The sequence below is a fragment of the Euleptes europaea genome, chromosome 1, assembly GCF_029931775.1.
Source record: "Euleptes europaea isolate rEulEur1 chromosome 1, rEulEur1.hap1, whole genome shotgun sequence".
Lineage (NCBI taxonomy): Eukaryota > Metazoa > Chordata > Lepidosauria > Squamata > Sphaerodactylidae > Euleptes > Euleptes europaea.
Window position 1 is genome coordinate 157,744,568 of NC_079312.1, and position 144,179 is coordinate 157,888,746.

General features: G+C 47.0%; 2 protein-coding genes across 2 annotated transcripts; one reads left to right on the forward strand and one right to left on the reverse strand.

Annotated features, from left to right (window-relative positions):
• The first annotated feature begins 1,093 nt into the window (after positions 1-1,093).
• MCRS1 (microspherule protein 1) lies at positions 1,094-15,724 on the forward strand. The gene is made up of 14 exons (XM_056856336.1): positions 1,094-1,180; positions 4,045-4,174; positions 5,017-5,155; positions 6,621-6,779; positions 7,283-7,392; positions 8,564-8,672; positions 10,833-10,971; positions 11,063-11,138; positions 11,775-11,803; positions 12,948-13,040; positions 13,298-13,380; positions 14,264-14,351; positions 14,871-14,998; positions 15,589-15,724. The coding sequence occupies exons 2-14, from the start codon at positions 4,065-4,067 to the stop codon at positions 15,673-15,675; spliced, it is 1,350 nt and encodes a 449-aa protein (XP_056712314.1). The 5' UTR covers positions 1,094-1,180; positions 4,045-4,064; the 3' UTR covers positions 15,676-15,724.
• Positions 15,725-17,978: 2,254 nt separating this feature from the next.
• On the reverse strand, positions 17,979-99,876 carry KCNH3 (potassium voltage-gated channel subfamily H member 3). The gene is made up of 15 exons (XM_056855493.1): positions 99,801-99,876; positions 48,892-49,125; positions 45,906-46,046; positions 42,057-42,187; positions 39,486-39,738; positions 38,271-38,428; positions 35,544-35,751; positions 32,765-33,031; positions 30,855-31,054; positions 28,758-29,007; positions 26,118-26,332; positions 20,841-21,127; positions 19,907-20,010; positions 19,703-19,770; positions 17,979-18,578 (listed from the first exon to the last, which is right to left on the reverse strand). The coding sequence occupies exons 1-15, from the start codon at positions 99,874-99,876 to the stop codon at positions 17,979-17,981; spliced, it is 3,192 nt and encodes a 1,063-aa protein (XP_056711471.1).
• Between the last annotated feature and the right edge of the window lie 44,303 nt (positions 99,877-144,179).

Consider the following 144,179-nt stretch of genomic DNA (forward strand, 5'->3'; position numbering starts at 1 on the left):
AGGCAGATCTTAACTGGTTGGCTGGATAGTATGGGAGGAGAGTCCTGCAGGTACCCTGGTGTTAAGCTGTTTGTCATGACCATTATATCAACCTGCTGACAGGTAAATTATCTCTTTTAAGTGTTTTTTTTTTTTTTTTGGTAACCCATGCATTCAAATCAAAAAGGTTATCTCAGTAACTACCAGTGTGTAAATCTCACAAAAATAAAATGAAAGCCAAAGCAGTGAGATGGTTACAGCAGGGGTATCCAACCTTTTTGAGCCTCTCGTCACCTTTGGAATTCTAAGACTGGACGGATGGTGGGTGCAACCACAAAATAGCTCCCACAAGAGGTGGTGGAGCAGCCACAAAATCTCAGGGGCAGGGGTTAGGTCATGAATAACCTTCACATTTCAGGCAAAAGCTCTGTTTAGCAGGATGCCTTTTAGAATGAACATATTGTTTAAAAATATTTTTCTTGCATACACACAGTTTATCTTCAGTCATACAGTGAAGATCCTCGTGCTGTGCTGCTACCAATGCAACTTTTTAGCAGTCTGCAGAGCCAATCAGACATCCAACGGCCAATTAGAAGCCCTGCTGGGCAAAGGCCCCACACACTTTCAAAAAACATTTGGTGGGCACTAGGTTGGGGGTGCCTGGGTTAGCGTGGGGCTTGTCATGGGAGACCCACCGAGGTTGAAATCTGATCGCAGCTATGATGCTGGCTGACCTAACATTAACCAGTCAGGCTAGTTATTGGGGGATAAAACTGAAGAGGGGAAAACTGCGTGCACTGTTCTGAGCCCCTTCGAGTAAAGACCGGATAAAGATAACATAGATTTTAAAAGCCCATAAACAGTAAATGACAGCACTAATTAAAGCAAATTATTATGACAGCAAAAAAATATTAAAAACATAGCTAGGCAGACAAATCCAGTATCGTCAGAGCACGTTGCCGTGATATAATGGTCATAGCAATTCAGCTTTTAAATTAGAAGGCCCAAACGACTGGAGTTTTGCCCTCAACAAAGATGGCTGCCCAACACAACTACCCACAACAAAGGGTACTTGGCGTCACCATGACAAACCGGAAGCGGTTCCTTTTTCCGTGTTGTCTCCGGAAATGATTCCACTTTCTCTCGAGCTTCCGAGGTGGATGTAGAAGAGAAGCGGGAGTCGCTGCAGCGCTCGGGAATGGTGAGTTATTGGCGCCAAAACCTTCTTAGCGGTCTCAAAGAAGGGTCAGCATCAAAGGGGCTGAAAGAACATTTCGACTCAGGAAGCTAAATTGGACAGACGGGGGTGGTAGGCGCATGCGCCACAGTGGAAAGGGCTGTGAGGTAGAAATACGCATGCGCCGGAAAGGGGTCAGAAACTCGCATGCGTGCAGCAACTGTTCTTTTCCCGTTCCCTCCTAGTAACTCAATAGGATAACGTGGTGTTCCAGTGCGCTTGCGCGTGTTGGCTAGGCGTAGTACAATTTTAGTGTTTTAACGAGCTTTTTCTGCTTTGGCAAGGGAGGAACGGAGGCTGATTAGCTTTGCATCACTCAGTGAAGGCATGCCCGAGGGACTTTAATCTTGGATTCTTTCTAGGCTACAGGTGTTTTGTTTCATTTTTATCCTGCGCTTTCTTCAAAAAGGACGGGGAAGATAATCCCCTCCATTTTTTTAGCCTCGCAACAACAACCCTATGAGGTAGATCAGATTGAAAGAGACACACTTGCCTGTGTCACGCAGTAAGCAAATCAGGAGTTTGAACCCTCATCTCCACAGATGTAAATTGTGCAGAAAGTTTTGAAATATATGTAATAACCTGATGTCCTATTACACTGAACATATTTTCCAGCTTTAAATTAAATCCAGTATTCATGACTTTTTACCATATAAAGTTATATTATTTGGCATTTTAAAATTATGAATGCCTTAGGTTTGTTTTAGCAAAACTGGGTCTTGACATCTCCACCAGTTCAGTATTGTAATATACTAACTAGCCAAGAGCATCAATAAGGTGGATTCAAACCTTAGTTCTATCATGAGCTCTCACTAGGTGGCTTTAGACAAGCTCTTCTGTGAGCCTCAGTTCCTTCATCTGTGGTGTTGAATAATACTGACCTACCTTTATAAAGCAAGTTGTAAAGATCTAAAATGATTTAAAGGAAATACTTTTAGCACACTCTCCTTGTAGCCCGCCAATAAAGCAGGAATGGTTATTCAAGACTGGAATTAACTTATAATAGTGTATGATAAGCAAAGATGAGAAGACTGGGAGATTTGAAAGGAAAGGTTATTTTTGCTGCCTTTCCCCCCTTACTATAAACTGGGAAGAAAGACTTCTAGTGATACATTTAATCTTTCACAATGTGTGTGTAAAGTTCGTAAAACAGAGTTTTAAAAGAATGGTGTTACATAACCAATTAACACCACTGCAAATGAGTTGAGTGATCCCAAAGTCAGACAATTCCTGAGGAATAGCCATGCTTGTCTGCTGCTGTAAAATAATCTGTAGTCTTGGGGCATCTGAAAGACTTAACAGGTTTACCCCAGTATAAGCTTATACACGGGCAGCCCAGTCCTGAAGGGGAGGCAGTTCCACAGTGGCCAGGAGCGGCAGAGCCGCACCGCCTCTTCCAAGGCTTCCAGGCCACCATGGGGAAAAGAGACCTTTAAAAGAGACCTTTCCCGCTTCCAGGCGGGAAAAAGAGACCTTAAAAAAATTAATTTAAAAAGGGGGAGGGGTTTCCAGGGCGAAAGGGCTGTGGCAGCCCCACCCCTGGGGACCCCTCCATGCAGGCTTGGGCTTTCCTTTCTGGCAGCAGGGGCCGGCGGCACCTGGACGCCGGCGCGTTTGCCCCCACGCCAGCGAGGTGCCGCCTTATTCTGTGATAAGGTTGCACCTACACTTGTGCGTCGTCACGCCGGCTCCAGAGGAGTTTCCCCCTCCCTTTAGAAATGGGCTCATAATATCTGAAGAAGTGGGCCATGAAAGTATATGCTGGAATAAAATTGTGTTAATCTTTAAGATGGCACAAGACCCCTGTTTAAGATTCAGATAGTGATTAGATGGGGCAGTCCTAAACAGTATCAACTCAGAAGTAAGTCCGGTGTTATTTAATGGGGGTTACTTCTAGGAAAGTCTCTTTAGGATTGCAGCCTTGGTGGTCATTTTGGCAGATATGCTATGCTGGTGTATTTCTGTTACACCTGAGTCTTATAACATTGAACTCTTCAACTGTAGCACAAAGTGTACAAAATAATTATTTACTGGGCCTTTTCAGGATATTCAGATTTTTGCATGCGCATGATAATGCTGATGTCTTACATGTTGTCTTCAAGCCCACATAATAAAAATTTCCTTTGACTTGCTACAATGCTGGTAGTTTTTATTTTCAGCCCCTCCCCCTTTTCTCCAGGAGGCAAAATTGAGGGTACAGCTGATTCCAACTCCATCCAACTCCTGTCTAATTACTACTAAGTATATATGAAATTATCATTTTAATACAACAAAGGCATTTAATACAACAAAGGCATGTACTTTGAGATTTCAAAATATACCAAACAATGACAATTTATATGCCAAGTTGTACATTAAATTGTTTTACTGAAATAGAGGAAGTTTAGGTTTGTTAACAACCATTTAATATATTTCAGTTCCCCCTCTTGAATTCCCATTTTCTATCCATTGTTTCAAAATGGATCAGTTGCTTCCTGCAGCTGATTTGTAGAAGTCACGGTCATGGATGGTGTAATATGTCAGATGACAGCAGTGGCTGCAGTCCTAAACTCACTGATGTGGAAGTAGGTTTTACTGAAATCGAGGAGGCTTACATCCGGGAAAAGGCAGTGAGATTAGAAAAAGGCTTGAAGGGTTCTTAGAGAATGCAATCTCAGGCTTAGATTCTCTGTACCTCTGAATCCACCAGGATACAGCGCATTCCATAGTCATTGTTTGGCTTCTTGTACTTTCCTGTGATGCATTATGGTGTCAGTCCTATAATAGTTCAGCATGGGATCAGAAGGTGTAGCACAGGCCACTGATTCTTTGGTCCTCCTCCCCGGCAGACGTGCTGGATTCCAGACTGATGGCGTCAGGCACAGCGAGCCGCTCTGAAGACGAAGAGTCTCTGGCAGGGCAGAAAAGAAGCTCATCACAGGTGTCGGGTGCCATCCCAAAACGGCGCAGTTCATCCAGGTATTGTTCAGCGTGAGGTTGCCAGGGGTGGAGTCTGTGAAGCAGGCTGTTTTATTACTGATGCATTGATATTGTTTTTGTCCTTTCTTTCAAAAGACATTTTCCGACTGTTCCAAACTTTGGGCCTTTTGGGCATCAGAAGCAATGCTAAAAATTATTTCCTCCTCCCAGTTTGCTTTCATGAAGTCATTTGGCACTAGGGCCAGCAGTTTGAGCCATGGTCTATGAATTTTGGCTAGCTTTGGTAGCCTGCCAGAACTTGCAGTCACTCCAGCCTGGGGTGTGTTCACGGAGGAAGTGGTCTCGTGTGCTGGGATTTGAAAAGCAGCAAAGCAGCAGTGCTCTTTGTGAATGGCTCCAAAGCCCATTGCAAGGGAGGAAATGAGCTCCTGCCCTCCTGTGTTCACCACCAAGGCACTCATTGGGTTAAAAAAGACACTTTCTGCTGGTGTGCGCTACCTTGCACTGGTCATTACTGTGAGGGTAGAAGCTGGACTCTGTGCCACCCCACCCACCACCTATTAAGCAAACCAAGTTTGTGTGATGCTGGCTCGTTTAAAAACCAGATATGCCACACAAAGAGATGTGACCAGGAACCTGGTTAATTTTCTCAAACAGTGCATGCTTTTCTCACTGGAGCTGGGGGCAAACTCCTCTAGGTAAAACAATATTAATTCCGAATCATTTTGTAGGCCCAGCCTCCCAGAGGTTTCTGGATTTCATTGGTACTACAGCAACAATTTGTTGTTGTAGGACCACTGAGGGAAGTGGAAGAGGTAACCTCTTGCAGTAGGGTATGATGTATGGAGCATTAGTTAGCCTGATTTTGTTTGTCATTCTAGGTTCATCAAAAGGAAGAAGTTTGATGATGAACTGGTAGAGAGCAGCCTTGCCAAATCATCCAGCCGGGCCAAGGGCCCTAGTGGGGTGGAACCTGGGCGCTGTTCTGGCAGTGAGCCCTCTTCCAGTGAGAAGAAGAAGGTGAGAGCTGGGTACAATGAAGGGCTGACAGGTGTCCCGTATTAATGAAGAGCTGCCATGACAGATCCATTGCCAGAGATGATAATGCATTTGTGGTTATGCATTTAATCTATTTCTATAATTCTGATTTTTGAAATCTTTTGAATTCCCCCCCACCCCATATTCTTTTAGAACACAGGCAGTAGGGATGGAAAAGTACATGGCTATTGGAAACAATGCATAAGGTCCAGGAGGCAGGGGTGGGGTACAGGCAGAGAGATTGCATTCGATCCATCCCTTCTGCTTCTGAGATAAAGATCTTGTATATGTTTGCGTCAGCTCTTTCTGTAATTTTGAGAGCTAGATGCTGGAGAGCCACTGCGGTATGGTGGTTAGAGTGTCAGACTAGGATCTGGAAGACCCAGGTTCAGATGTCTACTCTGGCATGGAAGCTTGCTGGGTGACCTTGGGCCAATCACACACTCTCGGCCTAACCTACCTTACAGGGATGTTGTTGTGAGGATAAAATGGAGGATGAGAGAATGAAGTAAGACGCTCCAGGTCCCCATTGGGAAGAAAGGCAGTGTATAAATCAAGTAAATTAAAAAATACTGAGTAAAGTTAAACTATGACTATGCATATTACATGGGTTATCATGGCACTTTGCAAATGCAGGTAAAGAACTGCAACTGAGTGACATTGAGTTGCCCAGAGTGGAATCCATGGCAGAGATGGGATGTAATATCGCATTCTGCCATATCAAAATCTCTCTTATCCATATTGCTGCAGCTGGTGATTCTGCCTAACCCAGCATTCTGAGGAAAACAGATCCTAAGAGGAGGGAACAGTTTCTTTGACCAAAATGCTAAATGAGAACACAAGAGCAAGAACTCTGAGCCATGACCCATTTCCGTTTGTGTTGATACTGAAGAGGTTTGAATCCTGACTCCTTGTCCCTTTTTTTTATGGGCAGAGACACAATTTAAAAAATAATTGGTTGGTTTGGTTTAGAGTCTCATCTAGATAAATAGCTCCCAGGATCAATGCAACATTGCATATATATATTTGTGCTCTTCTTGCCCCCTCCCTATTTTACTGTTTGGCATGGTTTACATGTTTATAAATGTATCTAAAACGTGAAGAGTCACTGGAATTTGGAATACACATGTGCATGCTTGGCACCCCCAAGAACTTGGCACCTGAAGCAGTTGCCCTGACCCTGTTATGCTGTTGATTTGGGTTCAGCAAGAATCCTGTCCCCCTTCCCCAATTTTCCAACCCTGTGCTACTACTGGCTTGTGTGATTAGTGGAAGGAGATGTAGGTACTCTAGGTGCCACCTTCTCTTCCTTTTCTGATGTAGGTGCTCCTGCCTACTTTCCTTGAAAGGAAACTTGTTAGCAGGTACTTAGCAATGGTGTCTTATGACTCCCCTAGTGGCTGTTGTTGCATTCTGGTTCTGAATGTCAACATCTCTGCCATCACAGGTGTCCAAATCCATCTCTGCACCTGCCACTCCAAGCCCAGCTCCAAACCCCAGCCTTGCCAAGCGGATGAAGAAGAGCAAGCAGCCCTTGCAAGTGACCAAGGATTTGGGCCGATGGAAAGCCACTGACGACCTGCTGCTGATCAACGCAGTGCTTCAGGTAGCAGAGCAAGGACAGTCTGTGGGGGTACATAACAAAGTGTTTGAGCAAGGATTGATTGGTTGCATCCCATTTCTCTTTCAAGAAGCTCAGAGTGACTTTGACAGGGGTCCCAGGCAGTCTCCCCCTAGACTTCAGCGTTTTGTGTCTTCAGATCATTCCCCCCCCACCTTCCTTTCTTAGATATTTAAAAACAAAAACTGTGATATGCACCCATGGTGCCCTCTTACACTCCTGCAGAAGCTTGCAAAATATACTTTTTAGCTCCTGCTCGGCATTCTGTTTGAACACCTCATCCTTGAGGCCCAATAGTGTCACTGTGTGCCTTTTAACCCAGACCAGAATATGACTGTCAATGCTGCCACACCCCCAGAGATGACAGTCTCTGCATGTGTTGTGAGGTGTTGCTGGATTGACAGTCCCAGTAGTATTTGGCTGGGGAGGAAGTAGACATACTCCCCAGAATGCACCTCTTAGTCATGATGCACTCTCTTTTCCTGCAGACCAATGACCTGACCTCTGTGCACTTGGGAGTGAAGTTCAGCTGCCGTTTTAACCTGCGGGAAATCCAGGAGAGGTGGTATGCTCTGCTGTACGACCCTGTGATCTCCAAGTAAGTCCTGTCTTCTGCAAATGGCTGTGGGACTCAAGGAGTAAGGTGTGAGCTAGTACTGCAATGAGATTTACTTTCAACTATATTGTTAGAATGAAGGGGGTATGTGACCAGAGAGGCTATGGGATATATAGTGGGTTTCCTATATTTGCTTCAACATTCCTGCTCAGTCATAGCTGGGAAACTAAGGCAACTGACTGCCAAGGGTTTCTGTACCCTTGATGCCTTACTATCCTTTCTCTTGCTTTTCAGTTGCTCTGGAAAGAAGCGTAATTCTTCCTGCTCAGCAGTGATGAGAAGTCTTTAACGATTCAGTGTAGAAAGGTCTTAGAAGGTGAAAAAGATTCCCCCTCCCAAGCAACTCCATATTAACCAGGAATCTAAGATCCTCTGTCTCTTCCAATCCCAGAGCCCTCCTTGACAGCAAGGAACAGCAGGTTTCTTGGTAGCCCATCTCCCCTGGTAGAAGAATCAAAAGCAGGACAAGCAGGGGGGAAAGCGTAGAATTGATGGGCTTGGTTTTAAGCACTAATACAATCACAGGAGTCGTAGATAAGTGTTTGACCATGCACAGTACTATTCGGGTTCCTATGACATTCTAAGACCTTTCTTGTACTGCTACCCCATACCATTTTGATGGCACAATGTGATATTCCTTTGCAGTCCATTTTGTTCTCAAAGATTAGGACTTCTTGTTAAAGATTACACTGAAGACCAGAATCTTAGCACTTTCACAGGAGCAAATTGTTTCAGGCAGAGCTGACTTGAGAGGACAGTGCTTGTTGCCTCGTTCATTGGGATCTGTACTAATGGGAAATGCCTTCTTGGTATGCTTGGGTCTCATCCAGGAAAGCAGCCCTACAAGGCTGAGATGTTGGGAATACTTACTGTTGACACAACTGTTAGCCTTAAGTAAAGGTGGGTGAGAGTGAGTTTTGATGATACCTAGGTGACTCTCTCCCTCCCCTCCTCTCCCAGTGGCTTTGTCTTGGCACTAGCAAAGCGAGGGCAGCAGCTACAATGCCATTCTTAATGTAATTTCCTCTTTCTCAATTGATTGTGTTTGGCTCCTGAATGAATGCTACTAGTAGCTGTTTGGCAAGGGGGTATCTTTGCCCTGGTTGTTCCTTGTTGATCAATGTTCATTCCTCTTCTTGCCCTGCTATATTAGGTTGTCCTGCCAGGCCATGCGGCAGCTGCATCCCGAAGCCATTGCTTCTACCCAGAGCAAGGTGCTGTTCAGCAAAGCGGAGGAGCAGCTGCTAAGCAAAGTGGGATCGGTAAGGCTCGGCATCCAGGTTCTTGAACCCCAGTCCTGGTTAGCTTAGAACTGAGCAGCACTGCCGGGTTTCTTTCCTCCTGCTCATATTGGCTGGAGGCCTTGATGTGGTTTTGTTTCCCCCTGTAGCACATGGCTTGGCTTGTTTGATAACTGCCCTGATAAATACCGATTCCCTTGTCATGTATGTGTGCTAAAAAGGCAAATGTGATCTTGGGCATTATCAACAGAAGTATAGTGTCCAGATCACACTTTACTATGCTCTGGTTAGATCTCACCTAGAGTACTGTGTTCAGTTTTGGGCACTGCAATTTAAGAAAGATGTAGACAAGCTGGAACGTGTCCAGAGGAGGGCAATAAAGATGGTGAGGGGTCTGGAGACCAAGTCCTATGAGGAAAGGCTGAAGGAGCTGGGTATGTTTAGCCTGAAGAGAAGACTGAGAGGTGATATAATAACCATCTTCATGTACTTGAAGGGCTGTCATATAGAGGAGGGTGCTGAGTTGTTTTCTGTTGCTCCAGAAGGTCCGACCAGAACCAACAGGTTGAAATTAAATCAAAAGAGTTTTGATGTCCGTCTAGACATTAGGAAGAATTTTCTAACAGCGGCTCCTCAGTGGAACAGGCTTCCTCAGGAAGTGGTAATGTCTGTCAAAGAGCTCCCCAACCTGTCTCCACCAGTTGGAGGCTGCTTTGGTTTGGTCAAAGGTTTTCCAAAAGACAAAACCTTGAACTCCAGGCTTTCGCCCCAAGTCCAAGGAGTAGTTGCCAACTCTTTCAAAAGATTGAGCTCCAGGGGGAAGATAAGGGCAATCCTCTCCCAACTCACTCCAAAATTGAGTGCAACGCTTACCCTGCAAGGTAGAGGCCTGCCAGGGAAAGATTACACTCCCAAAATGTCTTAGGTTTTTGGTAGGTGGTTTTACACTCATACAAGGCACTTAGAATTTAGGCTTGGAATCCCAAAATCACAGACACAAGCCATTTAAAGGCTAACAATGTATTTATAAGATTCAAGCTGGTTTACAGGAAAGAAAAAGTCATGAAGTGTTAAGCAAGAAACTAATAAACTATTTAGCATAACTAGCTAATACATTCAAAAGCCTTTTTGGTTCAAAAGGATTGGCAAAGGTTTCTTGCATCAGGTTTATAGTTACCAACTTCCAAAGATGCTTCCAGCATTCAAGAGTTTCAAAAGGTTGTCCAAAGGTTTCTCCAAGCAGGTCAGCTTGACCAGAGTTTTCCCGTAGGGCCAAAATCAAATGGGTTGTGATGCAGCCAGCACAGCTCTCCTGCTGTACCCCAAAGCATGCATAGTTTTCTCAAGGGTTGGTTTGTCCTTATATTCGTTTTCTCAGTGGCATGAGCTCATAGAGGCCAATTGAGAAAACGCAAGCACTTAGCTGTTAATTAATCGCTTGGTCAGAATTGCTGACTCACTCAGAGATGTGTTCAGGTGAGGAAGCCTGCAGAACTACCTGCACCTGGACATTGTCATGATGGCTGACCATTTAATTACCATGGCAATGCACGGCCTTGCATTCCAAAAAGGGGAGAGGTTAACTAGCACCAGCTGGGGCTTACTCCCTCCACAGAAACAGTTTTCAAAAGGAAACTTATTTTTCTGGTCTAAAATCCCAATAACACAGAATCCATAGGCCTCCCAGGCCTGAACCAAAAGAAATAATACAATCCAAGAAATTGAGAGGCCTCAACTTCTTGACAATGTCTCCTTCCCTGGAGGATTTTAAGAAGAGGCTAGATGGCCATCTGTCAGCAATGCTGGCAGATCATGAGAGGGAGGGCACCTTGGCCATCTTCTGGGCATGCAGTGGGGGTGTGGGGGGGAGGTAGTTGTGAATTTCCTGCATTGTGCAGGGGGTTGGACTAGATAACCCTGGTGGTCCCTTCCAACTCTGTGATTCTATGATCTTTTGTTAACATTTTATATAGTAGGCCACACACAGACATTCTAGAAGTTAATTTTATTGCATAGAAATTTCACTCCTACGGCCTTTCAGGAAAGCCTTGAAGTTGCTTCTTCATTCTAGCCCTACTTTGACCCCGGCTTAATATCACTTTCAAGAACACTCTGGGATGTAATCGGAGTATTTTGTTTGTTTGTTTGTTTTGCTTTACTCTTCAATCACTTTTTTCCCAGACGAGCCAGCCCACTTTGGATACCTTCCAGGACCTGCTTCACAAACACCCGGAAGTTTTCTACCCGTCACGCACGGCCAAAGCCCTGCAAACGCACTGGCAGCTCATGAAGCAGTACTACCTCCTGGATGATCAGACAGGTAAGGCATCTGTCTCTGCTTCCCATTAATGGCTGTGGCTGTGGCTCTGGCTAGAATTTGAACAGCCCTTTGTTGTTTCTGCTCCATTCAGTGCAGCCGCTGCCCAAAGGGGACCAGGTGCTGAACTTCTCTGATGCTGAAGACATGATAGATGACAGCAAACTGAAGTAAGTGAAAGGGATGCGGGGAGGACTGCTTGCATGTCCACAGACCATTGTGTCTATCAGTGTCATCTGCATACTTGTGTGGCCTTGATGGCTGGTGAACCCGGCTAGCAGGTTTGTTCCTTGAGACTCATATCAATTTTTTGAGATCTGACACTCCTGTTCCCATATTCCACATGAGGAAAGTGGGCCAAGGAGTGAGTCAGTGCCCATGATTTACCCTATGGTGGGTCCATGGCAGAGCTGAGATTTGAATTTGTCCCTCCCCAGGCCAAGGTCTGATGCTAGTTATCTACCAGCCTCTGTGCTCAGTTGTCCTTCTCCTTTGTTTTGCATCCCAGCAGTTGTGACCCTGTGGGGGACCCTTATTGGCAGTGGCTCCTAATCGTGAGCGGACCCTCCCACATTTTGCATTGTTGAGTGTTGCAGTAGCTCTCACACCATAAATGTGGCAGCATCCTTAATCCATCCTGTGCTTGCTAGTGGGGCTGGTAATAGATATGTAAGTTTTGCTGTTCAGAATAGAGCAGGCAATGTAAACGCAGAATCATCATTGACACCAGAAGGGTTCTGTGAGCCATTTAAGATCTGCCTAACCTCACGTCTGTCTCTTCCCCCCCCCCCCTCACTTTCCTGTAGGGACGTACGAGATGAAGTGCTGGAGCATGGTGAGTAGTGTTTTGTTTAACATCTCCCTTTGCGAGTGGCCTCACCTCTGCTTAGATCTGCGCAAGAGGCTTTGTATGAGCTGGACTACCTCCTCCCTGTCCAATAGGGCCAGGTATTGGGCTATAGAGCAACACATTTATTTCCCTTAAAATCCCAAGCAGAGTCACAAATAGGAGCTGGAATCCCTGTTGGGCAGCTGTTGAAGGGAAGCAGGGCAGAGCTTTGCACTTTGCTCATAATTCCAAATGCCTAACATTTATTTATTTAAAACATTGGTATCTTGCCTTTCTGCTCACTAATGACCCTGAATGCAGTGAACCGGTAAAGAGGCATTAAAACCAACTTTTAAAACAGCAGAAAACATTTTAAAACAGCAAAAACAAATGAGAAGGAGGGAGGGTCAGTAAGGGAACAGCAGATGAAAAAAAGTCTTTGCCTGCTGACAGAAGACAGTGATACAGGGGGGCAGACAAATCTCCTTGAGGAGGGAGTTCCACAGTTTTGGTGCCTTGACAGAGAAGGCCCTTTCATGCCACCCATCTAGCATCAGTTGGTGGGGGCATTTAAAGCAGGCCCCCCGAAGGTTATTGTAATGGGAGTAGCCAGTCTTTTAAGTTATGCAGGTATAGGGCTTTGAAGGTCAATACCAGCACCTTGAATTGGGCCTGGAAGTAAACTGGAAGCTGGTGCAGATGGAACAACACTAGAGTGATATGATCCCTGTGACCCACCCTAGTCAGTATTCTGTACCAGTTCTAGTTTCCAGACCCTCTTCAAGGGCAGCGCCACATGTAGAGTGCATTGCAGTAATCTAATCTAGATGTCACCAAGGCATGCACCACAGTAGCCAGATCTTTTTTTTTTAATGCAGGAAAGGCTACAGGTGGCTCACCAGCCAAAGCTGGAGGAAGACACTGCTATACTGAGCCTTCAGTGTGGGGGAACAGCACCCTCAATGGGGAGGAAATTCTCCAAAGTAGACACATATGCGTTTCTCCTCCAATTCCCTGCTTTGGTTTGCTAGGGCTCAGCAGAAGCCAGCATTCTTTACAGCAGAACACCCCATTCCCAAGAGCCTGGACCTTTATTTCATGTGTGGCTCCTGCGTGTCATTGTTGATCTCACACACAGTCCTCCTTGCAGAACTGACCGTGGCTGACCGGAGACAGAAACGTGAAATCCGGCAGCTGGAGCAAGAGCTGCACAAGTGGCAGGTGCTGGTGGACAGCATAACAGGTAAGGCACAAGTGGCAGGTGCTGGTGGACAGCATCACTGCCTCCTCTGGTGGAAGCAGCCAAGCAAGAAGGGGCCATGGGAAAAAGTAACTTGCTCTGGGGCTTGAGATACTGCTTGAGGCACTGGAGGCAGGCAGTGATTCCAAACAAATTAGAAAGTTGAGCATGCTTTGCATGGGTACACACCTGCTCTTGGCTTCCCCCCAACTTCCAAAGGCCACCTGTGTCTAGTCTAATCCATCCTTTCCTCATGCCAGGAATGAGTTCCCCTGATTTCGACAACCAGACATTGGCTGTGCTGCGTGGGAGGATGGTGCGTTACCTCATGCGCTCCAGGGAGGTGAGTCCATCCTGTTGTCCAGCTCCTTCATTTTCAGGCCTTGCAAAATTTTCCATTGTGCCCTTGGATCAGGCAGGATGTTGAATAGGTTTTTTTCAATAACAGTGACTCAGTTCTTAGTGTGCAGCACTGAACAAGAACTTTTCTGGCATTTCCTGGGAGTCAGAGCTAATTTTTGCAAGCTGATAGGCATAAATCTCTGCCATTCTCCTCAAAGCCCCCAACTAATTCTAAGCAAATAATAGTATTGCCTGATTTGCAGGCCTGGAGTGCATGTGTGTGCTGTCAAGGGTGTAAGAATTCCACACCTTTCAAAGCATCTCCAGGTGTTCATTATGTATGCTTTTGAGGAGAAGAATCTCTGAAGAAAAAATATTTCCATTATACGCCTTAGGAATCCAAGACATGTCTCTGCCTTAAAGGAACAGGTTTTGATTCAAGCTATGATGGTAACTTTACAGACTATCTCTGCACATGTCAAATCCTGCAGATAATGGTTAATGTTAGACAACACTGTGTGTGTATTCCTGCCGCTATTACATTACCTGTATGTATTGTGATACCTGGTGCAAAATTCAGCATCCTGAGAACTCTCAAGCTTTTGTTGCCTCTAAAGCAGATTTCCCAGCCTAGTCCCACATCCTTGTCCTTCCCTTTACTCCCCTTACTTACCCTTTTTCCATCTTTTGCCACCATTTTGCTGTTTCCCATGGAATATCAAGTTTATTGTCCTCCTTAGTTTGAAAATTAAAACTGCTTTAAAAATGGATGGATGATTGATTTTAAAATGGACAGATTTGCCTGATTAATTTGATTACTGAATAGTAATTTTCTTGGAGCAGAGTTCTGGTTCCTTTGATGAACACTGTGAACATTCTTCCAGATCACTCTTGGTAGAGCCACCAAAGACAATCAGATTGATGTGGATCTAGCATTGGAGGGGCCAGCATGGAAGATCTCTCGCAAGCAAGGTACCGGAGAGTGGGTTGCTGCCCCTGGGTGGCTGGGAGGAAGAGGTTTGCAGGTCAGGGCTGAAAGAGAAAGCAGCCTTGTAGTGGCTGAGTAGGGATGGGAGGCTACTGGGGGTTCCTGATGCCAAGTGCCTTGAGATAGCCAGAGACCTTGGATGGTTTGCTGGGAGGATCCCAGTGGGATTTGAAGGCTGTGCAAATGCCATGCCTTGTTCTAAAACAGCTCCAGTGAGGTCTTTAGTTCTCTTCTTACAATCCTGTGAACTGCAGTCAACTTTGTAGCATTAAGAAACAAAATCTAAAAAGTGGAAATTAGTTGGTATTTTCAGCTGGCACAGTTTTTTAATCTAGACAGCCTAGGGGGAAAATCTGTTTAACTTTTAGAGTATTACTATTTCACTCCCCCCCAGAATACAACTTGGTTTGGGCCTCAACGTAGGAGGTATTTCTCTAAGCAGTTGCAGCTGCTGCTCATTGCTCCTTTTGAAGTCCAGTTTCTCCTTGCCTTGGCATTTTCAGGAGTCATCAAGCTGAAGAACAATGGTGACTTCTTCCTGGCCAATGAAGGCCGACGGCCCATTTATGTTGACGGGCGCCCCGTGCTGTGTGGCAGCAAGTGGAAGCTGAGCAACAACTCGGTGGTGGAGGTGAGTCCTGACGTTTTGGGGAAAGCTGTATTTAGGCAGGTCCCAGAACCAGGAGAGCTCTCTGGTGGGTGTGTCTGATGCTAGAGGTCCACAGTTACTGGTGGCTGCTGCTTTTGGTGTTGCAGCGACTCACCTGACCCCAAAGGAAAAGCAGGCAGGCAAAGGGCTGCTAAGCCCTTCTTACCAAAACTCTAGTGCTAACTGGGATGCACAAAGTGCGACAAGTAAGATAAGGCATCAGGTCATCTCAGTATGATAGTGTTCTATGCTTGTTGGAGTGACACCTTAGGTCTTGAAAGTGGCAGATTAGGATCGAGAGGAGGTGAGAAAGCAGCTATGTGTGTGCGTAAAGTGCCATCAGGTTGCATCCGACTTATGGCAACCCAGTAGGGTTTTCAAGGCAAAACACTTAACAGAGGTGGTTTGCCATTGCCTCTCCCATCCAAATACGAGATCAGGCTAGCCTGGGCCATCCAGGTCAGGGCAGAAAGTGGGTAGGATAGGATAAGATATATTTGGAAAACAAACCCAAAGCTCTCCCTTCCTTCCCCCTCCAACTGACAACCTCTTCTGTGTCCTTTCTTCCCCAGATTGCCAGTCTGCGCTTTGTCTTCCTCATCAACCAGGATCTGATTGCGCTGATCAAGGCCGAGGCTGCCAAAATCGCCCAGCCCTGAGGCACATCTCAGAACCAAAGGCATCAGCCTGGAACTGTGTGTGGGTCCTCGACCCCATTCCTTGTTGCCAGCAGGAGCTCACCATGCCCTGTGCTAGCGATGCAATTTCATGCAGCCTGCCCTACCCCTAAGGCAGGTCTGAAACCTCTCAGGGGCCTTTCTCTTTGGGAAAGGAGTAAAGAAGAAGAAAAAGAAGTCTTTTGGTCAGCCAAAGCACCTTGCTTGAGGTCCGCTGGCTGTGCAGGAAAGGCCTTCTGCTTTTGCTGGCTCATCAAATGAGGCTGTTGTGCTTGAACGCCTTCGGCCATAAGAGCAAAGGGATCGTCCATGGAGGAAGGAAAACGGGGAGCTTTAAGTGTCCAGTCATCTAATAAAATAGTTGTCAATCTCACCTGCTCTGTGATGCATTTAGTGTGTTCCATCACTTTGTAGCTCCTGCCAAAAAAATGTTTGGATAGATGGGAATCTTATGGTTTGATTTGACGCAGAGGGTCGTAGGAGGCTGTGCTAGAGTTCAGTGCTGAGAATGAAGCTTTAGCAGAGAATAGGAGATAAAACTGATGGGGAAACGGATGCATCACCTAAGGTAGAAAACTGGCCTGTCTAAGTATGTTCGGTCATATGAGAGTCTGACCAAAAGAACAAATGTGTGTGTGTGTAAAGTTCCGTCAAGTCGCAGCCAACTTATGGCAACCCTGTAGGGTTTTCAAGGCAAGAAACATTCAGAGGTGGTTTGCCAGTGCCTTCCTCTGCACAGCAACCCTGGTATTCCTTGGTGGTCTGCCATCCAAATACTAACCAGGGCTGATCCTGCTTAGCTCCTGAGATCTGATGAGATCAGGCTAGCCTGGGGCATCTAGTTTGTGTTTTGTGGCAGTGTTTGTGTTTTGATTACCATCTTGGGAACTTCAGAAGATTACCACACCATAACGGCAACATTTAGACCAGATCAAACAATTTAAAACAAACTGTAATATATTGTCAACATACATATACCTGTTGAGTTGGATCCAGTCAGCTTTTTCACAGGTGAAAAAGGGAGGAAAGGGTCCCTTTTGACCGATCATGGGACCTGCATGGACAGAAGCCATGTAGGATGTGAGCTGTGGTAAGGAGGAGAATTTGGCAACATGGAATGAAAAAGCTGGCTGGATCCACCCTGTTTTCCACTCCTAGATCTCTACCATGCAGTACACAATTTAGAAAATGTATTGCCTGAAAATTTAACAGAGCATGTAGGTGACCCCAAAACAATGGGACTGCCACACTTTCTTGGTGTTTACCCCTTAAAAGGGCATTAAACTTTCTCAGGACATCAAGACACCAATTAATATTTCTAATCTTCTGAAGTTCCCAAGGCAGCCACAGGGATACAGTGACTAGAGTAGGCTTTGCCCTGGAAAAACCCCTTGGCAAAGTGCAACTCAGCTATGTAGTTGATTTCCCCTCCCCGCAATCCCCTGCCCCATATTATAATCAGTCAAGAAAATTTGCCGAATTTCTGCAGATTGAGTTGGGATGGCTTTCAGGGAACTGAATATATAATGTGGGTCTGGCCCATGCTGATTTAAGAGGCGCTGTTGGTGCCATTTCTTATAGGAAATGAGTGGAGAATATATCTTTGATCCACAAAGGATTACTACACCAGCAATCACTTTCTCTTGTCATTCTAGAGCCCCTCTTGTGATTCCTGCCTCCCTGCCCACTTTCTGACAAAGCACAGTAAACCTCCAACAATGGTAATCAGTTTGTATCCGAGATCCAAGACCAAAGTGTAATTTTTATTTTATAAAAAGGATGCCAGTCTTTGCCCAGCCCCACAACCACAGGGGACTAACAAAAGTCTCTTTCCACCCTGCCTCCCAGCAGAGGAACTACATGCATAGTGGGACTCCCACGCCACACCAATCCAGTGCCTAGCGATCAAGCTGCCTCAAGGAAGTTACAGTTGGTGTGGATAGACGTATATATAAATATAACTTTGCATATTTCAAGCATCTGAGTTTGCAGTCTTATACCCCAAACAATCAACACAGGACGGGCCCAGTTTCTGGCAGCAGGGACTGTTGCAGCGATTCCCATATGCCTGCTTATGCCCCGAGAAAGTACTTTGTCCATTCCTGTGCAGAGGGCAAGGTTGTGGAGAGAGCTTCTGAACCCGACTTCCTGTCCTTTTCTTCTGACTGCGAAGGCCACTTGCAGCTCCCGCGGGGCTTTCTAGCTGCAAGGTAAGGGACTCTCCCTGATGGTTCCAGACCAGAAAAATCCCAGTGCTTCATCTGCAGGCAAGCAGCAGTACCGGCTCATACGCCTGTCCCTTCCTCCTGTGGCCAGCAGGGGGCAGTGCTTGCTGACCCATCCTCCTGAGCTCCAATCAGCACCATTTCAAGGCTTGAGGAATCACAGGCTTGAGCCCTGGAAGGTTTGGTTTCTGCGAGGCCGGTCTGGGATGCTGGATCCGCTGGGGAGGAAGTCTGGGGAAAGGAGCTTTCTCTTTGGCTCGGGCTTGGCAGCTGTGTGTGGGTCCCCTGGTCCTTGGACTGATGGTCCGTGGCTGCTGTTTCAGCCATCTCAGGGTCCTTTCTTGGCCCCAATGTCCAGAGCGTTCCAGGCCAGGGGGCACTCTGTCCAGCAGGTTGGGCCCACACCCACGGGACCCTGCCACAAGCCCCATTGGGACAGGGTGCTGAGGGTGCGCTATGAGGACAGAAGGTGGGCAAGAGTCCTGTATCTACCCGGAGCGGGCTCAAGAGAGGAGTGTCCACGTGGGGAAAGGAGCCATAGGCCGAAGGGTCAACACGTGGGTGGGTTGGTGTCTGGGCGAGCAGGAAGAGCTGCACAGCCTGGCGCAGAGAGTGGAGACCTTCACGCATTTGCTGCACCTGGCCGGAGAGTTCTGCCACCTGCCACAGTGGTTGGGGGGAAGGATACAAAGAGAACAAAATAAGCAATGTTGCCTGCTGCTGCTCTCCTTTTTGCCTTGTGGCTGCCCCTTCCACTCTCTCCTGGTCCTGTCGGCAAGGCACTAGGAACCTCGGACAGTAGCTGTGCAAATGCACAAAGCCTGGAGGAAGCAGGGGAGAGCGAAGCTCTGGTAAACCAGCAAAGAGAAAAGCCACCTGCCACTTTGTCTTGTACAGCTTGGTCTCCTCTCCCCACTCGCCCAATTCACTCATAAGCACATTATGTACATAAGTGCTGACAGATCCTCGGCGTATAAAATCAAAAAGACATGACTCGCTTCCATTTAGCAGATCAGGATAGTAACCTCACTGCTCTAGTAGCCTCCTTTTTAGCTACAGCCCTCTCTGAGAGAATCCCCAAAGATCATCCAGGTCAAGAGAACTCAAGTATTATATAAACTAATTTTAATCGATAAATTATCATTACTAATAAATCATAAGAATTATTTTAATTCTATCTTCGCCGGCTGTTCGACGTGTTTTATTACTTCAAGATGCCAATAAAGGTATTGTATAAGTGCTGCCAAGGCGCAACTGACTCGTGATGACCCCAAGCAAGGGCCTTTCAAGGCAAGAGAGCATTGCCTTCCTCTGCATCGTAGTCCTGTCCAAGTACCGACCCTGCTTAGCAATTTGATGGCGGTCAGGCTATACCCTTCCCTCCCCATAAACACATTAAACAGTATATTTCCCTACTCATTTTAACTACCATTGTTGCTTCACTGGACAGAATTATTAAGAGCGGTTAAGATTTAACACTATTGGAACTAGTTTATATATCCACTCAAACGAAAGCTGAAGTGTTTCCTGAACCCTTAACCTTTTAGACTGTAGGATGTTGGTTAGATGTTTAAATTCTTCCATAGGGAAGGAAAGCTGAGAAGTGCTTTCCTCAGTCTTCCCGTGGGTATTTTGTTTTTTACATGCTGGATTTCTTCCCCTACCCCATTGCAAGACATTCAGACACGCAACCCTTCATTTGCGATCTGATCTAGTAGAGTCCAAGAAAAGCTTTGCCACCTGATGCCACCATATATACACTGCATCTTGGCTAAAGATCTTACCGCTTGGCGCAGTTTCTCAATTGTGTCAGCCCCTGATAACTCTGGGGGGATGGTGAGCAGGCCGCTGTCTGCAAGAAGAGAGGCTGGATTGCAGTTTACAGACCAAACAAACAAACAAAAAACACAAAAAAACCACTGCTGATTTTTGGAGGGGGTTTCCTCCTCCCACAGACACATAAGAGAAATTCCAGGCAAAATATTTACCTGTACCAGGTGAAGGGCTGCTGTAGTCTGGGCCTGAGGTGCCAATGTGGAAGCTAAAAATAGGTTTGTCAGAACCAGACCCATCTTCAATGCCATCCACAACCCTTGAGAGAGAGAGAGAAGGGAAAAAAAAGAGGAACTAATAGCTGGGAGGTTGGAACTCTTAAGCCTCAGACCCCAAAGCTTGCCACTGGCAAAACAGGCAAAGTTGCCTGCGTAAAATCTTACAATAATGCAGAGGACATTTTGATAGGATTAAGGTGGCTTCCAGGGGCCAGCCTGATATGGTTCAGCAAGTTCAGCTCTCCAGTTTAAACTAGGGAGAGGCTGCAGTGCAGCAGACAAGAATCCCTCCACTCTCACCTCTTCTGGCCAGGAATTTTACAACAGTCAAATATATGAATCGAAATGCTGGTTTTTTTGCCGCCAAGTCACAGCATACTTATGGCAACCCCTGGTGGGGTTTTCCAGGCAGGAGACTAACAGAAGTGGTTTGCCATTTGTATAGAGACCCTGATATTCCTTGGTGGCCTCCCATCCAAGTACTAACCAGGGCCAACCCTGCTTAGCTTCCGAGATCTGACAAGATTAGGCTAGCCTGGGCTAGATCTTGTCAGATCTCAGAAGCTAAGCAGAGTCAGTCCTGGGTAGTACTTGGATGGGAGTCCACCAAGGGATACCAGGGTCACTACGCAGAGAAAGGCAATGGCAAACCCACCTGGGTTAATCTCTTGCTTTGAAAACTCTATTGGGTTGCCATAAGTCAGCTGCAATTTGATGGTGCTTTATACACAAACAGCTGTTAGCAAGCCAAAAACAAACAAACCCTGAGCGAGTGAGGAATCTTAAGCGGGTGGTGGGAAGGGGTGACCAAAGCTACCTTGTAGTATCACCCCTATTTCTACTGTGTCTTTTCTGTCTGACTGCTGCTTACCTGGGGCTGAGGTCTGGGGGGCCACTGCATGGCACGCTGTGTAGCCGCAATGCTGTGGGGCGCGAGGAGGTGTCAGACTGTGGGTGACGCAGGAAGGCTGTGCGTGGAGGGGGATGGCCTTGACACCCAGAGGCAGAGGGGAGCAAAGGGCTGGAGGGTTCGTCCGCAGCCTCTGCAGGGAGGCAAGCAGTCCTGTGGTGGGGAGGGAATACGGCCTCTCTCTCTTTCTCTTCCATCGTGGAGAGCAAGGTGGTGGGTTCTCTGTTGCTCAGTGAGGATGACTCAGCCTGCAGGAACAGAGAGCAAGAAACTTGCACGATGGAGAAAACCAATTTTTATTGTATTTTAACTGAATTTCTATAGTATTTGACTGGCTTTTATTAACCTTTTGCATTCTGTTGTAACTTGTTTAGTTAAAGGGTGGTCTGCAACTAAACTAAACTAAACGCAGGGGAACCAAAAAGCAAACCTGACACCTTTCCATCACCAACGCCATCCCTTCTTTTCAGAAGCCTGTCAAATTGACCTCCCAGAACTTTCCTGCATTTCAGGAGCAGGAAAAAAGGGGGGATGACCTAATTTTAGTGGACTTCTGTTTGAAATATTAACCATTCAACTTCCATTTCTGCCATAGGCTTACCATTCATTACAACCAATATGTAGGTTTTAAGTCTTTTTGTATTGTAACATGTGCAGGGACATCTAGTGTCCAAAAGCTGTGAAAATATCCTCAGTTTCAGTCATAGAAGAAAGTAAAGTTTAAGCATGCACAGCAGCTTAATAAACTCTGATCGTCAACAGTGGTAATCCTCAAAGTCAGGCTACAGTTGTCCTCTCCAAAAATCTCTCATCTCTTTGGCCAATTATGTGGAATCCATCTCCACAGATTCCTTCCAGATAATGGTGAATAACAGAATGGCTCAGGAGGAGGCTTTCTTTACAAAAGGAACAGGGTTGTAATCTACTCCACTGTTTACTCTCTATTTTTTCCTGCTCTTTACTGCATTGTCTTCAGCTTTTGTAATTCCATTTTCTGCATCATTTATGAGATATCGTGTCAGATGCACTTTTGCATTATTTTTCTAACTTTATAATCCTACTGCACTGTCTATTGGATGCAGTATGCTGTTTGTATTATGTGATCTGCCTTGGGTATCAAAAAGAAAGGTAGGATATAAATAAAGGAGTCACAATCTGGTCCAGAATGAATACCAATTTGTCCCAGAGCTATAGAGGCCCTGGCATTCAATGCTGTCATTTAGTTGACCTATTTAGATCATGCTTTTTCCACATGTGTTTGAGGAGGTTTCCAAATAAAGTTACAGAAGCACTGCAATGACACAGTATAAAACATAAAAAGAGCAACATTAAAATAAACTAAAACAAGCAGCAAAAAATCCGTTGAGGCCCCAGATCTTTAAAAGTCTTTGTACTACACAAATGCAATTACCGCTGTCATGCCAGGCCCCACCCCACCATCATTACACAGGTCCAGAAGGCTTCAGGCCCTACTGCAAGACTCATGCCATGTAGCTGGCTCTTCATCCCCTATCCCATATTTCAAGTTACTTGTGGGGCATTGTGAGGGATCCATTCCTGTTCAGGGGAAGAAAGCCACAGCAATTGGCTAGGCTGATGACCACTGCGACAGGAAGGGTGCATCCAAAGAATCTACATACCTCAGGAATTCATAGTTCCGTGTTGGCGAACCTATGGCACGCGTGCCACTTCCGGCACGCGTTGCCCTCTCTGCCGGCACGCGTGGTTCCTCCCAGCTGCTGGCCTTTCCGGCTCCGCCCCGCCCCGGATGGGGGAGGCTGTAGGCAGGCGGCTGCCCAGCTGGGCCGCGGGGGCTTTGAACCGCTCGGTTCAAAGCCCCCCTTTCCTGGACTCCTTGCCGAATTTTTCCACCCCAGCCTCAGTCCTGATCCCCCCCTGCCCAGAGCCGAGGGGGGGCGGAGAACCCCCCCTCCCTGCTGCCTCCCGCGCCACTCCCGGGCCTGGCCGTGGGGGGAGAAATCCCTGCAGGGGGTGCGCGCATCAGGGCCTCCCGCTGCTCCTTCCCCGGCCGTTGAGCCGGGCCTCCTCGCCTCTCGCTGCCCGGAAGAGGGGAGCCCGTCGCCGCTTCCTCTCGCTGACGCTGTCACGCCTCCTTCGGCGTCTGGTGCCCCTCCGCCCCCCCGGAGGGTGTTCCGCCCAGCCGCCCTTCTCACTCCCAGCAGCCGGCTGGCCGGCTGTCCCCCGCGGCCCTCTGGAGGGGCCCACGTGGAGGAGTAGGGTGCGCGCGTGCACACACACACGTGTCAGGGGGGCTGGACTCCCCGCCTGCCAGAAGGCCCCCCACCCCTCTTCAGTTGGGCCGGTTCAGGGGCGTCTGCCCTTTTTGCCTTTGGGGAACCTGCGGGGGAAAGGTAGGTGGTGGGGGTCGGCTCCTGTCTGGGGATGGTGTCGTCGGCGCTTCGCCCCCCTCCCCCCCGGCCAGGCGCCCAACTGTGGAGGTTTGTCGGCGGGCGGAGGAAAGGACGGGTGGGAGGGGCTTTTATCCTGCCGTCCTGACCCCTTTTCTCCCCCCGCGGGTGGTGGCTAGCCCCCGCCGGTGTCTGGGAAGTCCCGAGGTGGCCCGGGGAGGCCTGGGCTCAGGACAGGGGTTATTGGCCATTTGTGAATGGGAGGTTTTGCCTTGGACTTGCCACTGAGATGCACATTTACCCCATCCAGAGTCTCAAAACTGCATGGGGAGGGGGTTTTGTTGTCTATTTGTGAAAGAGAGGTTTTGCCTTGGACTTGCCACTGAGATGCACATTTACCCCATCCAGAGTCTCAAAACTGCATGGGGAGGGGGTTTTGTTGTCTATTTGTGAAAGAGAGGTTTTGCCTTGGACTTGCCACTGAGATGCACATTTACCCCATCCAGAGTCTCAAAACTGCATGGGGGGGTGTCTATTTGTGAAAGAGAGGTTTTGCCTTGGACTTGCCACTGAGATGCACATTTACCCCATCCAGAGTCTCAAAACTGCATGGGGAGGGGGTTTTGTTGTCTATTTGTGAAAGAGAGGTTTTGCCTTGGACTTGCCACTGAGATGCACATTTACCCCATCCAGAGTCTCAAAACTGCATGGGGAGGGGGTTTTGTTGTCTATTTGTGAAAGAGAGGTTTTGCCTTGGACTTGCCACTGAGATGCACATTTACCCCATCCAGAGTCTCAAAACTGCATGGGGAGGGGGTTTTGTTGTCTATTTGTGAAAGAGAGGTTTTGCCTTGGACTTGCCACTGAGATGCACATTTACCCCATCCAGAGTCTCAAAACTGCATGGGGAGGGGGTTTTGTTGTCTATTTGTGAAAGAGAGGTTTTGCCTTGGACTTGCCACTGAGATGCACATTTACCCCATCCAGAGTCTCAAAACTGCATGGGGAGGGGGTTTTGTTGTCTATTTGTGAAAGAGAGGTTTTGCCTTGGACTTGCCACTGAGATGCACATTTACCCCATCCAGAGTCTCAAAACTGCATGGGGAGGGGGTTTTGTTGTCTATTTGTGAAAGAGAGGTTTTGCCTTGGACTTGCCACTGAGATGCACATTTACCCCATCCAGAGTCTCAAAACTGCATGGGGGGGTGTCTATTTGTGAAAGAGAGGTTTTGCCTTGGACTTGCCACTGAGATGCACATTTACCCCATCCAGAGTCTCAAAACTGCATGGGGAGGGGGTTTTGTTGTCTATTTGTGAAAGAGAGGTTTTGCCTTGGACTTGCCACTGAGATGCACATTTACCCCATCCAGAGTCTCAAAACTGCATGGGGGGGTGTCTATTTGTGAAAGAGAGGTTTTGCCTTGGACTTGCCACTGAGATGCACATTTACCCCATCCAGAGTCTCAAAACTGCATGGGGGGGGGGGTTTCTTGTCTATTTGTGAAAGAGAGGTTTTGCCTTGGACTTGCCACTGAGATGCACATTTACCCCATCCAGAGTCTTAAAACTGCATGGGGGGTGTCTATTTGTGAAAGAGAGGTTTTGCCTTGGACTTGCCACTGAGATGCACATTTACCCCATCCAGAGTCTCAAAACTGCATGGGGGGGGGGTGTCTATTTGTGAAAGAGAGGTTTTGCCTTGGACTTGCCACTGAGATGCACATTTACCCCATCCAGAGTCTCAAAACTGCATGGGGGGGTGTCTATTTGTGAAAGAGAGGTTTTGCCTTGGACTTGCCACTGAGATGCACATTTACCCCATCCAGAGTCTTAAAACTGCATGGGGGGGTGTCTATTTGTGAAAGAGAGGTTTTACCTTGGACTTGCCACTGAGATGCACATTTACCCCATCCAGAGTCTCAAAACTGCATGGGGGGGGATGTCTATTTGTGAAAGAGAGGTTTTGCCTTGGACTTGCCACTGAGATGCACATTTACCCCATCCAGAGTCTCAAAACTGCATGGGGGGGTGTCTATTTGTGAAAGAGAGGTTTTGCCTTGGACTTGCCACTGAGATGCACATTTACCCCATCCAGAGTCTCAAAACTGCATGGGGGTGTGTGTCTATTTGTGAAAGAGAGGTTTTGCCTTGGACTTGCCACTCAGATGCATAACTCAACAATAAGCCCCCCTGCAGAGTTTTGAGAATGCAGATGGGGAAAATGGTGTTTGTCAGTCATTGCCATGATTTAATTTTATGGATGACAAAGGATAGTACAGTTAGTTCTGAAAATGAAATCCTTAAAGTGTGGAATTCTCTGCCAAATAATTTTAAATCAATTAAAGCACTTGGGATTGCTTTCCTTACTTTGTTTGAATCATTTTATGCTTGTGAGCATAAGATGTTAACGTATGAGTTTTTTTCCCTAAACTAAAACCTCAGTATTCAGGTTAAATTGCCGTGCTGGCACTTTACGATGAATAAGTGGGTTTTGGGTTGCAGTTTGGGCACTCGGTCTCTAAAAGGTTCGCCATCACTGTCATAGTTGTTAGCTTCTTTAGCTGATCCAGGATTGCACAAAGGCCTAATCCAAAATAATTTTCTAGACATCCAGTGACCACTCAGACAATGAATGCATTTTCTCTGTATTATTTCTAGATTCTGAAGTTTGCCTATCCTTATCTTGGGCTACATCCAAGCAGATGATTTCTATAGTCAATCAGAAGGGCAGGTGGGCCATGACCAGCAAAATATGATACAACACTGTTTAACCACAGAAGTTACTTTCTGACATAGCAACCAACAGTCAACACATTTGCAGTCTTCCTCCCTTCTGGGGTGTAACCGCATGTTATGGCTATGAACTTACTTGAAAGACACTGTTCCCGCCCAGATTGTAGCTGAGCTCGCAGGGAAGTTCACGGCGGAATTTGCTGGCAAATTCTGGGTAGAGTTCCAGGCTGGCAAGGAGGCCAGCCAGGCCCAGGCACTGCAGGTCACAGTAGGTGAGGCCCCGTACATCTGCATTGGCTTGAACCACCTGCTCCTTGGTTGAGATGTGGCAACCAATCAAATCCCCCTTACCTAGATTAAATGGAGAAAAAAAGTAATACATGGCAACGCAAATCCCTTTCCCTACTTTTTGGGGGCTGTGTGTATTTTTATTAACTCCTCAACCTCAGTTTGTGTGCAAACTGTATTCATTTGGTGCAGAATTCAACAGCCTGAAAACCTTTCTTGTGGAAGGAAAGCAAAAGCCAGGACCTGATCCAGCAAAAATTAAGTGCTCTGATGTCTCATCACGAGAGATTCAGGCAGCTGCTGAACTCTGTCATGGAACTCAAGGGGGCCTACATAAATACATATGTGCCATCATGTCCCAACCAACTTATGGTGACCCTAGCAAGGGGCTTTCAATACACGTGGTCTCCCATCCAAGTACCGACCCTGCTTAGCATCTGAGATCTGACAAAATCATGCTATACCATGCTGCCTTCCCTCTCCGATGGCACTTAAGTTAAAGTTGGCCATAAAAGTTGTGAAAATAACCCCGAAATAGCAGGGGCACAACAGATGCCAAGGTAGACTATGCAGGATTTCCAGTGGCCAGGATTGATTATGAAAAATAATTTAATAATAAAGAAAACGTGCACATTTTCAGAATCGTGCTTGCCTTGTAACAGAATTTTGTTTTTGTTTTTTTATTAGTTTTGTACATGCCTGATCAAAGCTTCTAAAGTAATAATCTGTGAATTCTGAATTTGCTGAGCCTCAGCTCAGACCCAGCTATACTTGGGGTATCGTTGAAGTGTATATGATACTATGACAATCAGAAATATTTGGCATGTAAGAGAATTTTTTGAAACACAACTTAAAAATAGTTTTGTCTGACTCTTTGTGTGGGTCAGCAAATCTTAAATAACAGGAAATGTAGATTGTAATAGAATAACAGAACTGAGAAGATTGAGATGTTTAAATTCAAGTGATACGTTGTACTTCGAAATGTATCAAGGTGTTTCACATACAAGTATTTGAATCTTTATTTTCTACTGAGAGGGCTTTCTCTTGGCAGTGTCTGGTTTGTTTCTTAAACTTAAGTTTCTTTTACACTTTATTAAACTTAAGCTTCTTTCTTTTACACAGTGGCTCTTTACTTGTAGGAGTTAGGAATATTAACTCACTTCTTCAGTTTCTCTCTTAAAATGACTTGGGATCATTCATTTCATAAGAGCTAGCTCCCATTAAACTCTTAGGAATCACTTTATAAACTTTAGAGCTATTTTCCTTATATAACTGGTTTTGGATCCTGCCTGATTCAAAAAACCCAAAATGTGTTTCTTTTGACTCCTGAGGAGAAGATCCTCCCCCAGAGAGCTTACAGCTTCCACAGCTGTTTCCAAGCCCTGTCTGTTCACTTCTCTCTCAGTCAACTGTCACTTCTTAACTGTCAGAGTTCTAACTGCCACTCTCAGAATTTTATTTGAACTCCCTGTCAATCTTGGGGGTTCTATGACCGGGACAACTCTTTAGAAAGCAGCTGATGCATCAACTTTGCTGAAGGTAGAGAGGTCTGAAGCTGGTCAGTGTCTGCAAGGGCGATTGCCTGGGAATTGTGTTGAGCTCCACCACACAAAACAAGTGGGATATAAATGAATTAAAACAGAAAAGAGTAACGAGCGGTGGCCCCAGATCCTTCGCAGCATCAAAAGACACATCCAACCCCGTCAGTGGGATCAGGTCACCCATCAAACTCCCACAGCAGAGTGAGAATTCAAACCTGGGTCTCCCAGATTTTGTGCTGACACGCTAACCACTGCATCACAAGCAAGATGAGACTCCGGACTTAAAAACAGTCCCACTAGGGCTGAAGCTTTTTTTATTTTGTTATTTTTTGCTGTCAAGTCACATCTGACTTATAGCGACCCCTGGTGGGACTTCAAGGCAAGAGACATTCAGAGGAGGTTTGCCATTGCCTGCCTCCGCCTCACGACTCTGGTATTCCTTAGAGGTCCCATCCAAATACTTGCCAGGGTTGACCCTGCTTAGTTTCTGAGATCTGATGAGATCAGGCTAGCCTGGGCTATCCAGGGCAGGGCTGGGCTTACGTTTAGGGCTTGGAAATTTCTGAAACTGAGATAAGGCTAGAATGCGTAAGCTGATCCTCACTTTAAAAACAATAACAGATGGTAGGGAACGGTGCCACCTCAGAGGGGTAGCCCAGTTAGCCTGTTGCAGCAAAAATAAACAGGAATCGAGTGGAGCTTTCAACAATCAGCAGCACAAAATGCCTTGGCATTAATCAGTCGATTATCAACTATGGAAAGAATCTTTCTTTTTTACAAGTCTCCTGTTGTTGTTTTTAAAAGGGCCATATTTCCAATTCTAATGGCTCCAATAAAGGAAAGTGGGGCTTTTCTATGCTTATGTAGTTCCCCCACTACTCCTGGGAATTAAGGGAGAGGGATGGGAGGGAGGCATAGAGAGGGCTGGCACAAAGGGGGGGCTGTACCTAGGATGGCGAGCACCGTGCCATCTTTGAGCACCTCCATGGAGCCTGAGCAGACCAGATAGAGGGCCTGGAGCGCATCCCCCTGCCGGATCAGGTATTCCCCAGGTGTGCAGAAGGAGGTTCGGACGCTGAGCGAAAGCGAGCGCCGGCAGCCCCGGCTCGCCCCCTCAAAGAGTGGCAGCTGCAGTAGTTCCTTGTGCAGGTGGAGAGCTATGTCAGCTCGCAGTTCATCCGGGAGGCTCTGCAGCAACTAAAGAATGGGGGTATGGGGGGGGGGGAGAAACAGCTGTTAAAGTAGGAGCATCGCTACCGCCACCCTCTGGAGACCCTAAAGCATAACAAAGGGTGGCTAAATTTAGAGAACAGATTCTAAATGGGCTTGCCATCACAACTTATGGTCACAGTAAACCCAAAGCCACATCTCAGTGGACAACAGTGAAAAAACATAGAGCAGATTCTATACTTCTGAGTCTCTGGCTCCTCTTTCCTGCCAAACTGAATAACTTCTTTTACTCCTGTGACCTGGCATTTTGGGAACAGGTTTGCATGTTCAGGAATGGGATGGATTGAGTCACACAGCTCCAGGTCAAAAAGAACCAGAGAATCTTCCTCTTGAATGTGGAAGAAGCAAGAGAATGCAGAACGGCAGACTTCAAACTTTTCCATAGCCAAGACCCATCTTTAACATCAGGCAGCAGCATGTGGACCCCCCTGACATGGCAAACATATGACATCAGGGTCATATGATAGGAAGAGGAGGAACCACAGGTATGACCCCATTAATAGCGAAGAGGAGCTCTGTGCTTCCTATTGGCAAATGAAGTGATAGGAATGGCTGAGCGAGTGGAAGAGACGGACAGCAACTGAGAGTTTTTGAAACAGCCTATGCTAAAAAGAATCCTGTCTACCACTGTGATCTTGCAAAGAGAGGCAGGAGGCATGGGGCCCTTGCTATCTAGACATGCAAGCTAATAGCCAGTCTTCCTAAAAGGCATTATAAGGGAGGGGGCAGCTCTAGAGGGGCTTGCAAAACAGCGGCGGGGGGGGGGGGCTCTACAAATCACCTAGTAGCATGCCTATTATATTGGTTGCTGTGGAACACAGGCAGGGTGCAAAGTTTTGACTCCAGCATTGTGTAGTGGTTAAGAACGGTGGTTTGGAGCGGTGGAGTCTGATCTGGAGAACCGGGTTTGATTCCCCACTCCTCCACATGAGTGGCGGAGGCTCATCTGGTGAACTGGATTTGTTTCCCCACCCCTATACACGAAGCCAGCTGGGTGACCTTGGGCAAGTCACAGCTCTGTTAGAGCTCTCTCAGCCCCACCTACCTCACAGGGTGTCTGTTGTGGGGAGGGGAAGGGAAGGTGATTGTAAGCCAGTTTGATTCTCCCTTAAGTGGCAGAGAAAGTCGGCATATAAAAACCAACTCTTCTTCTTCTTCTCCACCTCCCCTTCACATGAGAATTCAGGGCACATCTGTATTCCCCCCTCCCTTGGCGTGGGCAGGCAGATTCAACTCGAGTTGAACAGCACAGTGAAGAGTTAACAAAAGGCAGGTGAAGGGTAGATTTCAAAAGGACTGAAATTTTAACATTAAAACCACATGCTACAGGGGAAGAGGATCAAATGCTCAATAAGGTGCATGGAAGCAGCAAACATTTGGATAAAGCATTCCATTTAATTATGTAGTTTCGCCTTACCTACCTTTTCACAGCCAATCAGCACTACTGTGTCTATCCCTTCTCACTGACAATCTCTGACCTTTCCCTCCACAATTGTGGATTTATCCCTCTGAGCTAGGACTACACCTCTCCTCTACATGCAAGACTAATAACAAGTAAACATTTTCAGTGCAATACTAAGGAGAGTTACTCCAGTCTAAGCCCATTCGTTTCAATGGGCTTAGCTGGGAGTAACTCTTCTTAGGCTTGCACTGTTTCTGGAACTTCCTCCCATTCATCCTTGAAGTGCCAGGGATTAGAGATCACCTTCAACGTCCTCACCAGCTACTCTCTTTCAATCCCCTTTGCGAAGAGCCTGGAAAGAAACCTGCTCATCAAGCGCACAGCCTCCGGCCTCTGTGGGATTCAGTCTCACCTCATGGGTATCAATGCCATTGCTGGCGCTCCACGTAGCTTGGAAGTACTCAAGCATGCGCTGCTTCAGTGGCGGAGGGATCCGGTGAATGCGGATGTAGTCACGCAGGTCACGTGTGCGGCTATGGTAGAGGAAGCGGCGGGCATACATGCGTTGGATGATGGCCGTCACGTTGCCGAAGACGACTGCATGCATCAAGGCTGGGGGTGGGGCAGAGAAAGAACACGACCAATGCTAGTCTTGAAAACGAGGCCATTGCAGAGAAGAATGTTGCCCAGGCCCTTGCCTGTATATCCATGCAGGCCACATACAATCTATATGGTTGTCTAAGTGACTCTAAACTGGAATAGCCCAGCTTAGCCCAAGCTCATCTAAGCAGGGTTGGTCATAGCTAGTACTTGGATGGGAGACCACCAAGGAAGACAAGGGTTGCTATGCGGAGGAAGGCAAGTGGAAACCACCTCTGCTTCTCTCTTGGCTTGAACACTCCATGGGTGGATTGCCATCACGAATTGGCTGAGACTCAATAGTGCATTCCTCTTCACAAAGTGATTCACGTAGGCAGAATGAGGCAAACTCCACAAGTCATGGCTGAGCAAAGCAAGTGGTATCGCCATCCACAAACACAAACTTAAGATGAAGTTGTCCATTCAGAATATCAACCCCGTGGAAGTACCCTGGCGTTTTTAAGCAACTCCTGCCCCACACCCTCTTTTCTCAGAGCGTGATCTCCTGGAAAGAGTGGCTTCCTGCTTACTTTCAGCCAATTATCTCTAGCCATATCTGTGGGTATGCCCATGATATTATGATCACCACCTCAAAGAACAGACATTGGCCCTGAGGACAGGGTTCAGCATCCAGATTTTTTTTTTTAGTTTTGTTAAGACCGAAGCGAGCAAAAGTACAGTCCTCAGTTTAGGCCTTAATTGGGCTCCTGGGCCTTCCTGCATCTGTCACAAATCCCTGTGCTTGGGCCATTGCTGGTATTCTTTCAGCCTGTTAATCACCCATAATGCTGGGAATACTAATGGCATATTGTAATGTAGACCTTTCTCCCTTCCCTTCTTTTACCTGTTCTCTCTTTCTATTAGAGCCGGTGCAAGTTTCAGCCATTGACTGGCAACCCCTGGCAGGAGCTTTAGGTGGCAGGGACAGGCAAAAATGCATCGCACTGATTCTGGAACGTCACTTCCAACATGAACTTGGAAGTGACATCATCGCATTGGTGTGACACTCTAGGATCCCCAAAACTTTATGGTTTTACATTAGAGTTTGGGAGGAGGGATCCTTCAGAGGAGACTGGAAGGAGCAGGAATTACCCCAATGTCATCCCATGACATCAAAACATCACTTCTGGCTATGTAAGTGGAAGTGATGCTATCTCATTGTGGGATACTTTAGGATTCACCCCAAACTCTATGTTAAAAACCATAGAGTTTAACATAGGGGGCTAAATAACTGAGCCCCTGGTCTTCCTGGCGCTTTAGGCAAGCCATTCTTCTCTCGGACCCCTCCATCAACAATATGTAGACAGTGACAGTGGGCTACTTTACAGGGTTGTTGTAAAGATTATGCCCAGATAATATACAGAAAGCATTTTGTAGAAAGTTCCATAGAAATGCTTTTATTTCTCTTGTCTAATGGTTAGGTTTACCCAGCTGAATGGGCAATTGCTATTCTCCGCCAGCTATTTTACACCACCATTTAAAGGCTGAGCATTGCACCAAAATGAAAACTGTAATAATAGAAGGTGTACTGCCCTGTTGTCATGCTAACAGCATTGCCCAGGAACAATGAAATGCTAGGACCGGGAAGGGGAAAGGGAGGGGAGAAGAGACGCTGGTGGGGAGGCTCCTTTCCCGCCCAGCTGACAGTCTCCTCGCCCCCCCCCCACTCAGGGTCCCACTCACCCCCCACCAGCATGGTGCAGATGGAGAAGATCTTCTCGGAGTCCGTGTTTGCCGACACATTGCCAAAGCCCACGCTGGTCAGGCTGCTGAGAGCAAAGTAGAGCGAGGTGATGTAGGCGCTTCGCAGCGAGGGCCCCCCCACCAGCTCCCATGTGCTGCCATTCATGGGAGGGGCTGTCCGGTTAGCAGAGTCCTCTTCGCTGCTGCTGTTTCTCTGCACTAGGTAGTAAGGAGTCTCTAAGCGTCGAGCCAGCTCCTGCAGCCAACCTGGGAGGAAGGGAAGAGGGGCAGCAGGTCAGAAACTCGGGGGCCAACATCCATCCCCTTCGTTCTAGCACTCTCATCCCCTCTCATGAATAGACGGTCATTGTCAAGATATTCCCAGTCAGATTGCTGAGACCTCCCAAAGCCACCTGGGTCCTGGTTTTTAATATTAAAAAGATGGACGAACTTAAGAGATGCATTGCAGGATCAGATCAAAGGTCTCTGTAGTTCAGCATTCTATCTGTCTAGTACATGTTTATCCCCTCCTTCCTGCAAAGAACTCAGGGCAGCATACACACCCATCCCTTCCTCTGATTTTCTTCACAACAACCTTTTGAGGTAGGTTACAGAGTGACTGGCAGAGTGGTGATCTGGGACTTCCCAGTCATAGTGTGACACTCTAACCTCCTTCTGTGCCAATCCTGGCCACCCAGATGGCTCAAGAAACCCAGAAGCACAGAGCTCATCCCCAGCATCTTCTGCCATTCCAAAATTTAAACTTCTTCTTTCTAGACCAGTGGTTCCCAAACCTTTTGGGCCACCGCCCCCTTGGTTCCACAAACTCAACCCCAGCGCCCCCTACCCTATTTTATAAAAAGCATTATTCAAAATAGGGGTTTGCATGACTCACTAAAGAAGTTAATGACAATAAAAATTCAAAACAGTAACAAATAATTGCACATCTATTCTAAATCAAATTAAAACTTTTTAGTTGAAATTTATTCAACAAAACTGATGAACTTGATCCAGTGGTACCAGCTGTTCAAAGTGTGTGGGGGGGATTCTGATAGTTTCCACCAAATTTGCCAGCATGGTGCCATAGCTTGATCTATTGTAAATTAGTGAACAACAAAGTTGAAGGGGCCCACCTCTAGCACCCCCCTGCTGCCCTCTTGCCTCTTAATGCCCCCCTAGGTAATCCCCCCCAAGGGGGTGGTACTGCCCACTTTGGGAACCACTGTTCTAGACAAAGATTGCAGGTAGCTGTATCAGTCCAAAGAGAAATGCAAACACAAAAGCTATGGAATACCTTTTATTAATGTCACAAAATAGTAATGCAAACTTTTGAGGCTTCCAGAATGCTTCATCAGGCTGGATATTAAAACGCAGAAAAGGAGGAGAAACACTTGATCAGCTGCTCATTTTTAAATATTGTTTTAATTTGAGGTTGTCATTTTTCCTTCTTCATCCCATAAAGCTAAAGGTGAGCCATGATGCCCACTCTACCCACTGCCAGCTGATCTAGTCTGCAGCACAGCCTTAACTTCATGGTCTGTAACGACTGTTTTCACCCTTCTGCCATTTTTATTTTTAAAATCCAGCCTAATGAAGAAATCTGAAGAACTCAAAGGCTTGCACTATGATGCTTAATCCTAAGAAAACTTATCCCATGACTTTGGGTTGATGATTTCCCTTCTTCTAGGGCATTCTTCAAGTTTCAGTATCCCCAAACACTCAGAATCAGATTTATTAGTACGGCATATGCCAGTAAAACATTTGTACCATCTATACATGAGATAAAAGATTACATAATACCCGGTTACAATTCTTGACTAATATTTAAGAAACTGAAATTCACTAAATATTACAAGAAAAATTAAAAAAATAATCTAGTTGCCATGACCCGACTTTATATGTGACTGCTAATCAGATTTATGAATACGGCGAAGCCATGAAAATATTCATATAAATTACAAAATAGAATTAAAAGATACAGTATCTAAAACTATGGGATATATAATTCTTAAATAGATAAATACATTAGCTAAAAACCTCAGATTAAAATAACATTCTCCATTTTAGGTTTGATTGCCAAGCCCCTGCTTTGTCTGGCGGATCTTGTATATTGCAGCACAGAATTTAGCTACTTGTTTCATTGTCTGGGCTGACCCTTCCCATAGGAGATTCCTCAGCCTCCCTTCCTCAGAGCTGTCCTTTGTTAGACTGAGAGGGAAAATTAGCTTAAGTCTTGCTTCCTCATAGAAAGAGCATCTGAAGAAAACGTGCGCAATAGACTCGACTTCACCATTCTAGATAGCCTCTTAAATCTGGCTTCTAGAATCGCTGAAAGTAGGGCAGAACTTCTGGCTAACGAAAAAGCCCTTCTTTGTTTATTTCCAGGAATGACAGCTATTCTGCAGGCGCCAATGTATATTTATTGCTTGTTGGGGCCAAAACGCCAGAGAGCTCACAAGCTCCAGTACCACCCTGGAGCCCCCAGACTCTGCCTCTTGAATCACACGATCGGAAAGCCTCTTGAGACCTGGCAACCCTACCGAGAGGTAAACGCAACAGTTGCTTGTTAACTTGTCTCCATGCAGTCCCCGGAGCCTGCTAGACAACAGTAATTATAGAAGAACTGATCGCCCCCAAGCAAAAGTGTGTGGGTGGGGATTATTTATTTATTTGAGCAGTGGTGGCATATTCATCTCCGCTTCCGTCTGCTTGTGTGCCCACAACCCCTCTGAGTGGCACAGATACAATCTTTGCGGATGAAGATGGACTCTGAACGCACCTATCCCCGGCAGTTGCGAGGGGCTGCTCTCAACCTCACGCTGTCCAATGAAGTACCAGATGCAGGCGACCCAGTGAGCCAGCAGAGCAAAGACAGTCATGAGCAGGGTGAGCACCACCGCGCTGTATTGCGAGTACCGGTCCAGGTTAGGCAGCAGCCGCAGTAGCCTCAAGAGCCTCACCGTCTTCAGGAGGTGGGCCCCAAAGTACTAGGTTGGGAGAGACAGACAGGAAAGAAGGGTTCCGTCAGGTTGCACTGCCCCCACTGGCACAGAGGGAACTGCAAAAAGGAAGGAGCAATGTGAGAAGGGAAGGAGAATGGCAGTGCAGACAGAAGCGGGATGTTGTTGCACTAAAAGACAGGAACTGCAAAGGCACAGTGCTAGGACTGCCAGGCCTCCCCAGAACGGGAGGCCTCCTGCTGGCAGCCGTAGTCAGTGGGAGAATTTTTTTTTTTAACAATGACAATGGCTATGCCACTGTGTCACTTCCAGGAAAAACCCAGGAGTGACACAGTGTAGCTCTAGGAATCACCAGAAACTCTATAGTTTTTACAATAGTTAAGAACATAAGAAAGGCCCTGCTGGATCAGACCAAGGCCCATCTAGTCCAGCAGTCTGTTCACACAGTGGCCAACCAGGTGCTTCCTAGAGCTACCCTACATCACTTTCAGGGTTTCCCCCAGGAAGTGACACAGCAGCATAGCTGTTGTTGCACCCTCCCATGTCCCTACCCCCAACCCCATTGCCAGTCACAGCCTGGCAACCCTAGAGCCTTAACGTTTTGCCCAGGTAGCAAGACCTCTAGGGGTGAGAAAGGGGAATAATCAGGACTTGTGGCTTAACTAGATGTGATGGGGGTATCCACACACAGATTTATTCACATATCACCAGTGTATAGCCCTGTTCACATCTTACAATGAATGTGCGTACAACTTGCATGCGTGAGCATACATCTATTTGTAAGAAAGAGCCAACACACATTAACTTTACCAATAAAATCGAGGACCAATACCTGGATAAATGCAGGGTTTAAGTCACACAGTCTGCGTTACATGTGTTGAATGTAACATGAGAATTATTCAACACATGTATATCAAGTATGCACTGCATAGATTATAACCGTGTTCACTGTAACTTTTGAACAGAGCTTGTTGTGTGTGTATATATGAAGCCTTTGGGTAAGGATGAGGGTTGGCAACTCTGCCTTTGCCTCCAGGGGAACTGATCTCTGTAGTCTGGAGGTCAGTCGTAATTCTAGAACTCCAGGCCCCATCAGTGGGGAGAGTGATACTACAAATGAGCCAGGCTGAAAGAAAAATGCTTCACAATGGTGTTTCATTCACTCACATGCTGCTTTTGGTTTAAAAGAAAGAAGTCTTCAAATGTGAATGGCAGACACAAGGTTGCCAGCACAAGGCTAGCCAGCAGTGGGAGACTGACCCAGTGGGGGAGGGCCTTGCAGGCAACATAGTGACATTGCCAGGGATGTGATGGCATCACTTCCGGTTGCAATGTCATTGCATCACTGGGAATGCTCTGGCATTCCCTGGCAACGCTAATCGCTGCATTCCACTCCCCCTGCCCATTTTTCTAATGCTGCCCAGCTGAGAAGGGACGGGAACGGGCAGTTGAGGGCAGGAAGTCTTCCGCTGAAGCCAGAGACCTGGCAATACTGGGCAGACATACAGATGAATACAGATAAATCCCCCCCACTCCCGGGGTCACATCTGTTTTAGCTGCATTATCTTTCTGCAATGTCAGGGGTCAGACCTAGAAAACGTACAGCCACTTATGCATTTGGTTCCATTTTTATGTTGACATGAGGCCCAAACAGGCCTTCACAATGACTTACAATCATGACATTAATGTTTCCTATGGAAAAGACACAAATTAATCAGCCTTAATTTAACGAGTCAGGCCCTTGGTCTGTCTAACCCAGAACTGTCGACTCGGCCAGGCAGTGGCTCTTTGAGTACACAAGTGGGTGTGGGGGTCTTCCAACCCTCTTGCAAGAGATACTTTAGCTAAAGATGCCAGAAATGAAACTATAGATCTCCGTGCAAAGCATGCATTTTAACACTGAAGTAAAGAGTGCAATCTACCAGCCCCATAGGGTAACTATGTGCCTGCTTATGGCGGGAGACCTCCAGGGGGTTGCTGCTGTTGCTTACCAATGCACACCTAGTTAGCAGGTGGAAACAGGCCAGCCAAATGGAGGGGGTACAATTACTGTACATGTGTGATGATGCAACCTGGAAGTGACAGCATAAGCGACACTCTAGCACTTGGCCCAAAAGTCTATGGAAAGCATAGAGTTTGGGGGAAGTGCTAGAGCATCACTGTCACTTCAGGGTTGTGCTGAAAGTTGCATCGTTGTGTGGGGATGACAATCTTGCCTCCCCCCTTGGTACGTTCCCACCTCCCCTCCCATCTCCTGCCAGTTGCCAGGCCAGGCACTGGCAACCCAACCACAGCTACCTTAGTCCCAGAGGAGGCATTATCCAGATCTCTGAGATTCAAGGGGAAAGATCCCAGATCAGAAGATACACATGTGAGCCAGCATCTTTTTACACACTGTCCAGGTATTGAGATATTCAGGACCTGATGCAGGAGAAACATTAGACCTACTGAGGATTCAGGTCAGCCTTTCCTACAAAGATTATTCACAAACTTCCTGTGCACTCCAGACCCCAGGGCAGCTTGGAAAGCATCTGCACATGACTTACCACATTGACCTTGAAGGCATACAGGAGGTCAAAGGGCAGAGCAGCCAAGAGGTCCAGGACAAACCAGCGGGTCAGATAGTGCAGAAAAATGGCACGAGGGTCAAACACCACCTGCCCTGACTTGCTGACAAAGGTGGTGCGGAAATTCAGTACAATGTCTGAAAAGAAGAAGAAGAGAGGTTTAACAGGGCAGGGTGGAAGAAGACTGAGCTGAGTTCCTGAAGCCGAAACACTGGGGGAGAAGAGAGAGCTGCAGGTTGAGACACCAAGGATAGTGAGGAAAGGGACTCAGCCTCCATTGCTCCCTCTGATAAATGGGAGCCGTGCAGGAGTGCCCACTAAAGGTTGACCTCCCCACCCTATGTGCACAGCCCCCATTCAGTGCCTCATCACTTGGTGACTAGGGTTGCCTCCAGGTACTAGCTGGAGATCTCCTGCTATTACAACTGATCTCCAGCCAATAGAGATCAGTTCACCTGGAGAAAAATGGCTGCTTTGGCAACTGGACTCTATGGCATTGAAGTCCCTTCCCTCCCCAAACCCCGCCCTCTTCAGGCTCCACCCCAAAAACCTCTCGCCGGTAGCAAAGAGGGACCTGGCAAACCCTATTGGTGACCCACAGCTGAAAGCCTACAGTTGCCAACAAAACAATCTGGAGGTAAACTATCCTGTCCCTTGAACAGAGGGCTAATGGGTGAAAATGAGCATTTACACCTTTTCATGGCATGGAGATGAATAGCATCACCTGAAACATAACATCCCACTAGAACTCTATTCAAGGGATATGATTTTTTTTTCTCTAGGCAGTTGGCAGCCATAGGGGGAGTGGAGTGATTTTGAACCATCTCTAATGCATGCCAGGGCAGAGGCTTGCCTGGAGCAGCAGGGCCTGCAGTTGGAGAAAACCCTGGGCTGGAATCGGTTCTCCTTTGGGCCTGTCACTGCCGTCTCTGGAATGCAGTTTCCCTGTACTTCCCTAGCAGGCTTTAGAATTCACAAGCTAGATTTTCACAAATCTGCAATACTGTTTTCACCAAAAAGAACTAATTTTTTTAAAAGGCTACACCATGGCTTCTTACTTGTCAGGGAAAGTGCAGGAAATCAAGGTCAAGTCCCAGCTCACAAACCTCACAGACAAATGAAACTGTATCGTGTACCATTTCCTGATGAGTGACCGTTCTGAAGCAAGTTGTTGTCTTGCCTTCGTCACCTTACCTAGGATGAAGAGGATCTCCACGGAAAGATCACAGACGCTGGGGGGTGCGCGAGCAGCTTCGGAAAGCCCTTCGTCCTTGGTGCCGCTGAAGCAGGCGCTGTAGGGGACCGTCACAGCCACGTATAGTGTAGCCAGAAGAATCAGCCCATCCCAGCCGGCCTTGAAGGTCCCGTAATGCAACAGGATGAATGGGGATTTGCGCGCTGCAGCCACCTTGTACTCGGGCAGGGCTGGCTTCTCCCCAAAGATGCCCTAAGGGAAGGCAAGGAACCCTTGAGACTCACAAGGTCCGGAAGCCCATCAGCTCCAGGCCTCCCACTGCAATGCAGCACGGTCCTCCCATCGACTGCCCATGGCTCAGACTACGGCATGTCCCAGGCAGACGAGAACAGAGTGGTTCACCACTAGGAGCCTTCAGACTGCAGACGGCTCAAGTGAACGGGCCAAGCCATATGCCAAAATGGAAGTAAAAAATAATGAATGTTTTAAAAGCTCGTCAGCCTGGCATCACTGTCATTTACACTTTACACAGTGTGACTAGGGTATATTATTAATAGCATATAACCACAATGTTTTGACAGACTATGTATTTATTTAGTGAATTTATACTGTCAGTCAAGTATCCTCTGGAAGCTTATATGCTGGCTCGCTCGCTTGTCCCTAGCACAAGAAATTCCTACTAAACCCAAATGGGAAGGAGTCGCTGTAGGAGAGGTTTTCCATCAGAGAGCCTCTACCTAGCAACAATCTCTCCCCCACTCTGATTCCCCCCAACTACCCTCTCCCCCCACCAAACACACATCCCATCCATTCTACTTTTTCAAGAACTCACTGTATGATTTTCAAGAAAGACTGAAAATACGTGAAATATGGAATTTGTGGATGAAGAATGTTGCCCCGAATCCAGAGGAGGACACCTGTAGGCAGATGCAGGTTTCATGTGCCTGGATTGGGAACCACAAGTCACTGATCACTTGAATGGGCACATCATCCAGTTCTCTTGCTTTGCTTTTAATGGGATGCGCAAACCCATCTCTGTTCTGGCACCACGAGTCATGGTTAACGATGTGTGACTACAGCTGGATCAGAGTGCCAGAGTTTTGACATTTTAAAGGGTTTTAATGAGATTTCCCCCCGGTGCCGCTGCTTTCTTGTTTTGTCATTTGTTTAAATGAACGGATATTTTTACTTTTTGTGTTTGCTTAATTTGTACAGAGAGTCAAGTGTGTTTTTTTTAATAGAGATGTGACTAAAATGTAAAAACATAATGAATTAAAAATAAAACCCTAGCAGTGCCAAAATGTAGACGGGTTTGTGCATTTCATTAAAAGCATCACAAGCAGATGATGCTCAGCTTCAAAAGTGCATCCTATTTAGACTTGCAACTCCCGGTCCAGAGTAGAGGCCACTTTTTGTATACAGGTCTCCTTCACTTGATGCAGGGAAAAACTCTCCTTCCAAGTATTTAATATTTGCAAAAAATTTCACAGAGCCTTCCAATTTAAGGATTGCAGCATCCAAAAAGAGCCCTGGCTGGATCACACCAAGGGATCATCTAGATCAGCAGCCTGTTGCTTGCCGTGGCCAGCCAGCAGAAGCTCTCCATCAAGACACAGAGGCCAAAGCCTCTGCTACAGTTGGCATTCAGAAGTAGACTGCTTCTGAACACGGAGGTTTCATTTAGCCATCACAACTAATCTCCTTTTTAAGTAATCTAGCAGCCACCAACACAAAGTTGGCCAGTTAATCAAGCATTGAGAGCAGAATTATGTTATTTTATCTGTCCTGAATCTATTGCCCATTAACTTCCTGTGTATGTACAAATGTGCTGTCAAGTCACTCCCAGCAAGGGGTTTTCAAGGCAAGTGAGAAGTGGAAATGGTTTGCCATTGCCTTCTTCTGCAGAGTCTTCCTTGACGGTCTCCCATCCAAATACTGACTCTGCTTAACTTCCAAGACCTGACAAGATTGGGCTATATCAGGTCACCTGCCATTAACTTCCTAAAGGTAAAAGTAAAGGTCCCCTGTGCAAGCACCAGGTCAATCCTGACCGATGAGGTGACGTCACATCCCAACGTTTACTAGGCAGACTGTGTTTATGGGGTGGTTTGCCAGTGCCTTCCCCAGTCATCTTCCCTTTACCCCCAGCAAGCTGGGTACTCATTTTACCGACCTCAGAAGGATAGAAGGCTGAGTCAACCTTGAGCCGGCTTCCTGAAACCAACTTTCCGTTGGGATCAAACTCAGGTTGTGAGCAGAGCTTGGACTGCAGTACTGCAGCTTACCACTGCGCCACGGGGAGCCTATTAACTTCCTACTGCCCATTAACTAAAGTGTACTTTTTAGCATTTGGGGGGGGGGTGGAGCAAAAGTCCTCTCTATCCACTGTCTCCACACCATGCAGGCAAAGGACATTTCAACCTAACACCAAAATTAGGAAAGAGGAAAAAGCCGGCGCCTCTCGTGTCCAGCCAGAGCAACCAGATGCCCACCAGAAGCATACAGCTCACCGACCCTTGGGAAACTTCACCTCCACCTTTGCACCTCTAGACCTGGCTCACCACATATACCTTGTGGAGTTTGCGCTTCCCTTTGCCTTGTTTCTGCAGATGTCCTGACAGGTGATAGAGCACAGCCCGGCTCCGTCGACGGTTGGCATTAAACCCTTTTGCCCCAGCTCGGCTGTAGCGTCGGCGCCCACCTGACAAGAACAGAAGAGTTTGGTGGCATCAGGTGAGCAAGAGGCGCTAATTGTTAGCCTTATGGAAGCTTCCATTCTCAGACTTGCATCAGGATAGCATCCCCAACCTAAGTTTTCAAACCAAAAATGTTTACGCTCTGAGTCCAAATTGCATTTTTGGAACGTAGTTCTACTTCTGGAGAAGTTGTGTATATCTGAAGGGTCGGATCCAGCCAGGTGTGGTGTAGTGGTCAGACTGACAGATTCGGATCCGGGAGACTCAGGTTAGAATCCCCCTTTTCTACCACGGAAACTTGCTGGGTGACTTTGAGCCAGTCACTCACTCCCAGCCTAACCTTCCTCACAGGGTTGTTGTGAGGATAAAATGGAGGCGAGGAGAACAATGTAAGCCACACTGAGTCCCCACTGGGGACAAATGCAGTGTATAGATAAAATCTATATTAAAGAAGTGTATAGATAAAATAAATAAGCCCAATCCGTCTCCCTTTATTACATCCTCATCCCACATGGATTTTGTCCATACCGATCCCATGATGCCTAGCTTAGCCTTTTTGGTGATCCTTTTTTGGCTGGATCCAACCCAGTGCTAAAATTTTGATGACAAGGCTTTGAGTTCCAGCCCTCCAAAAGGAGCACTTGAGACCCAGATACCCTGTTTCTTTCCTCCTAAATGTCATGTTCCCAGGAAACATATTACTCCGATATGCTGTGCCTTTATTCCAGATAAGGAATTTCTGTGTGTATTCCATTTGCGACATGTTCACATATTTTTTACAATAACCGAATCAACAATGGGGAGGAAAACTCTGACTTGCCACAACTTGGGTGCGTGTGCCTGTTTTTTTGTCACCCTCAACAACCCGTGCATCTGTGTCTCTTGCTCTCTTTCTCCCATGCTCGCCCACACATGCTTCTCTTTGCCCATTAGCCATGACAGTCAGAGGCTATAACATTAATCTTACGCACACACATACACACAAAAGGTTGTCAGCAATTTCAGTTACCCAAGTAGCACTGCTAGCTAGCAGAACTAATTGGCTGAAATTCCTTCTTCTATGCGGCATTACCACTCAGAAGAATCTGACTATGAAGCCGGTGTTCTATACATACATCTCCATATGGGGGGTGGGGGGGAGAGAGAGAGCACACTTTCTTCCACACCAAAAGACACCGGGATACAATGCAGAGAATAAAACTATCTTGGGTACTATTGAAGTTCGTGGCTGTATTCAGATATAAAGCAGGAGAGGATACTCATTATAAGCAGTGCTCTCCCTTGGGATCTTAAAGAACAGTTCCCCATATAATGCAAAGAATGTGTTAGGGTCTCTGAGGCTTCTGCAGAACCACTGGGAACTTCCCTGCTCTCTTGGAACTTTCCTGCTATGCCATTCACGTCTAAGAGGGCAAACATGGATCAGAATGAGGTGCTCATAGTGTTACCAACCTCAAGGTGGTGCTTGACGTTCTCCTGGGATTACAGCTGATCACTAGACTACAGTAGGGTTGCCAGGCCTGGGAGCCTGGAGGCGAGGCAAGGGGCAGAAATGATGCCAGTATGTCAGGCAATGATCGGAGCATCACCTGATGCACTGATGACACTTCCGGGTTTTCAAAATGAAGACTTGAACCCAGATCTCCCGTCTCTGTTCAACAACCTAATTACTCACCAGCGTGAGTAGTTCTCACCAGCGTGGTGTAGTGGTTAAGAGCGGTGGTTTGGAGCGGTGGACTCTGATCTGGAGAACCGAGTTTGATTCCCCACTCCTCCACATGAGCGACGGAGGCTAATCTGGTGAACCGGGTTGGTTTCCCCACTCCTCCACACGAAGCCAACTGGGTGACCTTGGGCTAGTCATGCTCTCTCAGCCCCACCCACCTCACAGGGTGTCTCTTGTGGGGAGGGGAAGGGAAGGTGATTGTAAGCGGTTTGTGTCTCCCTTAAGTGGTAGAGAAAGTTGGCATATAAAAACCAACTCTTCTTCTTATGCAAAATGTGCAGAGCTGTATGACTTGCGTAAGTCCTGCAGAACTTGGCTTCTCTTGGCAGAGGGCTTGGATCTGGAGGTGGCAGAGAACACTCAGCACCGCTGCACCACGATGAGTGCCAAGGCGGGGGATACCAGTGACACTGCATGCAAAGGGCAACATGACGTCTGCGCTGATGCACAGGGCCAGAGTGTTATAGTTTCATTTGACCAACTCCGCTGAAAGGGGGAGAAAGGTACACCACAAATTTCCAAATTGAATTCTCATTCCCAAAAAAGAGAAGAAGATGCATGGAAGAAAAAAAACACCCTATTGAATACAACACCACTTTTCACCATGCTTGATAGCAATACAGGTTACCCTGGAGTTCCAGGAATGGAAATCCTGACCTGCCTTTTGTTTGGGAGTGATCTGGATTTGAGTCACAACAATGAGGGAAGGAGGGCCAGCTATGGTTGCCAACTCTCGGAAAGCAGATCTGGGGCCTGCCCGCCAAGCGGCAGGAACAGTGGGGTCAAGGGGTTGAGCTCAGTCAGGTCAAAGACAGGGCTAGGGTTGCCATCTCCCTCTTTGCTATCGGCGGGAGGTTTTTGGGGTGGAGCCTAAGAATGGCGGGGTTTGGAGAGGGGAAGGACTTCAATGCCATAGAGTCCAACTGGCAAAGCAGCCATTTTCTCCAGGGGAACTGATCTCTATCGGCTGGAGATCAGTGGTAATAGCAGGAGATCTCCAGCTAGTACCTTGATGTTGGCAATCCTAGACAGGGCCCATGTGCCCATGAGGGGACCTGAGAGGTATAAGGGTGGGGTTTAGGAGCAGAGGCAACAGAAAACACTGATTCTGCTAAGCTCTCTCTCTCTCTTTCTAGTTGACGAGCTATCAGGAAGGAAAGGGAGGGGAAAAGGTAGCGGAAAAACAGCTGCAGACTTCAGGGGATGTGCTTTTGAGGCTCAGAAAAACCTGGTCTGAAAATAAAAGTTAAACCTGGCTGCAAATTCGCCTTTAGCAAGCCTCCAAGCAACAGGGTTGCCATTTTGGATTCTGACAGAATTCTTAAGTCTTTAGCAAGTCTTCCCAGCCATGTAGAGGTGTGAGGAAACACCTGCTGAATTTCTGCCTGTGGTGCCGCCATTAAAGGCAGATGAGCCCTGCTTGGGAAGGGAGGGAGAATACATTACCTCTCTACTGTGAGGAGGTTGTACTGTGAACGTTACCAATGTTATTCTCTCTTTTACCTGTCCTCATTCCCATCTCTGTTAGCATCTATTCATGGAGCGACTGCCTCTCATTTTCAGACTTGTGGGCTAAAAATGTCTACATACTTCTGGCAGCCAGCAGGAAACTAAAACACCAAGACTATTGTCGAAGGTTTTCACGGTCAGAGTTCATTGGTTCTTGTAGGTTATCCGGGCTGTGTGACCGTGGTCTTGGTATTTTCTTTCCTGACGTTTCGCCAGCAGCTGTGGCAGGCATCTTCAGAGGAGTAACTTCAGTGTTACTCCTCTGGAGATGCCTGCCACAGCTGCTGGCGAAACGTCAGGAAAGAAAATACCAAGACCACGGTCACACAGCCCAGATAACCTACAAGAACCAACCAAGACTATTATTACCTCACATGAGGGTCAGCAACTGAAGGAAGGCTTTTGCCTACCAAATCAAAGGCCTGTCCCTCTTACTGGGCCACCCCTTGGGGCAATTTCTTCTCTCCCTTCACCCCATCAGTTCTCACCTCTCTCGCTTCCTTCCTTCCAGCTTTCTGCTGCTCTGCTCTTAGTCTCTGTGATGTCCTTGTGGGAGACCAGGAAGAGAGCCACCTCCCCCTTTTCATTCTTGATAGGCACCACGTCCAGCAGACACCAGAAGGGGACACCTGGAAGGGAAGGAAGCATGTGAAGTACAGAGCTCAGTGGACAATACTTCCCTCCTACACAGATAAACACACACACACACACACCTTACTGCCCTTCCTCCTCCTCCAGTGTACCAAACACAATTCTCTTTTGGGAACACTACGGAATGGAATGGAAGTCCAGCACTCCTTTCCAAAGGGATTTGTTGAATAAGTTGATCCTAACCAAAATCAGTGATTTCCACTCTGACCTTGAATGGGAGAGTTCCTTCTGGGATTGGAAGAGACTCCTCATTCATCCCAGCCAGGTAGGGTTGCCAGCCTCCAAATACTAGCTGGAGATCTCCTGCTATTACAACTGATCTCCAGCCGATAGAGATCAGTTCCCCCCTGGAGAAAATGGCCACCTTGGCAATTGGACTCTATGGCATTGAAGTCACTCCCCAAACCCTGCTCTCCTCAGGCTCCACCCCCAAGACCTCCCATTGGTGACGAAGAGGGAGCTGGCAACCCTACAACCATGCCCATCACTGCCATTTTAACCCTTGGCCCCATTTTATTTTGTTTAACCAATTTGGGGGGGGGGAAGGGCCCTCAAGTAGCAACTGAGTTATGGTGAACCCATAGGGTTTTCAAGGCAAGAGACTAACAGAGGTGGTTTGCCATTGCCTGCCTCTGTGTAGTGGCCCTGGACTTCCTTGGTGGTCTCCCATCCAAATACTAACCAATGCCGACCCTGCTTAGCTTCTGAGATCTGATAAGATCAAACTAGCCTGTGCTATCCAGGTCAGGGCTAAACCAATTTAAGTCAGGTCAGGGCTAAACCAATTCCCCCTAGCTGAGCACCCAAGGTGGCTTACAATGGATTAAAAACATAAAATAAAACAAACATCAGTAAAAACCTCAGGTATGAACTATCCTTAAAGGTCATCTGGAAGAAAAAAATTCATCTTCAGGTGATGGTATTGGCAGCAGTCACACATCCTGAGGCAGGGAGTTCCATAGTTTAGGGGAAGCAGATGAGAAGGTGATTCTACTGGTCGCCACCAACCAAACCTTCTACAGTGCAGGCTCCCACAACAGGAGACCCTGGATGGTCTCAGAAACTGGGCATGTTCATCCAGGTGGAAGAAATCCCCCAGGCACTTTTGGCCTGTTTCCAGACAAATGCAGAGCAGTGAATTTCGTTCACTCTTTGTTCTCTCTGGCTCCCTTCAGTCTTGAGACACTGTGACTCGTCTTATCCGCACTGCGCATTCCACTCTGGATCCACTGGATTCCCCACAATGCTTGCTGGTATGACTGGGATCCCTGACAGTCATTATTTCTCCAGCTCCTTGTTGCTTCTAGGCAGCACACGGTGGTACCGTGCAGAGGAAAAGCCGATAACCTCCCACCCTCTGCAGCATTGTTTCCCATTCAAATATTTGGGGAACCATTCAATGGGCCACAGAATGTCATGTGAGCCAATCAGCCCTAGAACCAGCCATTTAACAAAGCAGATCTCAGAGTAGAAACTAATAACAAAGAAAAGAAAGTGTGTCCTGAAGCATATGCAGAGTGTCTACTTCCCCACCAAATACCTCCAGGTTATCCAGACTTGTCTGGTGTTTGGGGACGGGCCTTCCAAGTCCATGGGTGACATGATGATCAGAAAAGCCTGCTACCAATTTCTGGTGGGCCCTCTTTGGACAAAAAGCCCCCAGAGGATCCTCATCCTTATTTTTCCTGTGTCCTCCTCCATCCACCTGGCAAAAGGCACTTCCCAACTCAGAGGCACTCCTCACCCGCTGGGTCACTGGTGTGTATATGAGGATTGCCATCAGGCCTGGAGAAAAAATGTCCTGTCCCTTTAATAGCAGCTTAATGTGTGCAAATGAAACTTTTCATGGCATGGAGGAAAATAACGCCGCCTGGTAAATAAAACTCCATGAAGCCCCATGGAGCCTCTAGGCAGTTGGCAACCCTACTGTGCATTTAAAATAGTATGTGCAAGAAAGGGGGAGGGGGTAAAAGCCTTCTTCCAATAGCTTCCTCCCGTGCTACCATGTGTCCTCTATGAAGAGAGCTGCAGCCAGTCAGTTTTCCCTGAGGAATATACATCATGCACACATTTGCCACCTGCAGTTTGCCACATTTGCACTTGTACATATACAATGAAAAAGCCTCAGTAAACCTTCACTTTAAAGTGGAATGCAAGAAGTGAGGGATGCTCTCTAAAGCAGGCTTTACGGGGTAGGGGGTAGGTAGGGTTGCCAGATCCAGGATGGGAAATACCTGGAGATTTTGGGGGTGGAGCCTGAGAAGAGCAGGGTTTGGGGAGGGGAGGGACTTCAATGGGGTAGAAGGCCATACAGTCCATCTTCCAAAGTGGCCATTTTCATCTGCGTGGCTTCTGTGCAGGCCAATGTGTGCCTGCACAGAAGACCACTAGATGAACAACAGTTACATTTAAGTGCAACTCTGTTTTTCTCCAGGCGAACTGATCTCTGTCACCTGGAGATCAGTTGTAATCCCAATAGATCTCCAGCTACCTCCTGAAGGCTGGCAACCCTAGGGGTAGGCCAGTTGCCTCCTCCTTAGCAATGTAAACCTTGCAGCAGAGAGATACATGCTGGGATGTATTAGGGAGCCCGGAAAATAACGCTTGCTATTCCAACCAGGCCCCTGCCTCTATTGTGTACATAGAGATGTGGGCTGACTGACCGAGCCTCAGACTCCCACCACAGCTCCCAGCCAAGCTTCGGCCCAGCAAGCCCCCCCACTTCTCTTTAGAAATTATGCCTAGACTTCAGTCTTCGATCCCAGTCGCATGAAAGACCCCATCAAACCTCGAAGGCCTCGCACCACGCAGGGGGGAACTCACCGCTTTTCCTATAGAGAATGAGCTCAGCTTTAAATTCCTTGCGCTCATCGAGGGCCTTGTGGATCTGGGTGCGGACGAGTTCACTGGTGTCAAGCCCATAGAGGAAGCTGCAGGCACAGCACCGCTGCATGACCTCAGCCCGGGAAAAGCCAGTCAATTCGCAGAAGCCATCAGAACAGTAAACCACAGGGAAAGCACCGCGCACTTGGGCATTGCCAAGCACAAAGTTACTATCTGCAAGAGAGAAAGAGACACCAAATGGGTGGCTTGGGGGGGGGGGGGTCAGGGAAAACCTGGATTTGATCTACCTAAGCCATGAACGGACCCTTGAAGCTAAAATGACTAAACTGAGGCTGTCGTATTTTGGTCACGTCATGAGACGACAAGAGTCACTGGAAAAGACCGTCATGTTAGGAAAACTAGAGGGCAGCAGGCAAAGAGGAAGACCCAACAAGAGATGGATTGACTCAATAAAGGAAGCCACAGCCTTCAATTTGCAAGATCTGAGCAAGGCTGTCAAAGATAGGACATTTTGGAGGACTTTCATTCATAGGGTCGCCATGAGTCGGAAGCGACTTGACGGCACTTAACACACACAACACACAAGCCATGAGGGTCACTTTCCCCGTTGCAGGTCATTATTCCTTGAGGCTTGTTCATACCACCTGAACTCTTACCACTTGATCATGCACTTGACAACACACTGTGGGGTATATGAAACAAATTGTAGCTGATGAGAAGTATCGGAGGAATCATAGAATCATAGAGTTGGAAGGGACCACCAGGGACCACCAGGGTCATCTAGTCCAACCCCCTACACAATGCAGGAAATTTACAACTACCCCCCCCACACCCCCAGTGACCAGAAGATGGCCAAGATGCCCTCCCTCTCATCATCTGCCTAAGGTCACCGAATTAGCATTGCTGACAGATGGCCATCTAACCGCTTCTTAAAAACCTCCATGGAAGGAGAGCCTACCAAGTCATTTACCAAGTCCTATTGAAACAAATGGGACTTATTTACGACTAAGGTGGTGAGTCTAAGGGTACTTGGCTGGAAGTCCTATTAACTGGGCTTACACCTGGTTAAATCTTTTTAGGGTTAGAGTCTAAGGTCACTTCCATCTTTGGTGCTGAGGAGAAGCAGGCATGCCCAACCCACCATGCTTAGCACAGCACTGCGGTGCTCTTGTACACTTTCCAGCTTTTCTGCGATCTTTCTCCATCATCTTTCTCCATCTTTCCTGGTCCCGCTCACATTGGTGCCACCACATCCCCCTGCCGCAGTTCCCTCACAGCGGCCATTTGCCCTGCACCAATGGGGAGTGTTGTCTTTCTGGTTTATTTGTAAATCAGTAATTGGAGTGCCACTTTAGCATTGTACCAGTACAGCAATTTGTCAATTACCAATTACGAAAGGAAAAAAAAAACATGGCGGGGGGGGAGAGAAAGGCAGCTTCCGGAGACGGGGCAAGGAAACCTGCCCTGTGGAAGCCCTGTTGCCAGCACAATGCAGCTGCAGCAGCAACGAGAAGACCCCCCCAAAAAAACTGTCATTGGGTGGAAGTCACCTAGTAAAAATTGTATTTGTATGTGGCCATAGGCCTTCACAAAACATCATCCACAGAATAGCACATTATGGACAAAAGGAAGCATGTACAGAAAAATAAAATCTGACAGGGTTAACATTGCTATATACCCCCAATAACGACATCATTTATGGGATTCTGCTCTAGGGCTATCTGCCCTTGCCCTTATTTTCCTTGCTGCCAGAGCAAACAATGATGTTCTGTAACAGTGATGGTGAACCTTTTAGAGACCGAGTGCCCAAACTGCAACCCCAAACCCACTTATTTATAGCAAAGTGCCAACACGGCAATTTAACCTGAATACTGAGGTTTCCAGCTGGGAGGAAACCTCAGTATTCAGGTTAAATTGCCGTGTTGGCACTTTGCGATAAATAAGTGGGTTTTGGGTTGCAGTTTGGGGAGTCCTGGGGAGTTCAGGGAAGGGGGAGGGACGGGTTACTCCCAGCTGGGCGGCGGGGAGTCCAGGGAAGGCAGACGTGACCGCGTGCCCACAGAGAGGGCTCGGCGTGCCAAGTCCGGCACGCGTGCCATAGGTTCGCCAACACGGTTCTATAAGATATAAAATCATTGGAGTCAGACAACAGGAATATGATTTTCTCCTTTTCAGTGTGAAAGTTTGTACCCGCTAGTAGCCCATCAAGAAACTTAACCCTGGGCTGCACATATGTGTGTGTGTAAAGTGCCGTCAAGTCGCAGCTGACTTATGGCGACCCCTTTTTTGGGGTTTTCATGGCAAGAGACTAACAGAGGTGGTTTGCCAGTGCCTTCCTCTGCACAGCAACCCTGGTATTCCTTGGTGGTCTCCCATCCAAATCCTAACCAGGGCTGACCCTGCTTAGCTTCTGAGATCTGACGAGATCAGGCTAGCCTGGGCCATCCAGGTCAGGGCGGGCTGCACATATAGTGGATAGTAAAGTAGGTAATGAGGTAGATCACACGGGTACTGCAGATACACAAGCATTGATCCTTAGGGATTTGTTTGTACCATTCGACTAAAACAGCTGTTGGCATTGTTTCAAAGCGTGGAGCACGCTGCTCTTAGGTTGGAAGTCACCTAAGCAGGCACATCTATACACACGACCCCTCCTTTTTAACCATCACAACAAACCTGTAAGGTAGGTTACACTCAGAGACAGAAAAAGGTCCAAGGGGCTTCATGCTTGTCTGGGGATTTGATTTTCCCATTTCTACTCTGATAGCCAGCATGGTGTAGTGGTTAAGGTGTCAGACTAGGATTTGGGAAAACCAAGTTGGAATCCCTATCCTGCCATTGACTTGCTGGATGACCTTGAGCGAGTCACACACTCTCAGCCTCAGCCCCGGTATTATTTGGATGGGAGACCTCCAAGGAATAATGGGGTGTGACCAGGAGACAGGCAATTGCAAACCACCTCTCAATGTCTCCTGAAAACCCTATGGGGTCACCAGAAGTCAGCTGTGACTTGATGGCAAAAAAAAGTTACCACTATGCCATTCTGGTTCTCTATCGGAGCTGCAATGGGGTGCTCTGGAGTCCTAATGGGCCAGCAACAGCAGGAATCCAGGGTAACATGGAGCATGAAGCGGAAGTATGCTTGAAGAATAAATGTTTCACGACTCATAAGCTGGATGCAATGAAAGAACCGCAGCACAGAGCGACTCCCGGGATTCACTCGGGAAGGATGGGATGGAGGCAGTGAGCCCTGGTACTGGTATAAGGTGGGAAATACAAAGGTACAAGGCCTGGCATTACGACATGGTGTGGAAGGAAGGAGAGGTACACAGGGGGAAAGTGCTCCCCATGGGGCAGATTTCCTCTTTAAGAGACCACAGGTACAAAAGAAAGTTGGAGGGCAAAGGATGTTGTACCACGTCCCATTCCCCAGATGCCCAGAGGGATGGGAGGGGGGCAGCATTCCGAGTCCCTTCCCCACCGTCTCCCCAGGAGTTGGCACCATCTGGTACATCTCCAGTTTCAGACTATTTTTACCCTGTTTTGTTCCGTGCAGAGTTTAGTCATCGCCTGCGGCATCTGGACTCAAACCCCCAACTTCTCACCAGCGGAGAGAGCCAGAGCCCGCCCCCAGCCCTGATTTATTTGCATAGATTTGAATAGGAGCAGCAGCAAACGGGGGGGGGGGGTCCTGGTGTCGGGGTAGATATTTTAACCTCCTAATTCCACCCATCTCCAGAGGATAATGAAGAAAGAAATGCTTGAAACTTATTCCAAAGGAGTACAAAGTGTAATGAGGAGTTTAGAGGAAGAAGAGAGAGAGTGTGTGTGAATGTCTGGGGTGGGGTGGAGGATGGAAGATGGACTCACTGGGATGCAGTTAACAAATACCTAGAAAACATGACAAGGTAATTTTAAATTCCAGATTGAATACAGAACCATGCATCTTTATGATCATGCAAAGTCTCCAGCTTATAGAGGGTCAGAGTGGTGGTAAATTCACAGAATATACTCCAGGTTTAACCATACAAGACACTAGAAAATCCATAAATGAATATCCAGCACTTTTATCTCGGTAAATAACAGACACAAGGGTTCCCAGTCATGGTGTGTGTGTGGAGGGGTCACTCTCTTCCCTCCTTCCTCTGCACTGTTGTTCCAATCCATTGACCCCACTGCAAGTAACATAGGCCTTTTGTGCATGGCTGTTTCCTTTGTAGCCACTCCCCACTACTTTGGGGCTTTGTTTTGATTATGCATGCATTTTCCAACCTTCAGAGGTCGCCTCGCTCTCCCTGCGCGTTTCCCCCATGTTTTCTGGATGCTTATAGCCAGCATCCAGAAAACGAAGGGAAAATGCACGGAAACGCGAGGAGAGAGTGAGGCGACCCTTGAAGGTTAGAAAATGCACGTGTAATCAAAACAAAGCCCCAAAGTAGTTGGGTGGGTGACCACGAGGGAAACAGCTATGCATAAAAGGCCATACAGGAAACATAAGACAGTGAGCCCTGCCAGAAACCCGGGGCCCTGGGAGCCACTCCACCTCAGCGAATGCTGACCCTGGCCCTGGTCAAGTTTTAAAGATAGAATGGCAGAGCCAGTTTAAGCTGAAGCTGAAGCAGAAGAAGCAGAAGCAGAAGAAGAAGCAGAAGAAGAAGAAGAAGAAGAAGAAGAAGACACTAGCACAGAGGAACAAGGCAACCCAGGTATACATACTGAGCAGCACTAAGCTGGGACATTTTGCTCGGCATTCAGGGCCAATTCTCCGCCTAAGGACCAAGGCTCAGTTTGCTCCCAGTACATTTGGTCAAGCACAGCCCTCCTCTCTCCCCCACCCCATCCTGCTTGTTTGCTGCCACAACAACAGTGTCACAGCCTCTGCTGTCAGGGACCTAAACTGTCCCTCTAACTGCATCAATAGCCAACATCCCTGTCACGTACACAGCATCCCATGCTGATGTGCACCTCCTGTTTCAACCCCAACACTTCCTGTCCAGATGTCTTAATTAACTTAAGCATCTGACGCTTCCTCCTTAGATAAGGCCTATAGTCTACTTTCCCACTTTTGTCTGTTAATTACTCATCTGGTGTGGATGACAGACAAACTTTGTCCTATCCCTCTAGACTCTTATTGATCTGTCAGGAATCTGGCACCAGTTAATAGTCAGGATCACAGCTATACATCCAGACAGTATGGTATAGTGGGCAGAATGACGGGCTAGGCCCAAGGATGTTGGACTAGGCCCCAGGTTAAAAGCCTTGCTTGCTATTGAAAGTCACTGGTGAACTTGGGTCAGTCATTCTCTCTCATCCTAACCTACCTCACAAGGTTGGTTGTGAGGATAAAATGGCAGGAGAACCACAGATGTTGCCCTGAAGGAGGAAGGACAGGATAAAACTATAATAAATAAAATTTCCTGCCTGATCTTCTTCCTCTGGATCAACTCAGACCAGGGACATTCTTTCTGTCTATCAATTGATTGGTCCAGTGGTCATCTACTGGCCCAGGCCCCACCACCAATCCCAGAGGTGTGTCAATTTTTCAGGTCTTGTGATATTCCCAGCGTGGTATAGTGGTTAGGAGAGGTGGTTAAGAGTGGTGGGCTCTAATTTGGAGAACCAGGTTTGATTCCCCACTTCTCCACATGAGCGGTGGACACTAATCTGGTGAACCGGGTTGGTTTCCCCACTCCTCCACTTGAAGCCAGCTGGGCTAATCATTGTTCTCTATGAACTCTCTCAGCCCCACCTACCTCACTAGGTGTCTGTTGTGGGGAGGGGAAGGGAAGGTGATTGTAAGCCGGTTTGATTCTTCCTTAAGTGGTTGAGAAAGTCAGAATATAAAAACCAATTCTCCTCCTCCTCTTTCTTCTTCTTCTTCCAGATTTCAGTGAAAATGAATATGGCCTGTGTTTGTCAAACAGGTATTTTGAAAAAGGACTGTCATTAGGGATGCCAACCAGGTGGTGGCTAGAGATTGCCTGCCATTACAACTGCTCTCCAGGCAACAGAGATCAGTTCACCTGGAGAAAATGGCCACTTTGACAATTGGACTCTATGGCATTGAAGTCCCTCCCCTCTCCAAACCCTGCCCTCCTGGGGCTCCACCCCCAAAATCTCCAGGTATTTCCCAACCTGGAGCTAGCAACTCTAACTGGTGTCATTGGATGACTGCTGAGTCCCGTGCCTTGGAAAGGCCCACTTCCAATGACTGATCTGCACAGAGCCACCATCACCACCTGGCCTCTTGTGCTACATGGCAGAGGAAGGATAGCACACCTACATGCAAGCCCAACCAGGTGAGAAATGGAGAGAACAGCAAGGAACAGAATGCTAGCCGGTGGCACCCTAAAGGCTAACCAAGTTTGTTAGAGCACATGACAACATAAGATGCCAGATACAGGCCTGTTCTTCCAAAGGTGTAGAGCAGGGGTGTCAAACATAAGGCCCGTGGGCCAGATCCGGCCCCTTGAGAGATCTTATCCGGCCTGTGAGCCAGCTGAAGCAGCCACCCACCCCCCTCTCAATCTGGGCTGGCAAGGCATGGCCCAACCAAGTGACATTTGTCATATCCAGCCCTCATAACAATTGAGTTCGACACCCCTGGTGTAGATTTTAAAGAAGTGGAGCACATTTTACAAAAGGGATTGGGAAGATCAGGAAGGTCACTCAGGCAGCTGGAGGACATATTTCAGGCCAAACTTACAAGTATTGACTGATAATGTGAGTTCCACATTGGAGAGGAATATGCAGCAGTCAGAAGTACAGGTTCAACAGGAGAAGCAGACCAGATCCCCACAGACCTGGCTCTGCTTGGCTCACAGTGGAATTCGCCCAAGCCAGAGAAATGTGTGATGTGTTACGCTGCCTCCCCAGAGGTCTCCCTTCTGAGCAAAGGTGTGTCATTTTGCAAAAGCGGCACTTCTCCAACAGGCCATGCCCCAAACAGCTTCCTCTTGCCTTTTCGTCCTCCTTTCTGCTATTATAAGAGAACTGTTCTGTTTTTTTAAAAAATGAATGGTATTTTACAGGCTGGGATTCCTCCTGCGGTGTGAAATCATGAAGGAGCAGGGAGGGCTTGTTGCTCCTGAGCTTGTGAGGAAGGCAAGAGATGCCATGTGAATGCCGAGGCAATGAGCTACGAGGGAGAAGACAGATAAAGTAATGTAACTAGAAGTGACAAAGTGCAACTAAGCAATTTCCAGGAATACACTTGTGGAGTGTGGAATCTTTGGAGGGAATAGATTTTTTTTTTATATATAAATTTTATTGGGTTTTATGATAGAAATTTTCCATTGCATTAAACAACATTTATAACAATATCGAATTTCAATTCTGACCTAAAGTTGTTATAATTCCATATCATATAATAAAAAAGAGAAAAGAAAAAAGAAAAAAAAGAAATGGAAAATTTTTTGACTTCCCCATCACCTCTATCTGCCTCTTAATAAAAAGTTCATCCCGTCATAGGTAATCTAATCTTGATAAAATATCAATACCATATATAAAAAACCATAATCTGTTAGTAAATATAATTATGCTTATTCAATATAAAAAAAAATCAAAAATAATCCTCTGGATCAGATTAGAAAATATTCTTCCATTCTTCCCAATTTTAACTCATATTCACAATAATGCATCCACGCCCCCCATTCCCCCAAAAACCGAACGTCATTTTCTTCATTTAGAATAGCTGTGAGTTTTGCCATTTCTGCCACTTCAAACATTTTAACAATCCAGTCTTTTTTCTCGGGAGTTTCTAGCCCTTTCCATTTCGCTGCATAAAGCAGTCTCGCAGCTGTTGTGGCATAAATCAAAAAGGTTCTTTGTGTTGCTAAGTCGTCTGGAATCATACTCAATAACATCATTTCTGGTGTTTTGGGTATATTCTTTTGTAGTATTAATCTCAATTCATTATAGATCATGTCCCAGAAGTCTTTGGCTTTGTCACAGGTCCACCACATGTGATGAAAGGAACCAATTTCTTTGTTACATTTCCAACAAGTAGGGGACATCGTTTTATAAATCTTTGCAATTTTCTTGGGTGTTAGATACCATCTATACATCATTTTATAGATGTTTTCTCGCACTGACTGTGCTTTTATTCCTTTTAAATCTTTAGACCATAATCTTTCCCATTTATTTAAAACAATATCATGTCCCACATTTTGAGCCCAATCGATCATAGTTGGTTTAATCGTGTCCTGCTCACAGTATATTGTTAAAAGGAGATTATACATTTTAGAAATCAGCTTTGTATTATTGTCTAGTAGAATCCTTTGAAAAGGAGATTTTTCTTTAGAGAAACCTTTTTTTGCATCTTGTACAAAAACTGATTTGATTTGGTAATATTGAAGCCATTGTAAATCATCCTTAAGAAGTTGAAAGTCTTTTAGTGAGCATTTCTTTCCTTCCCAATTAATTAGATCTTGATAAGTAATAAATTTGTCTGGTCTAAGTGGGCGCAAAGTTAGCATTTCTTGGGGCGATATCCACATCGGTGTTTCTGGTTCCAAAATGTGTTTATATCTCATCCAGATACGAAGTAGAGAGGACCTGATTATATGATTACGGAATGTTGCTTGTAATTTAATTTTATCATACCACAAATAACCATGCCATCCACTTAAGTTATTATAACCTTCCAAGTCTAACAAACGTACATTTGACAAATTCATCCAGTCTTTTAGCCATACTAAAGCTACCGCTTCAGCATAGAGTTGAAAATTAGGCAGTGCTAAACCTCCTCTAGTTTTTAGATCCACCAAGTATTTATAAGCAGTCCTTGGTTTTTTTCCTTGCCAGATGAAGTTTGAAATGTCTTTCCTCCAAGTTTCAAAATATTTTGTTTGTGATATTATTGGTAAATTTTGGAATAAGAAGAGCATCCTCGGTAAGACATTCATTTGGATCGTTGAGATACGTCCCATTAATGACAATTTTTTGTTTGACCATATAATCATATCAGTTTTAATCTTACCCCAGAGGGAATAGATTTTAATAGGATTTCAGTAACAGTTCTAGTATAAAAGAGAATACCTACACTGCAAATTTCAACTTAGTTTCTCTTAACCATTAGCTGTCTCTAAGGAATTCTGGAAATTGTAATTCTGGAAGATGACTTAGGTATGTCATTGTCCTCACTGAACTACATTCCCCAGAATTCCTTGGTGACAACCACAGTTTTTTTTAAATAAACATTTTATTGAAAACAGTAGTTTACAAAAGACAAGAAAAAGACAAAGCCTAACATATCCAAATCTTCCTCAGACAGTGATTCCATACACACTAAATATAAGTACCATGATTAAACAATATCAATTTATATGAATAGTACAATACATACATATAACCTTTTTCATTTAAAACCTGTGTCCATTTCTAACCTTCTAAGTATATTACCATTGTTTACTTCGAACCATCACGAACTTGGTCTGCTCTTCAGGTTTAATTTTATTCCAGTATTTTATGAACAGCGACTATCTTTGTACAAATAATGGCTACACTCTTATATTTCCTTCCCTTAAACTAGGCTTACATACTGCAATTTTCTCCATCACCACTGTTAACCAGCATTTCCTCAACCAGATTTCAATAGATGGTGTTGTCTTTTGTTTCCAATGGCCTGCAATCAACAACTTGGCAGACACTACCAAATTTCATAAGACAAGGTCTTGTTTCTTCTCCATTTGATCAAATAAGATTAACCAAGACAAGCATCCCACTCTGTGGGCTATGATTTCACTTAATACTTGACATATTATCTCCCAGAATTGTTTTATAACAGAGCAAGTGACAGCCATGACAGTTGAAGTGGTATATCTCCAAAAAGGAATATACTTTAAAGGGATTCAGGTTAAGTTTTAGGTGGTGTTTCTATTCTTGACAACTATTTGAGGTGAAGAATCTCAATTCAAGTGCAATCAACTCCTACAAAATATCACCACCTAGATTAATCAACTTCTCTTTCCCAGTAGAACAGGCACAGCCATAGGTATCCAATATGCAAAACCAGTTCTTAGAATCTTGATATTTTGATGACCAGGAAGCACAAAACACAAAGTAGTAGGAAGTCACATCCCTTTCCCAGATTAATCACGGCAGCAAATAATTCTCTTCTCTGCAATACAAATGGAGGCACTTGCCTGTCAATGACAGAAACTCTGGATTGACAAAATAAAGATGTGAATGAAACATAAAACCACATCTGAATTCAGAGGCAGCCAATGAAACAAAATGAAACAAAAAGAGACTCAGCTATTTAAAAAAAACACAGATCCCGGCTGCACAGGGTATTCAACATCCTGTCAGTAACAATGGACAATGCTTCAAAATGCACAAAACAGAAAATTCAGGGTTAATATGATATGAATTCATCTTCAGAAAAGGGGGCATTTCTAGGGTTGTCTAGGTGCCCGCTGATGGCGGGCAAACCCCCGGCAATTTACCCCTTTGCCCGCCGACCACCTGAGGGTCGGCTGGCAAACGTGCATGCGGGTATATACCGGAAGTGCCGCCTTGCGAGGGGCCTTACATCACTCAAACTCTAAGTTTGAGTGGTAAAGGGCTGCTTTACCACTCAAACTAAGAGGTATAAGGCCCCTTGTGAGGTGGAACTTCTGGCACATTCCTGACAGCAGCCGAATAGCCTCCAGCGGGAGGAGAAGGGGGGACCTGGCAACCCTAGGGCATTTCAGAACAGGGTCCATGTTTTGATTTAGTTAGGGAGTCATCCATAGTCTTTGAACTGATCTTATTTAAAAATTCTAGCAATGCACATTCTGCCCTCAGAACCTCTCAGGAACATGGCCCAGTTGTTCTAGAATCCTACTACGCTTGTTGCTCACAGTCCACACACCAAGGAACTTGCCCTAACAGCACATTATTCCATCCTCCCAGACACTGTCCATTGTTTTCCATCTCTCCTCCTACACATCCTCTGATGGGGGGAGGAGGATGGATGATGAAGTGCTCGGGTATGTGATTTGGCTTCTGAAACTTGCTACCAGTGACATCATATATAACACGGCACCTGCTCTGTTATCACAAAGTAGGGAAGAAGAAGGCATGCTTCCAACTTGGAAGGAGCTATTATTAGCTTGGCTGGCAGGCAGGAAATGCATCCCTTAATGCCAAAGATCTTTTTGAGGAGGGCAGGAATAGTACAGATGGAGGCAAAGGAGGCTATGGTTTGTGCAGGATTACACAGATCTGTGACCACTCTGGTCCAACTTGACACAGCCATCATGTTTGCTGAAACAATGTAGGTGAGAATGTACACTGGGGAAAGAAGATAAATGCGGCAGACCCATGCCATGGAGCTACAACCAAATTTGGTTCCACAGCACATGTTCGCTGCATATCACCCAAGTGTTTAAAGGTATAACACTTTCTGCTATTTAATGCATTTGCTGCAAACTTGCATAACTCCTGAGTGGCTCTGGCAAGCTCAACAGCTGCATTGAAGCGAGCCTATCTAAGGAAGCATAATTACGGATTGGCCTTGGTCCTTTTAGTCTAGCCCTTCCCCTCCCCTCATCAAGCTCCTATTCCCTGTCGTCCTACATCCTCTCTTGAATTTAGGAATATTCTTCCAAGACAGTCTTGGTTCATATCTATTTATATTACTATTCTTTTCTCCATAGTTCTATTTTTTTTATTAGTCCCTTCTCAGTGATGGTCACTATGATGTCCACTAGCAGTGAATTCCACAAGTCAAGTGATGCATTGTGTAAAATAATACTCTAAAAGCACATTCAGAGCTTTCTAGAGAAGCAAACTAATCAAACAAGGAAAATACCAGATCCAGAAAACCCCTGAAAATAGAGGCTGAAACAATACGCAAACAGAGCTCAATGAATTCCAAAAGAATTGTATGTGTTATTTTGAATATGCAAATTTGAAGCTATAAAGTTAGATACTAGTGTGTTTTGATAGAGACAAGATGTAATTATCTTGGAAAGAAAGATAGTAAAAGCTAAAACCATTAAGAAATTAAATAATATGTTAAGAAACTAAAACATATTGAAGAAATCATAGCTTATAGCAGAAAGGATAGATAGATATTAAAATTCTCAATATGAATCTAGAAACACTAAATAATAATTTAATATAATCGAAATATAATAATTAAGATGGTTACTTATTATGATTTTTTAAAAAATGTTAAATACCAACCCTGGAAATAGCCCAATCTGTATATGAATGGGAACGTATGCCGTGTATGTTGTGTTAAAAACTAATAAAATGTTTATAAAAAACCAAAAACAGAGCTCAATAATCAAACTGCAAACACAGGGCTTAAGCCCAGGCTTTAATCTGAAGAGGGGCTAACTGAGCCCCAAAGCCAGCAGAACAGACAGCCTTCAGCTTCACGCTCCCCTCCGACTAGGTTTGTACAGCTGTAAACTGGCTGCTGTGTTACCAGTTTGGTATCTTCCCCTTTGTCCAAGGATCACAGCGTAGCCTGTATTGAACTAATCCAATTTCATCCTGACAGCAGCCCTAGCAGAGGGAAAGAGACTTGGCCAAGGCTTCACAGCAAGCTTATGGCCAGACTAGGAATCCTACACATGGCACCACGCTGGCACTAACTACTATAATCAAGTCTTCATTGCTGAGTGTCAACCCTGCTGCATTGATGCTGGCCCCTGGAATTCATCTGCCAAAGATGTCTGGAAGGCAAATGCTGTGTAAGTATTACAACAGTGATTCTTAAACTTTAGCTACTCACAGACTTATGTTTTGATTCAAACTTTTTTTTGTGGACCTCCAAGCTCTCCCCTTCTCTTGCACCGATGCCTGTCATGCTCTGGGCAGCTTCCTAGCAAGCCACACAAGCCCCATGGAGGTTTCTAGCATCCTCAGAACTATACCAAAAGAACCAGATCAGCTACCCTTGAAAGGCAAATTTAGATTATTTATTTATTTCACTTTTACCCCCACCCTCCCCAGCCTGAAGGCCAGGCTCAGTATGTTTTGCATTATCTGCACATGGTCTACAAGGTCAAGCCTCAAAGCATACCTGAATTTTTAAGGCCACAACTCAAAAGGCCCTACAAATGATATAATTAAGTGCCATCAAGTCGCAGCCAATTTATGGCAACCCTGTAGGGTTTTCAAGGCAACAGATGTTCAGAGGTGGTTTGCCGTTGTCTTCTCCTGCATAGCAACCCTGGTCTTCCTTGGTGGTCTCCCATGCAAACACTAACCATGGCTGATCCTGTTTAGCTTCCAAGATCTGACAAGCTTGAGCTAATCTGGGCTCTTCGGGCTACTCAAAAGCCCTAGCCCCAATTCTAATCTCATTACTTAATGTAAAGGGCCTTTGTACCGAAGACCCCAAGAAAATTCCTTGATGTTTGATAACTTCTAGCACAGGTGGCCTGGTAGGAAGGGTCCTGCTCACAGAAATAGAAAAAGACGAGTGTTACCAACCCCCTTTCCCAAACTGGTTTCCCATTCAACTGAAAGCCTCCACTGGCTATTATGAACACAAAGTGTCCATCTTTATGGTTCAATCCTGTGCATTGGAAAACAGAGAAAACCAGTTCAGTTTTATACCTGAAGTAACTATGCCAAACATACCAGCACTGTACCTCCTTCGTGCCCCTCATCTTCTAGTTCTGAGTGACTGGATCCTGACAACCAATCAGCATGCTTTGGGACTTGTGCTCTCAGGTGATCTGGAAGCCAAACGATTGTGGGTAGTAGCAGCTCTACAAACTCCTGCCTTTTGCATGAGGGGGAACCTAATTCCATCTGCGTTCCCCAAGGGAGACAGTCCCTGCCTCATTTTCTAGAACACTGAGAAGGCTCCAGTTCCTGTGTTAGCCAGATGGGTGAGGGCTACAACCTCTGCCCTTGCAAATGACTCCCAGGTCTCCTTGTGTACCCGTGAGGTTCCCCGGGGTCCCCAGTGAGAAATGCTCTCAGAATCAGAATTTATTAATACGGTCAATTGACCAATCAAATGTTAATACATCGAGTTGCCTAGACTTAATAATGCTGTGCATGGAATTACAAATTGCTTATATAAGTGAAAATATAAGGTCAATAAAAACAACACATAATTAAAGTTATCACCTTAAAATTTACAAAATTGTGGGTATGTTAACAGTCTTTCTCTAGTAAAGTTTTGCATATTTTAATAGCAGCAGCACCAGTCAGATAGTTGAACTTGGACTGGGAAGACTTTGCTCAAATCTCCACTCCACTCGCCTTCAGCTCTATTTTCAGCCTAACCTACCTCACAGGGTTGTTATGAGGATAAAGGGGAGAGTTATGTATGTGCTGCCCTGAGTTAATTGGAGAACAGGGCAGGACAAAAAATACATAAGAACAATACTGTGTGTAATATATTACCTAAAAACACCAATCATTGACTGGAAGAGAGATCAGGGGTTCCAAGTCAGAGAACATGGGTTTCTGGGCATTTGTCTTCGCAGTTAAATTCACAACTGGCTGCCAGCCTCCAGGGTCAGCTGCACCTACTCTAAATAAATACCCAAGGGACCTTCTCTTTCCTTCAGTTTTGACAGATGAATACGCAGCAGACATTTGGAATAACTAAAAAGCCTGTGGTCAGCATTTCACAGGCAAGTCAATTCAACACAAGGCATCTTCTCACCTGCACTGTATTCCTGCTGCTGCTAAAGAGCTTCATCACCGCACTCAAGTTATAAGGATGCTCTGAAGACTTGATTATTTCAACAATGTTCAGTGGTATTGAATGGCAGCTGCCCCAGGGGTAATTTTAAGAGGAGGCTGCCCATTAGTTGATCAGGTACGTATTTCATCCAGCGCACTCAAAATAAAGCACACGCTTTCAGGAATGGGGAGAGCAAAAGAGCACAGCAGACCCAAAATAGCCTTTTCAGCCATTCATTTGAGGCTGGACTCTGCAAGTTCTACATTTTTGCAAATCACAGAAGTGTTCTGAGCATTTGCAGACTGTCACAGAAATAGGACAGTGGCAGGAAGATTGGACATCTTGCACAGATTTCAAGCGCGCTCTAGAATGGCAAACTGGTTCTTCCATGTCCAAGGAACCTGGCACACCTGATACCCTGATGCCTTGGGGGGGGGGGATCCACACTAAGACAGAATGTGCAGTCACGATTTATGAAAATTAGTATTTTACATTGACTTATATTTTTCAGTCATTCAATGCACAGCTTCTGTCTTCTTTTTCTCCTCCGTCGCTATACAGTTTGGTATTTGGGGCATCACAATGATGCCAGAAGGAATTTTTAAATAGGTTGTGCTAATGCAAAATGTATTCTACATATTATTCTTGGAGTAAGCTCTCTAGGGTCTTGGTGTAAGGGTGACTCTATGTGGGCTACACAAGAGCCGGAATGGTGTAGAGGTTAGAGTGTCAAAGTAGGATCTGGCAGATCCAGATTGGAGTCCCCACTCTTCCATGGAAGCTTGCTGGGTGACCTTGGGCACACACTCTCAGCCTGTCCCACCTCACAGGGTCATTGTGAGGATACAATGGAGGAGAGAATGATGTAAGCCACTTTGTGTCCTCATTGGAGCAAAAAGCTGGGCATAAATAGGGTTGCCAACTCTGGGTTGGGAAATTCCTGGAGATTTGGGGGTGGAGCCTGGGGAGGGGAGGGACTTCAGTGGGGTATAATGCCACAGGGTCCGCCCTCCAAAGCAGCCATTTTCTCCAGGGGAACTGATCTCTGCAGTCTAGAGATCAGTGGTAATTCCAGGAGATCTCTAGTCCCCACCTTGAGGTTGGCAACCCTAGGTATAAATTACTTAATCAAGCGAATAAATAAATAAAGCAACCATGATGTGAGAGAGTAGACAGTCTCAGTTTCTGATTGCCGGAGAGGGATGCCATTTTACTCAATGTTACACCATGTAAAAACTTCTCTGCAAGTAAAAATTTAGCACATTGGGATCTAACTCACATTATTCCTTGCTGTTAATTTTCCACTTGTGGGGTGGTTGTGCAAATACGGAATCCTCCCTGTAAACTTAAATGGAACAATCCATTCTACCTCCTCAGGAGTCTCCCATGTCATTCCCATCTCATTTGGCTACATCTGTAGACCTTGCCTCCTCCCCCCCCCCACTCAGCCTACTGAAAATGTAAGCCCTGACCTGGATGGCCCAGGCTAGCCTGATCTCTTCAGATCTCAGAAGCTAAGCAGGGTTGACCCCAGCAAGTATTTGGAAGGTAGACCTCCAAGGAATACCAGGGTGTGATGCAGAGGAAGGCAATGGCAAACCGCCTCTGAATGTCTCTTGCCTTGAAAACCCCACCAGGGGTCACCATAAGTCAAATGTGACTTGATGAAGAAAGAAAGAAAGAAAGAAAGAAAGAAAGAAAGAAAGAAAGAAAGAAAGAAAGAAAGAAAGAAAGAAAGAAAGAAAGAAAGAAAGAAAGAAAGAAAGAAAGAAAACTCCTGGGGACATCTGTCTTTTCCCCTAGGCCTTCCTGGCTAAACATTAGGAAGAATTTTCTAACAGTTGGAGAGGTTTCCTCAGTGGAACAGTCTTCCTCGGGAAGTGGTGGGCTCTCCTTCACTGGAGGTTTTTAAAGCAGAGGCTAGATGGCCATATGTCAGCAATACTGATTTTATGACCTTAGGCAGATCATGAGAGGGAGGGCAGGAAGGTTTGCATCACTGTTTGGCTCTCGTGGCCTTTTCTTGCATGCCCAGGGTAGTGCCGATTGCCACTTCATGGTCAGAAAGCAATTTTCCTCCAGGCCAGATTGGCCAGTGATCCTTGAGGGTTTTTGAGGGGTTTTCTGTTTTGCCATCTTCTGGGTGTGGGGTAGGGGGTCACTGGGGGTGTGGGAGGAGGTAGTTGTTTATTTCCTGCAGTGTGCAGGGGGCTGGACTAGATAACCCTGGTGGTCCCTTCCAACTCTATGATTTTATGATTCTTCTATGATTCCTCCTTTCTTCTTTATGGCAATCCTCCCCCAAATAACAAATAACCTGGATAAAGTATGCTCATTTGACAGAACTGCACATATTTGTTGGTTTAATTATTGAGTTTCTTCTGGTTGGTAGGAAGGGGAAGAGCAAATTCCTACTCTGCCATGTAAGCTCACCTTCTGAGGTAGCCCAGCCTCCCTCAGAAAGCTGTTGTTGTGAGGATAAAATGGAGGCGGGGAGAACAATGCCATAAGCTGCATTGGGTCCTCATTGGTAAGGAAAATGAGGTATAAATAGCTAAATAAATAAATGAAACCTCACCCAATGGAAATCCAGCTCACAATTTAACAATGCGTTGTGTAAAGAAATACTTCCTTTTATCTGTTTTGAATCTCTCACCCTCCACCTTCAACAGATGACCCTGAGTTCTAGTATTATGACAGAAGGAGAAAAGCTTCTCCCTGTCCATCTCTTCCAGTCTCAATATCCTTTTTTAGACCCCCACCAAATATCAAGCTGGTAATAGATAAGTGTTTGTTATTTCTTTATACAATCAGAGTTTTGCCCTGCATCTTACAGAGAGTTTTTTAAACAGTTTGTAGCTAAATACAACCCTAACCTGGATAGCCCAGGCTAGCTTGATCTCATCAGATCGCAGAAGCTAAGCAGGGTGGACCCTGGCAAATATTTGGATGGGAGGCCACCAAGGAATACCAGGGGCTCTATTCAGAGGCAGGCAATGGCAAACCACCTCTGAACATCCCTTGCTTTGAAAACCCAACAGGAGTCGCAATAAGTCAGATATGACTTGATGGCAAAAAACAAAACAAAACCCAAACACATAAATATCTGCCGTGCTGTGCTCACAGTATAAGAGATCCCATGTTGTGGCACATTTTCAGGTTTGTATGGGATTGCCCAGCACAACCCATCCTCAAAACGAAATCTCATCTTGCCATATTGGAACACTATAATTCCAAGACATATTGAAACCTGAACTACTGTTGGATCTGGCAGTGCCGGAAAAGATAGCTTTTAATAAATAGGATGCAGACACTGAATATAATGGTACTTGGGCTAAGCACCAGAGGACTAGGACAGTATTTCCCCTCGTTTTCCCCGGATCGAGGCCTGCCCCGGGATGTGGCGCACAGACAACGGCTCGCCTTCACTTCCGACATGCCGGAATACTCGGATGAGGAGGATTTTTATACTGAGGGGGACGAGTGGAATACCAACGTCCGTGCCAGCCAAGCCCGCCGCACCGGGGCATCTGAAGAGGAGGTCCATCTCCTACGGTTCCAAAACCGGGACTTAACGGACCACTTGACCCACGTGCAAGACCAAATGGACTTACTGATGCGTGATTACGACCCGTTACAGAGGACTCAGACGCCTCTGACGCAACCACAAGCGCCTCCGGCGCAACCACCCCAGGCACCAGTGCTGCCGGCACAGCCAGTTCCTGAACAACAAGTGCTCCCGACACAGCCGCTGCCTGGACAGCCGGTGCTTCCGGGCCAGCCGCTCCCCGGACAACCGGTGCTACCGGTCCAGACGCTCCCCGGACAACCACCGGCACCACCTCCGCCAGCCCCAATTGTGCAGTGGAATCAACCCCGTTTACGGGTAACTTATGATGGTGCTGTGGATATATTGCCCTGTTTTCTACACCAAGTGGATAGTTATATGAGAGAACAGGGGCACAATTTTCCCATGGAAAATAGCAGAGTACGGTTCGTTTACTCACTTTTGGTAGGAAAGGCCGCGGAATGGATGGTCCTCCAGTTCGACACCCAGGCCCGATCCATCCGCTCTCTCAACGAATTTATGCGAGCGCTAAGGCGGCGGTTTGAAGACCCGTTCCAAGGGGAGAAGGCCAAAGCCGCCCTCCTCCAGCTCCGTCAAGGATCCTCTTCAGTCAGGGATTTTGCTGATGAGTTTCAGAGACTTGCGAGTAAGATTGTAGATTGGACTGAGGCTACCCGGATGCATTATTTCCGGGAAGCCTTACACTCCGAAATATTGAACTGGGCTTATATGCAACGCGATCCTGGAGGAGTGGCTCTTACTGGCGGAAGAAGTAGAAAGCCGCCTCCAGTTCATCACTCTGGCCCGATGTCGGACCAAGGAGGGAGGAAGCCAGAAAACCCCTCCAAGGGCCGCAGCTCCTGCCCCGCGGAGACCGGCTCCACCTGCGCAAGACCGAGTGTCGCGCTTTCAAAGGGGAGCCTGCCTCGTTTGCAGGTGCCCTGGGCCATTTTGCTGCGGCCTGCCCGTTTCGTTCGGAACAACCAACTCCTGCTCCCCGCCCGGAGGGGACACCTCGGGGAAGAGGACATGCTCAGAGAAGCGCTGCGACGGATCGCAATGTCGCACCTGGATGGAAAGTGCCTCCAGCCCTCTACATCGAGGAGCCAGCACATGAGCCTTCACCAGCAGACCCGTCGGGGTCCCGGATTACAATTAACCCATCGGGGTCCCGGATTACAATTGCCCCACCAGGGGAGGATTCTGCATCTTCAGATGAGGACCGCCACTGGGATACTGCCTTGAACCTAGAGTCTCCCCTGGATCTTTCAAAAAACGGACTGGGTCTGCGGTGAGTGGAGCGGCCCCGCAGACCTCTGCAGACGTTTCTGCCAAATCCAAGGCTCCTGTAGTGGTGAGTGAAGTGGGGGAAACTGTATATGTGGACATAGTCTTGCAGCATTATAGAAAGGGACCCCAATTACGAGTCAAAGCCCTCATAGACTCGGGATGTGCCCGCTCTTTGATCAATGAAGCCACTTTCAAGGCACTCAAGGTGAAAGCGGTACCTCTACCGAACCCTGTTCAATTCAACCATATGGACGGCAGTGACTTTAAAGGTGGGCCAGTTGACCATCGCACATGGGGTGTAGCGATGGGCATAGGCCATCACTGGGAGCAAATCAACTTCACTATAGCCCCCAATATTCGATACGCTGTGGTGTTGGGCATAAATTGGCTGAAGGGACACAGCCCCTCCATTGACTGGGGGGCCGAGACTTTGTCATTTCCCAGCCCTGGTTGCGAGCAACATCGGTATGAAGTAGCCGTTAAAACCGTACTCCCATTGACCCCTGCCTTGGATTCGGACGCCCCCGGGCCATCCCAACTACCTGCCGAATATCAGGATTTTGCGGATGTCTTTAACGTACAAGAGTGTGATGTGCTACCCCTCCACCGCAGGTCTGACTGTGCTATTGAGGTGGTGGGGGAGGGTAAACTGCTGAAAAGCAAGATTTATCCCATGAGCGCTTCTGAGAGAGCAGTGCTCCATGAGTTCTTGGACAAGAATCTGGCTCGAGGTTTTATCCAAACCTCTACCGCTCCGTATTCAGCCCCCGCTTTCTTCGTACGCAAAAAAACTGGCGACTTGCGCTTGTGCATTGACTTTTGGAAACTCAATGCGGTCACCCAAACCAATGCCTACCCCATTTCTCTAATATCCGATCTCTTGGGATAGTTAAAAGAAGGGCACATTTTTACTAAATTGGACCTGGTCGAAACCTATTATAGAATCAGAGTCAGAGAAGGGGACGAACCACTCACAGCCTTTTCCAGTTGTTTCGGGATGTTTGAATTTTTGGTGATGCCTTTCGGATTAAAGGGGGCTCCGGGGGTCTTCATGCAACTCATTAATGAGATTCTACATGACTTGTTGTATAAAGGAGTGGTGGTTTACTTAGATGACATCCTTATTTACTCTAAGACCATGGAAGAGCACATTGCCCTGGTTAGGGAAGTATTGCAACATCTTAGAGACAATCAACTCTATGCTAAGGTGTCCAAATGTGAATTCCACCAAAAACAGTTGACTTTTCTGGGCTATATAATTTCGCATCAAGGACTGACAATGGACCCAGAAAAGATACAAGCGGTAACCAGTTGGGAACCACCCTCAACCCGTAAACAGGTTCAACGATTTCTCGGGTTCGCGAATTTCTACAGGGGGTTCCTCCCCAACTTTGCTTAAGTCACTCTGCCCATCACAGACCTCCTTAAGACTAAAGGAAAGGGGAGCGCTGCCGCCCAACCGTCGGCTAAGGTGAATTGGACCCCCCAATGCCAAACTGCTTTCGACAGTCCCAAGCGACTGTTTACCTCGGAACCAGTATTGAAACACCCAGATCCTGAACAAATGTTTGTAGTCCAGGTGGACGCTTCTGACGTGGCGATGGGGGGTGCATTGCTACGGCGAGGGGGGATGGCCACCTTCATCCGTGCGCGTACTTCTCGAAGAAGTTCACGCAATATCAGCTCAATTGGCCGATCTGGGAAAAAGAGGCAGCCGCGGTCAAGCATGCCCTTACGGTGTGGAGACAATTCTTAGAAGGTTCTAAGGCCCCTTTTGAAGTGTGGAGCGATCACAGGAATCTGGAAGCGTTAACGGGGGCTCGCAAACTGTCCTCTAAACAGATACGATGGGTGGACTTCTTTGCTCAATTCCGCTTTGTATTAAAATGTGTGCCAGGAAAGCAAAACTTGTTGTCCGATGCTTTATCCCGACTGCCCCAATACCCGACCAAAATTGATCGCCCCACAGAGTCCCTCTTCACTCCAGCTCAGAGGAGTTCACTGCCCACCTTGGTGGTGCAAACCCAGTCGCAGACCCGACTCCCATCACAGTCTCCACGGGGGGAGGAGTCCTAAGCCCAACCCCATTGGTCAGGCCATCTACACCTCCTTCGCCGGCTCTGGTTCCACCTCCCACACAGTCCCAAGATGCCAGTCCCGGAGTACAGCTGTCCGCCCAAATCCCCCCTCAACGGCGACTTCTCGTCCTGCAATGAAGCCTGCTTACACAGTACCCTCTGCGCCAGATATGGAGGGACTGACTGATTCCTTTAAGGAATCCCTCCGTTGCAGTTGCCAAGCTGAACTTTCTGCAAACACCCTGCCAACGTCTCTGATTGAACACGGGGGTTACTGGTTTAAAGACTCTAAGTTGTACGTGCCTAAGGGACTGCGGAGGGAGGTTCTGTGTTTGGTCCATGGAGCCAAAAATGTGGGACACTTTGGATTTCTAAAAACCTTACATCTGTTGAGGAGGCAATTTTGGTGGGCGGGCATGTGGACTGATGTGGATTCATTCGTCCATAGTTGCCCAGTGTGTGCTGCTGCCAAAAGACCCCAAGGCAAGCCGCCTGGACTGTTGCAGCCTTTAAAAACCCCCACTAGACCCTGGGAGGTAATCGCTATGGACTTTATGACCGATCTACCCCTCAGAGAGGGAAAAACTGTACTCTGGGTAATCACGGACCTGTTCTCGAAACAGGTGCATCTGGTACCTTGCGCAGGTATTCCTTCCGCCCCAAAACTAGCCCGTCTTTTTGTGACGCATGTCTTCCGCCTACATGGATTTCCGCGCAAGGTGGTCAGCGACCGCGAAAGTAGTTTTGTGGCTAAGTTCTGGAAAGCTTTCTTAAAGTTAGTTGGGGTAGAACAAGGCTGTCAACTGCCTTCCATCCCCAAACTGACGGCCAAACAGAACGGGTAAATGCTGTGTTAGAATGCTACTTGCACTGTTATGTCAATTACCACCAAGATGATTGGGTAGAACTGTTGCCTTTTGCGGAGTATGCCTACAATAATGCTGTGCACCAGTCCACTGGATTTAGCCCTTTTCAGGCTGTGTATGGCCAGGACTTTGGCCCCATTAGCTCTGTTGACTTATCTGGGGAGGAGGGAGGTGGAGATGTGGCTACCTGGGTGCAAACGATTCAAACAACCTGGCCATGGTTAATGAAAAATCTGGAACATCCCAAACACAAGTATAAAGCTCAGGCTGACAAACACCGGTTGCCAGGTAAAGATTACGTCGTGGCGGATGCGGTTTATCTGTCCACCAAAAATCTACGATCAACACACCCATGTGGCAAACTCAGTGCCAAGTTTGTGGGTCCATTCCCCATTTCCCGCGTTATCAACCCAGTCACTGTGGAATTCTCTCTCCCAAAGTCATTAAAGAGAATCCATCCCGTGTTCCATGTCAGTCTGTTGAAACCACATGTTCCCTCCTCAGAATGGCATCCCAAACCGCCGCCCGAAGTGCCTGTGATGGTGGGGGGGGTGAGGAGCATTTTGAGGTCGCTAAAATCTTGGACTCGTGTATCCATCGTGGATTCCTCCAATATCTAGTTCGTTGGAAGCACTTCAGTTCTGCTCAAGATGAGTGGGTGTGTTCACGCGATGTTTCCGCCCCCCGTCTGGTCCGTGAATTCCATGCTGCCTACCTGCACAAGCCAGCGCCCAAGTAGTGGTGGTGGTGGGCCTTTGGGGGGGCAGAATGTCAGGCCTAGCCTGTACAGGAAATGCTAGGCGAGGTCCGACCGAAGATGTTTATGCTTACTGCAGGTGCTGGCCAAGGTCAACTGTAGCAACTGCCAACTTATGTTTTGACTCTGGACTCTGTGTGAATCTTACCTCAAGGGGAGGGGGGTTCTCATGGCATCCACTGCTTTTGATTTCATATATACCCTGTACCATGCTCTTAGTTCTCATTAGTGCCATCTTGAATATCAGCTGCTGTTAACCTGTAGATTTTCCAATAAATCAACTCTCTTTTGGACTATTCGTCTGTGGATGTTGTTTATGGGATTTTCATGGGGCTAGTGCTCACAAGAGCTTTATGAAAAATGATTTAGAACTCATTTTATCTGCTTGAATAAGGTTCACCTCCCCCCTTCTTTTCTCCAGGTTTTCTTTCATTCGTTTTTACCCCTCCCTCCCCCTCCCGTAAGTTTAGGGCTAGGGAAGAGGGTGGGTATATAGGAAGGAAAGAATTGTTTGATAGTGAGGCTGCTTTCACACAGGTTGGAAAATGCACTTCACCAATCATTTGCCACTGGATTTACCTGTACGAAACAAGAAAATCCACCTGCAAATGATTACTAAAGTGCACAGAAAGTACATTATCCCACGTGTGTAAAAGCTTCCAAAGTGGTGTGTGTTATATATTGAAAAACAATAAACTTTAAATATTTTTTAAAGAAAAAAAAGCATCACCCTGAAGGATAATTCTCCCATTAAGGGGAAAGAAAGTCTCTCTGTCACCAAGCTGCAGAAGAGGATGGCTGGCAACTCTAACTTGCAAAAGAAGCCCGCAAGTCCCATAGTTGTTCTTTTCAAGCCCTTTCTTTCTTCCTCCCCCTTGCCAGGCTGGTGTGCCTGCTGATTGCAAGACCAGCCTCTCTGAGAAGCCACCTCAGAGGCCTGCGGCTTTGCTGGATCTGAGCATTCCTCGAGCACCGGCTCGAGTGCCCTTCTCCCCACTGTTCTGTTGTACATCACTGGAAGCCACAACGCAAGTCTTGGAAATTAAAAGGCAATTAAGACGATGGTGGGGGGGAGGCTGGCAGGCAGGAGCCCCCGCATTCTCCCGGCTGTTTTAACTGCGCTCCCCAGCTCCTCACTACCCTCTAATTACACCCGGGGTGACAGCAGCTTTCAGGCACTGCGTGCACCCGTTAGATCTGCTTGAGTTGGTGCTGAGAGCGCAGAGGCCTGCTCTGTAATTTGCCTGCTGTTGTTACTCACTATTAGTAATGTGGGGTGGGCTAGGTATTTATAGAGCAGCAGATTCTCTGCGATCCTCATGGAGGAATTTGGCTGAGTTCAGAGAGGGAGGCCAAAGGTTGAGCGTGTCTGCAATAGGCCTGGCATAACTCCTGACTCACCCAGATGAACACCCCAGATTGTGGCCTGGCTGGATGCTCGGCAATCCTCTTGCCCAGGCGGGCCGCAAAAGTGTAGATGAGCAAACCCCCGTGGGTTGCTTGCATGGCCACATTCAGTTTGAGGAGTTGCATGTCGGTAGGGTTGCCAGGTCCCTTTTTGCCACCAGAGGGAGGTTTTTGGGGTGAAGCCTGAGGAGGGCGAGGTTTGGGGAGGGGAGGGACTTCAATGCCATAGAGTCCAATTGCCAAAGTGGCCATTTTCTCCAGGTGAACTGATTTATGTCGGCTGGAGATCAGTTGTAAAAGTGGGAGATCTCCAGTCCAGCCACCACCTGGAGGTTAGCAACCCTACATGTTGGGCTTTCCTGATGCAGATTAGAAAATGGATGCACAGAAGTCCTGCCCAGAGATTGTGAGCAGGGGCTTGCCACCAGCCCCTCGCCTGCTGCCCTCCTCCTTTTCCATTGGACTCCACCGATTCCGTTTTTATCACGTTTCCTCAGTTACTTTTTAAAAACTCCTATCCTGTTTTCCTCTTTCACAAAGGACCTGAAGTGGCTTACAGCACACGTTGAAATCACAGGTCTGAACTGTAAATATTAAAACCGTAAACACGAAAAGCTTGAACTACAGACACAGTAATTTTAAGCACCTCGAAAGGACCTCTTAAACAATTTAAAACAATTTTGTCTAACCACACATTTTGAAAAATGGAGGCTTCTTTTTCCCATTGCGGACCCCCATTTTGCCTCCTAGTCTGTTCTTGAGGGTCTCCTGAACTCCAGGGACATAATTACATGAAGCAAAGTGGGCAGCAGAGAGAGAAGGTAATATGTGTAAAGTAGCCTCCCTCTTCTGAACATTTAAGTGCATTTAATTGTTCAGAACAGCATGGTAGGATATTGAAAAACACTGTTTCCAACAACCCTTAAGGAAGAGTTAAGGAACCCTTAAGAAAGGACCTCTTGACAACCTTCAGAAATCTGTTCCAAAGCATCCAATCTAAAAGTCCAAGATAAAGCCATGGACTTCCTTTTGATGACCGATAAACAAGGCCCACACATTGCATGAGGGAGATACACTTTAGCAGGGCCCAGAGAGTTGGAATGCCCAGCCAACCCAGGCTTTAATCCTATTATAATAAGGAAAAAATTGAGGATGAATTCAGAATATTTATTACAACTTATTTTCCTGTATCTATGAGATGTACCTCTATGGACTTTCTGAAGCCAATGCAAAGCCATGCTAGAGCAGAACAAGCAACATTCTGGAGTCTGGACAGTGAGTTGCTGGCCAAGACCCTTCTCTAGAGCAGACAGTTATACTAGAACCTGTCATCCAACAGAGAGGTTTGTGCTTCCATGAGACATACTCTTTCTAGCAGTGCCAGAGTTCCAAGCGCATAGGCAGGAGGAGAGGGGTGAGTGGGGTTTAGGGAAGGGAGGGGCCTTAGATTATAATGCCATGCAGTCCACCTTCCAAAGCAGCCATTTCCTCCAGGAGACGTGAACTCCACATAATTTATGTGGCCTGGAGATCAGTTGTAATTCTGGGAGCTCTCCAGGCCCAACCTGGAGGCTGGCCACCTTACTCCCTATGAAGGAGGCAGTGCTCTAAGAGAGACCTTACAAGGCCTGCACAGAGAAGGTGGGTGCTTTCTCCCAGAACCTGAGTAGCCATGAGGTTGCTCTTGGAGATGATCCCTTGCCTCATTGTGGGGTGAGTCTGGCCTACTTGGATCAGGTACTGAAATAGAGTAAACTGACTTTTGAGTTTTATCATTGTTATTTTTATTGTGTTTTTGTAATGTTCTATTTATATTGTAAGCTGCCTTGAGTTCCGCAAGGGGAGAAAGGTGGCTAATAAGCACTTTAAATAAATAAATGGACTAGGGACGGGTAAGTAAGGTAGTCATGTCAGAGAGCTTTATTTCTGGCTGACTTCTTCCTTTGTAAGTTTTGCCCTGTATTAATTCTGCCTCATTTTTATAATTTTTCTCCTTTTTTACATACTCGCTCTACTGTTTGTGTAGTGAATAGTTTCTTGTCTATTCTGCCTGGGACCCAGCCTTTGCTTTTATCTTACAGACAAGCTGCAGAGCAAGCTGTCTTTTTTTTTAAAAGGACAGTTTTTTCCTTCTATGGAGCAGCAACATACAAACACACACAATGTATATCACACATACATTTCCAGGGATGTTCTTGTACCAAAGAGGTAGGGAAGGGCTGACTCTGATCCCCTCTCACAAATACAGGCAACTTATTCCCAGCCCAGGTGGCACCGCGATTGTTACACACGCTCTGCTGGAGCTATTTATACCACAGGACGCCGTGTGCTCCTGCCGATTGCCATGTCCCTTCGCCTACTCAGGAAAAGTAGTCTGTCTGAAAGTGCAGCTCAGGCAAACAGTTGCTCTTGGTGGGTTGGGGCGTAGGTGTACAAGAGGTGAATATACCCGCCAGAGAGTGGAGTTCAGCAGAGAGAGGGAAGGAGAAACTGCCTTTGCTGGGAACGAGGGGAGGGACTTAAGAGTTTTGAGGTAGGAGTGGCACATCACTTTTGCATGCATGAGAAAGAGAGTGCTTGTACACATACACTTGCATATGCTGACATGCATCAGGGGATGCGCAAGCAAGGGCTCCATTGGAGCAGCTCTGGAGCTCCTTTTCAGTGCTGAGGCTTAGGAAAGGTCATAGAACTTTCTGGAAGGTGCCGGTCCAAATACATTGCTTCTGTTGCTCCAAGATCATTACTTCCTAGAGGAGTCCTGTATGTTCTCACTTGAAACTTATCAGCAGGACTGTGCATGGCCTGCACACAATGCTGGTCAATTATGGGGGCTGGCCATTAAGAGCCAATACAGATGTGTTTACCAAAGTAGGACTCCTCCTCATATCTGAGTATTGTATAAACTGGTAAGATAGCTGGGAGGTCGAGAATAGGCCTGAGGGTTTTTTGTATGCATTGCGAGTTAAAAATTATATAAAATGAAAATATATCTCATAGATCTATTGGCAAGTTGCACCAACATGTTATTAATTCATACAACCCGTGTATCTCTGTAGGTAGATTCAGGACTGTTTCAAGCATCTGCAGCATTAAATGTCTGAATCAGTGTTTCTTTAATTAACATCAGTGGTATTCTGGGTGCTCTGCAGAAAAAGTGATACATCCACAAACCAGTCAGACTAAATAACCCAAAGCAATGATATTTAGAGGATATCAAACCCATGTTGCACTGAAACATAAGCAAACAATGCATTGCTGGGAAAATAATTTCTTAAGGAAGATATTGACTGCAACATATCACTAGAACTGTAATTGTTTCCTAGGGAAGCCTATTTTTAAAAGTCAGTGTGTGTTGTGAGCTCAATCCCCGTTTTTCAAATGTTCCAAACCACTTGAGGCAGGTGGGAACACAGCCTATCTAAACCTTGGGTCAACCACACACTTTCAGCCTAACCTACCTCACAGAGTTGTTGGGAGGATAAAATGGAGAAGGGAATTATCTTTCCTTTCTCCCTTAGAAACGCCTTGATTCATAAATCTTGAGCAGCATAATTCTAAATCAATTGTTTAAGGGATATAAGGGCTGAGATAAATTTTGCCACTGCCAATGTAATCTTAGGATCACTGTCACTTAATAAATAGGGGATTAGCTCAGACACAGAGTTACTAGTCCTATCTGTTAGAAGAGGAATAATATATCTTGATCTTAGATCCTCATAAAAACGACATTCCAGGAACACACGTGCTAGAGAATCCATAGAACCAGAACATGGGCAGGTCCTTTAAAGGAATAATCGAAGAGGCTTTGGGTCCCCATAAGGGGGGAGGGGAAGTGGCATTTAAATGAATTAAACAACAGCTATACATTCCTTTATCTCTGTGTCCTCCCTGGATCCACCTTGATGCCTTCCAGGTTTCATGTTCAGAACTCAGTTTCCAGGCACACAAGGACCCAATTTTGATCAGGACCGCAGTGTGCAGGAAGCAGGGTCTTCAGCCTCCCTCTCTCTTCCTATACTATTTTCTCAAACCTGAAACATCCCCAGAAAATTGCCATTTGCCTAGTGAGGAAACCTACAGCTAGTCATCAATACATTTGAGTTTCCTCAACAGGGCAAAGAGTGGCTCCCTGTGGCATTTCATGTTGGGGAAATGCTGCAGCATGAGGAAGGCTGAAGCCCCTTCTCTGGTCCTGATCCAAACTGGACCCCTCTATGCATGGGGGAATTGTCCAAGCATGGGACTCACACAGCATGGCTGATTAACAGGAAGACCCAGGGCGGATGGATGAGAAATGTTAGCCCTCAGCCTCACCTATTTCACAGGGTTGCTGTAAGGACAGAAAGGGGAAACCATGTAGATGAAGGAAGGGTAGGATTTAAAAAATCCTCAAAGACAGGTAGGGGAAGATAGGGAAGAACATTTTGGCCAGCTGCAGTGTCTTTGTGAGCACTGGTTTTCCCCCTCCTGTTTCAGGAAGGCCTTTGGCCCTTTGGCTCTTAGAGTGTAGTTCACACACATGCATGAGCACATGAAGCTGCCTGAGATTGGTCCAGACCACTGGTCCATCAAAGCCAGTATTGTCTATTCAGGATGGCAGCAGCTCTTCAGTCTCAGGTACAGATCTTTTGCATCAACTACTACCTGATCCTTTTAAACTAGAGATGCTGGGGATTGAACCTGAGACCTTCTGCATGACAAGCAGATGCTCTACCACCGAGTCCCACTCCAGAACAAGACAGTTTGCTTTTTGTTTTTGGTGGGTTGGCTTATTTTATGTTGTATTTATTTATTTATGCTGTTGTGTGCTGCTTTGAGTCCCTTGGGCGAGAAGATCTGGATACCAATTAAAAAATACATTTTACAGCAGAGTTGAAAGTGTATTTTGTGCAAAAGTTCATCCTTACATAGAGCCAGCGTGGCGTAGTGGTTAAGAGTGGTGGACTCTCATCTGGAGAACCGGGTTCAATTCCCCCACTCCTCCACATGAAGCCTGCTGGGTGCCCTTGGACTAGTCACAGTTCTCTCTGAACTCTCTCAGTCTCACCTACCTCACAAGGTGCCTGTTGTGGGGCGGGGGAGGTGATTGCAAGCCGCTTTGAGACTCCTTGTGGTAAAGAAAAGCGGGGTATAAAAACCAACTCTTCTTCTTCTTCAAAATGCCCCCACCCCATCTTTGTGGATCTTGGGAGTGCAGCTATGAAAGACAATGATAATGTTTGGCCATTCCAAGGCTGGAAACATTATCCTTTAGCATTGTGATGTTATCACACAGTCAAATATGATTGTCTGTGTGGTGTGTTGTGACATCGTTATACTACCTTTCACCTCAGAAAGAATCCTCTGCTTATTTTTTTTTAATGGCACCAAAACATCTGAGTGAAGAAATCACTACAAACAGGCAGTTAACACATGAAGGAGAACCCCCCTTTTTTGTCCCCAGAATGCAGCCCTATTACACTGAGCTTCTATCAGTATATGTGTTTAAATTGTAAATGCGTTTAAAGCCAGATGAGAAATCACTTTTTTTTGGAAATCTAATTGTTTGGCACCTTTAGAAAATTGTAGTTGAGACTGACATATTTTGACTAAAGATACCCATGTGCAAATTAAATATTTGAAATCAGAGTGAGATTTAAACCCTTCCCATGCACTTTATCCCAGTCTACTACAGCCTAAATTTTTGATTGTTGTAAAAGTGCATAGGAGGGGGACAGGTGATCCCGAAAGAGCTTCTTTGAACAATGTCTTCCCACAGTCACTCCTGGCTCAATCATGTATTGCACAAGTAAAGAAAGTGATCAAAGTAAGCCAGAAGGAATGACAGGAAACCAACATGTGGTATCACATCTGGATAGTGCAGACTGACAATGCTAATGAGCGGCAGACTCTAATCTGGTGAACCAGGTTGGTTTCCCCACTCCTACACATGAAGTCAGCTGGGTGACTTTGGGCTAGTCACGGTTCTCTTAGAACTCTCTCAGCCCCACCTACCTCACAGGGTGTCTGTTGTGAGGAGGGGAAGGGAAGGTGATTGTAAGCCAGTGAGAGCCAGCAGGTGTAGTGGTTAACAGCTGTGGTTAGGAGCGGTAGACTCTAATCTGAAGAACAGTGTTTGATTCCCCACTCCTCCACATGAAGCCAGCTGGGTGACCTTGGGCTAGTCACAGCTCTCTTAGAGCTCTCCCAGCCCCCACCTACCTCACAGGGTGTCTGTGTTGGGGAGGAGAAGGGAAGGTGATCGTAAGCTGGTCTGATTCTTCCTTAAGTAGTAAGGAAAGTCAACATATAAAAAACCAACTTTTCTTCTCCTAATGCCCTTAGCCCCTATGATAAGAGCCATCTGGATTATTGTGAAGTATCAACCAATTAGAATTTTTTTGTATTAGCAAACCCTCAGTACCAGTGCCTTTATATATTTTATAGGAAGTGTGACATAACTTTGAGCCAGTGTGATGAGAGGGATGGACTGGGCACTGGGAGATCTGGGTTCGGATCCCTACCATGCTATGAAGCGCACTGGATGACCGTGAGCCAGTCACTCTTTGTTAGCCTGCCTACCTCACAGGGTTGTGGTGAAGATAAAAAGAAAGGGAGAAGTATGTAAGCTCCTGGGAGGAAGGGTGGGGATAAAAACGTACTAGAGAGAGAACTTGCATTTCATAAATGAACTCTCATTGTTAGAAGAAAAAGTTAGATTAAAACACATCAAAACAATTATGCACACCAAAATAGTCTTTGAAAACATCAGTGGGTATGACCTTGGATGCCTCCTTATCTATGGAGGCCCAGGTCACAGCCACAGCCCGGTCAGCTTTTTTCCATCTCTGCCGGGCCCGGCAGTTGGTGCCTTACCTCTCCCATCCCGACTTAGCTACAGTGATCCATGTGACGGTCACCTCCAAGCTAGACTACTGTAACTTGCTCTATGTAGGGCTGCCCTTGAGGCTGACTCAAAAACTCCAGCTGGTACAAAATGTCACAGAGAGGCTTCTTATGGGGTCCTCGTCACGGGCTCATATCATGCCAGTGCTTAAGCAGCTGTACTGGTGCCAGCTGGAATATCGGGTCAGATTCAAAGTGCTGGTTATTACCTTTAAAGCCTTACATGGTCTGGGACCTTCATATCTGAGGGACCGCCTCTCCTAGTATGTTCCCCGGAGGACTCTTCGTTCAGCTAGTACCAATCTTTTGGTGGTCCTCAGCCCGAGGAGTGTCTGTCTGGCCTCGACCAGGGCCAGGGCTTTTTCTGCCCTGGCCCCTGCCTGGTGGAATAGCCTCTCTAGCGAGACCAGGGCCCTGCGGGACCTCAAAAAGTTCAGCAGGGCCTGTAAAACAGAGGTATTCCACCAGGCTTATGGCTGAGGTCAGCTACGGTTCCTATATATAAATGCTGGCCTCCCTAACCTCCCAACTGCGGTAATACCTTGTTTTATTCAATCTGGTATTTTCCACCTGCTTGCCTAGCTGAAGTTTATGTGTATTGTGATTTGTACTTTAAGAAGTGCCTAGGTAATCTAGTATAATGTTTATAAAATTTTATAGGACTACTTTAATATGTTTTAATGCTTTTATTGATTTAATAGGACTTTTATATTTTGTATGCCACTCTGAGCCCGGCTTTGGCCAGGGAGAGTGGGGTAATACATGGAAATAATAAACAAACAAACAAACAAACAAATAATTCTTAGCTATGCTAGTTAAAACTTAATATTGGTTAAGACTGACCCCTACCAGTCAATCAACTAAAGCATTCATTGGTTCATCTACCCATTAATGCACTCCTAATAACCCCACTTCAAACCTTACAAAGCTTTATTGTATGAAACAAAACATCTTGAACAACGCTCTGAAATGATGAAAACCATCAGAAATGTAATGTAAAGCTTGCTTTAAGTTAACAAAAGATTGGCAGGGAAAATGCTTTATGCTGCTCTTTGCATAAGAATTCTAACATTGCTATTTGACAAATTCATACTCCAAGAATACCTATTTTGTGCAAGTTCAGGCACTCAGCAATGCTGGAATTGAGCTGTCCAATGTGCTGAATGCATTTGTTCTGTTGAGCAAGGCCATATCTTTCTTGACGATGGGGGTTGATGCAGATAAAGAGGTCTTTGCCAAGGCTTCTTGAGGCACAGTGCCAGGCACTAGTTCTTTTACAGAGATTCTATTTCTTTAAAACAACATTTAAAAGAAAATTTCAGTGCGCTGTTAGCAGCGGTGAAGGTGACCTTAGTTGCATTAACTGTGAGTTCTTTCAATTTCTAATATTCTCAGCAGTGACAGGCCTAAAACTGTAGCTAATCCATCTGTATCTTCATCCTCACACATTCAGTGCTACAGGCAAGTGACGGACGATACAAAACATCTCAAAGTATATAGTGTGAACAGACATATTGCAGAGGGATACCTGCATTAGTCTTTTACAGCAAAAACTAAAGATTAAGGACAAAGAGATTTATTGTGGCAAGAAATTTGATAGTCTAGAGCCCACTTCATCCAGTAGATGAACTGTGTCCTCAGATAGCCGGTAGAGAAGATCATCTGGCCATAGAGGAGAAAAAATGTAAACAGTGGGCTCAAAATCAAGGATATGCAAAAAGTGCCAAGTGGGACAATTCTTTGCAAAACTCACAAGTATACAAGGTAAGCACACTGATTATTCCTAACAGCAAAATTTAGCAATACCTGCAGTGAATGAGAAAAACCTAGTCTTGATTCAGACCCAGGCTAATTCACAAGTTTGTTGATATATTCTAATTCGGAAATTTCTCCCTTCTATGCTCATTTGTTGAAGGAGGCAATTTTCAGGTCAGCAGCAACCAAAACGCAGACACAAAGAACGATGTGGCTTCCAACACTGGGATGTTATCTAATGTTATGTAACTGACAGTGCATTCCTGAGAGGAATGCCAGCGCTGGTCTTTGGAGGCAACGCGGCTGTGCTGCCTCCCAAGATTTTGGCCATGCCGAAACCTCCTCCCGGCGTTAAAAATCCGTGCAACCCTCATAGGGTTGCACAGGAGATACGCCACGTATCTCAGCAAAAATAAAAAGGGGCGTTCCCGGCCCGAAAGGGCTTTGGAGGCTGCTTAAAGGCAGCTCCTCCCCCAGCCCAGCACTGGAACGCCCCAGGAACACCTCCTGGGACGCCATAATGCCTCGGGAACGCCTCCAGAGATGCCGGCACGGCCTTTGATGGCGTTTGGACGCTGCTGGAAGGCCCCATCGGTGTCCCAGGGTGGCGCTGCCATGGCAGTGGCCTGCAACCGGTGTTCTGGCCACTAACGCCAGCGTTAGTTGCCTGGATGCCGGCGTGGGGGACCCGAACTTTGTCACAGCGCCTTCCTGGCCTCCTAAGGGCTTTTGCCCTTAGATCTCAGGAATGCGCTGTGATAGTACCAACACGGTATAGTGGTTAGTGCTGGAGTAGGATCTGGGAGACCCAGGGTTGAATCCCCATTCCACCATGAAAGCTCACTGGGTGACCTTAGGCCAGTTACACATTCACAGCCTAATTTACCTCACAAGGCTGTTGTGAGGCTACAATGGAGGAGAGGAGGAAGGTGTAAACCCATTGGGGGAAAAGCAAACAAATAAATAAATGTGATTCATTTAGTTCTCACAGAACTAAAAATGAAAAATATAAAATGCTCTTATGTGCGTTCAGCATAATACCGAATACGCTCCTTTATCAGTCTCATTAATTTTAATACGGCTTTCCCAAGAGTAAAGGTTTAGTATTAGGCCTGTTGTGTAGTACTATTTTTCTACATATAAGCTGCCTTCTGATTAGATGGTCTTCAAAATGGCTAATGGTAGCTGAAATAAAAACATCAATAACAATTAAAAACAACAATATCAGCAGTAATAACATACAAACAAAACAGAACTATCCAACCCTGCTGCAAACATAAATCAATTGTGCATTTGGAACTTCAGTTCAATACATAAATAACACAAAGTGCATGCATACACCCATACTATGACTTTCTTAGGAACAGTTATACTGATTGCAGATGTACACTTTTCTCTAAATCAACCACTATAAGTGTGTCCACTGGGCTGTTATCGGCCAGCAAGTAGCTGAACTACTCTGATATCCATGGGTCTTGGAAGAACCTCATTGGTTGCCTTTGGCTTAGCTGCTCTGATATCACAGAAAGGCACAGTATCGAGGCAATGCAGTTATAGAGAGCCTAGAATGAGAACGAGCAACTACACCACAGTTTCAGACACACAATGGACTCGTGGATTTGTTCACATGCAATCAGCAGCCTGATAATTGCTTGAAAGGTCTCTGGAGAAGCGGCATATACATTGGTCGCGTCCACATGGTAACAATTCTCTATGGAGCTCTCACTGCCACGGCAAATGCAGAGGCATTTGCCGTGCCAATGGAGCACCACATGGTGGTTTCCCCCACACTTTGCTTGACTCAGTCTCCTGTGGCTGCCCCCCACATCACCATGAGAAGGCTTTTTAAAAAACAAACATCAGCATTTGCTGTATCACTATGACAATACACTGACAAAGCAGTTACTGGTGTGTGTTTTTAAGCCGGGGGGGGGGGGACTCTTTTGTACTGGGAGGAGGGAATGGTGGCTGTGAGGGGCTGAGGAAAGAAAAATGGCACCAATCTGGGCAGGACCTGAAAAAATGTGTACCTTTCCATCCACACTACCTTTCCATCTACACTCTCCCCCAAAAGAATGTATCAAACCATGTCTGGGAAGACTGCAGCAAAGCAATGGAAACAGAGAACGGAAATAGTTAAGGAAGGGTGTTGTGTGGATGCTCCAAAAATGCTTGCTCTGGTCTGAATGCCAAATTGGAGCAAAACCTTTGTAGAAGTAATGATTTCCCAAACAAATCAAATTGCAAGACATTTGGGAAAGTGACTCTCCACGTTCTTCCACAAATAGTCCCTGCACTATCTTGTATGGATGGGTTTTGCATCAATAACACTCAGCAGCATCCTTGCACTGCCAAGTTTAGAGCATCACCAGTCTTGGATAGTCCCTCCCATTTTCTAATGCCGCACTTTCCCCCCTTCTTTGCTGCTTAAAGCAAAGCAGGCCCTGCCCAATAGGCAGACCAGGTGGGGATCAACAGATTTCTCAAATCACACTGCAGACCAAAGGGCATTCATTACTCAAGAGTCTCTCTCTCTCTCTTTCATTCTTCTTTCTTTCGTTGCTTGTTTCCACACACTGCCCTAAAACTCAGAGCTGCTTCTCACTGGTGGCAGCCAAATCAGTAGGCGTAGGCACTGACATTTCCTCTAAAGAACTACACAACCCATTTTTATTTCAGCCGCAATCCAGAAGAAAGCTTCCTGATGCACAGCTGACGTCAGCGGTCACCCTACACTCACACTATCATAAATTGTAAAAGAAAAGAAAAGTTTGGGTTTGCAACACTGTAGTGACCCCCCACCCCAATCACTTGAACAGACGCAGACACATTTTTGACACACCTAGCATGACATTTAAACCGAGCTAACAAAGCAGATACTACCATGCAGATTGGGGCAGGCAGGATGACGCCTGCTGAACAAATGGCTCCCAATTTCTCAAGAAACCAAGTTAAGCCAAAGGCTGCAACACAATCCAGGGGGCATGTTAATATGACCTAGTGAAACATTATTCCTAGACACAAACATGGTGATGTGCCTGAGCACAAGAAGGGGACAAATGTATCCACTCTGGTCACTGCTGACCTACAGAAGAGGTACTGGGTAAGCACATTATCACCGGCATTTAAAATTGCCACTCACACTCCAGGACAAACAAAAGCCATTTTTTAAAGGGTAATGGCCAGTCATGGAAGAGCCCAAACTGGGACTGTAGTGCTGGTGCAGAATGGTTTAACCCTCAAATCCACCATGACACTTGCCCAATCTCCCCCCCCCTCTCCCAACTATTCACCCCTACAACACACAGAGCCATTTGTTCTATTACAATCCTTGGAAGATCCATTCACAGATTTAAGAACATAAGAAGGGCCCTGCTGGATCAGACCAGTGGTCCATCTAGTCCAGAATCCTGTCTCATATTAGCCAACCAGTTACTATGGAAAGCCAGCAACAGGGCATAGAGGCTGAGGCCTTCCCCTGAGGTTGCCTCCTGGCTTACTGCCTCTGAATGTGGTAGTTCCCTTTAGTCACCATGGCTAATATACACTGATAGACCTATCTGCCATGAATCTGTCTAATCCCCTTTTAAAGCTGTCTATGCCTGTGGTCATCAGCACAACCTCTAGCAGTGAATTCCACATTTTAATTACTCTGTTTAAACAAGTATTGGATGCTGGCAAGTCCTAGTATTTTGGGAGAGAAAAAAATTCTCTGTCCATTCTCTCTACCCTGTGCATAATTTTATAAACCTTTATCATGCCCCCCCCCAAGTTTTCTCTTTTCTAAACTGAAAAGTCCCAGACAATTCAGCCTTTCCTCATAGTAAAGGTGCTCCAACCCCTTCATCATCTTGGTTGCCCTCTTCTGTAATGTAATTTCCCAATATCATGTCTAGTTTGTCCCTTAAGAATGTACACAAACATTCATCCTCATCTGGTAAGAGAGACACACCCATGGAAACAAACTCCTATGTGAAGAGGTGCAGATGCATATCTGAAAGTATGCCTTTTGCATCCATATTGCAATACTTCTCGAAAATCCATTGAACTGGCTGGACCTGTCAGTCATGTGATGTCTTTCTCCTATGCTCATCTAGGGTTGTGAGTGGATTGGTGCCATCAGTGATACAAGTGGGTATACTTTGAAGCACAGGAGCTCTTCACGACACCCCAGAAACACATAACAAAAACTGCCTTTAAAAGGAGGTAGATTGATGAAGGGGAGGTCCATCAATGGCTACTAGCCATGTTGAGTAAAGGGAACCTCCATATACATATACAGAGGCAACAACCTCTGAACACCAGTGCTGGGAAGCAAAATCAGAGGAAGGTCTTGGTTTGTTGGCCCTGCAGGGCAACTGGTTAGCTGTTGTGAGAGACAGGATGCTGGGCTATATAGACCACTGATCCGATCCAGCGGGCGTTTCCTATGTTCATAACTTTAGATGTCTTCTTTTACTCAGATTTCCTTGGAATGAACATTGAACCCAGGATTTGGGTATGTCCCAGATGAAGCCCCAGCTAGAATCCGCAGAGAAACCCATAATCTCTCGCTTCATCAGCTCAGCACTGATGTGAAACCTAAACAGCATGCAGATTTGTCTGCTTGTGTAAGCTGTGCTGATTCACCATAGCTGCTAATGGACTGATCAGAAAGTAATCAGTCTGAACCTGTCCAAAACTCACTAGATGGCCTTGGGCGAGCCAGTCACTCTTGCCAAGGAGGGATACTGACCTACTTTAGAGGGTTGTCGTAAGAACTGCAACAAGAAAATGTACAGGGAAAGCCCTGCTGGATCAGAGCAAGGGTCGTTCTGCTCTAGCAACCTGTTTCACATAATGGTTTTCCCAGGAGGTGTACAAACTGGACACGGGGGCAGCAGCCCCTCTCTGTGCTCTCCAACTACCACCTCTAGACATAACGGTTCCATTTAGCCTACATGGTAGATAATAACTGATTTAGCCGCTTACATTGGCCTTTTTTAAAAAAGTCACCTGAGATATAAATGCCATGATGAATAGTACACATTTATACAGTGCTTTTGGAAGTGTCCACAGCACTCCTTGGGTGTTTTCCCCCAACAAAATTGCCCTCTGCAGTTCCAGCACCATTAAGTCCATTAAAAAAAAAAAGACCAAAAAAAGAAAGTAATTGCTCTTTGTGTTTAAAAGGGGAAAAAATCTTTGCAACATTTTAAACAAAAACTTCAGCCTTTACTGGGAGGGAGGGAGGGAGGGAAGATGATAGATAGATAGATAGATAGATAGATAGATAGATAGATAGATAGATAGATAGATAGATAGATAGATAGATAGATAGATAGATAGACAGACAGACAGACAGACAGACAGACAGACAGACCTTGGGCGGGGGCAGCTTCAAGAGAGAGAAATAAATGGGCCATGTTGTGCTAATGAAGGAAGATTTGAAGGGTTTTAATCCTAAAATACTACTACCCTTTCAAAACAACTGAGAGGGAGAGAGGGGCACACATTGCTTTCGAGCAGTAGTCTCCAGTAGGAGCCTCCAATTAAGTATGCTATCGCTCCAGGTCTGGAAAAGGTCATGGGGCTACTAGTGTTGCCAACCTCCAGGTGGGTCTTGGAGATCTCCTGGAATTACAATTCCTCCCCCTCCCCAACCCTGCCGTCTCCAGGCTTCTCTCCCAAATCTCCAGGAATTTCCCAACCCGAAGCTGGCACTCCTATGCTACACTGCCATGCACCCCTGCTTCACTACACTACTCATGTTTTACACCTTGGCTGTTGCAGTTACGGGTGGCTGCTTATTTCTGGTTAGCACCCCCTTTGTTCCCAGTGAGTTTTAGTTTTGCTCAGGGGATGTTGTTTTGCACGTCACACTTTGAATTTGGCTGGTACACCAAGAGACAACCAACTATGAATTGAGATATGCAGGACAGGGGATGAAAGGCATGCCGGGTCAGGCCAGTGCCTGGACAAGAGACCCCCAGGGCACACTAAGCATAGTGCCTGGGCTGTGAGTGCCATAGAAGAAAAGTGGGGTGTAATTTGAGTGGGGATGGAGGTGGAGCCATTCATTTACTCATTTCAGATGTATATACCATGCTCTCTGCCATCAGGATGATACCCAGAGCAGATTGAAAACAATGATAAATTCTCAAATCACAACAGGAAAACAACCCCTGCCTATTTAAAAAAATTAAAAGCTATATCAAAACCCAGCAAGGCACGATCAAGCACACAGTACAAGAAACGTTGAGATTTCCAGCAGAAGACAAACCAGCTTGTTAAAAACTATCCAAAATGGCTGCCTTTTAACCAAACGCCAGAACTCCAGCGGAGAAGTGGCCAGACATGCCACTGTTGGCAACACATTGCAGAATGTGGGAGTCACTACAGAGAAGCTGTGGCACCGTGCCCTCATAGCTGTTACTTCTGTGAAAGGCAGGGCATGGAACACTGCCTCTCTCACAGATCAGAGGGAACTGGGAGGGACTCCCAAAGGTAGACCAAAACCAAGACCTCATTGGTCAAGTGTCCTGGGTAAAAGCTGCCACAGACACAATAATGCATACAAGCTCTCAGGGGATATTTCTTTTGGTAGCATTTAGCACCACAGTAGGTGGTTTCTATAACAGGATTGTGGTTGTTCCCTTCGTTCGTACATTACATGATGTCTGCAAATGTCCTCTGGTGCACTTCTGATTATTCATTGGGAATTCCCTCCTGTGAAGGCTCAGAGAATCTTTGCAATCATCTAGAGATGAGCGTAACTGTTAAATCTCTTGGTATACCAACCAAATTCAAAGTGTGACGTGCAAAACAACATCCCCTGAGCAAAACCAAAACTCACTGGAAGCAAAGTAGAAACACTCCTGAGAGATGATCTGTACTTAGTTCTATAATAATGTAGATGAAGAAGTGGCAATTGTCTCCTGGTGGATGTTACTTATTTGTACTCAGTCATGTGCAATAGTTCTATATGTGCTTGTCAGGGAAGGCCTATGGTTGAGTGGCAGAAAGTTACAGGTTCAATCCCAGGCACCGTCAAAAAGATCAGGTAGTAACTGCTGCAAAAGACCTCTGCCTGATACTCTGGAGAGTCACTGTCAAGCAGGCAACCCCAACCTTGACAGACCAAGGGTCTAACTCGGTATAAAGCAACTTCAGTGTGTTCATACATGAAAACACATTCCCTATTTATACTGCAGCACCAGTTTAATCCTTGAGGGAGTTGTGCTAACAATCAGCATTGCAAAAGTCTGACTAATTTATCCAGTGATCAGGAAGAAAAAGTGGATTTCAGTTCCTCTGGAAACTGAAACAGATTTGCAACACCAGCTAAGGGGGGGGGGGTCATTCCTTAGCATCTTGCAGACAATTTAACCTTTTGAATAATGACTGGGGGGATCAAAGCCTGTCCTTCTAGGTTCTTGTTCTTTTCCCACCTCTGATCTTCCTAGGGTTTAAAAATATATCAACAGGTACAGGGTTGGCTAGAGCCCTTCTCATTCAAGTCAATTTCCTTAAAAAAAAAAAAAAAAAAAGCAAGAAAAAAGCAAAAGACCATTAAATCCAGACCACCCTGTTCGAAGTGTGCAGAGAATGCCAGAGTTCAGATGAGTGTGCACGCGTCACCATGCTGCAGTTCTAATTGCACCCAAAATAACAGGAAGGGGTGCAGGAGAGAGATGGGCCCGGATTGGCTCCGTTAATGCTCAAATTACACAGCAGCCCAACGGCAACGATATTACTAAGTACTACACTGAGGGATCATTTATTTTTAGATTGATGCAGGCGTTGTTCCCCCGCCGCCCCCTCCCAAGCCTAGAGACATCTTGTAAATGTATTCCCCTCCAGGCCTGTCTGTTAAAATGCCCAAAGTGATTTAAATATTGTACATGTTACAGAGGTGTGTTCTGATATTTCGACGCAATAAGAGTTAGAATGTTGTTTTTATTATTTTAGGAACTGCTTCTGCTAACATTATTTTGGGGGGGAGAGACAGAAGAGTGGGCTATTTTTAGTGCTTGGATGTTTAACTCAGCAGAAGGATGCAAGTTCTGTTGCCTCCTCCTCCTTTTTCCCTGAAAAGGGTTTGGTGTCATTATCAGCAACCCAGCAGGGTAGGAATTCAACAGGTCCAACTTAGTTTTCTTCTGCTCTGCATCTTCATTTTGGGTAATGTCTCACCTGTGTAACAATCCGCTATTGAAGGCACAATGGTGGTCCTAGAAGCAGGACACACACACCAGGAAAAAGATGGTGGTCCTAGAAGCAGGACACACACACCCCTCCAATCTATGGTGGCAAATCTGGAGTCTAGGCAGTTTCACACAAACCCTAAAAGGTTCTACATCTGCTCTTGGGAAACAATCAGGAAAATAGAAGCTTGGAAGAAAGAGAGACATAAACACAGTGTCGCAAAGTTGGCAGAATAGAAGAAAATGATGCCTGTTGTATCAGAGAGCCAGTGTAGCATGGTGGTTAGGGTGTTAGACTAGGATCTGAGAGACCCAGGTTTGAACCCCCGTTCTTCCCTGGAAGCCTGCTGGGTGACCTTGGGCCAGTCATACACTCTCAGCTTAAAGTAACTCACAGGGTGGTTGTTGTGAGGATAGAGGAGGGGACAGTGATGGGGGAGAAACTTACAAAATACATTTTTTTAAAACAGTCCATGGGGTCACTTCATTCAACACCATGTTCCAGCAGCAGCCCACAATATGCCTCTGGAAGCTCATATGCAGGGCATGAAGGCAAGAAGACTCCCAGGTTTTTTGTCTCCCAGCAACTGCTGGTCCTTCCAGGTACACCACCACTGAACATGGAAGTTCCATTTAGTCTCATGACTAATCACCACTGACACATCCCTCGGTCTAAAGCGGTCTAGGCCAGTGGCTAATCTGAGTTCACTGTAAATCCATAGCAAAAGCCCTGCTGAGATCAGACCAAGAGTCTATCCCAATGCAACTTTCAATGGATTTAGGTCTTGGACAACCTAGGTTCAATTCCCAGTTCGGCTATCCAAGTTAAATCACAATCTGCTACCCTACTAAAATGTTTATTAGCTGACCTGGCCTCACTTACCCCTGCCAGTAAACTGTGGTTTAAAAGGAAAACAACGGAAACTACTTTTGAAAATCTTTACTTTTCAGCTCAGTGACTTGGAGGTTATTTTCACTTACCACAGGCAACCAAACAAGGGACTGTTACTAACCAACATCTTAGCAGCAGTTTTAGACTATTGTTAATTTATTTATTTGCTTTCTTCACATGTACCCGGCCTGTCTCCCCATGAGGGGAGATTTACGTCCCACCCCCAGTTATATCATTTTTTAACCGAGCGCCAGGAGGCCAAACCCTATTCTGCATCATCACCATCTAGGAAAAAGTATACTATATCCCCCATTATTTATGGGTATGTACAGTTCTGACGGCCTTGGGTACATCTGCATGATGACCGGCTCCTGTATGAACCTCCTAAGTTGAACTTATTTAGAAGGTGAAGATTCACCTCCAAACCATGAAAAGCTTCAGCCACCCGTTTGCAGACATTAAGCCTTTGTTAAAGAGACAGGACATTTCCCTTCAGGTCTGTTGGCAACCCTCTATGGCAGTGGTGGCGAACCTATGGCACGCATGCCAGAGGTGGCACTCGGAGCCCTCTCTGTGGGCACACGCGCCATCGCCCCAGCACAGAGTTTGCCTGAGTTCGTTGCCCCGGCTGAGGAGGCTGGGGACCAGCGGTGCCTTCCTGGCTCCTCTGGAAAGCACTGGGCTCCTTCCCAGTGCCTTCTCCGCAGTCACCGGCTGCGCGCTCCGGAAGTGAAGACAACGACGAGCCTTTTGCCGAGGACTGGAAGAGGTGGAGCTGGGACAGGGCTGGACTGGGAGTGGGACGCCTGGGCGGCCATCTGCGGCAGGCTGGTTGGTGACTGCAGCGAGGGGGATTGGCGGTGAGGGCCAAATGGGGGCCCACCTGGCGTTTGTGCTGGAGCCGAGCCCTTCGCTTAGCTCGGGTTTCCACTCTGCTCGTTCATGCAACCGAAGGTGCCTCTGAGTGCATGCAGAGGGCTGTCCCCAACATCAGCCCCCCCCGCATAACAGTCTTTTAAAATTTGTATGAAGATAACAGTTGGGGAAAGAACCAAACTGAAGGGTGGGGGCTATGCTCCAGCTGCTTTCCTTCCCCCACTCGGCTGCCCATGCAGGGTTGCCAACCTCCAGGTAGTAGCAGGAGATCTGCTATTTCAGTTCACCTGGAGAAAATGGCCACTTTGGCAATTGGACTCTCTGGCATTGAAGTCCCTCCCCAAATCCCACCCTCCTCAGGCTCCGCCCAAAAACCTCCCGCAGGTGGCAATGAGGGACCTGGCAACCCCTAGCCCCATGTGGACTTCTAGCTGTGTTGGCACTTTGCGATAAATAAGTGGGTTTTGGGTTGCAGTTTGGGCACTTGGTCTCTAAAAGGTTCGCCATCACTGCTCTGTGGTTTGGCCACGTAATGGGCATTACACACTGTAAGAATATGGCATAAAGCAAGGTCTTCTACACAGTGGTGCCCTCCATAGGTAAGCCTCTCAGGTCGTCTGAAGCATTTAGGAGTGTGAATGAAACCTGTCTATTCCAGAGGACCTTGGAAGAACTGGGATGAAGTAGGGGGTGAAGTCTGCCACTATTATTCATGGCAAGGGAACAGGAGTTCTGAACAGATCCTCCAGGGAGATTTATGTGGCCAGGTTGCTTTTGCAGTGGGGTGGGGGGAGGAACCCACAGGCAAACCTGCTCAGCAATTTGGTGTCAAAGCCAGTGACTTTTCTCTCCTTTCTCTCTGTATAACCAGAGTGCCAAAGAGCCTCTGCTCAGGGGCACCGTCTCTCCTACACTCATCCTGCTTTTGCTTTTATTGGTTCAGGTAGAGAGTTACACTCCACTTTTCCCTTTTTCATACTCGTTTGTTGAATAATGGCCACTTTCAGGTCAGCAACAGACAAAACTCAGACAACTACGTGGCTTCCAACACTGGGATATTGCCTAATTATATGTACCTAATAATTCCACCATGGTATAGTGGTTAGAGTGTCAGATTAGGATCTAGGAGATGCAGGTTCAAATCCCCACTCCGCCATGAAAGCTCACTGGGTGTCCTTGGGCCAGTCATACACTCTCAGCCTTACTCACCTACCTCACAGGGTTGTTGTGAGGATAACATAGAGGAGGGGAGAACAATGTAAACTGCTTTGAGTCCCCACCAGACAAACAGAGGGGCATAAATAAATACATTGTATATAATATTAATTTGTTAGCTACCATGGGATATAAATAAATAAATGCCCCTAGTTGAACTGAAGGTATTTTGTATGCAAAACATTCTCCCCCCTGACTTCTAACTCCTTTTCCAAATCCTTCCGCTGTTTGCTCCCTCTTTCTGGAGTTTTCTCTCTACCTTCCCACTTAGTTGGGGGGGAGGTCAGAAAGCAGCTACTGGGCAATATGGACAAGTGCTATACAATATCCAAGGAGAAATCAGGGTAAGATGCCCGAGACCTCTATAGTGTAGGAAGGAGATCAAAGAGCCTCCCAGGGGAAGGAAGTCTGTCGAGGATACCACTGTGCCATGGAAACTCCTCTGAGGGAATAAGACATATGAGCTTCTTCAGAGCTAGAAGACCAAAGTTGACTGAAGGGGAAAGAAGCTTCCTGGAGGTATGAATTTTAGACAGTTTGGTGCGGAGCAGATTTCCCTTTACTTTAACACTCCCAAATACTTTATCAGGAACTTCTAGTTAGCCAAGACTTTTCTCCTCTAACATCAGTATAAGCCGGCGCAAAGATCATGCCTGCAGGTCATCTCAAGAAATGTGGGTCCCAAGAACGAAAGACCCAAATAGCACCCTCCCCCTTACTAATTAACACTTCCTGAAAAAAAACAAAGAAAACTCAATTTCTTGAAATTTCACCTGCCTCTATGCAAAACTTTAACAATAATAAAAGCACACGTTTGTGCGTAAAGGTTTGTTTTTTGTTCCCTTCCATTGCTTATATTTTCTGGGTTCACAAACATACATGCATTTAAATGCAAGCTTCTATAGGCAAATATTAATATTGTAAGATGTTCCAGTAGCCATGGTAGAAAGAAGAGTGTCGTGTACATTGGGGTATTATCTGATATTATTAATGTCTGTAGATTTTTTTCTGAGTGATATGCTGCATGCAATCTTTTAAACTCATGTGTCGGACTAGGACCTGGGAAACCCACGTTCAGATCCCTGCTTGTGCCATGGAAGCTTGCTGGGTGACCTTGGGCCAGTCACACACTCTCAGCCCTGACCCTAGTAGCTAGTATTTGGATGGGAGACCTCCAAGGAATACCAGGGTCGTGACGTGGAGGCCGGCAATGGCAAACCACCTCCAAACGTCTCTTGCCTTGAAAACTCTACAGGGTTGTCATAAGTCAGCTGTGACTTGGCTGTAAAAAAAAAAAGCCACAAAGGAGGGAAGGCGGCATGGTATAGCCTGATCTCATCAGACCTTGGAAGCTAAGCAGGACTGGTACTTAGATGGGAGACCACCAAGGAAGGCTCTGCAGAGGAAGACAAAGGCAAACCACCTCTGCTTCTCACTTGCCTTGAAAGGCCCTTGCTGAGGTTGTCCTAAATTGGTTGTGACTTGACGGAACTTATGTATGTAAACATAGGTCATAAATCTGGAGGTGGGGGCAGGTGTTCACTGTATTTTAGAAAATTTCTCAGTAAAGAGTAATATTAAAATGGAGCAGGAGGCCCACTGAAAGCTCTCCCATCATTCCTCTTCATTTCAGTGGGGTCTGAGCAGGAGAACTCTCCAACGGATTGTCCTCCGCAGGTTGGATACCCCTCCTCTTCTGCCCTAGATGACGTCCAATCTGGCTCCTGAAGGTAGAGCTTTGCCAGGCATCATAGCAAGGCTGGCCCTGAATCTTGATTAACCAGCATGCTAATTATCCGCCTGTTTTGTTTGGATGTGGTGTGGGAGGCAGGTAAGACAATGGATCCCCTAGGGAACAGGCTGTATGGCAGGAACCACCCGAGGGGCTTCCGCAGAGCTGTGGCAGCTCCCTTGACAGAAAGAGAGACTCTCGGGGCCTGGAAGCATAATATGGTGGGGGTGGTTGAAAAGTGGGAGGAAAGGAGAAAACACAGAAGCCTTCTGGAGGTGTATTGTGACTCTTTCAGGACAGTAAAAATAATGCCTTCATTTGAATCAACACAAATTCATAACACGGCATGGCAGCCTTCAGGTTACACAGAACTCTTACCGCAAACGCAGTATTTTCAAAGTGAGTTAGAACATAAGAAAAGCCCTGCTGGAGCAGACTAAGGCCCATCAAGTCCAGCAGTCTGTTCACACACTGGCCAACCAGGTGCCTCTAGGGAGCCCACAAACAAGACAACTAAAGCAGCACCGTCCTGCCTGTGTCCCCCAGCACCTAATATATTCGGCATTCTCCTCTGATCCTGGAGAGAATAGGTATGCATCATGACTAGTATTCATTTTTGACTAGTAGCCATGGATAGCCCTGTCCTCCATGAGCATGTCCATTCCTCTTTTAAACCCTTCCAAGTTGGCAGCCATCACCACATCGTGGGGCAGAGAGTTCCACAATTTAACTATGCGTTGTGTTAAGAAATACTTCCTTTTATCTGTTTTGAATCTCTCACCCTCCAGCCTCAGCAGATGACCCTGCATCTTGGTATTATGAGTGAGGGAGAAAAGCTTCTCCCTGTCCACTCTCTCCATACCACGCATCATTCTTTAGACCTTTATCATGTCTCCCCTTAACCGCCTTCTTTCCAAGCTAAACAGCCCTAAACATTTCAACCGCTCCTCATAGGGCAGTTGCTCTAGCCCCCTGATCATTTTAGTTGCTCTTTTCTGCACCTTCTCTAGACAGCCTTATAAAATGACAAAACTACATTGTGAAGTTTGGTTGGTCCTAACAGAGGAATTATTTTATTGTCACTGTGAATGTTGTTCTAAGGGACTAAAGCGGCTTTTGGTCCCTTCTGGAATCCATTCGTTCAATCGAGTTCTTACCACACAAACTTTTCTCATCGTCAGAATCACCATGGGGTAGACAGGTCTGCTCCATCTTGTCTCAGAACACCTAACTCTATGCAGCACTCCTGTTTCGCCAACAACGCAGACTGATGGTTTCGTCTGGTTGTTCCCTAAACTTTAAGGAAGCTTTAAGGAAGATTGATCTTGCACTCAGCTCCTTGGCAGAGAGAGAGAGAGACTTAAACCGTCCTTTAGGAGATGAGAAGCACTGGAGCCTGTGTGTTATCTATCAAGAGTTAAGTCAAGTACGGCCCATCTTATTCCAGAGAAACTCTGCAGCGCAGGACCCAACAAGACAAACACACAAACCCCACATCAGGGGCTTTTCTGAAGGGGCATGACAGGAAATGTGGGTGTGGCTTATTGCCATCCTTTCGTGCCAGGCCCCACCAGCTGACTGTCCACTGCATGAATCCTACTTCCAGGCTTCAAGGTTCTACCCCTTGAGTGCAAAGCACTCTGGCGGCAGCACCTGTTCCCTATATTGTTGCTAATTCTGGTAACTTACAAATGACATTACCAGGCCACCCACTATGTGTAGACTTGACAACAGGCCTGGAGAGAAGTCTCCCATCTCTTGTTGGTAAAGGTAAAAGGTAATCCCCTGGGCAATCACCGGGTCATTCATGACCCATGGGGTGATGTCACATCCCATCGTTTACTAGGCAGACTATGTTTATGGGGTGGTTTGCCACTGCCTTCCCCATCTCTTATACAGAGGCTTAATAGGAGCTGTTATTTGCCAGGTACTGTTATTTACCTCTGTGCCGTTAAATGTTTCAGCTGCCTATTTTCACACATTAGGCCTATATTAATGAGATAGGACATTTTTCTCCTGGCAGTTGGCAACCCAGTTGGGGCAAGAAAGTGAAACTAGTTATCTGGGCATCACCTTTTATCCTGCCTTTCCTCCACATGTACATGCAGGGTTGCCAACTTCCAAACCACTCTCTACTGAGCCTTTAATATGTGTTTGATGTGCAGCAAATACCAGGCAGGAGATGTGATTTACCTTCGTGCCAAGAAAAGGCTTTAACTGCCCATTCTCACACATCAAGCCTCTTCAAGAGCCAGGACATTTGTTCCCTGACTGCTGGCAACATGATGTACATGGTTCTCTCTTTCCCATTGTAACCTCACAACAACCCTGTAGGGTAGGTGAGGCTGAGAGACACAGACAGAGAGAGAAACTGGCACAATGTCACCCAGTGAGCTTCATGGCTGATTGGGGATCTACTTTCTCCCCCAGAGAATATGTCAAATTTTGACTCAACAAGGAAGAATAAGATGACCTGTGGTTTTGGCGGGGGGCATGGGATGACTTTGCACCAATCCAAGACCCTTGCCCCACCTTTCTTCTGCCAACCCAACTGGAACCAGAGCCTGGTGGCGATATCGTGACAAACCCCAAACAAATCAATACGGTGTTCGCTGCCTACTGAGACAGCTGGGTCCCTTTTGGAAAGGGGAGGTGCACTTCACACATTCCAAAATTCCTATGCAGCAACAGAAGGCCCTTCCATGTGGGAAACAATACGTAACCTGGGTGCAGATGGCCACATATAGTGATCACATACATTTGACTGCACTGGAGACATTCTGGGGAGCCTCGTGCATCAGAAGACCATCCCAAAGCACAACTTCGTAGTACGCACCTTTGCAGAAAAAACTACATGTGGGCCATCACAACCTGTGGCTGCCAGCTACATACAAGCTGCGTGTAACACTACGAACAAATTTTGTAATGTGAAGTGTTATGTTTACACACTGTCCCACCAACAAACATTGTGGCCCTTGTATAAGAGGGCGAATATAGTCAGATGACTTGTCCCCATAGGCTGATTCAAACTGGGGTGACAGAAATAAAACTAAACCAACCCTGCTTTGGGGTAGGGAATGTTTTTGGCCCAAGGTTGCATGGATCAGCCTCTCATCCTGGGTCCTTGCTTCCTTACAGAACATCCAGCCTTCTTCTACTGCTATCCAAAAGATCTCACACCATCTACACCTTCAGATAATTTAAGACAGTGGCACGCTTTTATACCGTTCACAATTTTATGAACTGTCTGTCCCCCTAAACAATGGAAGGGGCATCATTTCACCCTCTGTTCCTTCCAAAGCCCAGTCACAGACCTCCCCAAAAAACCCTCTTCAGCCCGAGCTCCATAAAAGCACAGCTTCATTCCATTACTTACAGAAAAAGCTCTACCTCTCGTTTTAGAACATCAAGCCAAGTGCAGCCTGATCTATGCATATTTACTCAGAAGAAACTCCAGAGATATTCAGCAAGCCTTATGCCCAGGCAAGTGTGTATAGGATTGCATGCAATGACAGATTTAGCTTGATTTCACACCCAGGTTTGCCAGCAGCGTCAACTCAAGAGGGAACCACAGCTTGTGCGGTTCATGTGTTCGTAGACCTTTAATTGACACATGTAAACATTTCAAGAGCACCTGCAAAGTATTTCAGATCCATTTTGCGCAGCCCAGGTGGCACACACTGAGTATGTGCGTACACTCGCCAAGGAGCCACAGTCAGTCTCTGAGGTGTGGACATGTGCAACACACATGTACAAACACATGTCACAGTCACACTTGAAAGGTAAAGAAAAAGATGTAAAATAAGAATATGATTCGCTACTCCCAAGGTTCACCCTTAAGACTAGCAAGTCCAGATTCTGGGCTGCTTCATTGGGTGAAAACGCACGGTTGCTTCAGCCTCCTTTATTCCCTGTTTCAGCCAGGATTCAGCCAGGATCGAACGCATGTTCGGCAAAACGCACGCGTTCGATCCTGGCTGAAACAGGGAATAAAGGAGGCTAAAGCGACCCTGCGTTTTCACCCATTTGTGGCTTTGGAAAGGTTATTTCCTGATACTTTTACCACTGGAGGTTTCTCTCCCCCCCTTCAGAAGGAGACTCCACTGTAGATTTTAGGGTCACAGAGAAGGCACAATTCCAGCAGGGGCCCCCTTTCTCCATCACAATTCTCCAGTGAGGGGAAAAGCTGCACTCTGTGAAATCTCCCTTCTGTCCAACTCTTAATAGGAATGCTCTTCCCGGGTCTGCACCTGGCCAAACCCTAGTGGTAAGATGCCAGAAAGAATGTTCCTCCACTCTTATAGCATGGGGGGGGGGGAGGGAGAGCGCACACACCCCAGTTAAAAGCCGCTGCTATTCCCACCATGCGCCCTCTGCATGCTCCCAAGTGCCCTCCTGGCTATACACAACCTCCCTGTCGGTGCCCCGAGGTTACGCCCTGTCCCAAATCCCTCTCCCTGGCACCTCTGAAGCAGCCCTTCAGCCCGAGTGGGTTGTATGGCACCTGGAGGGGGTCCACTGGGGCTGAGGGCCCCTGGGACGAAGCGGGGGGGGGCAGGAAAGAGGCTGGGGGGGGCAAGGAGGGAGCCTGGCCCTGGCCCAAGGAAATGTGGGAGGTGGGTCTCGGCGAGGGGGGGGGAGTCTGCAAAGAAACGCCTGGAGGTGTCCTCCAGAGGCCGGGGCCCGGCGCCCGAGGGAGGGCCGGAAAGCAGGGGGAGGCCGACTCACGCGTGCCGTCGAAGCGGGTCGCGATGGTATCCAGGAAGGTGTTTTGGGGAGCCAGGAGGCCCCTCATCACCGGCATTTTAGGACTGGCTCCAGGATTCCTCCATCGTCCAACGGGGGGCGGGGGGGAAACAGAGTTCCAGAAGTCTTGGAAGAGAAGAGGCTGGCTGGGGGGGGGGGAGACGCCCCGAGCCTCCTCGGGTCAGAGCAGCGGGGGGCCGCCCGCCCCCTCCTCAGGCTCGAAGGCGGGAGCGCCGAGGCGACGGGCGGGCGCCAGGCGTCTGCTGCGGGGCTGCCCAGCGGCGTCCGCCCGAAGAGAGGCGGCGACACGAGGGAGGCAGCCCGTCGAGGGCATCCGCCGCCGCCCGTCCCTCCGCTGACGGCCCGGACGGCGGAGCCCCGCAAGCCCCCGGACGGGAGCGGTGGGGAGCCGGATCCCCGCTCGGAAGCCCCTCGCTCCACCCGCCGAGCCGCGGGGGCTCACGGCCGGCCCCCGCCCCGCCTCCCCCCGCCGCATCTCCGACGGCCAGCCCCGGCCGGCGGCAGCAGCCGTCGCGGGGGCCGGCGGGCGCGGCACGCCCGGCGCATCGTCCCCGCCGCCGCCCGCCTCGCCGCCTGCCCGCCCGCCCCGGAGACGCTCGGCCGGGCCGTCGGAGCGGGGCGAAGGGGAGCCGCCACCGGGAGCGCCCGCCCGCCCGCCGTCCTCAGCCGCCGCCAGCCCCGGCGCGGCGCCTCCAACTTGGGAGTTGCCATAGTGACTCCAGACACACCTTCCAGGAGCAGCCGGCGGGGGGGAGCCGGGACCAGCCCCTCCCTCCCTCCCTCCCTCCCTCCCGGCCTGAGGGGTTTGGGCGAAACCGCACGGGCGCTTGAGCCTCCTTTCTTCCCTGTTCCAGCCAGGATCCAGCCAGGATCGAACGCACGGACGTTCGAAGAACGTTCGTGCGTTCGATCCTGGCTGAATCCTGGCTGGAACAGGGAAGAACGTCCGCTGCGTTCGATCCTGGCTGAACGTTCTTCGAACGTCCGTGCGTTCGATCCTGGCTGGAACAGGGAAGAAAGGAGGCTCAAGCGACCGCGCGGTTTCGCCCTGAAACAGTAGCTGGCCGGGTCGCCACGAGTCGGAAGCGACTGAACGGCGCTTAACACGCACACGCGCATCTGGGCGGGAAAATGGGATCGCGCCGCTGCCTTGCGAGGGGAGGGGCCGGACGGTCGACGCCCCAGCAGTCCCAGCTACAAGCAGGAAAGGGGTGTGTGTGTGCCACGGGGGACCTGAGGACCCCCCGGAATTACCCCTCCTCTCCAAACGACAGGGATCAGTTCCCCTGGAGAAAAGGGATGCCTTGGAGGGAGGACGCGATGGCGCTTAACACGCGCAACCGGGAGGGCAGACATCAGTTCCCCTGGAGAAAAATGGCTGCTTTGGCCATTGGGCTCTATGGCATTGAAGCCCCTCCCCTCCTCAGGCTCTGCCCCCGAAACCTCCCGCCGGTGGCGAAGAGGGACCTGGCAACCCTTCCTGCCTGGGGGAAGGGTTGCAATAGAGCAAGAGCCGACGACCTGCGGCTCCACTGCAGCCTGCATGAAGCCCGTGGAGGGAGACTCTCCATATGATTGGCTACCTCACCCAAGTCCCTGGGAAAGGCCTAATTGTGTGACCCTCTAGGGCCACCATATATTCGCTTACCCTGGTCCTTTCAGGGCAGCCTGAGTCCAGGGCCTATGGGGGGAGTAGGGGGTGGGATGGGATGGGAGGGCCATTGGGCTCTGCTCTCACATTCAAAGGCCTCAGATGGAGACTCCAGAATAATTGGTGTGTTTGCACAGGGGGGGAAAAACTAGGAAAACACTTGTTAAATAAAAAGGAACGTTTATTACAAGTGATTGCATTGTGTTTTGTGTATCTTAAAAGTGTTAATTTGTTAAATGTAAACATTTAAAATACACCACAATTTTGGTCACCCTGTCTGGCATTTCTTCATTTTTAATATACTGGGAGAATGAAAGTGGCTGGCGTGTGTGTTTCTCTCTCTCTCTGCCTCCAGGCCAGGAAAAGCTTCACCTATGTACATTTCTCCATCCAAGGCTGCTTGCAAAAGGCAACTTTTTATTTTGGAGAGAAGCTTCCTGCACTTCTAAGCTTGCAGAAGCTTCTTCCAGTCTACTCAGCTGGTCACAATGGTGCCTGGATAGAAGCATTCTTTGTTCAGCGGTGCTCTATTTGGTTTTGCACAATGCATATTAGGCCTGCCACCCTGCCTGGATTGAACATGGCAAACATGGTCACTATTGTAAGCTGTGCTGTTGTACAGGCCACGAATAAATGGTTCTCTCCCCAGACTGTGCTCAGCCTCAGACATGGTGGAAGGTGGCTTGAGCCACATCTGTCGGCATTGGAGGAGAGTGGTGAAATTGGTTTGCCCAGACAGAGTCTGGTTTAAGGTTGCCGGTTCTGGGTTGGGAAATTCCTGAAGATTTGGGGGTGGAGCTTGGGGAGGGTGGGGATTGGAGAGAGGAGGAACTCAGCAGGGTGTACTGTCATAGAGTCCACCCGCCAAAGCAGCCATTTTCTCCAGAAAAACATCTATGGTATCTGAAGATCAATTGCAGTTCCTGGAGATCTCCAAGACCCCACCTGGAGATTGGCAACCCTAGTTGGTAGAGTGAACACATGTGTACATATGTGTGTGTGTGTGTGAGAGAAAAGACCTGAACAGAAGCTGTTTAGAATATGGAGGCAGCAAACGAATGAGGATTTGGAGGGTTTAGATAGGGATGCTCCTTTTGAGCAAGCACCGATGGCCTGTGTTCTTGTTTCTGCACGAAGAATGGAATTCGTGCAGTAATCATTAGAATCCAGCACCTGGCTTGTGTGCCTTTAATTTAAGATTAAAATCCCTTTCCCCAGTACCAGACAGCCAAAGATGTCTTTTGCATTGGCTGAGGGTAGATACCTACAAAAGTACTTGGATGATTACTGACTGTAGAAACGGCACCTGAACAAGTGAAGATCTGTATGATAAAATGGATGCAAAATTTCAGTGAGATGATACCCATGCAAACATGGGGGAAAATGTGGAGAGAAGAAATCAAGTTTTCCAGCTCACAAGCAATTAGAGAGAACTGGTACAAAATGTTCTATAGATGGCATTTTGCTCCAAAGGATTTACAAAAAATGTACAAATCAAACTACACAAATTGTTGGAAGTGCTCTGAGATTGAAGGAACTTATTTTCACCAGTGGTGGACTTGCAAGAAAGCACAGAAGTTTTGGAAGAAGATTATTTCAGATGATGTTTCAGGTGAACTTTGATTTACAAGCCAAATATTTTCTATTAGGAATAGTCCCACCTCAAATTAAATCTACAAACAAAGAACTGTACCAATATGGGATGACGGCTGCTAGAACACTGTTTGCAAAATACTGGAAAGAAAGGAAGACACCAACGCTAAAAGAGTAGATTACAAAAATGTTTGATTATGCATCCATGGCAAAATTAACTAACTTGCTTCAAAGAAAGATGATGGAAGAACACGAACAAAGATGACTACCTTTCTATGACAGATATGTTTTAGATTAGCAGTAATATAAAAATACATATGCGAACAGAGAAGTAACATTAGAGTTAGATATAAGAAAATAAATTAGAGTTTTTTATTGTAAGTTTTATAGTAAAATTTGGTTTGTCAGTAAGAGTAAGGTTTTATATTTTATAGAATTGCTATTAAATTTGATAAACTGAAATTCTCTTTTCACATTTCATGTTGATATAGAAATGTAAGCAAAATTAAGGCTAATTGTCAATGATGAGGGCTCGGACTGGACTTGACAATGATGTCAAGTTGATGAGGGCTGGACTGGATACCGACCCAACAATGTTTAATGTTCTTTGGTTCTTGTAGGTTATCCGGGCTGTGTAACCGTGGTCTTGGAATTTTCTTTCCTGACGTTTCGCCAGCAACCGTGGCAGGCATCTTCAGAGGATTAACACTGAAGGACAGTGTCTCTCAGTGTCAAGTGTGTAGGAAGAGTAATATATAGTCAGAAAGGGGTTGGGTTTGAGCTGAGTACTGTCCTGCAAAAGTAATGTGCTAATCATTGTCCTGTAAGTATCAAGATAATGTGCTAATGAGGGTATGGTATGTTAATATGGAACCATTGTATCCTGAAGTGATCTGTTAATGTGTGTAATCCAAGGCTAATCTGCATGGCTATTGTTGACTGTTGCCTTTGTTAGTCTGGAGGTTTTCAGAACAGGAAGCCAAGCCTTATTCATTCTTAAACTCTCCTCTTTTTTGTTAAAGTTGTGCTGATGTTTATGAATTTCCTTTTCCATGGTAAACTGAATGTTTGGATGGATATTATTAAGATGGTTTAGAAAGTCCATTAATTTTTCTTCACCATGGCTCCAAATAGTAAATGTATCATCTACGAACCTGAACCAGACTGTAGGTTTGTAAGGTGCTGATTCTAATGCTGTCTTTTCAAAATATTCCAAACAAAAATCTGAAAACTCAGGAAAAACAGTCTCCCATAGGAAAGGTATTCTTGCCATTTATTAAAGGAGTCACTGATAGGATGGAGAAACTTTTGAAAAAACATAACCTACAAACAGTGTTTAAACCCACCAAGAAAATACAACAAATGCTACGATCAGCAAAAGACAAAAGAGACCCCCTCACCTCTGCAGGAGTATATAGTATACCTTGCAGCTGTGGACAAGTTTACATCGGGACCACAAAACGCAGCATACAAACAAGGATAAAAGAACATGAAAGATACTGCAGACTTGGCCAACCTGAGAAATCAGCAGTGGCTGAACATGGACTGACAAAAACAGGACACAGGGTCTTATTCCAAGACACTGAAAGACTGGACAATTCTACCAACTATTTTGTCAGATTGCACAGAGAAGCCATTGAAATTCATAAACATCAGCACAACTTTAACAGAAAAGAGGAGAGTTTAAGAATGAATAAGGCTTGGCTTCCTGTTCTGAAAACCTCCAGACTAACAAAGGCAACAGTCAACAATAGCCATGCAGATTAGCCTTGGATTACACACATTAACAGATCACTTCAGGATACAATGGTTCCATATTAACATACCATACCCTCATTAGCACATTATCTTGATACTTACAGGACAATGATTAGCACATTACTTTTGCAGACAGTACTCAGCTCAAACCCAACCCCTTTCTGACTATATATTACTCTTCCTACACACTTGACATTGAGAGACACTGTCCTTCAGTGTTAATCCTCTGAAGATGCCTGCCACAGTTGCTGGCGAAACGTCAGGAAAGAAAATTCCGAGACCACGGTTACACAGCCCGGATAACCTACAAGAACCAATGAACTCTGACTGTGAAAGCCTTCGACAATATTGTTAATATTCTTATTTTATCTTTCACAGAGGGTAGCTGTGTTAGTCTGTCTGCAGTAGTAGAAAAAGGCAAGAGTCCAGTAGCACCTTAAAGACTAACAAAAAAAAGATATTTTCTGGTAGGGTATGAGCTTTTGTGAGCCACAGCTCACTTCTTCAGAAGTATCTGAAGAAGTGAGCTGTGGCTCACGAAAGCTCATACCCTACCAGAAAATATCTTTGTTAGTCTTTAAGGTGCTACTGGACTCTTGCCCTTTTCTACTTATTTTATCTTGTTTCCCCCTCTTTTTACCTCTCTGTATCCCTAAAAACTAAATAAAAAATATTTTTTTTTAAAAAGTACTTGGATGAAACTGGTGGGCAGTAAATTGGAATACTTGGGTCTCTCTCTTACCGTAATTCAAGATAATAATAAGTGCAGAGAGAGGTGGAGGCTATTTCAGTTTGATAAAATTAGTACCAAACTTTGTGCCCTTATCATCCCAAGCAGCCAGCATGCATTCATGTTGGGCAGAGTGAATGCTCTACCTACAGCAGAACTGAATGGACGCTATAGGGGAACTCCATTCTCTGATCACTCATGTAGCTGTTCTACTGGTAAGAATGAGACTATTGACCATGTGCTATTATTTTGTATGCATTGGGCCTCACTTAGAAAACTGTGGATTACCCCTATTCTGCAAAAGTATCAACTTGCTCCTGAACCAAAGGCAGTCTCCTTTCTGTTAGCTGATATTTGCCAGGAACGACGAGATCATTACCTAAATTTTTATCTGCAGTAATATCTTTAAAGTGTTCCTATGCTCAGAATTAAGAAACAATGCTAGCTTTTACTATTATGTTTTATGTTCATGTTTTATATGTTTTATGTTCATGTTTTATATGTTTTTAGTATGATTTATTAACACTGTAATTAGTTTTAATGCTATTGTATGGCTCAAGATCTCAGGTCCATCTACTGTTAAGATGCTAGAATAATGTATAATAAGGGGAATTATCAAAATTCTGTGCATTCAACCAGAAATTGCTTGGTTTTTCCTGCTTTTCAGTTTTATGTTTGTATTGTATGGTGTTTTTTTTGTGTTTTTATGTATTTTATTTTTGATTGTATTCTTAATGAAACAAAATAAAAATCTTTTTTTTTTAAAAGATCTCAGGTCAAAGGAGCTATGTTAATAAAAGTAAAGCTTCTGCACCCCAGTAACATCTGCCCAAGCTGTCCGCTTTTCAACAGAACAGTCCATAGAAGAGGTACCTGGAGTTTCCAAGGCCCCCTTCTCCACCCTGCAAAGGCAGCTTTGAAGTTCCCCACTGCTTGAGGAAGGGGAAACTTGTAATAGTAGCAACACCTGCGATTTTGCACTATTAGAGAGGTTGATTTCACTTAGCATTAAAACCCTTTTTCTTAGATGAGGCTCCAGTTGTACCTCCATTTGATACCGAAAAAAACACCACAAACCATTTCAAAAGGCAACACCTGTATGTAAATGAGCCGGAATAAAGCATCTTGGCACTAGCATTTAGAGCTGCAGTGCCAACCAAGGCCTAGGTAGGCATGCCAGCAAAGATCTTTGTCTCATTGTGCTCCTGTTGATACTGCGCAGATGAGAAGGCCCTTGATCCTGATGCCGCCACCCCTACTTCGAACAAGCCCAGGGCCTGGCTGAGCAGATGCGCTTTTATATACCTTCTGCTTACGCGGGCACTTTGCACAGTAGTATTTCCTAAGGAGTGTAATTGCCAGTTTTATTTTTTAAGATTCAGCTTGGTGCTCTTAACAAACATATGTAGTGACATTTATTTACATAACTTTTTACCTAACTACTTAAAGCACTTTGCATACAGGAACAGTCATTCTTGCCAACAATTGTATAGGTCAGATCAGTATTGTTTTCCTATACCTCAGATATAGACAGGAATCTTGGGATGCTTTAAAAGCCTAACAAGGTTTTATTTCAGATTCTTCTGGTGATGAAACATCCTTTTTCCTTATCAAAAGTTTGTGAATCTTGCCAGACACTCTTGTCTGGATGGAGCAACTATTTTAATTTTCTTAATGAATATAAGTGAGCCAGTGTGGTGTAGTGGTTAAGAGTGGTGGACTTTAATCTGGAGAACTGGGTTCGATTCCCCACTCCTCCGCATGAAGCCTGCTGGTTTCTCTCTCTGCACTCTCAGCCCATGTGGATTCAGGCAATGGCAAACCATCTCTCAACAACTCTTGCCTTGAAAACGCTACGGGGTCTCCATTAGTCATCTGTGACTTGATGGCACACACACACAACGAATATAATGTGTATCTCCCCAAATGCAACCCTGACCTGGATAGCCCAGGCTATCACATCTCAGAAGCTAAGCAGAGTCAGCCCTGGTTAGTACTTGGATGGGAGACCACCACAAAATACCAGGGTTGCTATGCAGAGGAAGGCAATGGCAAACCACCACTGAAAGTCTCTTGCCTTGAAAACCCTACTGGGTTGCCATAAAGCAGCTGCAACCTGATGGCAAATTACACACACAGGCACACCCAAATATAGGATTAGAATGTCTGAGGGTACAGGGTTTACATCAGTGGCTAGCCAGGGCATGCAGATTCCCTGAGCAAGATGGGAAGTACCCAAAAGATGCAGACTCCAGAACTATAAAAGATCTGGTTCCTGACTTAGGGCTGGTACCCATGAAATCTCTTTGTTTCTCACTGTGCTTTCCTTGTACTGAGCCTACTTAGCTGTGACACCCAAACAATCTGTCTCACTTGCAAGCAGCCTGTTTTGCAGGTTTGCATACCGTAGCTCAGCCCATGTTAAAGAAGTTTCAACAACCATGAGAGCTAGAAAGTTGACTTTAAAAAAGGGAAGTGAGTGAAAAATTAACTGTTCAAGCCTCCACATTTTATCACCGTTGTCAGATTCTGCATGTAGTACAGGCAAATTCACGAAACATGAACTAGCTCTAGTGATACAAACAACCTCGTTGTCAAAACATCGCAGCATTGATATTTTCCCTGTCGGTGACTACAGCTGTGTCGCTCTACTGCCTCACCTGCTGCCGTTCCTGCATGACAAAGACACCGGCCTAGCCTTCGTGGTGGTATCTCAGCAACAGGTCCCACAAGAGAAGCACAACCTGCTCCCTCCAGGATGGTTCAGGACTGACGCCAAGAGTTCTTTCTCAGAAAAGCTACTTAGCAGCTCTTGAACCTGGTGAGGGATTAGAAATGAATGATGGGGGGGGGAGGGGCAACTTTTCCCAGCTCAGTTTACTTATGACAATTTTGAATTTATAATTGTTTTCCATGCTGCCCAATACTGGTACTGCTGGATATAGAAATTTTAAGGGGGGGGGGGACAAAATCACTGAAGCTTATACTTGTAGCTTTTATCTTGAAATTCACTTCCAAGGGTTAGGGTTTAGGATGTTTTTTTAAAGTATTTTTCAAAAGTGAATTGTGCAAAGGTTTATTATTTGAGATGTGTGTGAAATTTAATTTTGGCATTAAAAGGGAAGCTTCCCCAAGTGGTCATGGTACATAACACTTTTTACTCCAGATCAAATGATCTGGTAAGGATATGACTTGGGCGGTCATGGACTTCTGCACTTTTAAAAAGCCCACATTTAATTGCATGGACTGGAAACCTCACTTCCTCTTGCATGATTTTTAGAGAGGTGAAAATTGCTGGATTAAAATTTTGGAACTATACTGTTAGGGTTTGTTTCCCTCCTGAGAGTCCAAGAAGGCAGAAGTAAAAAGGCTGAGGAATAAACTTAAGGACAACCTGTACTTTGACTTCTGAAGTGAAACTGAAGTCCTTCAACTTCCACCTTCCAAGAGCCACTTCACATTTTAACACCTTCACATAGATGCCACTGGAAATTGCCACAGCACTGTGGTGTTCCTCTTAATTTGAGTGTCTGTTATACACATGCACCAGTGGGATTGTGTGGGGAGTCCAGGGCATGGATCACTCTGGCCAGATCATTGCTTTCCAGGAAAGGGCACAGCAAGCAAGACGAGGAGTTGGTTTTTATATTCTGACTATCTCTACCACTTAAGGAAGAATCAAACTATTGTACAATCTCCTTCCCTTCCCCTCCCCACAACAGACTCCCTGCGAGGTAGGTGAGGCTGAGAGAACTGTGACTAGCCCAAGGTCACCCAGCTGGCTTCACGGGTAGGAGTGGGGAAACAAATCCAGTTTACCAGATTAGAGTCCGCCACTCATGTGGAGGAGTGGTGAATCAAACCCGGTTCTCCAGATTAGAGTCCACCGCTCCTAACCACTATACCACGCTGGCTCTCAGCCCAACTAGCCCAAAGGCACCTGAGCCACACCTGCCACTTCAGCATCTGTCACAGCCAAAGCTAGGCCTGGTTACACCCAGGAGCAGCAGACGTGTAAAGTGCCGTCAAGTTGCAGCCAACTTATGGTGACCCCTTTTGAGGTTTTCATGGCAAGAGACTAACAGAGGTGGTTTGCCAGTGCCTTCCTCTGCACAGCAACCCTGGTATTCCTTGGTGGTCTCCCATCCAAATACTAACCAGGGCTGTCCCTGCTTAGCTTCTGAGATCTGACGCAAAAAAGAAACATGTGTATTTTCCTTTCTCTTGGGGTTAACAGATCAAAGTTTGAAAGATCAAAGGGACAATGACTAGGCAGCTTCAGGTCTGGGGCTTCTGTAGAGTCGTAGTAAAGCCCAGAGTTTCTACTCATTTTGTAGAATTAAAATTCATGTTGGTGTTAAAGTTGTTTTTTTGGGGGGGGGGTTGCCTGGAATTTTAAATGGGTTGCTTTTGCTGTGATTTGGTTGACATTTTTTTACTATCATTTTATTTTTTCATTCTGTTGGAGTTTTTTCCCCCCTTAAATAAAAAGCAGGTAGATTTTTAAAAATAAAAATAAAAGGCTGTTTCTTAGAACTGGTGACAGGCCGAGTAGCAGGTACTGATATGCTTCCCCCTGCAAGGTGAAGGATAGCTCCTGAGAGACCAACTGAAGTTGGGAAAAGGGGATGGAGGAACAACGTTAACTTCACCCCCGATCCAAATTAAAGGTTGCAAAGGGGTGGCCATGCTAGTCTGCTGTAGCCAAATAAAACAAAAGTCCACACTTCTAGGTACCACTGGACTTCCATTTTTCCCAATCAAGGGCCCTTTGACAGCTACTTTGCATAACCTATGCAAGACATCCAATCACAGGTCTCCAGGCATCCAGTCCTCAAGAGTAATTGGCTTTCTTAGCTGCCTCTCAACCCTAGAGGCAGAATAAGCCCCAGCTTGAGACCACACAGATCAACGAGAACAGATCAAGCTGGAGGCAGCCTACAGCTCTGTGCTTTCACACTACGTTTGATAGGGCCAGTTCTCTCCAATATGGAAAGCGTGTTCCAGGAGCCCCCAAGACACTGCAGGAGGCTTTAGAGTGCACTCCATTTGCTACCAGAGGGCCAAAAAAGAAAAACAAAGTCCACCCTTCCTGCTTTTGCTTTGGAATAGTGATTGCATGAGATCTAAGGAGATCAATCCCCCATCCCATCTGAACAAATCATCCCTTGCAAGTTGCAACAGAACAACTTGTACACTTCGATTGTTGCTCCAGATTCAAAGGGTATGCCTTTGTAAAGGAGTAGCTTATCGCGGAATGTGCAATAGTAATTGGGGCTGTTTATGCTTGAAGAGGGGGAACCAAAATTCTTCACCCAGGTAACCCACATTTTGTACCAATGAAAGCCGGGTTCTGTGACCCGTGTGAAATATGCAAATTAAACAGAACTGCATATCACAGTCTCATTTGTATTACTTATTCTGCTGTTCAAGGGGGAAGGGCAAGCAAGAAAATCAAGGCCATTTATGCATGGGAGGTTTTGCCTTGGATTTGCCGCTGTCTGGTTACACATTTTCCCCATACGAATGCTCAAAACTAAAAAATAAGCCCCCTCTAGAGTTTTGACAGTTCGGATGAGAAAAAGGTGCCTCTAGAGAGCAGCTTCTGAGAGCTCATCAGGCATTTACTATTCACAGTGAAGTCTTTTTTTTCCAGCCCCGAGGACTAGAAACTTTGCCTTTTTAAAACCATTGAAAGCTGAGATTGTATGGATAATGAATTCTCCAACTGATACCAACTTCAGTGTTGTGCAAAACTGAGAAATAATACCTCCGTGGCGATAATCAACAGTTCAGCTTGGCCAATATAAAAAGTCACATCAGAACAAGACTTGAATCCATTGTCCCCAGCAGCATGCTTCAGATTACGAGATGCTAGCTGATCAGAGTGGTCCCACACTCAGCATTAAAATAACCCAAGGATACATTTAAAGTTAATTTTGTGTCTACCTTTTAGCAAAAGATGACAGACTGACAGGATCAGGGGTGTTATCTCACTCTGTACCTTCTTTTCCAGTACCATCTCCCATCCCTGTGTAGGTGGAGCACCTGAACTATTAAGCAAAGCCTTTGTCTTGAACATGTGTGGGATGGGCTGTGAACATATACTCCAGGAAGGTAGAAATGGCATCAAAGAAAGGATAAATTCATGAGAGTCTAGGGCAGAAGTGGGCAACAGGCTGTGCCCCTAAAATATTTGTGTGCATCCTGCAAGTTCTGTTTAGAAGCTGGAGATTCCTGATTTTCCTTGTTTAAATACCTACGTTTCTAGCTCTCAAGATATGTGATATACTTCTGACAAAGTTTCAGGTGAGTAACCATGTTCGTCTGCAGCAGAACAAAATTTGAGTCCAGTAGCAAAATTTCCCAAGGGATACGTTTTTGTGAGTGAGATCTCACAACAAGAGCTGTGACTCGCAAAAGTTCACACCCTGGAAAATTTTCTTGCTAAGCAATCGATTCCAGGATCTCCCCATAGATATTGATTCTGGACCACTGGAACAAAGGCTTCTCCCCCAGCTTCGCCAAAGCTTGAAGGATATTTCTCAGGCCCCCGTGGATTAGAGGACTCAAGCTTCCACTCCCCAAAATAGGAGGAGGCATGTGCTGGAAAACTGGGGATTCCTTACTGAGCCCCATTGGCTAGTATCTCTGATATCACTTGATGATGAATGTCACAAGTCTCCCCTTCAACCAAGGCATGCCGTTTGCCCACTTTGGGCAGGTGATCTTGCCCAAACAAGACCATTTGTAAGAAATGGACACAAATCCGACATTATAAATCATACTGTCTAGAAACCGGCGGGGCGCAACATTTTAATCTTCCAGGACTGTCATTGATCTAAAGGTAACTGTCCTCTTACAAAGAACTTTAAAGGGTGACACCAAAGCAAAAGTGCTGAATTAGGATTCCTAAAGATATTCAACTCTGATTCTACTCCCCACACCGCTTGAATAAGGATTTGGGTTTCCTTACTCACTATGGGTGCTAACAGCTCAGCATGATCCACCCTTTAAAGAAGTTAACTAGTCCCACTTATCATGCCTCCTGCTGCAGCTTCCTTGATTAGATCTGATTTAATCTTTTTCTACTCTGCCCATCTATTGACAGTTGGGATTGTTCCTCTCCTGCTCTGAATGGATGGATTTCTCTTTGACTGGTTGTTGTTTCAAACTGACATCTCCCCATCCCCGCCTTTCTGTTGCTTGTAACTTTAAGTATGTCTTCCATGGATGTACACTCCATGGATCTGATGGTGTGACTTACCAAAGACTAATGCTGGTGGAACTGATGCTGTTAGTCCTTAAGGGAGGGCTCCCCAACCTTTTTGAGCCTGCAGGCACATATGGAATTCTGACACAGCAACAAAATGGCGGCCCCAAAATGGCTGCCTCAGGAGGCAGAGCCAGACACAAAATGTTTGCCACAGCTTAACTTCAAGAACACAGTGTAGATCCTTGTGCTGCGGTGGCAGCTCCTACCAAAGCAACATTAAAAAAAACAACCCAGAACATCCAATCAACTCTCCAATAGTCAATTAGAAGCCTTTCCAGGCAAAAACCATACCTGGCCTCACCCTAGGGCTGCCAGGTCCTTCTTCACAACCGGCGGGAGGTGTTGGGGGTGGAGCCTGAGGAGGGCGGGGTTTGGGGAGGGGTGGGACTTCAATGCCATAGAGTCCAATTGCCAAAGCAGCCATTTTCTCCAGGTGAACTGATCACTATCGGCTGGAGATTAGTCGTAATAGCAGGAGATCTCCTGCTACTATCTGGCGGTTGGCAACCCTACCTCACCCACAACACTTGGTGGGCACCAGAAAAGGTGTCAGTGGATGTCATGGGCACTCACAGGCATAATGTTGGGGACCCCTGCCTTAAGGGGTCACTGGTTTTAAGAATAGGAACATCGCTGTTTGTTTTTTATGTGGCAGTGTGCTAAACTCCACCTACCTGCCTTACCCAGTTCAGCCCACACAAGATTTCCTCTTGCACAAGGTGGATTTTTAAAGATAATTATCGCCTCCATGCTTAAATAAGCCTGGGGGAGGGGGGGGAAAGCCCCATTTAGCTATTATAAGTGTGAACATGGCAAGATGAAGGGAAGTTATTGTTTAGGCAGTCATTATTAGCCTATAAAAGTTTCTGAAAAGCTACAGCTCACAGAATAAGGCCACAGGGAACATTCTCAGCCCTGCTGCTGCTACTGCAAGCACAGCTGGAAGGCATTTGTCCCTCCCCTCCCCTTGAGAGGCAAAACTCTTCCCCTAGGAGAAGGGATTTTCGAGCCAATTCTTTGCCTTTGTTCTGAGGCTGCTTCTGCACATGTGCAGAAATCGACACTTGGGACAGCACAGGGACTGTGAGGAAGAATCACATATTTCTCCATCCATTCCTTTGAAGTCGCACCTAGAAATATGTCAACCCCACTTAACAAGGAGGACTGACAAAGACCCTGGGATCGCAGTTTTTAAAAAGCCAAATCTACGTTGGTGCTGATCAGAACCCTGTTTTCAGATTGCATCCTTCCATGGTTTAGCAGGCCAGAGATTATTACAGTGGCAGATTTTGTTTATAAGAAAGAAGATATATTTTATAAAGAATCTTGTCAAATCATAAGAAACCCATTTGTCGAGCTTAAGACTGTACATCATGGATAAGAGATAATTTTGTGTTTGTGAATTATAGCACAAAAATTTCAGGGGTGGATTTATTCTGTTTGATATTTTGTGATTCTTTCCCATTTGTGTAACTTTTTAAAACAATCCAAATCTAGATGAATACAGCATTCCCTGAAGACTATCCCCTTGATTAGTAGGGCAATGTGACTTTATTTATGCAAAATGAATAAATATACCTGAAATCTGTGAATATTCTACCTTGTAAATACTCAGGCATAATTAGCATAGAGTTTGGGTGTGTTCTTTTGTTAATATGGGTTGTTTTCAATAATTCCACCTCTTCCACCCAGAACAACTATGATCTGGGGGAGAAAGAGAGAGGGGAAAATCCCAGAAGTATTTCAGGACACTTTAAGAGCTTTGAGAGTTTTTCATTATTCATATAAGCAAGGCCAGATTTAGGTTTGATGAGGCCCTAAGCTATTGAAGGTAATGGGGCCTTTTATATGGCCAGCTGTCCTTTGTCAACAACAAATTGTTGCTGTTTTTTGTGTTGAATATATGCTATATGGTAATTTATGGACCTAATAGGTATCTAAAGCCATTTGCTATATGTAGGTTTTATTTTATTTGTTTTTTATCTTATGTTTTGGAAATGTACATCCAGATTTTTTTTTCTTTAAATTTTTTTTGGGGGGCCCAAGAGAGTGGGGCCCTAAGCTATAGCTTGTTTAGCTTATACGTAAATCTGGCACTGCATATAAGCAATACATGACTTAAAAGTCTGATGCCACAACAATTATTGTTGTGCTTCCAGAAGGGTTATAGAAGAAAATAACTCCAACGGGGGGGAGCGGGGGCTCTGTACCTAAAAGCAACATAGTTAACAATTGGAGGCAGTGGAAGAAAAGATCTATCTATATTCAAGAATGTTTTAAAACGTGCCTTCTATGAACTTTTGAGCCTGCAGGTTTCATAAAGGATCCTTTACTTCAAGTTCCTCGGGGAATTTCTGCATGGCTGTTTGGTGCGTGTGTGTCAATATTCTCCTGGCAGCAAAATATAACTGAACACAATGCGTACAAACTGGAAATCACAGCCCGAAGCATGTCTACTATTCTTATGGCTACAGCACTGTGAACGAACACAGCAATGTTTACAAACCAAAAGGGGAGAGGAACAGGTCCCTGCTCCAAGGAGTTTACAGTCTACAATTTTGACAGCAAGGGAGACAATCAAAGAGGGAAGGAACAGGGTAATGGAAGAAGGATATGTACAAATGCACTTACAACTGCTCATGGCTTAATTTGGGAATGAGCCAAAGACTTCATGAAAAAGGTGGGCTTTGAGGAGCTATTGGAAAGGAACAAGAAAAGTGCATCAATTCCTAATACATTTTTTTTGCCGAACAAACTTTACTGATTTACCAATACAGGTTAAAAAATAACATATTTGCAAGTGCCATGTCCTTCTCTCAATATGCAACGGATTTACTGTTATGGAAACACAGTGAACTCAAATTATCCTCAGCCCCCCCTCCCTTATGTTCTTGTGCCGGTTATGCTAACATGACTTGAGCAGCTATTAAATCACTTAGTGACTCACCCAAGACACAGCAACCTCTTAGGGAGAGCTTAACATGAAGTTTAGACTATGAGTGTTAACAGGATTTTGTATGCCCAATTAGGGTTGTATGTAGAATCTCGATTATATTGTATTTTGGGTGGCTACATCCATCCAGTGGACAACCTTCTGTGTAGCTTTCATTGTGGTAGCGGCAACTGAGAATCCACACATTTTCCTTGCCCTCAACTCCCTGTGGCTGTTGTCGTGCCCGATGCCAGTAGAGGACTTTTTATAAAATCTGAAATTAACATATCACTGCAACATTATAACTATCTGTTGCCATGCTCTATTAGTTTAACAGTGCATTCCCAAGGAGAGTTACTCCAGTCTAAGCCCATTTCATTCATTGAAATGAATGGGCTTAGACTGGAGTAACTCTCCTTAGGAATGCACTGTTAAGTCTCTAGCCCTTTTATTACAGAGATAGCACCTGTCCTCTAGTATTCAGCAACAAAAAGGCTAGAGACTTACTTTTGTTTTGAAATGAAAGCTGACAGCTCTGAGGAACTAGTTGTTTGTGGCCAGATAACATAACTCAATAGTGATGAAACAATTGCTATTTTTTGTTCTTAACGGTTTGAAAAAGTGGTATGGTGATGGCCACAGGTGGTAATGTGAATGGGACCTTTGAAAATGTGCACCTTCCTGTCCACATGGAGTGCAAGTGCATTTTGGTTGTGATATTTCCAAATAGCTTGTATCAAACCAGGTCTGGGAAAAATCATAACAAAGCTGGAACAGGAAAGCGGGACAAAAAGAAAACATCATGCAAATATTCCAATTAACTGGCTCCAGTTTGGACACCAAACCGCTGCAAAATCTTTGTGTGGAAGCAGCCAGGTTCCTAAGCATGTTTTATTCACCCCCCCTCCCATTCATTACATTTTTGTTCTGCCCTTTCATTTGGACTAACCCAATGATACAAAATAGTGTGGATGGACAAGAGGACAGGGTTTCTCTGTTTTTATTTTTCTCTGTTCAAATTTCATTTTTTTACTGCGACCTTTGATCGTAGGAATCAAAGCACGCTGTCTGACTGACTGGTTCTTAATGAGTATGTGACAAAGGATTTTGACAGACAGGGGTGAGAAAAAGGGAAGCAGCAGAATAGCCCTCTTCTGTTCGGTTCTGCGTTTAAGGTTCTGGTCCCTGGAGCAGCTGAAGATATCAAAGACTCCTTAAACAACCACACACCAGTCAACCCCAGCTCTGACCCTGAGCACCTGGCATTGCTGTTAAGGTGTGGGGGGAGGAGGGGAGAAATGGGCCTGCTTGTTTGCTCAGTGTGGTGGTGGAAAGTGCCGTCAAGTCACAGCGGACTTCTGGCGACCCCGTAGGTTTTTCAAGGTAAGAGATGTTGGGAGGTGGTTTGCCACTGCTTGCCTCTGCGTCATGACCCCGGTATTCCTTGGAGGTAGGGCTGCCAGGTCCCTCTTCGCCACCAGTGGGAGGTTTTGGGGCAGAGCCTGAGGAGGGCGGGGTTTGGGGATGGGAGAGATTTCAATGCCAGGTGAACTGATCTCTAGTGGCTGGAGATCCATTGTAATAGCAGGAGATCTCCTGCTACTACCTGGAGGTTGGCAACCCTACTTGGAGGTTTCCCGTGCAAGTACTAACCAGGGCTGACCCTGCTTAGCTACTGAAACCACCAAGCTAGGTTGGCCCATCCAGGTCAGGGCACACAGTGTAAGTCTATGGATTCAATTAGTTGTTAAATCCATTAAGCAACGTAACTAGACAAGGATGGAAAAAAATGCAAAAAAAGTGTTACACATGATATATAAAACAATGCAGAAAAATGGTATCACATTAGGAGAAGACAATGTGGTCATAGAAGGATAATACATATAGTAAACAGATAGTAAACAGGAGCGCCGTGGTGCAGAGTGGTAAGCTGCAGTACTGCAGCCAAAGCTCTGCTCACAACCTGAGTTCGATCCTGATGGAAGTCGGTTTCAGGTAGCCGGCTCAAGGTTGACTCAGCCTTCCATCCTTCCGAGGTTGGTAAAATGAGGACCCAGCTTGCTGGGGGTAAAGTGTAGATGACTGGGGAAGGCAACAGCCAACATAATCTGCCTAGTAAACATTGTGATGTGACGTCACCCCATGGGTCTGACCCAGTGCTCACACAGCGGACTGCCTTTACATTTTAAACAGATAATGCATACTTATAGTGGATGCTAGAAGGCTCTCTCTCTCTCTCTCCCCTCCCTCTAATTGTTAAGTCCGCGTGGGAAGGATTGACGGTGAGACCCATGGATCTGAAACGGCCGAGCACCTGGCGGACGCGGTCCAGGAGTTCCCCCTCGGAGGCAGTGACGATCAGGACGTCGTCGAAGTATGGAACGACGCCAGGCAGGCCCTTCAGGAGGTCCTCCATGATGTTTTGGAAGATACCTGGGGCTGTGCTGACCCCGAACTGCAGGCCGGTCACCCTGAACGTGCCCCGGTGCGTGACGATGGTTTGCGCCTCTGCCGACTCCACGTCCACCGGCAGCTGTTGATACGCCTGGGCCAGATCCAGTTTGGCAAAGACCCGGCCCCCGGCTAGGGATGCCAGAAGGTGGCTGACGACTGGCATGGGGTATGCATGACTCTGAAGGGCCCGGTTCAGAGTGCACTTGTAGTCCATGCAGATGCAGACATCCCCATTCGGCTTAAAGGGCGTCACAATCGGAGTCTCCCACTTCGCGTTGGGCACTGGAACCAGGACACCCTGTGCAATGAGCCGATCGAGCTCCGTGTCGATCCAGTCCTTGAGTGCGAAGGGGACGTGGCGGGGGTTCAGGCGGATGGGGGTAGCGGCGGGGTCGATGAGGTGGCGGACAGGCGGCCCCTTGTAGCAACCCAATGGTCCTCGCCAAACATCCTCGAACTTGGACCAGACAGAGTCGAGGGAGGCGAGGCTGATGCAGTGGAGGCCTGTGATTTTAAGTCCGAGGGCTTGGAACTACTGAAACCCCAGAAGGCTGGCGTGGGGCCCCTCGACGATGACGAGGCGCAGGCGGCTGGTGAGGGACCCGTAGCGCACGTTCATGCGAGTGACACCCTTGACCAGAACACGGCGGCGTTGGAAGTCCGTGATGATCAGGGTGGAGGGCTCCAGCTTGGGCATCGGGGTGCGCTTGGCCAGGTCCCGTAAGGTGTCCGCAGAAATGATGGAGAGGGTGGACCCAGAATCCACTTCCATTTCGCAGAGTGTCCCTTCAATGAAAACGGTGGTGGAGAGCTTGTCGACGCTGTGTACCTTGTGCAGACCGAGGGTGTAAATGCGGCGGCGGTCACGGCACGGGGACTCGGAGTCGTTGTCGTCGGAGAGAGTGTGGACCGTTCAGGTGGCGCCATCTTCCTTCTCCGGGCGAGATGGCTTCCTCGACGAGCAGCAGGCCTTGGCGATGTGGCCGGATCGACCGCACGCCTTGCAACGGGCATCGCGGAATCGGCATGTGCGGCGGTCATGGGGGTCGCCGCAGCTGGCGCAGGCCCTTGACGCCTGGCCCCGTGGCTTGGGTGCCCTGGCGGACATTTTGTGGGCCTTGTCGCCGGAGTCGCCGTCGCTGGCGTGCCCAAAATGGACTGGGGCAGTCTCTCTCGGACCCCTGGCGGAGGCGGCAGAGGCGCGGTCCCCAATATGCTCGTCACAGTCCTCAGACTCGGCCGCAGTCCCCTCCTCGACAGTCATCACCAGTGTTACCTCCTTTTTCCCTTTCATGCAGCGGCGCACCTTCGCGTCTCGGAGGCCAAACATGAACCGGTCCCGGAGCATCTCGTCGAGGGCAGAGAATGTGCAAGACCTTGCGATCTGGTGGAGAGCAGCGAGGTACTCGGCGGCGGTCTCCCCAGGCTGTTGGTCGCGGAGGTGGAAATCGTGGTGGCGGGCCAATACCGTGGGCTGCGGGGTGAAATGGCCGCTCAGCGCCATCATGATGGCGTCGAAACCGGTATCCTCAAGCTTCACGGGGGCCATGAGGGTCTGGGCCAGCTGGAACGTCCAGGGCCCGCAGACTCTGAGGAAAACTGCCCGCTTCTGCACAGCGTCCGTGAACTTGTTCGCCACCATGAAGAAAGCGATGCGGGAAGCGTAGCTCTCCCAGTCGCCGGGGTTGGAGATGTCGAATGCCTCCAAAGAACCAGTGGTGGCCATGAGTGTGGTGTGTTTGTCTCTCCCGAGAATCCAAGTGAATCAGCAATTGGGCCGGGCTGCCTACCGGACATAGCGAGGTCGCAGAGCGAGGCGGTAGCTGTGGGACAGCCGGCGTGTGATTCAGCAATGCCTGCCAGTCACTGTGAAACGGCGGAGCGGGAGTGATTCAGCAGGTCAGCCAGGTTGCTCTCCAGTCTTCGTCGCCACTGTTAAGTCCGCTTGGGAAGGATTCACGAGGTCGGAGACGGAGTTCAAACAACAACCGCGTTTATTGATAACAGGAACAGAACTGGTTAACACAATGAGCAACCCCTGTTTATATGCCCCCTTGGTCTCCTGCGGCCACTCCTCCCTTGATCCGTGATAGGGGGACATAACCTCCTGGTGGCCATTGGTACATATTGGCTTAGAGCCAATGGGGTCTGTTTGCTTGATCAATAGGGTGAGCAGGGTTTAGGATCCTTCGTGCAAAACTCAAGCTCCTAAGTCTCCCTTGCTTACTCCCCAACTATATACATACACAACACTAATGATGCCCAGCCCTCTGAATGTTGTCCCCAAATACATGCTATGAAGAAGCTTAAAAAGGGAACTTCTATTCCAGCCATTTTGCACACTGGAAGGGGTTTTGCCTGAAGGCCTTTCATGTCACACAGAGATACAGAAGACAGCAATACCAAGACTGCAAGAAGTTGCCGGCTCACCAGGAAAAGGGCCAGCCAAGCAGTTTGATGTGTTCACTCCAGTCAGCCAGGGAAGGTTTTTGAAGCATGAAGATAAAACGTCACCACATCTGCAGGAGAGGATGCTTGTTATAAGCACAGCCATAGTGATCAGCTCAAATAACTGCCAGCTCTATTAGCTGCTGATTAGTTTGAGGCTTTGGGGGTTTAGGCAAAGTGCTGAGATGAACCGGGCAGGTTGGCAGAAAGGCCTTCTGAACAAACCCAGGACCTTTCTGCAGACCAGCACGATGTGTTACCACCTGGACCCTCCCGTGGCGGTCGCTGTTCAAGAGCAATCCGATCTTTCCTTCTCGGAGGGGTTTCATGTTGCCATGTTTTAAACGTCTACTACTCCTTTGCCTTTAAGAGCAGGCAGAAATTAAGGGGGGTGAAGCTTTTCCCAACATCTCCGTGTTAAGACAAGTGTTACCTGCTTAATTAAATAAAAGGGCTATTCAAAAAGGGTTTTTTTGGTTAGGCATGGTGCTTTTGGAGCAGAATGCTTAAGACCTGGATTGTCTCAAGGCAAATTAAGTAACATTCTCCAAGGGAGAAGGGATAGTTACAGAAAGATGGTGTGTGTGGACTCGCGCACTTTACATGCCAGTTGCAAGCCAAGATGTAGCAAAGGGATTCCCATGATATGTCCACTTAGGCCAAGTTCTTGAGAGATTTTACCATCTTTAAGAAAAAACGACCCAGTTTCTCTGCTTCTAGCGGCAAACAGACATGCAGAAATCCAGCAAGACGTACTTCTTGGCATAGGAAGAGGAGTGGTGGTGGCTCAGTGGTAGCCCTTGGCATGCAGAAAGCCCCAGGTTCAATCCCCAGCATCTCCGGTTAAAAGGATCAAGTAGTAGGTGCAGTGAAAAACTTTAGCTGCCCATTCCCAGATGTTAAGGGCCAAGACATTTATCTCTAGAACTGCCAGCACCCCTAGGTGGTGTAGGGTGTAGTGATTGAGTCTGGATGCTCTTTCTCATGTTTAAATCCCCACTTAGCTATGAAGCTCGCTGTGCAAGCAACTCTTTCTGACAGGTTGATCCTACCCAACAGGGTTGTTGTGAGGTTTAGCCACTCCTCTGAGGTAGTGGGGAAAGATGGGCGAGGGTAAGATACAAGTATTAATACATCTATTTAGAAATTATCAACAAAGCCTCCTGTGTAAGCAGAGCTGCTGGCTTTCAGAACTGCCTCTCCAAACAAATACTCCGTTAGAAGGGCCATTACCAATTGCCATTTTAAAACCAAGTACAAAATAGGGTTGTGTGTTCATCTTTTTAAAAAAGAACAAGTTCACCTTTCCCACCTGTTCCAGCAGTTGTGATCCACATCAAATAAAAGAGTTCTAAGTGGGTTTTCTTTTACTTTGATCTTTTTAACAGGCTTCAGTGATTCAACTGTGATTATTAGATGCTTGGATTTAGTCTAATTTTCATATGAATGTTTGTGTTCTTTTCACCTATTGAAGATGCTATTGAGGGTGAAATTAAACACCTATTCAAGTTCAGAGTTTCTCATTCAAAAGGTATAATAATCTGTTGGGGGGCCCTTTCTCCCACCCTTCCCCCCACCCACCGCGGGGTAAAATGAGAAAGTTCTGTTTGCTGCAGTTGGTGGGAGGAGAAGGCGGGAGCAAAAAGACCCAGAGCAAAAGGTGGAAAGAGATGCCGCAGCTGCAGAACTGTGAAAGAGCAAATTATGATCTTTGGCACCTGCCCTCCCACCTCTGATATTAATTAAGTGCACCAGTGAACTAGATGCTCTCCAGATAATGACAATACTTTGATTCTGGGGTTATCATAGATAATGATTTAAAAACTGGCACTTAAATATAGTGTTTGCTCGTTCATTCATTCTAGGCACAGCTAAGAGGTTCAGGAATCATAGGATACATACAGTCTTTGCCTTTACAGGAGCTGGTGTGAGTTTTAGGCTCCCTTCTTGCTTTCCTCCTGTAAGACAAACGTACTTGTTTCCAAACTCAGCAATGAAACAGTAAGCTTTTCCATTTTAAAAAATCATGGGCATTACATGTTTATTGTATCGAAAGGAAAGGAAATGGAGGGGGGGAAAGAAAAAGAAAGAAAAGAAGAAAAAGCCAAGCCCAGGTTTTTTCTTACTTGAAACACTGCTCTGGGCAGGGGAGGAGGGAAATGCCGTAATGATGGTCACAACAGCCTGCCAATCAGGACTTTGCATAGCCAGTTTCCTGCTGCCAACAGGGAAAACCAATGCTGAAAACCAGTTGCTGAAAACCAAAAGGACCAGCACACAGTTCACTGTGAGAACGAAGCACATGCTGTTTTGCGTCTGGTCCTCCTAGGTGTAGTTAAGGATAGCATACCTGGAGGGGTGTTATTTTGTTCTCGCCCAACCTCTTATGAAGTGCATGAGGCTGACATGTTAAAGGCCATCCAATGAGGATGTGTACTGACACAAGTTTTTGGAACAGTTGAGGTTGAAGATATACCGTTCCCTGCGTCCAGTGGGCTAAGGGGTAACTAGTTCTGCTAGCTTGCAACAGGCTGTGCAGAATGCCAATTGGCTAGTGTTATGGCAGAAGGGGAAACTGTAAAGACTTTGTGGACCCCCTAACCTTCCTTCCCTGGCCCCCCTTCCCTGGCCCCCCTTTCCTATCCCTCTTTCCCTGTCCACCCTAACCCAAACCTTAACCCTAACCCTTCCCTGGCCCCCCTTCCCTATCTCTCTTTCCCTGTCAACCCTAACCCTTCCCTGCCCCCCTTCCCTGGCCCCTTCCCCTTCCTTAGGGTGAGTGGGCCCAGTCCAAATGCCGGGCCCCCTAACCTTCCTTCCCTGACCCCCCTTCTCTGGCCCCCCTTCCCTGGCCCCCCTTCCCTGGCCCCTCTTTCCTATCCTTCTTTCCCTGTCCACCCTAACCCTAACCTTAACCCTAACCCTTCCCTGGCCCCCCCTTCCCTGGCCCCCTTCCCCTTCCTTAGGGTGGGTGGGCCCAGTCCAAATGCCGGGCCCCCTAACCTTCCTTGCCTGACCCCCCTTCCCTGGCCCCCCTTTCCTATCCCTCTTTCCGTGTCCACCCTAACCCTAATCCTTCCCTGGCCCCCCTTCCCTATCCCTCCTTCCCTGTCCACCCTAACCCTAACCTTAACCCTAACCCTTCCCTGGCCCCCCTATCCCTCTTTCCCTGTCCTCCCTAACCCTAACCCTAACCCTTCCCTGGCCCCCCCTTCCCTGGCCCCCTTCCACTTCCTTAGGGTGGGTGGGCCAGTCCAAATGCCGGGGGCCCCTAACCTTCCTTCCCCGGCCCCCCTTCCCTGGCCCCCCTTCCCTGGCCCCCCTTTCCTATCCCTCTTTCCATGTCCACCCTAACCCTAACCCTAACCCCTTCCCTGGCCCCCCTTCCCTGGTCCCCCTTCCCTGGCCCCCCTTTCCTGGCCCCCCTTTCCTATCCCTCTTTCTGTGTCCACCCTAACCCTAACCCTTCCCTGGGGCCCCCTTCCCTGGCCCCCCTTCCCTGGCCCCCCTTTCCTATCCCTCTTTCCGTGTCCACCCTAACCCTAACCCTAACCCTTCCCTGGTCCCCCTTCCCTGGCCCCCCTTCCCTATCCCTCTTTCCGTGTCCACCCTAACCCTAACCCTAACCCTTCCCTGGCCCCCCTTCCCTGGCTCCCCTTCCCTGGCCCCCCTTTCCTATCCCTCCTTCCCTGTCCACCCTAACCCTAACCTTAACCCTAACCCTTCCCTGGCCCCCCTATCCCTCTTTCCCTGTCCTCCCTAACCCTAACCCTAACCCTTCCCTGCCCCCCCCTTCCCTGGCCCCCTTCCCCTTCCTTAGGGTGGGTGGGCCCAGTCCAAATGCCGGGGCCCCCTAACCTTCCTTCCCCAGCCCCCCTTCCCTGGCCCCCCTTCCCTGGCCCCTCTTTCCTATCCCTCTTTCCATGTCCACCCTAACCCTAACCCTAACCCCTTCCCTGGCCCCCCTTCCCTGGTCCCCCTTCCCTGGCCCCCCTTTCCTATCCCTCTTTCCGTGTCCACCCTAACCCTAACCCTAACCCTTCCCTGGGGCCCCCTTCCCTGGCCCCCTTTCCCTTCCTTAGGGTGGGTGGGCCCAGTCCAAATGCCGGCCCCCCTAACCTTCCTTCCTTGACCCCCCTTCCCTGGCCCCCCTTCCCTGGCCCCCCTTTCCTATCCCTCTTTCCATGTCTACCCTAACCCTAACCTTAACCCTAACCCTTCCCTGGCCCCCCTTCCCTATCCCTCTTTCCCTGTCCTCCCTAACCCTAACCCTTCCCTGGGGCCCCCTTCCCTGGCCCCCTTCCCCTTCCTTAGTGTGGGTGGGTCCAGTCCAAATGCTGGGCCCCCCTAACATTCCTTCCCTGGCCCCCCTTCCCTGGCCCTGCTTTCCTGTCCCTCTTTCCCTGTCCACCCTAACCCTAACCTTAACCCTAACCCTTCCCTGGCCCCCCTTCCCTATCCCTCTTTCCCTCTTTCCCTGTCTCCCTAACCCTAACCCTTCCCTGCCCCCCTTCCCTGGCCCCCTTCCCCTTCCTTAGGGTGGGTGGGCCCAGTCCAAATGCCGGGCCCCCCTAACCTTCCTTCCCTGGCCCCCTTTTCCTATCCCTCTTTCCATGTCCACCCTAACCCTAACCCACTCCCTGGCCCCCCTTCCCTGGTCCCCCTTCCCTGGCCCCCCTTCCCTGGCTTCCTTCCCTTGCCCCCCTTCCCTGGCACCCCTTCCCTGGCCCCCCTTTCCTATCCCTCTTTCCCTGTCCACCCTAACCCAAACCCTAACCCCTTCCCTGGCCCCCCTTCTTTGGCCCCCCTTCCCTGGCCCCCCTTTCCTATCCCTCTTTCCATGTCCACCCTAACCCTAACCCTTCCCTGGCCCCCCTTCCCTGGTCCCCTTCCCCGGCCCCCTTCCCCTTCCTTAGGGTGGGTGGGCCCAGTCCAAATGCCAGGCCCCCCTAACCTTCCTTCCCTGACCCCCCTTCCCTGGCCCCTCTTCCCTGGCCCCCCTTCCCTGGGCCCCCTTTCCTATCCCTCTTTCAATGTCCACCCTAACTATTAAAAAGGAAACTGAACTTGGATTTTACGTTAGGCATTCATGTATTAATGAATACATTAAGAATACTGAACAATATCTCAAATGATAACAATATATTGCTAACACTTTAGATGCTTTTTAATATAAACAATTGTTCTAAAAACAGAATTTGAATGTCAAGGAAATAGTTTTGGAACTGAGTGGAATTAAGACAGTGCCTGCTCACTTGTTTTGGCTCTTATAGAAATAGAATATTCTAAACATTATTTTGTACTTTATAAAAATATTTTAACAAATACATTTAACAGTCAGATGTGTGGGAATTGGGAAGGATTGAGGCGAGGCTTCAGTGTCAGTGTAAAACAGAACTCCCTTGCAGAGAGCTGAGTTTATTTTATAGCAATTGTAATCAGCAGCCAAGCTGAGCAAGGCAGAAAGCAGCTAGATTCAGTGACTAGAACAGCTTGTACATTGCTAAGGTATATTGTTGCAATATAGGTTTCTGCAAGGAGCAGTTGCTAACCTAAGAACAAAGGCAGCTTGTTAGATGGCGTGATCTGCTAGCCTGCCCCCCCCCCCAAGGCCTGGTGACGTTGGTTTGCCAATGTCACTGATGGGTGGTGTGCCAGCAACCATCGGTAGGCCAAAACCCTATACCCTATAGGAACCTAGTCTAGGGTTTAAACCCCTACTGCCACTGGACCGTCCCCCCAAGGCCTTGCGCTATGGCGGTGGTTTGCCAGCTCGCCAGGGCAAGGCCTTGTGCTTCTGGCGGTGGTCTGCCAGCTCGCCAGGGGTCCAGGGGTTTGGGGTTCAAACCCTACATCTTCCCCCTTTTTTGTTTTTTAAGCTGAAATACATAGTGCGGTATTGCAGATGGTCGTTAGACAAGGAACACATATGATACAGATTAGGTAGGCATCGTACAATGCTAAAAAGGATGCTCACAGCCATTTAAAGTTAGGTAGCCAGCTGGTCAACCAATCAAAAAGACCAAGAGTTTCAGAAGTAATAACATTGTTAGTGAGCATATGACGCAATTTCTCCAGCTCATCTTCTATGGTTTTGTTGAGGTCATGAAATGTGACTTTGCAACCTGCCTGACCAACAATTTTACAAAACCCACCTTGCCGAGCTAGGAGAAAATGTAAAGCAAAGCGATGCTGTAAGGTGATTTGATTCAATTCAGAAATCTCTTGCTGTAAATCTTGAATTAAGCTGCTTGTAGCATTAACAGTCTTTTCTAACCTGCAAGTGAGGCCTAAGATGGAATGACGGTTTTCCTGGGCAATTATCCCCGGGTAGCTTCCCAGAGTCAAAAGTCCAGTAAGACCAGCCCCTAAAACGCGACCCCAGTCGCTTTCCTCACTGAGTTGAGTGTCCACAATTACCTGATCTGAACACCCGGGGCCAAGAGGGGCTGCTGCGGCTCGCCTCATTTTGTGAGTGGCCACATGTGTCCTAGAGGCATCCAGGACTTGGACTGGTAACGTAAGTTACCCGAGAGCTGCACACTGATATTTTCCTGGATGGTAGTTGGTGGCCCACCCTGAGCCCCAAAAGAACCAAAGGTTGGGATCTCTGATGAGCCAGTTGCCACAAATGCTTCCAGAGGGTAGCTGGGAAGCATCGGGGGTAAACATCGGGAAAGTGTGATACAGCTGTTGTGTGGTAGTGTTCATGAGAGTGAGATTGGGTTGAAAGGAGGAGTTAAAGTTACCCCAAAGGTAAAAACGATCAGAACAAGCAGTATAATTGACAGCATGATCCCCCATATCAGATCAGCAGTAGTCTTATAAGTCCAGTGAGAAAACTGAGGATTGTGAGCATAGCAACAAAAACATAACCCAGGTAGATAACGATGAAACCGAAACTTGTGAAAAGGAGTAGTGTTCCAGTTAGAGTCAGTGATGGGCACAAACAGAGTTGAGTGGTTCAGGTGTTGTAACTCAGAAAGAACCAGTTCAGGTGAATTAAAAGGAGTAGGCAAAAAGGACATGGTAGAAGCAGAAAGAGGAGGTTCATAAATCAGAGAGACGTTTTTTCCATGGAAGGCAAACATGTAAGCAGCATGACGAACCCATAAGTTTGGAGCAGAGAAGTCATGCTTGACCCCCTGCACCCTAGATCCTAAGAAGCAAAAGCACAAGATGATCATGATGGAGGTCACAGTTAGCTGGGCGAAAACAGCAGCTAGGAAGTTTTCTGGTGTGAAAGGCACATTTTGCTTAGCCAACTCCTATTGAGCTTGAGCAGACAAGTGTTTGAGGGCCCCCCAAGTTACTGGAGGGTTTGGTCTGCGACAACCACGACGTCTCTCGGCCATGGACTCAGAGTCCATCAACTGAAGGTTGAATTGAGGAATCGGGTTGGATTGAGGAATCAGGTTGGAGAGACCTTGGCGCCATGCCATGAAGATCAGGTCGCACACACCGTGCAGGCACCCACAGAGGTCCGGTAGGCGTTTGGACAGCGGCGTAGCCACGACCCCACGTGATGAGAGGCACCGGCCCGTGCCAGTTGGGGTCAGGTAGACAACGGTACCGCACCAGGGGCTGTTGCAGCGGCTTGCCGGCCTGGAAAGCCGCTGAGTCCTAGGAATTAATGTAGAATTAAGAGAGAGAAGGTTAAGATGGTTGAGCGTAAAGAGAGCCTGAGCTAATAGGCTCTCCTTGTCCAAGAGGGAGAGGCCAATTCCCCCTTGTTTTTTACTTTTTCAAGCATGCGCTTGAGGGTGCCATTGGCACGTTCCACGATGGCTTGGCCCGTGGAATTAGATGAGATGCCAAAGGTATGGCGCACTTGCCACCGGTCACAAAAGGCAGCGAATGTGGAAGAACAATAGGCAGGGCCATTGTCCTGTTTTTAGAGCAGTGGGAATACCCATGACCGAAAAGGCACAAAGTAAATGGGTGCAGACGTGCTTAACTTTCTCACCTTTTTAAGGTGAGGCAAACAGGTAACCAGAGTAGGTATCTATGACCACATGGAGATATTTCCAAGGAGCAAATGGAGAAAACTGAGTAACGTCCATTTGCCACAATTGATTGGCTCCAAAACCTCGAGGGTTTACACCAGTGGAAGGAAAGGAAGCATGCCCTGAACATTAAGGACATTGTTGAATGATGGCAGAGGCTTTTGCAAGGGGCAAATGAAATTGTTTCGCCAAGGCTTTGGCGTTCTGGTGATGCATGGCATGACTTTCAATGGGAGAGAGAGCAGCATAGGAAACAAATCTTTTGGCTTGTTACCACCACTGAACATGTGCAGAGTGCACCTTGAAAGCAGGGGTGAGTTTCAGGTTGGGAAAGAAATGAGGCTTCCAATGCTTACAATTGATGGTAGTGTACACAAAGCAAGTTTTATTTTATTTTTTCAAAAAATTAAGCAAAAATATAAGTAAAATAAAAATAGAGCTCCTGTGTTTCCAAATTATGAAGGTCCTTGCTGTGAATCTGCTAAATTTTAAGCAAACCATAAGGTTTTTGCAAAAAGGGGCCCAAAGAAGACAGAAAGTGATGGCACCTCTGTGCTTACACAGAGTGTCAGGGCTTGTTGTGCAAGCCAGAGAGCAAGACCTAAAAAAATTCCTTTAGAAGTGGACCTTGCGAGGGGGTGTAGCGGTGCAAAGGAATGTGTTTCTTTACCAATCAAGGCCGTTTGGGAGGGTGATTCGCCTCCAGTCGATTTTCAAGAGTACATCTTATCTCTGTCAGGCAAGGAGTAGACGGGCACCCTTCCTCTTTGGAGTGGGGGTAGGGTGAATGCATTTCTATAGCAAAAAGTGTGAGCTGTAGGGAGAGTGTCACTGGGCCTGAGGATTGCATTCCTCCCCCTATTTCTCGGAATGAAGGCAGATGGGCTGTTATGGCAAGACATGATTCTGGGTGAGAACAGCCTTTTCTTTTTACAATCATTAGTGGAGGAAATTTGCACTCGGATTGCCGGATCTAGAGTCCAGAGTGCTAACCATTATACTGGGTGTAAGGGAGAGGCCAATGGGCCTGAGGGGATGGAGAATGCTGAGCCTTTAGAATGGGCTTCATTTTTCTGTTCAACTGTTAGAGTCAAGCTTTCAAAGAAGGGTCTCTGCTTGACATTTGGTAGGCATTTTCAAACCCTTTTTTGGTGTTAATTCACAAGCTTTTTGTACCATTTTAACAGCTGCAAAGCTGGATTTAAGAGTCTGGACAAATTTGTTATTGGTCCTGGCGTGTGCCAGTTCAGATATACCTTGGAAGTTTAGCAGGCACATATCAATGCAAAATCAGATTCCCCAGTCCTTGTAATTTGTTTTCTTTTACACTTGACTTTCAAGACAATAGCCAATACTTAAACTAAAATGCAAAGGTAAACAGGAGAAATTCCCTAAAGGAGGAGAGATTGGCTTTTGCAGGACTGAGGTATACAAATGCTTTATCAGTACTAAAGGGAAGACTTTCATTGTACAATGAACGTAACCTTACTTAATATGAGGAAACAGAAATAGTTTTCTTGCCTTTCTCAGACATGGTGAGAGGGCATACATTTGCAGTTGGAATTTAAAACCTGCAGGGTGGGGGGAGAGCCTGCTCCCCACATTGTGTTTGAGAGGAACCGGCCGGCTTCCTCACAAACAAGCACCCTAAAAGTACCAGTCAAAACACACACACACAATCTTATTTTTTATGAGAGCACAATACACCACATAGCTATGCCCTTCTTGTAATTGCAAAGCAGACTAAAAGCTACACATTTTCAATTTCAGGGCTAAAAGAAAAGAAAAAAACCAGGCCTCCATACTAAGGAGGCTTCTGTCACTATACGAAGCATTAATTTCTTCTTTTTCTTTTGTACACACTCTCACATTCATACACACATTAAAGAAGCGGATTTTACACACACAAGGGGACTTTTAGGCGTTGCAAAGCTTTCAATTTTTCACCAGGCAGCGGCCATTGGTCAATCCACACATAGTCTGTGGAAAGCCATGACAAAGCAAGGGCGCGAGGCTTAGTCATTAGTGACTAAAGTAGCCCCCAATTGAGACAAAAGGTCTCGTCCCCAAAGGTTGATTTTAAGTGGGACGACAATGGAGTACATACCCCCATCTAATGCAGTGGAACCCCCCACCCCCCAGACAGCAGATGAACGTTCTAGAGGCCAGGAGGGGTCCCAATCATGAAAGGTGATTACAAAAACATCAGCACTAGCATCAAGGAGACCTTTTAACTTTTTACCTTGAACCTCATACTCACGAATTGGCTTCTGATGCCAGATGTTTTCAGCCACCAGGGCAATCTGTAAGGAATCTGTAAGGAATCAGAAGAAAAATCCCCCTTGCCCACCCCCGAGTGCGGAAGCGGGACAAGGTACGCACAGGAAGCACCCTCCTGTCAGCAGTGGCACCGAGCTGGGCTGCAGCACCATCCCAGACCACATACTGCGAGGGACTAAGAATCATTCGCATCAAATCTTTCCAAGTTCTAGGCAACATACCATAACCAGTACAAAGCCCTTCCATCATAAATGCAGATTCCCCCTCCCACTCTTTGGAAAGATCCAGGTCCCCATTACAGCGGGCCGCCTGGACTGCCAACGCCACTTTTGATCGAGGCGGTGGACAAGCGGGAGAAGGAGGGATGGGTGAAGAAGGTATGGGAGTTAAAGACGAGGCTGCAGGGAGGAGAGCCAAAGACGAGGCTGCAGGGAGGAGAGCCGGATAGGGGGGCGGTAGCACCTCCATAGCAGGTTGCAAGAGCATGTTGTCCACTGGCGTCCCAGCGCAGACAGCTCTATCAACCTTTTGCCAGGCAAGAATAATTTGCACTGATGCACGAGGCTCACCCTTCAATTCCCTTCCTATTCGTTCCCAGTCTCCTGGATTGAAAGTGCCTTCCTGGGGGTACCAGGGACACTGACAATCAATCTCCCGTAGGAGATCTTTGAGATCTGCCACTGACACTGAATCCCCGCCACACTGCCTAACCAACTGATGAAGTTCTTCAGCATGCTTTACCTGTTCCGTAGACAATGTTTCACCCATACTTACCAAAGGGAGCCGTAGCTGAGGGGGCCGATGAGCCGTGGGGGCCTGAAGCCGAGGGGGCCGATGAGCCGAGCTGAGGAGGGCTGAAAAGCCGAGGGGGCCGATGAGCCGAGTGCGCACATAAACCTTTTCCAGTCGTGGTAAGCGGGTGGGGTCCGGTGGATCACGTCGAATCACGTCGGCGGCACCAGATGTGGGAATTGGGAAGGATTGAGCCGAGGCTTCAGTGTCAGTGTAAAACAGAACTCCCTTGCAGAGAGCTGAGTTTATTTTATAGCAATTGTAATCAGCAGCCAAGCTGAGCAAGGCAGAAAGCAGCTAGATTCAGTGACTAGAACAGCTTGTACATTGCTAAGGTATATTGTTGCAATATAGGTTTCTGCAAGGAGCAGTTGCTAACCTAAGAACAAAGGCAGCTTGTTAGATGGCGTGATCTGCTAGCCTGCCCCCCCCCAAGGCCTGGTGACGTTGGTTTGCCAACGTCACTGATGGGTGGTGTGCCAGCAACCATCGGTAGGCCAAAACCCTATACCCTATAGGAACCTAGTCTAGGGTTTAAACCCCTACTGCCACTGGACCGTCCCCCCAAGGCCTTGCGCTATGGCGGTGGTTTGCCAGCTCGCCAGGGCAAGGCCTTGTGCTTCTGGCGGTGGTCTGCCAGCTCGCCAGGGGTCCAGGGGTTTGGGGTTCAAACCCTACACAGATGGTTGTAGCGTAAGAGATAGGGAAGAAATATATAATTTATCTGACAGTTTTTTAAAAAACAAAATTTAATTTTGGAGTAGACAGATTTCTTATCTAGCAGTTCCTATCTGAATTCCATGCATGCATTAATGAAAGATCCAAGAATATTATATTTGAAAGAAGTAAAGATTACCAGAGCTTGAACTATTGGGACACTATGATAAAGAAAGATGAAGGATAGTGTAGCATAGTATATAAGAAATTACTGTAAGACACTCCTCAGATAATGAGAGCTTCCATCTGAAGTGTATTATGGGGACTATGTCATACAGTCAATTTGTAAGAATCAAATACAAATGTTCTAAGTGTAGAGATAAATCTAAAGAAGTATTTTAAGAGATATGCATTGCAGACAGCCAAGAATAAGACAGGTAAGATGAATAGGGAAACTTTATTACATACACAAAATCTTGCCGTCGAAGTTAGCTGGGTAACCTTGGGCCAGTTATACACTCTCAGTGTAAACTACCTCACAATGCTGTTCTGAGGATAAAATGGAGAAGAGAATTAGGGCTGCTAGGTCTCGTGGAATAGTAAATCCCTAAGGAGATAATCTCAGTACACAGCCACTAATCGTTTCAACATATGCAACTTTACTTATATAGTATTACAATAGGAACATTATAGATGCGTAACACTCTTTTTTCAATAAAGTTCCTAGCTGCAAATAGCCTGAACGTGATGGCAATAATAGGCTTTAACACTCTATACAACTTCACAATTCTCTTCTTAATATTACAAACATTACAAACATTACAAATATTACAAATATTACAAACATACAAACATAAACCCCCCAGGGAATAATTCTTACGACCAGCAGTAAGGTCCACAAAGTCTTTACAGATTTTTTATGCACAGATTTTGTCAACTAGATTTTCTAAAAAATAGTTTTTTTGCCCAACTGGTTCTGAGCCCCCCCCCCCACTGCTCCCTTTCCCCTCACAACACCCCTGGATCTTTCCAGCATCCCTAGGGAGTGGTACCACTTACGTTGGGAACCACTGATTTAGCACCAGTGATAAAACTGCTCCCTGTCAGGCTGCTATCTCGGTTTCAGTATTGTTTCTGTGGTGGTACTGTACTGTCTAGCCTCAAGGCCGACCACACATACCAAGGCCTGGGAACACTGCTCCTGAGAAAGTTGACTCTGTCTGTGTATGCTAATGTTGTATAATCTCCCGCCATTTACTGCCTTATATTATCGTTCGGCTAGTGAGACTCTCATAGCTGCCATAGTTCCCTGTATGCACTGTATTGCCTTTTTGACCAGTAAAAGCCATCTGATTGGATTCTATACGACTCTGTGGTGATTTCTGGTTCGAAGGGTCAGGAGCTTACATTATGGCAGCTATCCATCTCCTTCTTTATTGTACTACTAGTCAGGCTGGAGCCCAGGAGGGTTCGCCTGCCGCTTGGATGGGAGCTGAGAAGCTCTCCGAGTGACCTATTATCCTGGATTCCTCTCGGACGGATCCCACCCTGTTACAGGACATAGTCGCTGAACTCTTCAGGACTACCCTAGAGGTTTGCCGCTTGAGGGGACTGGTACAGGAACAGTGGCAATCTCTTAAAGGGACTCTCTGGATGTTGACGTCGGAGGATACTGATACTCGTTTAGATCTTCAAGACTTGGATCAATTACTGGACGATGCCCGGTTGGCAACTGAGGATTTACAAGTACTAACTGGACTTTTGGATAATCTTATTTCTCGAGAAACTCTTTCCTCTAGTTCTACCATGGCGGGAGCCCCGCCGGAGGGTTTTTCCCTGATCCCGGATGCAGCCAGTTGTCAGGCTGAGGCCAAGCGAGTCGCTATTAGCACCGCTCTTCTCCTTGTGGAATGTACAAAGGACACCCCGGTAGCCACCTTGGCTCAAGTTTTGACCTCGACTTTTGGAGCCGAGGCACCCGCACTGGCGGTTCGAGTACAACCTCTGCTGGGCGGGGAACCCGACCCCATACTCTCACTCCTGGAGACGGAACTTTTGCCGCGCATTACGGCGGAGGCTGCCCTAAGACTTGAGAATGCCAAAGTTCTTGCGGATCAGAAAGCCGCCGAAGCGGCTAAGGTCGCAAGAGAGAGAGAAGCTGCTGAAGCAGCCAGGGCGGCTGCAGCAAGAGCTAGGGATCGGGCGAACATGGACACGCGCCCCAAGGACAATGTACAAGGGCTATCAGGTCTGTCTTTTTCCCCGGCGTTTGTCCCGTCGCGCGCGACCCAACGCGCACGCCGTTTGGCTGACCGACGTCGAGACTCAGGAGAGTCTGAAGACGAGGATCTATATGGGGATAGCTCTCAATGGGCCACAAGCTTCCGGACCAGTAAACCTCATCTTACTGGTGGCCCAAGTGAGGAGGTTCACCTCTTACGAGCCCAGAATCGGGAGCTCTCCGACCGTGTTGATCAACTCCAGGAACTAATGGAACGTATGCTTCAGGAGAACAGGCAATTACAACAAACCCTGATAGCCCAGAGACAGCCCGTTCCGATACCGGGTCAGGGGGTACCCATACAGCCACCCCAACCACCCGCTAATGTGCCTGCTCCACCCTTGCCTCCTGGAGCTCCTGTTGTTCCTCCGCCCGGACCACCCGGGCAACCGGGCCAACCTGCGCCCGGCCCTTGGAAGCAACTCAAATTGAGGACTACGTACGACGGATCTCTCGAGACTTTGCCTTGTTTCTTGCATCAAGTGGACAGTTATATGCGAGAACAAGGACAACTTTTCCCCACGGAAGATAGCCGGGTGCGTTATGTAGCTTCCCTTCTGACAGGCTGACTGGATGGTCCTCCAGTTTGACACCCGCTCTCGTGCTATTCGTTCCCTCAACAACTTCATGACTGCCCTGAGGAGGAGGTTTGAGGACCCCTTCCTGGGGGAAAGAGCCAAAACGGAACTCTTACAATTAAAACAAGGCTCCGCTACAGTTCGAGAATTTGCCGATGAATTTCAACGACTGGCAAGTAAAATTGTAGGTTGGCCCGAGACCACCCTGATCCATCATTTCAGGGAAGCCTTGCATCCTGACGTTCTGAACTGGTCTTACATGCGGGGCGATCCCGATACCCTCGAAGACTGGATCCTATTGGCCGAGGAAGTGGAAAGCCGCCGACGCTTTATTTCTCTCGTCCGTCAAAAGCACAAGGAAAAAGGCACCCAAAAGCCTCAACCCAAGGCACCACTGCTCGTCCCACGAAATCCTCCACGTCCGCCCCAGGAACGTGAAGCCCGATTTCAGAGGGGTGCCTGTCTTACTTGCGGAGAAATGGGCCACTTTGCAGCCGTTTGCCCGCACCGCCATGAATTATTTCGTCCCAGCACGACAACCCGCGCCAGAGGTCGTCCACCACGCAGAGGCACCGCGGCTACCCGCAGCGCAGCTCCGGGAAGACCCACACCCTCTGCACTCCATGCCGGGGACCCAGCCTCCCTGCCTTCTACCAACGACCCCGCCGGGTCTCGGATTACAAGTGCCCCATTGGGGGACAACTTTCCCTCTTCGGATGAGGAAAATCCTTGGAATTCTCCAGCCTTAAACCTGGAATCTCCCCTCGACTTGTCAAAAAACGGCTCCGGTCTGTGGTGAATGGAGCGTCTCCACAGACCTCTCAGGATCCTCCTATCAAACCGAATGCTCCTACCAAAATCAAAGAAGTGGACTCCACCGTCTACGTGGATGCAGTATTACAACACCTTAACGGTGGCCCACAACTACCTGTCAAAGCACTAATTGACTCCGGTTGCTGTCGCACTCTCATAAGCGAAGCCACTTTTGCTGCACTCAGAGCCGACTCTGAGGCTTTACCCGCCCCTGTCCAATTTGCCCAAATGGACGGAAGCCATTTCCAGGGGGGTCCAGTTGATCACCGCACCATAGGGGTGGCAATGGGAATTGGCTCCCACTGGGAGCAAATAGACTTCACTATAGCCCCTATCCGTTTTGAAGTGGTCTTGGGTATTAACTGGATTAAGGGACACAGTCCCAGCATTAACTGGGAAACAAACACTATCTCCTTCGCCAGTCCTATGTGCGATCAGCACCGGCAGAACTTTGCGCTGTTATACCCCCCCGTCCCAGCATTGGCCTCCGATGTCCCAACGCTTCCAGTCCTACCTAACGTCTATCGAGACTTCGTGGATGTCTTCGACCTTAAAGAATGTGACACCTTACCCCCCCACCGAGCCTCGGACTGTACAATTGAGGTAGTCAAGGACTGCACATTAACCAAAAGCAAAATTTACCCTATGAGCGCTTCCGAGCGCACTGTTCTCCGGGACTTCCTTGACAAAAACCTCGCCAGAGGGTTCATTCGCCCATCGAATGTCCCGAACTCGGCCCCCGCGTTTTTTGTCCGAAAAAAGGAGGGCGACCTTCGTTTATGCATTGACTTCCGAAAACTCAATGCGGTTACCCAAACCAACGCCTATCCTATCCCATTAATTTCTGATATTTTGGGACAGTTACAGGAGGGCCGGATATTCTCCAAACTAGACTTGGTGGAAGCCTACTACCGAGTCCGCATCCGCGAAGGAGATGAGCACCTCACTGCCTTCTCTAGCTGTTTCGGTATGTATGAATTCCTCGTGATGCCGTTCGGATTAAAAGGGGCCCCGGGGGTCTTCATGCAACTCATCAACGAAATCCTTCATGACTTGCTATATCGCGGGGTGGTGGTTTATTTAGACGACATTCTTATTTATTCAAAAACCATGGAAGAGCATGTCACTTTAGTCCGAGAAGTTCTGCAACGCCTGCGCAACCACCAACTCTTTGCCAAACTGGCTAAATGCGAGTTTCATCAAAGCCAGCTCACATTCTTAGGATACATAATCTCCCACCAAGGTCTTCGCATGGACCCTGTCAAAGTCCAAGCCGTTCTCGATTGGACTCCCCCCACCAACCGCAAGCAAGTGCAACAGTTTTTGGGGTTTGCAAACTTTTATCGAGGGTTCATTCCTAACTTCGCCCAAGTGGCCCTACCCATTACTGATTTACTAAAAACCAAAGGGAAAGCAAACACGGCTACCTTACCTTCCGCAAAAATCCTGTGGACTGATCAATGCCAAGCTGCGTTTGTAGCTCTCAAACGCCTCTTCACATCCGAACCCGTATTACAGCACCCAGACCCAAACCAAATGTTTGTTGTGCAAGTCGATGCCTCCGATGTAGCTATGGGAGGGGCCCTTCTCCAGAAAGGTCCGGATGGCCTTCTTCACCCCTGCGCTTACTTTTCGAGGAAATTTGCGCACGCACAATTGAACTGGCCCATTTGGGAAAAAGAGGCAGCGGCCGTTCACCATGCCCTAACTCTCTGGAGGCAATTCTTAGAGGGGTCCAATATCCCCTTCGAGGTTTGGACCGATCACAAGAATCTAGCTGCCCTCACAGGGTCCCATAAACTATCAGCGAAACAACAACGTTGGGCTGAATTCTTCGCTCAGTTTCGTTTCGTCCTAAAGCATGTTCCTGGGAAGCAAAACGTTCTCGCAGATGCCCTCTCCCGGTTGCCACAATACCCGGTAAAACTCGAGAGACCGACTGACTCTCTGTTCACCCCTACGCAAAGGGGAGCCCTTCCTGTACTGGCCGTGCAAACTCGATCTCAGCGACAGCATCCCAGATCCAGTTCTCCAGCACCTCCAACCCGAGCGGCTACCCAACCGCCCTCGCAACAGCAACGAACCGACGATCCCGATCCTCCAACCCCACCGGCTGCCCTACCGCCTACGACCTGCGCACCACCGCACGTAAGCTCTACCCGCATAACTACTCCTAAAACTACTATAGCCGGGGGGGGGGGGGGGTCCCGCCAAGATTCCCATCTCCGAATCCTTTTTAAATACCCTTCGGGACCACTGCCTTTCTGAACGCTCCACTCACACCCTACCCCCTGGGGTAATGGAACAGGGGGGCTCATGGTACAAAGACTTTAAATTGTACGTACCCAAGGCACTTCGAAAAGACGTTTTACACTTAGCTCATGGAGTAAAAACAGCTGGACACTTTGGATTCCTAAAAACTCTCCACTTATTGCGCCGACAATTTTGGTGGGGGGGAATGCGTTCCGATGTTGACTCTTTTATTCGCAGCTGCCCTGTTTGCGCCACAATGAAACGCTCACAAGGCAAACCCCCGGGGCTACTGCAACCTCTAGAAACACCCAACAAACCATGGGAAGTAATCGCTATGGACTTTATGACTGATCTCCCTCTCAGCGGGGGAAAAACTGTATTATGGGTTATTACCGACTTGTTTTCTAAGCAAATCCATTTGGTTCCATGCGCAGGAATTCCCTCTGCTCAAAAAATGGCCCGCCTCTTCGTGACACATATCTTCAAATTACATTCGTTTCCGCGCAAAATAATCTGTGACCGCAGCAGTGGCTTTGTTTCCAAGTTTTGGAAAGCATTTCTCAAGTTGGTGGGGGTGGAACAGGGATTGTCTACTGCATACCATCCCCAAACCGATGGTCAAACTGAACGTGTAAATGCTGTCCTTGAATGTTATTTACGCTGTTATGTTAACTACCACCAAGATAACTGGGTAGAAATGTTGCCTTTTGCAGAATATGCCTACAATAATGCTGTACATCAATCTACAGGTTTTAGCCCATTCTATGCAGTGTATGGGCAAGAGTTTGGTCCTGTTACTCCCACAAGCACTGTGGAGGGGGAGGGAGATCCTGACATTGCTTCCTGGGCACACACCCTCCGTACCACTTGGCCTTGGCTCATTAACAATCTCGACCGAGCCAAGCGCAAATACAAAGCACAAGCTGATAAACATCGTTCCCCCGGGGGCGAACTGCGAGTGGGTAAATTGGTCTATCTTTCCACCAAAAACCTACGTTCCACCCGTCCGTGCCTTAAACTCAATGCTAAATTCATTGGCCCATTCCCGATCACACGGGTCATAAATCCTGTCACGGTGGAATTAGCTCTCCCGAAAACCCTGAGGCGTGTGCATCCCGTTTTCCTCATTAGCCTCCTGAAGCCCCATACGGCCTCTCCACGATGGCATCCCGATCCGCCCCCCGTACAGCCCATTATGGTGGGGGGGGAAGAGCACTTCGAAGTCTCCAAAATCCTTGACTCCCGTGTTCACCATGGAAACCTACAGTATTTGGTCCGGTGGAAGCACTTCCCCCCTGCCTATGACGAATGGGTTCGTGCACGAGATGTCTCCGCCCCCAAACTAATCGATGCCTTTCACACTGCCTACCCGGACAGACCTTCCCCCTTACCGACTGGGAGGGGGCCTTAAGGGGAGCAGGATGTCAGGCTGCTATCTCGGTTTCAGTATTGTTTCTGTGGTGGTACTGTACTGTCTAGCCTCAAGGCCGACCACACATACCAAGGCCTGGGAACACTGCTCCTGAGAAAGTTGACTCTGTCTGTGTATGCTAATGTTGTATAATCTCCCGCCATTTACTGCCTTATATTATCGTTCGGCTAGTGAGACTCTCATAGCTGCCATAGTTCCCTGTATGCACTGTATTGCCTTTTTGACCAGTAAAAGCCATCTGATTGGATTCTATACGACTCTGTGGTGATTTCTGGTTCGAAGGGTCAGGAGCTTACACTCCCCATGTTTCATGGTATTACTCCGGCTTATGGAGCTGCAGCTTCCTACTTGTCTTATTTGGAGTCACCGGACATCTCTGAGAAAAATGGCTTAGGACAAGAGATGAAGATGGCAAACCTTCATGATGGAATGCATTGAGCTGGAACTTGCACCAAAATAACTAGGTGGTATCCCACTCCCACAGAGACCTTACCGATAATGTCACCATCCACCAGTCACAAGGTTCTTCCTGATGCCTCCATGTTAGTCAACCCTGGTGTAAGGAAATGGGTTGCCAATCTCCTGGACTGGTCATGGCAACCCAAACAGATGCGTGCCACCACTGTTCCAGATGCGCGCCAAGCCCCAAACGCAATGGGGAAGGCTCCCGCGCCTGCCAGTGAAAACTGACAAGGAGGAACCACGGGCAGAGAAGCCTCTCAGAGAGAACCAGAGGGAATCCATCTTCTCTGACCCAGTCTCAATCAGGCTGTCATTTTGCGAGACATGTCCAGGCACACAGGCAGTCCTTCCCCACCTCCTCCTTCATATTCATGATTGATGGCCCATCAACAGGCATCGAGATAGCAGTAACGAAGGCTCGCTCCTCCGACTATGCAGAGCGACGCGCCCTGGATCCAGCCATACACGTCTTTGTTCCAGCTTTTTGACCTCATCTGCAGACGACTCCTGAACCTCCCGGAATTGCGCAAATCAATAGGAAATAGAATAGTTTACTCAATTGTCCATTGCCTCACCCTGGCAGCTGCCCATTAGGGTCTTTGTCACCTTTTGTCACACAGGAACCACGAAGGGGTAATCCAATCACCCCGCCCCCAGAGAACAGTATATCTGGGATCCACACTATCCATACCTTACCTTAGGTCTTCCCCTTTCATACTGACTGTCATTCTGTCAGAGTGGGCAGCCATGCTCGAACACGCAGGTGACCCCCCCGCCCCCTCTTTATTCCTCTTAGCCCATGGAACTCAGGACAACTCCACTCCAGGACAGGTGCAGTATATCCCATCATCGTGGGCCTGCCACATTGGCAAACGTCTCTCTACTCCTCCATTTGCTTCCTAGTCTCTGTATCTTGGTGTGTGTATGATATTTTGAGTGCTTGTGCACACATTTTATTAAGTAAACCTTTTGAAACTAAAATCCATTGTCTCCGCCTTATTCTTTGAATCACGGTTTGGACTCCCGTAGACATGGGTTATGCCCAGTGCCGGTTATTGATCTTCTAATTCCCCAATATAAAATCATAACCGGGCAATTTGGCTAACACCGGAAAGCACCAATCAGCAAGTGGCAATGGTGAGAATGCCATGACATCACACAATCCATTCCATAGCCCCACACAAGGAACTAGCACACTACCAGGTGGAACTAATGCCATAGCTCAGTGAACTGGTCAGCTGGAACGGATACTTGCACCCAAACATACCTCAGCTCCCTGCAAAAGAGGTTAAAAAAATCAATTACCAGCACAGGTACATTTTGCAAGGGCCACAGAATGGGAGAACTGTCATTCCAACCATAGCAGGTAGGCATCTCCATAACCCAGTGGAATTGAGTGGAATTGCCTGTTTTTCCATGAAGTTCTGAAAAATGTTAGCAAAATGCTCTACTGAGTATTCATGCAAGTGGTTCTTACACACTTTTGTACTCGTTTTCTAGGCACAGAGGCAATGGTACAACCCCATCCCATTTGGTGCATAAAGTGTATTCCATTGCCAGGAGTTATATACTGCTTATCTGTTTTGTAATTGGCTGCCCTAGCTTTTATTTCATTGTGGTGGGGAGGAGGCAGAGGAATAGTGGCATTGGGCTCCATTCAGTTCAGTATCCATTTTGTTATGATAGCTATTGTGATGCAACGGTACATTGCCATTCGTTCCTAATGGCAATGCCACGGCCGTGCTGTAGAACAGAGGGCCTCAAACTTTTGGAACCTGCAGACGTCTTTGGAATTCTGATACAGGGTGTTGAGCACAACTTAGCTACATCACATAAATTAATATATCTAATTCTCAACATGGCCACATCTGTGGATATTTAAATCCAGAGGTTGGGGTCCTGGATAGACAAGTCAGATCTTTCTACAAACCTGAGAAAAGCCTCGGGTTTGCACAGAAGTCTGAAATAAAAAAAATAAAAATATAGTTGAGGGTTAAAACTCTCCAAAATGATAGCACCACCACCTATGGCTTTAAGAAAGGAATGCCCTCAGTAGCTGTTGCTAAGGAACCACAACAATATTGCCATACTTCTATCCTTGGTTTCTGGCAGTAAAAGGCAGGGCTCTTTTTCCAGGGGTGTTTTGGCCTTTGATGGAAGACTCATTTGGGGCTAGGCATAGCAGAAGCCAATGGGTGACTTGATACCATATGACTTGCATGACTCATCCAGGACTGGCTGCTCACTACTGTTCAACAGCAGCCTCCCCAAGAAAGCCAGTGTGGTATAATGGTTAGAGTTTCAGACAAGGATCTGGGAGACCTAGGCTCAAATCCCCACTTCACTGTGGAAACTCACTGGATGACTCTGGGCCAGTCACACATTCTCAGTTTAACATACATCAGAGGCTTGTTGTGATGGTGGAGAACGATGTAACCTGCATTGGGTCCCCTTTGTGGAGAAAAGTATGGTATAAATGAAGCAAACAAATAATGAAGATAGCTGAAGATACAAAGCAAATAAAAGGCAGGTTCGTCAGTGGATGGGAAGAAGGAAGTAGGGAAAGGTGAGGATATGGGGGTTGATAGGCGGGAAAGAGGAAATAGTGTGGGGAGGGTACACAGAAATGAGGAGTCCTCCAAAGTCCTTCCATGTACCCCACCGAACAACTGAGTTCAAGAGCCAGCAATGTACAACTGGATCTGCCCCAATGGATGCAGTGGACATTGTTTTCCTGGGTAGAGGCTGCCAGGGGCAGGGAAAGAGAGATGGCTGAAGACCAGGGGGTGGGGGTGGGGAGGCAGATAAAAGATAGGTTGGCTGGTGGGTGGGAAGCAGGAAAAGGGTAAAGGCTATGGGGACTTGCAGGGAAGGAAAAGAGGAAATTGTGGGGGTAGAGGAAAATGAGATGCCCCCGCAAATCCTTGCAGGCCTCCTGCTTGTTAAGACCTGTTCCCCTTTTTCCAAATGGCCATGTCCTAGCTTTTCTCATCTGACATTAAAACATGACAAGATGTTAGTGGAAGAGCTGATGCAGACATTGCAATTTAAAATATTTTCTATTTGAGGCTGGGTGTGTGTCTTGATTGATGCTGGGGAGTGGGGCTGAGTTTTATCATTTGGCATATGTAGTCTATTGAAAGTAAAAAGTATTGCTAGGATTGCATAGACACGTACGTGCAGTGGTTGTTAAATTTTCAATTGAGGGTCACTATTTGGATCATTCAATCTTTGCAAATCATCACACTCACATGGGCCAGTACATGAGAGAACGATTGAAAGTCTTCCACACTTAATATTGCACTATAACACATGAAGCTTTTTTTTTTTGCCGTCAAGTCGCAACTGACTTATGGCAACCCCACAGGGTTTTCAAGGCAAGAGATATTCAGAGGTGGTTTGCCATTGCCTGCCTCCATGTAACAACCCTGATATTCCTTTGTGGTCTCCCACCGAAATACTAACCAGGGCCAACCCAGCTTAGCTTCTAAAATCTGATGAGATCAGGCTACCCTGAGCTATCCAGGTCAAGGTTAGCCTTAGAGTCCAAACTGGTCTATCAAGACCTATATTGTCTCCTCTGACTAGCAGCAGCTCTCCAGGGTCTCAGGCACACCTTTTTCGCTATCTGGAGATGCTGGGGACAGAACTTAGGATCTTCTGCATACAGAACAGATGCTCACTGCCTTGTCCTCCAATTGCAGCCACTCTACCTCTGTGGCTACATTGCAACAAACCTATGCGCACACCTAGAGAAGTAGCATGCGCATAGGGTGGCATCTTTTAAATACCCCCAGCACTGAGACTGACAAACACATCTTCCATATTCTGATTACTGTTTGCACGGTAGGGTACCCAAGCTTGCTTCACAAAGCTACTGGCTTTGTTTATTGCTACACTCTTTTCAAGTAGCTAATTTTCATTTCAGCTTAAGCATGTCCCTA

Bases quoted from the DNA above. Each gene is read 5' to 3' on its own strand.
- MCRS1 (XM_056856336.1), top strand. From the start codon at position 4,065: ATGGCGTCAGGCACAGCGAGCCGCTCTGAAGACGAAGAGTCTCTGGCA. The intron at 6,780-7,282 runs GTAGCAGAGCAA...CTTTTCCTGCAG, and splicing joins TGATCAACGCAGTGCTTCAG to ACCAATGACCTGACCTCTGT. The intron at 11,139-11,774 runs GTAAGTGAAAGG...ACTTTCCTGTAG, and splicing joins ATAGATGACAGCAAACTGAA to GGACGTACGAGATGAAGTGC.
- KCNH3 (XM_056855493.1), bottom strand. From the start codon at position 99,876: ATGCCGGTGATGAGGGGCCTCCTGGCTCCCCAAAACACCTTCCTGGAT. The intron at 38,429-39,485 runs GTAAGGTGACGA...TCTTCTTTTCAG, and splicing joins GGAGATCCTCTTCATCCTAG to ACATTGTACTGAATTTCCGC. The intron at 21,128-26,117 runs GTAAGTTCATAG...CTGTTCCTGCAG, and splicing joins GCGGGAACAGTGTCTTTCAA to GCTGAGTCATCCTCACTGAG.